The following is a 140,960-nucleotide window of genomic DNA, read 5'->3' as shown; positions in this document are numbered from 1 at the left end:
GCTGGCTCACTTTCTCTCTCTCTCTCTCTGTACTGGGGATTGAACCCAAGGCCTTCACACTGAACTACATTCCAGCCTTTTCAGTTTTTTATTTTGAGTCAGGATCTTGCTAAATGTCCAAGCTGGGCTCAAACTTTCAATCCCCCTGCCTTAGCCTCCCAAGGAGCTGGGATTATAAATGTGTGCCGCTGTGCCATTTTTTTTTTTTTTGAAACAGGATCTCACTATGTCATCCAGGCTAGCCTGAACTCTTGATGCTCTTGCCTCAGCTTCCTGAGTGCTAGAATTGTAGGTGTGTGGCCACACCCAGCCACTTTATTCTTTCACACTCAGCAATGTAGAGCTTTTCATATATCTGGCTTCTTCCTTTCTTCTCCCCTTCCCCTTCCTTCACTCCTTCAGTTTCTTTCCCTATTGCGGATGGACCCAGGCCCTCTTACGCACTAGGCAAGCACCTTACCGCTGACCCACACCCTCGGCCCTCTGCTTCCTCTTTATTCCAGTTCCATCTCAAATTTCTCACCCCTCCGCCAAGTTTTGCAACACTAAGTACAGCATCTGAAATTATTTTGATTGATCTTGACAGCCAGCATGGCAGCTCCATGAGAACAGAGACCATTTCATCTGAGTTACTGCTTGCGCCCAGAAGTGGCTGACGAAATCCCTCCTCGAAGGCTGGCTCCTTATTTCCACATGCAATGGTCCTTTGAGGTTTTGCCCATCTGCAGGAATCTTGGTTCTGACTGAGACTATGAATGGTTTTCACCATGTAGACCTCGAGATTATGAGAGCTTTGGCTTCAAAGGCAAGCATTTTCCCATCAGGAGATGCTGAACTCTGAATCAGGACCCCACATCCTAACTTGCACCTGCCCCATTTCGGGGGAAACTCCAGAGATAAGTGAATGAGGATGCAGTGTCTCTACCCCAGTGACAGCTCAGCCCTGTGGCTCCACCCATTTTACTAAACTTGGTTCTCCACAGACACCTAGCCTTTCCCTCATGTCCCACTTTGTCCCCTGAAATTAGGGCTCCAACTTCAGATTTCAAGTCAGCTTGTGCTAGTCATGAAAAGCAGACGGCCAATGTGGTCCAGTGCTTTCCTTTGTTTTTTTTTTTTTCCTTTGGTACCGGGAATCAAAACTCAGGGACTCACACTTGCCAGGCAGAGCTGTGCCACTGAGCTACGTTCCCAGCTCTTCCTTTGCATTTCTAAATTCTGGGAGGCCAAACAGGCAGGATGTACAAGAAGGAAGGGTGAGCCAGGCATGGTAGCGCACGCCGGGGTCTGGGCCCTTGGGAGGCTGAGTAGGAGGCTTTTGAGCTCGAGGCCAACCTGGGCTACATAGAGAGCTAAAGACTGGCCTGGACTACATAAAGAGAGCCTGTCTCCTAAAAAATAGAAGGAAGAATGAGTCTAGATAGACTGAGTCACAGACAGGTTATATGACTTGTTTGAGACTATACAGCTCATGGTTGTCAGAGCCTCTGCCAGTGTCCAAATCACACTATCTTGTGAAATGTACCACTTCTTGGAGTAGTAAACATGTCCACACAGCAGCTGGTGCATCAATGACTAATTCATAATTAAAACAACCTTATTGTTAGATTGTGCTGATATCTTATAGCCTTATAAGAGGTTTTAGGCCAGGTGTGGTAATCCATGCCTGTGATCTTAGCACTCAGGAGGCTGACACAGGATTGCCAGGAGTTTGAGGCCAGCCTGGGCTACATAGTGAGATCCTGTCTCAAACAAAACAAAACAAAAAAGAGTTTTTAAAAATAATTTTTGAAAATGAAATATAAGAATATTGTCAAAACAACAACAAAAGAATTCTAGCAGTAAGAATATAAGAGGAAGCTATTACACCTTGAATTTCAACCTTGTAAATTCTGTTTATTCTATTTGAGATGCAGCTTCCAGTTGGAATTGAAATAAAGATGATTTGGATAGCTTCCTAGGATGCAAGCCCCAAAGCCGTTTGATTATGTCTTCTGCCTCCAAACACTCAATCCTTGGTTTCCTGGAGACGTGCAAGTCCAACCACCTCCAGTCCATTCCTGCATATGGACTCTTCTCATCACAGAGCTGTCCAATGGCCAATCAGTCACTCTAAAAACTAGAGAACCAGCTGGGCATGGTGGCAAACACCTTTGGTGGGAAGCTGAGGTAGGAGGATCACTGAGAGTTCATGCCAGGGTGGGCTACATGGTGAGTACAAGGCCAGTCTGGACTACATAGCGAGACCCTGTCTCAAAACAACAAAGCAAACAAAAAACACTACAGAACCTTCTAGGGGTGTCTGCATGTGCGGTTAAATTTATTTTGTTTTTTTGAGACGGGCTCACTATGTAACCCAGACTGGCCTCAAAACTCATAGTGATCCTCCTGCCTCAGCCTCCGGAGTGTTGGAGTTACAGGTGTGCCCCACCATGCACTGCTTCATAGTATTAAATTTTATTTTATTTTTTGGTACCAGGGATTGAACTCAGGACCTTGCGCTTGCAAGGCAGGCAGTGGAACCACTGAGCTAAATCCCCAGCCCTCTTTTTTTGCTTAAGTTTTATTCTGTTCAAGTTTAGCTTTGCGAAGATTAAGCAATCTACTTTTTTTTTTTTTTGCGTTACCGGGGATCGAACTCAGGACCTTGCACTTGCGATGCAGCCACGGTGTCAGTGAACTAAATCCCCGGCCCAAGTCTACACTTTTTCGCAAGAAAATTGTATCTGTGATTTCTAGTAAGTGATTTGGAGACTTCATCCCTATCCCTGGATACTATGATCCCTGAACATTATCCCTACGAATACAAAAAGTGTCACAATGGAGTGGGTAGAACTCAAGGGGTGGAGCCTCCATCCATGTGCCGGAAGCTAACTGTCCCTGCGCCTGCGAGATTCCCAAGCCCTGGGAAGTATTCTATCGATTCACTCCGCTCTGCAGCGCGTTCTGGCAGCAGGCGGCCATCTTGCCTGGAGCCTGAGAAAGGGAGAAGAGACGGAAGGAACAGGAGACACTGGTCTCAGGGCCGCCCCGGAGGCCTCAAGAGCCAGAGGCAGCCCCGGAGGTGGTCCTCGATCCTGGGCTATGCTCTTGGACTCAAGAACGGAAGGCGGAGGGCAGCGGGGGCAAGATGGGTGGGGAACGTCAAACTGGGACTGCTAGGCGGGGGAGGAGCGTTGCTATGGTGATCAGGGAGTGGGTGGGTCAGGTCTGAATAGCTCCTGTGAGTCACCCGGGCGCTGCCCTGGAAGGGCCGGGCTGGGGTGATGACCATGGTAACAACCCGGTGGGATTTCACACGTTCCCGGCGTGGAGGGATTTGGTGTCTATGGCAACGACCACCTGGTGGAAGGGGCGGAACCCTTCGCTTGGGACGCTGACATTCCAAGCCCTTGTCCTGCAGGCTTCCGCGGGCGGAAGTGCCAGAGGAGGAGGAAGCCAGGGAATGGCCGCGGTGTGGCAGCAAGTCTTAGCAGTGGATGCGAGGTGAGACGTGGGTTCGGAGCCCTTGGGAGGGGAACTTACTGTGGTGCATGCGCAATGGCAATAAATGAGGCTGGGCAGACAACTTGCCCTAATGTGCTGAGTGGGCAGGCTGGAGATGAGCATGCGCGGTCAGCAGGATGTGGAGTCTTACCTGCAGAAATATGGCCCTGCTGGAGAGGGTTCCGAAGAGTATGCTGGGAAAATGCGGGCAGATGTGGGCAAACGCAAAAGAAGCTGCTTTTGGTCGAGCAGGGTGGTGCTTAGCCTGGCAATTTCCTACCCCTACTATTGCTCCCCACTCCTTTTCCTACTACCATCACTACCCCAGTTTGACCCCATTGCCACCTATACTAACCTGCACCATTGCCCCATACTGACCTCTGACCTCCATAGTCATGCCAGTCTGATATCTACCACCATGCTAGACTGACCCTTGTTACTGTTTGCACTGCCATCCCATACCGACCCCAAAAGAGCTGCAGACTGACTCTTGTTCCATACTAACATTATAACTCCGGGTATTACTGCAGAATGACACCCATCACAGCACCAGAAGGAACCCCCAACACTACTATCAATCACTCTTGCCACCCTGACTCCACTCACTGCCACACACCTCATTTCTCTCACCCTATGCCCGGACCTGATTGATTTCTTCTGTCCCGTGCCTGCTGCCCACCCTGCCTCCTGAATCTGCAGATACAACGCATACCGCACACCAACGTTTCCACAGTTTCGGACCCAGTATATCCGCCGGCGCAGCCAGCTGCTGCGGGAGAATGCCAAGGCTGGGCACCCCCCAGCACTGCGGCGGCAGTACCTGAGGCTTCGAGGCCAACTGCTGGGCCAGCGTTACGGGCCCCTCTCTGAGCCAGGCAGTGCTCGTGCCTATAGCAACAGCATCATCCGAAGCAGCCGGACCACTCTGGACCGCATGGAGGTGAGCTCCTGACCACAACCACCCACTGCCGTGCATGGCCAGCCTCAGCAGGCCTCCACACATTCAGTGCCAGTGTTTCAAGCACCTGTGCTGGCGAGCCACTGTTCCTGGCACAGGGGGTCAGTAGAGGACAAAAAGATATACTACACCAACTGTGTCAGCAGACAGACAATAAACATGACAAAAAACAAAACAAAAAAAGAGGAAACTGGGCGTGGTTGTGCATGCCTGTAATCCCAGCACTGGGGAGGCTGAGACAGGAGGATTGCCACAAGTTTGAGGCCAGCCTGGACTACATAGCGAGACCCTGTCTCAAAAAAAAAAAAAAAAAAAAGGATAGCAAGCGCAAGGTCCTAAGTTCGATCCCCGGTACCAAAAAAAAGGACAAGGGCCAGGGATTTAGCTCAGTGGTGCTAAATCCACCTGCCTCACAAGCGCAAGGTCCTGAGTTCAATCCCCGGTACTAAAAAAAAAAAGGACATTAAACATGAGAAACGGCCAAATAACCACATTGATAGCTACCATGCTGGGTAGTGAGAAGTGCTAAGATGGAAAAATAAAGCAGAGTTGGGAGAGAAAGGAGCCTGTGTGTGTGGCAGGGATGTAGCTCAGTGGCAGGGCACTTGCCTAGCATGTGTGAGGTCCTGGGTTCCATCCCTAGTACCACACACACAAAGGACTAGTGTGGGGGCAGAGGGAAGCTATGGGGATGTCAGGCCACTGCTCTGCAGAGTACGAGACCTGAATAAAGTGAGACTAATGTGGCACTCGGCAGGCAGACCAAGGAAGAGAGTGGCACTCAGAGTTGAAAGGAAAGGCAGGCATATTTGCTAGCGAGCCCAGTGGAAGTCACCTTCCACAGTCTGAGCCCCGTTTCTAAGTTTCTTTTCCTTTTTATCTTGCTCTTTAGTCAGGGCAGGAAAACAGAATTTTACAGAAGCGGAACTTAGCAAAGGGAGGGAGGTGGAGGCAAATGTTGCTTTTACAGTTTATCTTTAAGACATAGGGAGGTTCAGGCTGCTGTTGTTTCAGCAGTTTATCTTTCGGACACAGTGACCTTTGTGGATCTAGCAGGAGGGGCAAAGCCTTGAGACTGTCAGCCTTGAGACCGCCAGTGTCTCTCAAGCTTTGAGACTGTTAGTCTCTCTTTGTCTTTTGTGTTTTTCCATTTCAAGACAGCTGAGAGTTTTCTAGATGAGAGTGTTCATCCTTTGTACAGTGAACAAAGTGCTCAGTATGTGTTGAGTAAGTGTGGAGCAGGGCAAGGGTAGGGGGGCCAGTGAAAAAGCCACTGCAGCAGCGCAGGTCAGCAATAACGGTGGTGGCAGAGGACAGGTGTGATGAGAAGGGATCAAGTTCTGGATATATTTTTGTTTTTGTTTTTGTTTTTGGTACCGGGGATCGAACTCAGGTCCTTGCCCTCGAGCAGCAGGCGTCGAAACCACTGAGCTAAATCCCCAGCCCTTCTGGATATATTTTGAAGGCTCCAGATCTCAAAGGTTCTCAGGAGCTGTTTTTGGTTTTTTGTTTTGGGTTTTTTTTTTTTTGTACTGGGGATCGAACTCAGGCCCTTGTGCTTGCAAGGCAGGCGGCAGCACCACTGAGCTAAATCCCCGGCCCTGTTTCTGGTTTTTTTGAGATAGGGTCTCCCTGTGTAGTTCCAGCTGGCATTGGATTCATTATGTAGCCCAGGCTGGCCTCAAACTTGCTGTGACCTTCCTGTCTCAGCCTCCAGAGTGCTGGGATTACAGGCATGCACCACTACACCAGGCTCAGGAGCTATTTTTAATTTGCACCCACCCTGAGCCTCTCTCTTGCAGGACTTTGAGGATGATCCTCGAGCCCTGGGGGCCCGTGGGCACCGCCGTTCTGTCAGCCGTGGATCCTACCAGCTGCAGGCCCAGATGAACCGTGCAGTCTACGAAGACAGGTATGCAACAGAGACAGACAAGGGTGGCAGTTGTTGAGAGGGACCCGGGGGCATGGTGGGCTGAATGCCTGTACCTGTCTCCTGTCACCCCTCTGCTTCGGGCCAAGGCCTCCTGGCAGCGTGGTACCCACGTCAGCAGCTGAGGCGAGTCGAGCCATGGCCGGGGACACGTCGCTGAGTGAGAACTACGCCTTTGCTGGCATGTACCATGTTTTTGATCAGCACGTGGATGAGGCAGGTAAGCCGGTTGGCAGCAGGTCCTATCACTAAACATTTATCTAGACAACTGCCCAAGGTGTCCTTTTCAGAGTGCAGGACCACTGGCAGGCCTCTGAAGGAAGACTTACCACCCACAGCGCCTTAGGCAAATCCAGAAGCCCCCTACAAAATGCTCTGCAGTCTCAGTACTTTAGGTACTGGAAAGGGCTTCCTTGGAAACTCAGAGGAGCACTTTGCAGTAGGCTGCCTGGGTTCGTGAGTCCCTTGGAAGGATTCAAAGCCTCTGCTGATGAGAAATCCCACCACAGAGGGCAGATATAGTGGGCTATACAGTGTCAGAGAGACCTAGCAACTGTAAAGCGCTAGCTAGCTAAGACAGCAGGAGCTTTGTGCATTGCAGAAGACTTTTGGAGTCCTCAAAGTGCCTGCTGAGATCTGGGGAGCATTTTGGCAGAGGGCCGTCTGAGGTTATGATTGCCAAGAAAAGCCCTTTGCTGAGGCCAGAGCTGTTTATACAAAACATGGCGAGAGCGTGCTGATTCCCACAAATGGCTCCTTGCCATTGCAGTCCCGAGGGTGCGCTTTGCCAATGACGACCGGCACCGCCTGGCCTGCTGCTCACTGGATGGCAGCATCTCCCTGTGCCAGCTGGTGCCCGCCCCACCCACCGTCCTCCAAGTGCTGCGGGGCCACACCCGGGGCGTCTCCGACTTCGCTTGGTCCCTCTCCAATGACATCCTTGTGTCCACCTCACTGGATGCTACCATGCGCATCTGGGCCTCTGAGGACGGCCGCTGCATCCGGGAGATCCCTGACCCTGATAGCGCCGAGCTGCTCTGCTGCACCTTCCAGCCCATCAACAACAACCTCACTGTGGTCAGGCTCCAGGGCGCCCACTCACCATGGGGCTTGAGGGCTGTGGGAGGGCACTGGGTATAAGGCCTAGGACCCTCCAGTCCCTTCATAGTAGTCTTTTTTTTCTTTTTTTTTTTTTTTTGGTTCTGGGGATCAAACTCAGGACCTTGCGCTTGCGAGGCAGGTGGCGGAACCACTGAGCTAAATCCCCATCCCCCTTCATAGTAGTCTTGCTGGTGTTGGTCTCAAAGGGAAGGAGTCCAGAGAAGGGGGGAGACAGCGTAGTGCATGGTCTTCAATGGCTTTGCTGGGTAGACTCAGAGGGGCCAGACTGGGGCTGGGGTCATGGCTCTGGGACCCCTTTGGTCCCATCAGCCAGAGTCCTACAGTTGTCCACCTGCAGGGGCTGCTGCTGGGAAGCAAGATAATGAGACTGCAAGCTCGTCCATCTGTTAGTGGCAGTCCCACCATGATCACACTCCAAGATAGACTGATCATAGGGCAGGGAAGACCATGGAAAGTCTGGGCTGGAAGCTGGCTGAGCATGAGCTAGAGCTCAGCACCTTTCTCCGTTCAGGGCAGCAGCCTCAGAGTCTCCACAAAGGAGTTGTCAGGGTGTAGGAAAAGCCGTTCGGTTATCATGGGGATTGTACAGTGGTTTTCAGGTTGGCCAAGGGGTGGGTGACATGGCTCTGAGACCTCTTTTTTCCTGGGAGCAGCTGTCCTACTTTGGGCAGATTATAAGAGGGGCTGGCTAGGGAGCAAGGTAGATGCCTTTGGTCATCTCTCCCCCTGTCGCAGCCCGACCATGGTCAGACTCCAGAAGGAATTAGCTGGGTGTAGGATGAGGGTGCACGCATTCTCCCTGCAGGTGGGGAATGCCAAGCACAACGTGCACGTCATGAACATCTCCACTGGTAAGAAAGTGAAGGGTGGCTCCAGCAAGCTGACGGGCCGTGTCCTGGCTCTGTCTTTCGATGCCCCTGGCCGGCTGCTCTGGGCAGGCGATGACCGTGGGAGTGTCTTCTCCTTCCTCTTCGACATGGCCACAGGTAGGCAGGCCACAGCCCTGCATATAGGTGATGTCCCTCTATCCCAGGGTTCAGGCCTCATGCTCACCTCTGCCTTCCACTGCCACAGGGAAGCTGACCAAAGCCAAGCGGCTGGTGGTGCATGAAGGCAGCCCGGTGACCAGCATCTCTGCCCGCTCTTGGGTTAGTCGCGAGGCTCGGGACCCCTCGCTGCTCATCAATGCTTGCCTCAACAAGCTGCTCCTCTACAGGTGAGCCCTTGCCATCACTGCCGCCCACCCGGGGAGGGAGGGCTGCCTCCTCCGCCAGGCTGGTCCAAGAGCCTGTCTCCAATAGTAGGATGATGATGAGACTAGAGATGTAATTCAGTCTTGCCTATCATGTGCAAGGCCCAGGATCCACCCCTAGTATTGCAACTAATAATAATAATAACAACAGTAATGCCCCAAGGTGATGGCACTAAGGCCAGTAGCAGCAATAAGAATGACAGTGCCAGCGAGTACCTGTACAGCAGTTGGCGTGCTGTGGACAGGCCCTGTTCAGATCACTTTCTGTGTGTCACCTTGTTTAGTCCTCATACCAACCTGTGATGTAGGTACTGTTGTTATTTCCATTTTACAGTTAAGCAGACCAAGGTCTTGGGCTGGGGTGTGGCTCAGTGGTAGAGTGCTTGCCTAGCATTGCAAGGCCCTGGGTTTGATGGCCAGAACTATTAAAAAAAAAGCCATGGTCTCCTTGTAGCAGAAGCCTGTTTTGTTTCTTCATTTATTTTTTTGGTGACTACTAAGCTAAGTCCTGGCTCTTCATTTATTTAGTTGTAGTGCTGAGTATTGAACCCAGGGCCGTGAGCATGCAGCATATGCTCTATCTACGGAGCTACATCCCCTTTGTTTGTTTGTTAGAGACAGGATCTCACTGTCATGAACTCTATGTAACTTTACCAAGCTGGCAGCAGACTTGGAATCCTCATGCCTCAGCCTCCTGAGTGCTTAGTTTATGGGCATAATGGTTTACAGGCATAATGTCTGGTTCCCAGCCCTTATTCTTTTAAAAAAAGTTTTGAAGGGAGGATTCAGTCTCCTTGCTTACCCCCATCATGTTATGCAAATGCAGCTCTCAGCCTGGACTATGCCTTGAAATGACCTGAAAAGCTTCAAAAAGTCACACCCAGGCCTCCTCCAGGCTGGTGGCTTCAGAAGCTCTGGAGTGGCCCTGGGCTTCATATGTTGAAAAATGCCTTAAGCAACATCCAGCCTGGCCTGAAGACCATGCCCCAACAAGATGTTTTTTATTGTCCTGGGTTTTTTTCCTACTTTAAAAAATTTCTATGTAGATACATACTTTCTAAATTCTTTTTTTTTTAATTTTGGTATCAGGGATCAAATTCAGGACCTTGTAGTTGCACGGCAGGCGGAAGCACCACTGAGTTAAATCCCTGGCCCTCTAAATTCTTACTTCAAGTACATGTTTAAGATTTTTTTCATTTTCTTTTGTTTGCTTGAGTTGTTTGTTGTTTTGAGACAGGGCCTTGCTATGGTAGTCCAGGCTGGGCTGAAACTCATGCTTTTCCTGCCTCGGCCTCCCCAGGCCTGCGCATCATCATCCCTGCTCCTCAGCCCTCCCCACCTCAGCCCTCCCCCTCCCTTGGGCTATGTCCTTCCTGTTGAGGGAAGGGCGCACTCTAGAAAGGGGCCTCATGCATCTCACCCACACCTCACTTTTCTCCCCAGAAGACACTTCAGGGATCCCCCAGTCACCCACAATAGCTGTAGTTCATTCTCTTTAGTGGCTGTGCAGCTTTCTCAGGGTGGACAGACTGGTTGTACAGCCATCTCCTCTCTGTGTGCCTGTCTTGATGCCAGGATGGTTGAGATTCTGAGAATGAAAAAGGAGTGAATGACTTTGCAGAGGCTCCCGTTTGTGTCCAGGCTGTCACAGTGTCCAGGCTGTCCAGGCTGTCACAAACTTGCACAGCAGCTCCTACTGAGAGGTGCATGTCATCATCTCAGCACTGGATTTCAGCTGGCCACAGTAGTGTGTGCCTGTAGACCCATCTACTTGGGAGGCTGAAGCAGGAGGATCACTTGAGCCCAGGAGTTTGGGGCCATCCTGGGCAACAGAGTGAGACCCTATATCAAAACAAAAAACAGGGCTGAGGATTTAGCTCAGTGGCACCTTGCCTGCCTCAAAAGCACAAGGTCCTGAGTTCCATCCCCAGTACCGCAAAAAAAAAACCCCAAAAAACTGGATTTTAGGAACCATGGAAAGAACTCAGACGCAGGGGTGGGAATGCAGACTGGCCCACCACTGCCATCCCTCCTGGGGCTGAGGCTGTGCCCTGACCCACTCTTTGGACCTTTCCTCAGGGTGGTGGATAACGAGGGGACCCTACAGCTGAAGAGAAGCTTCCCCATTGAGCAGAGCTCACACCCTGTGCGCAGCATCTTCTGCCCCCTCATGTCCTTCCGCCAGGGGGCCTGTGTGGGTGAGTCCTGGGGGGTCAGGACCCTGGGAGGCTGGGGAGGGTTAGGGTCAGACCTCATGACACCCGATGCCGTGACTTCTGGGTGACTGCTCATGCCCTCCAAATACCTCGAACACAGACCCCTACCACCCCAGAGACCTCTCACTTTGCACATGGAACCAGAGTGGCCATGTGAGCTCCCAGCTAGGGACCAGGCCCCTCCTTATAGGCTCTCTCTGTCTCTCCCTGGACAGTGACAGGCAGTGAGGACATGTGTGTGCACTTCTTTGATGTGGAGCGAGCGGCCAAGGCTGCTGTCAACAAGCTGCAGGGCCACAGTGCACCCGTGCTTGACGTCAGCTTCAACTGTGACGAAAGCCTGCTGGCCTCCAGTGACGCCAGTGGCATGGTCATCGTCTGGAGGCGGGAGCAAAAGTAGGGTCATGCCAGCCCTGTGCTGTCCTGTTCCACCCCCACTCTGCCCCAGCCTTGTGTTGTAAATAAAGTTCCTGTGGTTGTGCTGAGGCCCAGCTCCCAGGTCAGCCAGGAGGTAGCATGGGGGAGGGGCCAGCTCCCCGCCCCAGCAGAACAGGTCTTCCACTCGTTCATCCAGCCAGTGCTTACTGAATGTCTGCTGTGTCACCGTGGTTACACCACCAGGCTGCTGGTGGGCAGACAGTATCGAGCACCAGCTGTGTGCCAGGAGCTGTGCTAGGTGCTGGGAACACTGCTGTGACCTAGACTGACAGAAATCCCTGCCCTCACAGCCATGCATCCCAGGGGAGGCAAGGAGGCCATAGGCAGAAACACAGCCGGTCCCTGACTTACTGTGTTTCAACTTATGATTTTTCAACTTTCCAAGGTTTTTACTTTCCAGTGGTGCACAAGTGTACTCATATAGCCAGTCTGGTTCCACTTTCAGTACAGTATCAATAGTTAGCACTGCATTATACCGCAGGCTTTGTGTTGGCTGAGTTGTACTTAGGTTAGGAGTAGTCAGTTCATTTTATTTTTTTTGGTACCGGGGATCGAACTCAGGTCCTTGCACTTGCGGGGCAGGCAGCGGCACCACTGAGCTAAATCCCCGGCTCGTAGTCAGTTCATTGTGATGTAGGACATTTTCATTTTCTTTTGGGTGTTGTTTTTTTTTATTTTTTTTTTTTGAGACAGGGTCTCGCTCTGTAATTCAGGCTGGCCTTGAACTCACTGTGTAGCCCAGGCTGGCCTCAAAATCAAGGCAGTCCTCCTGCCTCAGCCTCCAGAGTGCTGGAATTATAGACATGCGCCACCACACCCAGCTTGATGTAGGATATTTTCAACTTATGATGGGCTTATCAGGACATAGGGCCATCATTAAGTCAAGAAGGATCTATACATAATAATTCAGCTAAAGCCAGATGGTGTGAAGGGAGAAAGAGGTGCAAGAGTGGCGCTGGGCTTTCTTGGTGATGTCATTAGGGAAGACTTTCCTGATGGAACAGAGACCTGTATGAAACAGAGGGAGCCATAGTGTGTGGGAGGAGAACACTCAGCAGAGAAAGCCCAGCACCAAGGCCAGCAGGTAATTGTACAGGCCGGAGTGTGGTTGGGGCAGGGCACAGTAGTCCATGAAGTCAGACAGGCCAGATGCTACAGGGCTTCGTGGACCACAGTGAGGACTCTGGCCTCTTTCCTGAATGAGGGAAAAGCCACAGAGTGATTTTAACCAGAAGAAGGATGTGGTCTGGCGGCAGTGGAAGAGTCGAGTAAAGAATATTTGACTCCGCTCTAGGGTTTTCAAAAGCCAGCTCCTCATGAGGGCTGAGACTCAGCAGCCCTTGCCTGGTGAGCCCCACGCGTCTGCAATGGATTCTTTCTTTCCCACAGCAGGGAGCAGAGGTGTTTTGTTTTTGCTTGTTTGGTTTTTAGTTTTTTGAGAACAGGGTCTTGCTGTGTAGCCCAGTTTGGCCTTGAATTCACTATGTGGCCCAGGATGGGCTCAAACTCACAATCCTTCTGCCTCAGTCTCCTGAGTGCCATAATTACAGGTGTTCACCACTACACCAGGCAGGTGTTGAATTCTCGGAGCACCCAGCCAGTGTAGGGGCAACCATGGGTCCTAAGACTGAGCTAGGGGCTCCTGCTGTGAGATGGAGGCAACAGGAAATCTTCCAGACCACCCGATCTCCTCCCATGCCCACTCAGGTCCCAAATACAAACCTTGGGACAGCTCAGAGACCAAAAAGTGAGGTTTGATATGGAGCCCTGAGCAAGGAGAGACTGCTTGGATGGATGCTGACGGGGGTTAATTACCCAAATCCTTGTCAGTGGCAGGAGTCACCGGGCAATGTCAAAGGGGCTCTTGCTCCAGCTGCTCCCCCTCCAGCTCCACATGTTAGGGCATACACATGAATTTGAACCGTGGCTAACATCTTGGGACCTCAGGGCAGGCCCACAGAGTCACAAAGATTCCAGCCTGATGGCCCAGTGTTACCACAAGAGGTGGGGTGACACCAGCAGCCTGGTTCGAGGAGGAAAATCATCTGCTATTGCCTGAGGGTGCTGTTATTTGATGGTATGGTTACTTGCAGCCTAAAGCATTTCTGACTGGCACTTCAATCTGACAGACCTTAGGGTAAGTGCTATGCAATAAGGGTATCCATGAGCTGGGTTGTTCACGTGATCAAGGTCACATATGTAGCTGCAGGCTCAGTGATTGGCTAGGAAGACACACAAGACCCAGCATATGGTGGTATTCATGCCTGTGATTGGTTACAGCAGAAAGCTCCAGAGCCACGTCAGCAAAGGAAAATGGTACACTGGGCCAGGTCAGGGGAGACTGGCACAGGTTCCTGAGGGTCCTCTAGCAGTGTGCTCAATTCCCCATCACAGGTTATGACAACACATATGACATGCTGCCAACCAGGGAAGCTCATCAGAGACTCTACGCCCAGGGTTCTTATTGCACTGGTCATGCCTAGCATATAACCAGGTTCCCAAGCCTCAGAAGGAAAGCAAGTATTGCGCATAAGCCACAGTTTATCCCTTGTGCAAACAGCTTAGGCAGAGTGAGCCATTATTACCCTGGAGAACAGTGGGTACACCCTGAAATGTCAGTTCCTAGACACCAACCAAGGCCAAGCTCAAAGCCACCTTTTGAGGACAGCTGCTCGGGCCTGCTGTGTGCTGCTCTGCGCAGTTTGCAAGGCCAACCAGGTGCTTGGTTTCAGCCAAGGTCTGTGGACAGCAAGGTAGTTTGGGGGACCTGTTTTCTCTAACTTCTTTTTTTCACTCTTCATGTCCATTATGGAGTCTGGATTCAGGATGATTAGTCATGATTATTATTGTGCATGATTTGGGGGTTTCCTCCTTGTGAAATTGTTGAGGTGGTGGAGTTGACATTCTACTTTAAGTTCATCTTGGTGATACTTTTCTTGACTTACACCCTAAGGGGAAATAAATACTGAGCAAATAATAAAGAATAAAAAATAATGTTCTTGGTCAGACTTGGGCCTCTGTGAACTTGTCCATCATCCCTAAGCCTGTGTGACATGAGATCTGGAGCTCTGTTAACCATCCCACCATTAGAGCCACCCTGCTCTTTCCTCAGAGCCAGGCCTCCATGAGCTGACTCATGCCATTTGTCTGGCTTTGCACCTGAGTGTTTTTTGTTTTGGGGGGTTTTTTGGTACCGGGAATCGAACTTGGGACCTTTCGATTGCGAGGCAGGCGGTGGCACCACTGAGCTAAATCCCGGCCCTGCACCTGAATGTATTTAATTACTTCACCTTCAGGGAACTTCTCTGCTCCGAGCCTGAAGCTGGGCCTTTGTTAATTTTTATTCTGCCAGTGTCTCTCCAGCCAAACCTCAAGCCAGAATTTCTGCCATTGACTATCTTCTCATCCAAACTTGAACCTGGGCTTCTTCTAATTATTTTGCGATCAATGCCCTTTTTTTTTTTTTTTCTTTTTTGGTACTGGGGATCGAATTCGGGACCTTTCGATTTCGAGGCAGGCAGCTGAACCACTGAGCTAAATCCCCGGCCCAATGCCCTTTTTCCCTGAGGATCCTTAATCCTGACTTTGCATCTGGGCCTCTATTATTTCACCATCAATACCCTTATGGGGTCAATTCCAACCTACACCCCTATATTAACAGTTGGACTTTGGGTATTTATGTGGTCCAAACTTTAAGCCCAGGCCTCTGTTAACTATTCTGCCATTGCTGTCTCTTTCACCTGAAGTCTGGGCATTTCTTTGTTTTTTGGTGCTGGGAACAAACCCAGAGCCTTTCGAATGCTAGGCAAGCACTCCAATACTGAGCTATAATCTCCAGCCCCAGGGCATTTCTTTTCTTTTTTTTTTTTTTTTTTTTTTTTTTGAGGGGTGTGCTAGGGCTCAAATCCAGGGCACTCTACCATGAAGCTACATCCCTAGTTTTTTTTTTTTTTTGGTACCTGGGATGGAACTCGGGTCCTTGGGCTTGCACAGCAGGCAGTGAAACCACTGAGCTAAATCCCCGGCCCCCTAGTATTTTTTATTTGAGACAAGGTCTCACTAAGTTTCGTAGGCTGGTCTTGACCTGGCAGTCCTTCCTCAGCCTTCAGAGTAGCTGGGATTCTAGGCCCCAAAATCTCGAACAGCCTTGAGTATTCCTTACTGTTTCCTATACCAGTGCCTGTCTAATATGACCTCAAGCCCAGGCACTCAAACCTATCATCCCCAGTGTCCATCTGGTCTATCCTCAAACCTAGGCCTCTGCTAATGATTCACAGGACCCCTAGCTTTACTTTAAACATGAGTCTTTTCAACTCTTCATCAGTGTCATGGGACTCTATTTACAATCCCACCATCAATAACTCTGCCAGACCCTTGAATCCAGGCCTCAGTTAACTCATGATTGATGCTTTACAGATCTGAAACCTGAGTTTGAGCCTTTGTTGACTTTTCTTTCTTATTTTTTCAGATTTTTTTTTCACTTTTGGTACTAGGGATCGAACTTGGCACCTTGCACTTGCGAGGCAGGCACCCAAACCACTGAGCTAAATCCCCGGCCCCTTTTTGCAGTATTTTTGAGGCAGACTCTCACTACATAGTTCAGGCTGGCCTTGAATTTATGGTCACCCCCTGCCTCAGCCTCCTGAATACTGAGATTACAGGCATGCACCACCACTCCCAGCCTTGTTGACTCAGCACTTATCTGGCCAGACCTCAGTAAACTAGTGCACAGTTACACCCCTCTGATCTTACCTTAAACCCTGGCCTGTTTACTATTCCCCTATAAATCCTGCTCTGATCTGACTTTGGGGGTGGGGAGGTTGTACTGGGGATTGAACCCAGGACCTTGCACATCTCAGGCATGTGCTCTGCTACTGAGATACATCCCTACCCTTTTTAAAATTGAGACAAGATGACTGTTGTGAGTTCAAGGCCAGCCTGAACAACATAGTGAGCCTGTCTCAATCAGTCAATAATTTTGAGACAGGGTCTTGCTAAATTGCCCAAACTGGCCTCAAATTTGGGATCCTCCTGCTTCAGCCTTCTGAGTACCTGGGATTAAAGGGATGTACCACCATACCCAGCTTCTGATCTTCTTTTTTTTTTTTTGAGACAAGGTCTTGCCATGTAGTCCAGGTTAGCCTTAAACTTGTGACAGTCCTCCTGCCTCAGCCTCCCAAGTGCTGGGATTGCAGGCGTGCCACCACACCCAGCTCTGATCTGATTTTGAACCTTGGGCACTGGTTATACTTACAGCAATTCCCTCTAGACAGGCCTCCGATCCATGTGCCTATTAACTGTTCCATGATTAAATCCCCCATTCTCACCTTGAACTTGAACATCTGCAAACTAGTCCACCATCAGTACTTAACTGTTCTCATTTGCAACTTAAGTCTGGGCTGAAATTCTTTGGTCCAACCATAATTCTGGGCTTCTTGTTAATATCCCACCACCACTGGCCCTCTACTCTGACTCAGCCTTTTTGAACTCTGGAACCCTCAAGGCATCTCTGGTCAGACTCTGAATCCAGAGATTGCTAGCTCTGAGCTCTCACACAGGCATCTTTTTGTTGTTGTTGTTGTTACCAGATCGAACTCAGGACGTTGTGCTTTTGAGGCAGGCACTGTGCCACTGAGCTAAATCCCCAGCCTACACAGGCATCTCTTAACAAGTTCAGCATGACAGAGCCCTCACCCAATGAAAACCCAGAGCTTTGGGTAGCTCTTCCACCAGTGGTGCCCTCTGCCCTGACCTCAAACCTGGCCCTTTTTTGTTTGCTTTTGTTTTTTGTTTTTTTGAGACAGTCTCCCTGTGTAGTTTAGGCTGGCCTTGAACTCACAGCAATCTTCCTGCCTCAGCCTCCCAAGTGCTCCGAGTACAGGCATCCACCACCACACCCGGCAAGCCTGGTCCTCTCTAAACTGTCCCAGCATCACTGACCCTTGGGTCTGACCGTGACTTTTGCCAGCTTCCAACACCAAGGTTCTTGGATCTGATTTTGAACTATTCCAAGACCTCCACCTCTCTGCTTTGTCCTCTCAGTGCCCTTCTAGTTTGGTTTTAAAAACAAGGGTTTTGGCCGGGCATTTGGCTCAGTGGTTCCGCTGCCTGCTGCGCAAGTGCAAGGACCCAAGTTCCATCCCCAGTACCAAAAAAACAAAAACAAACAAAAAAAAACCAAGGGTTTCTGTTCCCTCATCACCATCACTGCTTTCATGGCATGACCTTAAGCCTAGGCCTCCTTCAACAATCGAACTTAAAGGCCTTCTGGCCTGAAATCAAACCCAGATTTCTATTAATTCTTCACCTAAGAATGCCATGCTGGTCCTACCTGAGCTTCTACTTTGAAGCCTTTTTTTTCAGTACTGGGTATGGAACCCAAGGACTTTGCACTAAGCTACTCTCCCATCCCCTTTTTTTTTGGTACCAGGGATCGAACTCTGGACCGTCCGCTTGCCAGGCAGGCAGCGGCACCACTGAGCTAAATCCCTGGCCCTTTGTTAAAATTTGAGATGGTCTCGCTAAGTTACCAGGTTCTCCAGGCTGGGCTCTCACTTGGCAGTCCTGCCTCAGCCTCCCAGAGTGCTGGAATTACAGGCATGCACTGCCATGCCCTGTCATGCCCTGCTGAACCTAGGCCTGACCTCATTGGTCTGACCTCAGTCTTGATCCACTATTAATCATGATAGCATCCTTTTGGTCTGTTCTCATAATGGGGTTCTCTGAAAGGCATTTCACCCTCAGTGTCATCCTGGTCCCTAATCCAAGTTCTTGGACTATCTTTGTGCTCTGGTCTTTCTGATTTTTTTTTTGGTACTGGGGTCCTTGTGCTTTCGTGACAGGCAGCGTAACCACTGAGCTAAATCCCTGGCCCTGGTCTTTCTGATTCTTAACCAAGATTTGTTTACTCTTCCACATTAAAAGAACCACTGGTCTAGTTAGCTAACCCAGCAATTTATTATGAAATCCCTCCACTCCAGGCCTGACCACAAACCCAGTCCTCTATTAAATATTGTGTACCCATCAACCCCTTCTGGTTTGGCCTTCAGTTGGATTCTCTGACAATTGCCCCTCACGAGTGTCTTCAAGGTCTGTTGTTGAACTTGTGCAGTTGTTATTGCTTCCAACGTCTGTGCCCCCAGAGTCTGAACATGAACCTCAGGCTCTGTTAAATATTCCAGAATTTATTCCTTTTTTTTTTTTTAGTACTAGGGATTGAAATAGTACTAAATTCAGTACTAGACTGAACCCTGGGCCTTTGCGCCGAGCTATGTCCTCAGCTTTTTGTTATTGTTGGTTTTTTTTAGTACTGGGGATCGAACTCAGGACCTTGCTCTTTCGAGGCAGGCGGCGGCACCACTGAGCTAAATCCCCAGCCCCTATCCCCAGCTTTTTTATCTTGGTGTTTGTTTGTTTGTTTGATGGTGCTACGGATCAAACCCATGGGTGCTCTACCACTGAGCTACAAACCAGTTGTTTTTACTTTCTATTTTTATGAATTTTTGTGTGTGTGTGTGTGATACTGGGGATCAAACTCCGGACCTTGAACTTGTGAGGCAGCCACTTTGCCACTGAGCTAAATCCCTGGCCCTTACTTTTTATTTTTAGACAGGGTCTTACTAAACTGCCCAGGTGGGACTCAAACTTGCAACTCTCTTCCCTTAGCCTCCCTCAGTGCTGGGATTATAGGCACGCACCATCACACTGGGCTATCCCCCGCCCTTAAAATTTCTTTTTTAAATTTTGATACAAGGTCTTGCTAAATTGCTAAATTGTCCAGTCTAGGCTTGAACTTGTGATCATCCTGCCTCACACTCCCAAGGTGCATGTGCTAACCTATTCCCCTCTTGACTAACCTATAAGCCAAACATTTATTCATTTGTTCCCATCCTTTTTTCTCTGGTCTGACCCTAAACCAGGGCCTCTGTTGCCTGTGTTAACCATATGAATGCCCCTCAGGTCTGAATTCAAAGATTTGTTAACTGTTCTCCCCTCAACATCCACATCTCCATCTATTGGGTTTTTTGGTGTTTTTTTTTTTTCTGGTACCAGGGATCGAACTTGGGTCCTTGCACTTGCATAGCAGGCTGCGAAACCACTGAGCTAAATCCCCAGCAACATCTCCATCTAGGTATTCAAACAGAACCATTGTTAACTAATTAAAATTCTAAGCCCTCTTGCCTGATCTCAAATCTGGGTCTCTCTCTCTCTCTAGTAGTTGTGCCCTGGATTTTATCCAGTAGGTTGTTATGGTTGCTGTTGAGCTTGCTCCACGCACACTCCACCCAGAGCCTGGGGTGGTTCTTTGCAAAACTGAGGTAGAAGCCAAGGAAGCCAGGCATGTTGTGGTGCTCTGTGCCTTCTCAAGCCTCCGAGTGAGTGTCATCAGTGCTTGTCTCCCAGGCATAATTAGGGGGCACATCTGGGGACCCACTCTTTGCTTTATTTATTTTATCCCCTTCTCCCCCTCAAGCCTCCTCCCCTCCCTATGTACAAAAGCTTTGTTTTCGTTTTTTCTTCTATTTTCACTTTTTTTCTTGTCCCTTCCTTTCTCCCTCCCTCCTCCCTTATTCCCCTTCCCATTTGAACATTTTCTTCCCATTTCCCAACATCCATTCACTCTTTGCTTTAGATGCTTCCATTCCATCTCCAGTTTTTGACTCAAACGAGACCTTTGAATCCAGGATTTCTTCTGGTTCTTTTGGTACTGAGGATAGAACTTGGGACCTTTCGCTTTCGAGGGAGGCACCGGAACCACTGAGCTAAAATCCCCAGCTGCCAGGATTTCTTCTTGCAAGAAAGCTTACTTGGAAACACAGGGAGCTGGGAGGGAGGGGCAAAAAGAGGGGCCCAGCAAGTAGACTGGGCTGTCTGAGACCCCCCATTAAAGAACACTTGGGGCAGGTGCCTTGGGCCTGGAAGAAACTGCACACTGCAGGATGTCCCTTCTCTAGGAACCAAAGCAAGGGACAGAGGCAAACTGCACCTCCTTGTCATCCTACCCACCTTCTGGCAGTCTCTAGAGAATGATCTAAGGAGATAAGCTTACATTTATAATTAGAGGAGAATTTATACTATTTACAAAGGCCACCCTGCAAGGCGCAGGGAAGGGAGAAACTGGGCACAAAATGGAAATGATCTGGGGAATTCCTAATCCCTTTCCACTGTTGTTTTTGCCATTTCCACCCTTCAGCACCTGTATAGGGAAAGGGTAGTGGGAATTGCCAGAGACCCCTGCAGTGGTCCTGGTCTCCTGCAAGCCAGCACAACGTCCACAAGACAGGAAAGTGGGAATTAAAAGCACACAGACAGAGACTTGAGAGAAACTGAGTCTTGGGCTGATCTAAGCTGCTCTGGGCAGCAAAGACAAAGGACTCCCAGGACATCCAGTGTTTATTCATTACAAGTGTGGGAAGGGGGGAAAGCTGGGCAGGCCTTGGGACACCTGCTGATAACAAGTATCAAGCAGGCAGGACTGTAGAATGAGGGCACAAGTGTCTTTGCTGAAGAGAACAAATGGTTAATTCAGAGGGGAAGAAATTAGTTGGAGTCAGTTGACCTTGACTGGGAGTGAACCCAGGCAAGTGCTAAGCTCTGCTACTTCCAATGTAACACAGCCGAATTATGGAGGGGCAAGAAGCTTGTGCCACTATAGCCTGCTAATACTGGGCAGAGGGGGCTGGGGATTTAGCTCAGTGGTTTGGCCGCTTGCTGGGCAAGCGCAAGGAGCCAAGTTCGATCCCCGGTAGGTACCAAAACCAAAAACCAAAAAACAAAACCTGCCATTAGGGCTAGGGATTTAGCTCAGTGGTTCCAAAACAACAACAACAACAAAAACAAACAAAAAAACTGCCATTAATACTGGGCAGAGGTGTCTGCTATATACCTGGCAGGCAGAGCAGAGACCAGTTACAGACCCCATTGCTTACAAAGGGCCCCTCAATGGGGGTGTGGCTGCTGCCTTTGCACAATCAAGCCAGGTGGAGCTCCCAGGAACAGCAGGGTCCCTTAACCGCACTGTCCTCACTCAGAGAGCGCAGAAAGCCCTGGACTACCAGCCCACATGAGCGTCTTGGATGGTAGGTAGCTTGAACAGCAAGGGTCAAGGTCAGGCCTCCACTGTAGCTCAGGAATGAACTGAGAGCTGTTGATGTTTTCAGGGTCCACGGGGTCCTTCTCCAAGCCAGCAAAGCTGATGGCCAACAGGATCTTGCTAAGGTTGTCATTCGTTGTGTCTAGAGCCAGGCCTCTGTCAGAGAATGGCTGGCTGAAGGGTTGGGAACATGTGCTTCTGGGGACCCTGGTGTGGGGACTTCCAGATCTGAGCAGGAAGAGCTGCTAAAGGGGTCCGAGGCAAGGTCAGAGGGTTCTGAACTGAGGAGCTCTCAGAGGAGTCCAAGAGGGGAGTGTGTTTCAAAGGCATGGCGCTCAGATCCCTCAGGCCCAGGGAGTGTGTTTGGGGGGGTCTTCTAAGCTGGAATCCAGCCCCCTCACTTGGGGTTTAGGGGAGGAGAGATTTACTGGGGGTGCAGGAGGTGGGCAGTACCTCCTTCATGGGGGTCTTTTTTTTTATGGGGGTCTTGAAAGGCCCTCCCTCCTCCTGTGAGCAGCCAAGCTGTGGGGCAGACTCCGAGGACTGCCAGGACAGGGGCGCTCTGAGGAAACAAGCTCAGGCTCATCCACACAGGGAGGCTGGCTCATCTTCCTTTATTCCCCTCATTTAATCACAAGCTTTTCTTGAGATGCCATGCTGGGGACTTGAGCTCATTGTGGGGCTTCTTCGGCCTTGGAGTGGGAGAGCAGGATGAATCCTCCCAAGAGTGAGGTGACTCTTCTTAGAGAGATGGGCATGGAGAGAACCACTCCTCCAAGGGAGGGTTCTCCGCTTTGATGGGTCTCACTAGGTCCTCCCCAGGCTGGGTTTCTTCCTCCTTGATAGACTGAAGCGGAAGGGTAGGCAACAGCCCTTCTCCAAGCAGGGTTTCTCCTCCTTCACTGGTCCTACTGTAGGAAGAGGGCCTGTGCCCTCCTCAGCTGCAGCACCCCGGGAGCAATGCAGACTAGCTTCCTACAGTGGAAGCTACCAGGAACAACGGCACTGTTGCTGTGGGCTGCTCACTAGGGACTGCTCCATTAGGAAATAGATGGGTAGACCCATGCTAGCAGTGGCTTCATCTTCTGCCATGCGCCCAGTAGGAGTTTAGTTTTGATAGTCATATTCTGGTGGAGCTCCTCGTTGGGCCGTTTCTGCTGCTTAAACACCTGATCCAGTCAAGAATCTGTTAGCACTGGGGCAAATGGTACAAAAGGAGAACTTGCCATTGGTCGATGTCTCCAGAACAAACATGTCAGGGAGGGAAAGGTTGTAGCATGTGCTAGGAGTGGTGGCGCACACTTGTAATCCCAGCACTCAAGAGGCTGAGACAGGAGGATCGCTGTAAGTTTGAGGCCAGTTTGGGGTACAAAGGCCAACCTGAACTGCATAGTGAGACTCTGTCTCAAAAAAACAAAAAACGAAAAAAAACCCAAGGTTGTGGCAAATAGAGTTCCTCCAGCCTGGCTTGGCAGTGTGCTTCAAATAGGGAACACAGCCCAAGGATTTAGTTCAGTGGTGCCGCTGCTTGCCTCGAAAGCACAATGTCCTGAGTTCAATCCCGGTACCTAAATAAATAAATAAATAAATAAAATAGGGAACATGATCCTCAATCCAAATATAGATGTGCTTCAAGGTCACGCGCTTTTTCTCAGCACTGTTGGCGAACTGTATCGTGGCCATATAAGAGTAAAGTGGCACTCTGACAGAGCCCTGCCGAGCCTGATGCTCCCGAGGACTCCTCATCCTTAATCTGACTGCTCCAGGTGACAATTCTCCTTCTGCGCTTCTTCCCTGGTGCTGCAGGAGCCCAATGCCTCAGAACTCGTTGGATACCAGCTAAGCTGGGATGGGCCTGCAGCCTTCGGCCTCTCTGCCTGAGGGCTGCCATATGCCTGGGTACAAACTCCCAGTGATCACTCTGTCCTTCGGAATCATTGCCAGTTTGGGCTCACAGCTGGGGTCCCAGATGGTGAGTTGGGTTCCCCCACAGCCGATGAAGATGGGTTGGTTGGGCCCACTGCTGTACTTCTCTTCTGCTTTGTGGCTAATGCTGTGATGATGCTGTGGATGTCAGGATTGTTGGGGTGTTGGGCATGGTGGGATGATTAATAATCTTGGTCCCGGGCCGGGGATTTAGCTCAGTGGTTCCGCCGCCTGCCTCGAAACCACAAGGTCCCAAGTTCAATCCCCGGTACCAAAAAAAAAAAAAATAATAATAATAATCTTGGTCCCAGCTGGAAACTTGCAAGAGCTGGACTCTGCCACCTCATTGGAGGCCTGGGCTTGACTTTTTTTTTTTTTTGAGACAGGGCCTCGCTGTGTAGTTCAGGCTGGCCTTGAACTCTCATTGATACTCCTGTCTCAGCCTCCTGAGTGCTGAGATTACAAGCATGCAGTACCATGCCCCGCAGGAACTCTGGCTTCTGTCCTTACTCTAGTCAGTCATTTTGTGTTACAACAGGTCAGACTTTTTCTTTTTTTTGGTACCGGGGATCGAACTCGGATCCTTCCTCTTGCAAGGCAGGCGGCGGAACCACTGAGCTAAATCCCCGGCCCCAGTCCAGACTTTTCTGCAACAAGTGACTTTTCCATAGGTTCCTCTCCTTCTCCGGCCCAGGAAGAGGGCCTGCCAGTGGGGGAAGTTCAGGGAGGGAAAACAGAGAACGCCCAGAAGAGTGTCCGCAGCTCGCCTTTGTAAAAATGTGCCTGTGTGCAGGGCACTGTGCCGAGGGCTCCATCAGGCCTTGCTCAGGACATGTTTGTTAATAACTTGGGAGGAAACTGCAGCATGGAAATATAAGGACGTTTGACCAGGATCTCAGCGCTAGTGGTCAGATTTGGTTTCAGACCTGTACTGTCCACAGTGCAAGTTCCAGGACTGAACAAGTGTGAAATAATTAAATCCAGCTGGTCAGTCAGATGCACAAAGAGCAGACTAAGGTAGAGTGTCATGGATTGCCTCCCTCCTTAGCCAACTTAGGGGTGGGCATCACAGAGGTGGGCGTGCTCAGTGGGACTTCTCCATGCCAAGAAGGGCACCACAGGATGCTTGGGTCTCTGGCTGAAGAAAGCCCTGAGGTCTGAAGGTCCCTGAGGATGCCGGCTGTGCAGGGCAGGTATCAGGGTTTCCTCTTGTATCACAGCTGCCTCTGGGGAGTGCAGGGCTCTGTGTGGCTGGGTGGAAGGGCAGGAAGGACAAGGGAGGCCCAGCTTTGCTTCCCACTGAACACTGCCCACTGCAGCAGAGTGACATGTCAGCGTGTTTGTTTGTTTGTTTTTTTGAAACAGGTCTTGCTATGTAGTTCAGGCTGTAGTTTGGGTTGAACTCACTGTGTAGCCTCAGCCTCCCGAGTGCTGGAATCACAGGTGTGCACCACATGCCTGGCGCTCCAAGTCAGTATTTAGCACAGTCTGTGCCTGGCCATGGGACCTTGGCTTCTAGTGAGGACAGTGCAGGGAGGGACAGCAGCCGCACTAATCTCTGGGCTCTTTTGTTTAGTCCCCCATACTTCTATCTCAGTGATCTTAAAAGAACACCAAGTGTTATGGCTTGTGTTTAGATGTACACCCAAAGACTCTTTTGGTCTTAGGTGAGGCTTTTTCAGAGGTGGCTGAATCTAGAGTACATAATTGATTCATGGTGCAATGCTAGCCCCGAGGGCACTAGGATTAAGGGTGTAAGTCCTACCCCCCCAAGTAGTCTGAATAAAATAAAAAGGGCAGGAAGACACTGTTAAGCTCTCTGTTGCTTTGCTAATGTCTGTCCACCAGGAACTGTTGCCCTCTGCCACCCTGCCTTGGAGCCAGCCAATTATGAACTGAAACCTCTATGAACTGTAAGCCAAATAAACTTTTCCCCCTTTAACTTTGGGTGTTGGGTATTTTGTCTCAGCAACATGAGAAAAGTAACTCACCAAGTAGTATAGAATTTTCAGCAAGTCTTACCTTGTTTAGATGAACCTGTGCCAAACGAAAATCTTCAAAATAATTTCCATCGGTCTTATTATTTCTGGGTGGTACTTTTTTCATGCAGTTTCTAAGCAGTGGCCCTAACCAGAATGAGGTCAGTCACTTGGAGCTTTTGCAAATTCCTCACTTGGAGGAGAAAAGTGCAAAGAAAGGTATGTAGGTTTGGTTGGTCCGACAAACCTCCCAGCGTTTTCTGCTTGGGGTATTTCCCTGGATTCTGAATATTGCCCCAGGACACCTGTCTTAGTTCACTTTGGCCTCAGGACAGAGAAAAGATGTTTCCTGTTTGCCTACTCTTGCTCCAACTTCTTTCTCAGTTATGTTAGGTCCTTGGCTAAATTCTTTCCTCTTACATTCCATATGTTAACTGATGTCAGGAAACCAAGTGCAAACACTTAGATTTCATGTTTGAGCCTTCCGGTCAGAGGATTCTGGAGTTCAAGCTCTCCTAGCAGTACCTATCACCCTCTACATAATGCATCCAATGCTTAAAACTGCATTAGTAATCTCAAGCATGTTGAGCAGGCCACACGGGAGCCTCACTGTGGTAAAAAAAAATGTATTTCTTCTCTGTCAAGTTAATTTGTATCAAATTGAGAGAAATTCTTCAAAGCAGCCTTGAGGGGCTGGAAGTTGACTTAGAGACAATAGGACAAGCGTTGGCCTGGTGCTTTGTGCATTTCTTTGCAGTTGAAGAGCACACCCTAGCACTCTTGTGTATCTGCAGCGGTACACTGAGTGATTATGAGGAGGGGTAGCAGCAAAACCTTCAAGTAAACACAGGCCTCTCTGGGATCAATACTTTGTTCTTTTTTTTTTTTTTGGTGCCGGAGATCGAACTCGGATCCTTCCGCTTGCGCAGCAGGTGGTAGAACCACTGAGCCAAATCCCCAGCCCCAATACTTTGTTCTTTGATTGCAAGAATGGACTGTTTGAATGGGGGGCAGTGAGACAGGGTCTCACTCTATAATCCAGGCTGGCCTTGAACTCACTATGTAGCCCAGGCTGGCCTCGAACTCATGGTGATCCTCCTGCCTCAGCTTCCTGGGTGCTGGAATTACAAGCATGTGTCACCATGCCCAGATTGGACTGTTTAAATTTGACATTTTTGAAGTATTTTAGAAAATAGGTCCCCATCATACTAAAAGGGGAAAAACTAAAAGCTTTCCCTCTAATGTCAGGAACAAGACCAGGCTGTTCAACCTCACTACTCCTGTTCAGTGTAGTTCTTGAAACTTTAGCCAAAGTAACCAGGAAAGAAAAAGAAGTGAAAAGAATAAAGGAAGAAGTCAAAACTATCCTTACCTGCAGATGATGTCATCCTTTACATATAAGATGCAAAATGCTCTATCAGAATACCTAAGAGCTAAAAAACAAATTCAGCAAAATGGCAGGATAGAAAATCAACACACAAAAATCACTTGTATTCCTGTACACCAAAGACATGTACTGAGAAAGAAATCAGGAAAACAGTCCCGTTCACAGTGACTAGAAAAAAATAATTAAATAGGAATCAACCTTACCTGAGGACTGCCTGACACTTGGCATGAAACTGGTAGAGCAATGAGTCTTGGATGCAAGTGGTAGAGGCACACACAGGGTAAAGGCACAGGCCGCCACTGCTGCCACTTTTCGCTGTTCTAGACTGGAGGTGGCCCATCATTTGCAGTACCAGCTGGAGAGCGCTGAGGCATGGGCCTGTGCTCGCGGCTCAAGCCCGAGGCTTGGTAGAGACGGTTGGTAACCTCAACCTGGCCGGTAAGGGCATGAATGAGAGCCACCCAAAGACACCATATCTGCAGCACTCTGATGGCCCAAGCTCATGACATGCAATGACAAAAATGTCACACCAGCCAACGGGAGGGATGCCAGCTTGCTCCCCTGGAACTGGCCATGGAGGCTGGGACAACCCCACAGGTCTACACACCAGACATTACAGGCCATCTGTCTGTCCACTCACAGGGTGGGAATACCACCAAAAAGAGAAACTGAATGTAGCTAAGTGGCAGAGCACTTGTCTAGCATGCATGAGGCCCTTGATTTGATTCCTAGCAGTGAAAAAAAAATAGATATACTAGGTTCCATATCATCTTTCATGAAGAAATTGTTACAGAAATTTAAGCTGTAATATCTGAGCATAGTGGCACATGCCTATAATCTCAGCACTCAGGAGGCTGAGGCAGGAGGATCACCGTGAGTTCAAGGCCAACCTGAATTACAGAGCGAGACTTTGTCTCAAACAAACAAAAAGCAAAAAGAAAGAAATTTAAGCTGTAATATATTAGTGTGGTGGTTTTATGTTAGGAAAAAGGAAAAGAAACAGAGGTATGAGCTCAATGGGGCAGGTTATTGGAGAACAAACCTGAGAGGGACCCCTCTCACCCCACAGGCTGTGCGGCCTTTTGTAGGGCCATGGGGAGGGGGGAGTTCAGTGAGAGGGGGTTGTGGCTCCTGCCAAGAACAAGGCTTGAGAGAACACAGCGGTCATGGTTGCCCCAAGACGCTTGGGAGGCGCAGGGAGTAGCGGCTGCTATCAGTAGCTGGGCTGACTATGCTGAGTCCCAGGTGCAGCTGTGCTGGGAGAGGCAGTTTAGAGGGGTCTCTGATCACGATGGTGGCAGTTGGAGTCCTTCATAATATATCTACAAATTCTTTGATACTCCTTTATTAATGGAACAAATATTTGAGATAATCAGCTTATTACGAGACAAGGTTTATTGCGGCTTGCAGTTTTGGAGGTGTCCGTCCATCATGGGCTGGCCCTGTTGCTTTCAGATCTGTGGTGGTGTGTAGCACAAGTGATCACTTCAGGGCTGAAGGTGGGAGAGGAAGGTGCAGCTGGCTGTCCCTGCAAGGGCACACCCCCATTGAGTAGAAGACCTTCCGCTGAGCCCTCTTAAAGTTTCCTCACCTTGGGAAGGGGGCTTGAGGGGAGAAAGGGATAAAAGAAAATAAAATTTATTTTAAAACAAAACAAAAAACACTTGATAATTAAATAAAAAGTCTCTTCACCTCGAGGCTGAGGCAGAAGGGTCACTGTGAGTTTGAGACCAGCCTGGGCTATATAGTGAGTGCAAGACCAGCTACACAACAAGACCTTGCCTCAAAAAAAAAAAAAAAAAAAAGGGGGAGTGGCATGAAACATGGTGTGGTGGTGCACGGCTGTAATCCCAGCACTGTGGGACCCTGAGGCAGGAGGATCACAAGTTCAAGCCCAGCCTGGGCAACTTAGTGACTTAGTGAGACCCTGTCTCAACATAAATAATAAAAAGAGCTGGGGATGCAGCTCAGTGCAAAGGCCCTGGATACAATCCCCAGTACCAGAAAAGGAAAAGAGTAAAGACAGTAAGTGGCATGGTACTATGTACAAAAGGCCAGCCCCAGGTTCAGTGATTCACCGTAAAGACTCAGAACTCAGCATATAGTCAAACTCACAGCTATGACTTATTACAGCAAAAGGACCAAGAGCAAAACTCAGCACAGGGCAAACATGCTTGGGGAAAGTCTGGAGGAAACCAGGTGCAAATTCCCAAGATTCCTGTCCTAGTGGAGTCACACAGGACACAGTTTCTCTAGCACATCAGACTGTCCTCACAGAGAATGATGGCACATGCCCATAATCCCAGCATTCAAGAGACTGAGGCAAAAAACCAGGGGTGAGATCCTATCTCAAAAAAAAGAAAGAAGAAAGAAAGAAAGACAGACAGACAGACAGAAAGAAAGAAAGAAAGAATCAATCAATGAATTGTTCTGAAGCAGGTTCCATTGGGCCAAGTCACACAGGCACTCTCTGCCTAGCATGTACCAAAAATCTGGATGCTGGGAGGAGAGCAGGGTCAACATAAACCACACTGTTTGCACACACAGGTCAGGCGCTGTGCGCCACTCCTGACATTTAGGTTCCCCGTCTAAGCTCCAAATGCCAGCTCTATTAGTTGCCGTGAGCTGCCATAATTACGGGGCTTAAACACTTGGAATTTATTTCCTCAGAGTTCTGGAGGCTGCAAGCCCAAAGTCAAGGTCCTGGGCTGTGGATTTAGCTCAGTGGCATCATACCTGTATGGCAAGCACAAGGTCCTGAATTCGATCCCCGGTACTGGAAAAACAAAAAACAAATGAAAAAACAAAGTCAAGGTGCCACCAAGCTCTCTATCCTTAATTCTTCCTTAAGGGACCTACCTCCAAATCCAGTCATCCTAGGGGTCAGGGCTTCAAAATATGAACTGTGGAAGACACAATTGAGTCTACAGCACCAGCCGAGTGTGTCTTTGTAAGCAGGCCTTTTGAAGAGTAGCCTCACCCAAGTGTGCTGGCACTCACCCATGATGCCAACTAGGCTGAGGGAACTTAGCATTTTAACAAGACCCTGTCTGAAAACAAAACAACCAATCAGTCACAGACCTGCTCTTTGGATTCTTTCCTGCACAATCCCTAATACCCAGGTCCAGAAGCCTGGGAATGGCTGTCAAGTACATTAGACCCTGGGAGAAAGACAGGAAGCCCCGTTGAGTTCCTTGCAATCCAGATTATAATGGCTGGGTATTGAGAACCTGCCTGGACAGGTAGAGCCCTTGCCTATCATGCTTAAGGTCCTGGATTCCATCCCCAACAATGAGAAAGAAAGGAAGGAAGGGAGGGAGGGAGGGAAGGAGAGAAAAAAAACTGAGCCAGATACAGTGGCTAAAGTGAGAGGTTTGCTGGAGCTGAGGAGTTCCAGATCAGTCCAGACGACATAGGAAGTCCTGTCTTAAAGCAAAAACTGAGCAAGATTTTGCCTATAATTTCTGGCCAAACAGAATATGGACTAATACTTTGCTCTTTGTTTGTTTTTTTGGTACCGGCGATTGAACTCGGGTCCTTATGCTTGCGAGGCAGGTGGTGGAACCACTGAGCTCAATCCCCGGCCCTACTTTGCTCTTTATATTTTGGGTTTCTCATATAAGAGAAACCATGTGATACCCAAAATATAAAAAGCAAAACAGGTAGTATTTTTCAAATTTTTTTCAAATGGGAAGGGGAACAAGACATGGAAGGAGCAGGGAGGGATAGAAGGGGTAGAAACAAAAAAGAATTAAGAGGTGTTTTATGTATACTTTCCACCTCCCTACCATAAATGTAATCATTATGTACTGCAAACATATACTAATAAAGAAGAATATTGGGAAATACTTGACAACCTGGAATTTTATGTCATTTCCAGGACAATAACAAAGAGCTTTTGGGCTCAGAAACAAGCAGATGTGTTCTAAATAAGGTGCACATAATCATTAATTCTCACAACCACCCATAAAGTAGGTAAAGAAAGCAACATCATTCCCACTTTACAGATGAAGAATATGAGGCCCGGAGAGCTTTTGTAGCTTGCCAAGGGTCGTACAACAGTGAATTACTGGATTCGAACCCAGCTGGACTCCTACCAGTCAAACTGTCCTGTCTTTCATCAGTAGGATCATCTCCAAGTTGAATTTGTTTATTTTGTTTTTCGAGAATCTTGCTATGTAGACTGTATGTGTCAACTCCCTGCTTCAGCCTCCCAGAGTCCTGTGATTACAGGGTAGGATCTTCTTTTATGGCTCTCAGAATTGTAGTACTGGGGATCGAATCGTCCACATCGCCTACACTGGGCAGGCACTCTACCCCGAGCCACACGTATCCCCCACAGGGACCTTTTATTTTGTCACCATGGCTTGAGACTTTCTAAAAAGTTCTGCTTGGCCATCTATGAAAAACCAACAGCCAATATCATACTAAATGGTCAAAAACTGAAATCCTTCACACTAAAATCAGGAACAAGACAAGGATGTCCACTATCACCACTCTTGTTCAATATACTTTTGGAAACATTAGCCACAGCAATTAGACAAGTGAAAGAAATAAAAGGAAGATAGGAAATGAAGCCAAATTGTCATTATTTACCGATGACATGATACTGTATATAGAAGACCCCAAGAACTCCACCAAAAGTCTTCTAGACTTAATAACCAAATTCAGTCAAGTGGCTGGTTACAAGGTCAACACACAAAAATCAATAGCTTTCCTCTACACAAATGACAGACTCAATGAGAAAGAAATAGGGCAAATAATTCCTTTCACAATAGCATCCAAAAAACTGAAATACCTAGGAATCAACCTAAGGAAAGAAATCAAAGACCTCTTCTGTGAAAACTATAGCACTCTGAAAAGAGAGATTGAAGATATCATCAGAAAATGGACAGACATCCCCTGCTCCTGGGTAGGAAGGATTAATATAGTGAAAATGGCCATACTTCCAAAACTGCTATATAGATTCAATGCAATTCCAATTGAGATCCCAGCAGCATACTTCACGGACCTTGAGAAAACAATCCAAAAATTCATTTGGAACAAGAAGAGACCCAGAATAGCAAAAGCAATTCTAGGTAAAAGAGACACGGCAGGGGGTATCACAATCCCCAACCTGCAACTATACTACAAAGCTACTGTGATAAAAACAGCATGGTACTGGCAAAGAAACAGACCTGAGGACCAGTGGAACAGATTAGAAGATGCAGAAACAATGCCAGACAAACTCAGCCATCTCATCTTCGATAAAGGAGGCAAACACCCTCACTGGAGGAACGACAGCCTCTTTAATAAATGGTGCTGGAAAAATTGGGTTTCAATTTGCCAAAGATTAAAACTAGACCTATATCTCTCACCATGCACTAAACTAAAATCAAAATGGATTAAAGATCTAAATATTAAAATAGAAACACTGAGGGGCTGGGGATTTAGTTGCCCATGAACTACGACAAACAATCAACAAGTGGGATCTCTTCTTATTAAAAGGCTTCTGCACAGCAAGAGAAACCAACAGCAGTGTGAAGAGACAACCCACAATGTGGGAAAAAATCTTCACCTGCTCTTCCTCAGACAAAGGTCTACTATCTCGAATCTATAAAGAACTTAAAAAGATCAGACCTCCCAAATTTAAAGACCCAATCCAAAAATGGGCATCTGAAATGAACAGACATTTTTCAGACAAAGAAGTAGAAATAGCAAATAAATACATGAAAAAATGTTCAACATCACTAGTCATTCGAGAGATGGAAATGAAAACAACGCTGAGATTCCACCTCACTCCAGAAAGAATGGCTGCTATCATGAAATCAACCAATAACCAATGCTGGCGGGGCTGTGGGGAAAGAGGAACCCTGCTCCACTGCTGGTGGGAGTGTAGACTGGTGCAACCACTGTGGAAATCAGTATGGAGATACCTCAAAGAACTAGGACTGGAAGTCCCATTTGACCCCGCTATTCCACTGCTGGGGATCTTCCCCAAAGAATTAAAAGAATCATATACCACAGTGATATATGTGCACCCATGTTCATAGCAGCACACTTTGTGATAGCTAAAACTTGGAAACAGCCCAAATGCCCATCAACTGGAGACTGGATAAAGAAAATGTGGTGGTTTTTTTTTAAATAAAATGGAGTACTACTCAGCCATAAAAAGTGAGAAATTAGAGACATTTATAGCTAAGTGGATGCACATTGAGGCGATATTCTTAAGTGAAATAAATAAGACACACATGTATAAATACTGAATAGTTTCTCTGGTGTGAGAAACTGAAAGTGTAAATAAGGACTAAAATGTATAATAGGTAATGTGAAATAGGAAGAAAAGGGGAAAAGGGGAAGGAAGTGGGAGGGGTAGGGGAAAGGAAAGAAGAGAATGGAATTAATATGAGAAAATGGAAGGGATGGGGATTTAGCTCAGTGGTTTCGTCGCCTGCTGCGCAAGCGCAAGGACCCGAGTTTGATCCCCGGTACCAAAAAAGCAAACAAACAAACAAATATGAGAAAATGGAAAAATAGGAACAAAATCTTTGTAAATTGGGACGAATGGAGGGGTTGAAGGGAGGGCTGGGCAAGGGTGAAAAATAAGAACCAAGAGAGATTATGTAAAGGTGCAAATTTCCAATAATGAATGTCATTATATTGTATACCTAAAATGTACCAATGATTAGAATGAATAATCGATAATGCAAAATAGGAAGAAAAGGTCCAAAGGGGTAGGGGTAGTGGGAGGGGCAGGGGAAAGTAAAGAAGGGAAAGGAAAAATGATGAGAAAAGGAAAAAATGGAAATAAAGTCTTTGCAAATAGGGAAGGGTGGGGGGGGTGAAGGGAGGGCTAGGAATGGGGAAAAATAAGAACCAAGATGCATCATGTAAAGGTACAATTCCCAATGAGAAATGTAAATGTGTTGTATACGTACAATGTACCAATAAAAGAATTTAACAACAACAACAAAACGTTCCGCTTGGTGGCAGTGTTGCTCCAGAAACGTAGAAAAGCCCTACAAGCCCTCACCCAACACCCAAACGTAAATCCTCTGCTCCCGCCCTTCGGGTCTGAAAAAAACGTCAGGGCACGGAAAAGGCTGCCGGGAAACGGGCTACCTGCGGTCAGCTCGCCACTTTCTTTGAATTTGAAATCTTGCTGAGGTCTAAACTGAGAGCTCTCCTCAGACTTCATTTCTAGAAATCCATTTCTACTCCACCTGGACTTTGTAAGTTCGCCTCGTTCACCCCATGTGTGACCCCAGATGTTGTCCCCTGTTGGGAGGTGGGCGGGCTGGTGACAAAGGCCGTAAACTAAAGGCCTGTAGGAGGGCATCTCCCGCCACCACGACCGAAACTGCAGGACCAGCCTCTGGCTGTCCTCTCCACACGCTCACTCCGACACTGGGTCCGCGGGTTTCCCAGTGGGTCCCTGCCCGCCCCGCCCGCCCTCGGGGGACTTGTGGGAAACGTGCGTTCTGGACCGCGGCGGCCGGCCGAGTGTAGACTGGAGCCGGAACCCTGCGCTGTCTGGAGAGGCCTCCTGGGAATTCTGCTGCGGGCAGAGGTGTGAGAACTTCGGCACTGGCGCATAGGGGCCTCAGAGGGACGTAGCTGTTCGGCGCAAGGGTTCACAAGACCATCAGGGGGTCGCACCTGTTCATCAGCGTGCACCACGCAAGTTCACACCACAGAAGGTATACGGGTCGGTGCCTGTGCGCGCGCATCTTTACGAGGTTGCGCGCCTGCGTGGTGCGTGCGTGTCCTATGGGAGCAGAGCTGCAGTTTCCTGTCAGGGTTTTATCGCTAAGCCTGGGAAAGAGCCCTTTCCCCTGCCAGTAAATAATTTGCCATTGTTTCCTATTTCCTTCACAATTTCTTTTCAGAAATAGTGTTTTTACTTCTTATTAGAAAAGTCATCCGTGGGCCGGGGATTTAGCTCAGTGGTGCCGCCGCCTGCCTCGCAAGTGCAAGGTCCTGAGTTCGATCCCCAGTACCAAAAAGAAAAAAAAGTCATCCGTGCCACTTGCAAGTTTTCAGAAAAAAGAGAACCGACTAGGAGTGTGGCTTAGTGTTTAGCATGTTCGAGGCCCTGGTTTCCAGCCCCAGTGTCCCCCCAAAAAGGAATTTTATGGCAGAAATAAATGACACGCATAAACCCAACATCCTAGAAATAATTTTTAATTTTTGTACTTTGAAATATGTGTGTGTGTGTGTGTGTGTGTGTATATATATATATACACTTTTTTTTTTTTTTTTTTGAGACAGGGTCTCCCTGTGTACTCCAGGCTGGCCTTGAACTCACAGTGGAGCCCAGGCTGGCCTGGAACTCGTGGCAGTCCTCCTGCCTCAACCTCCCAAGTACTGGGATTGCGGGCGTGTGCCACCACTACTCGAGGCTAAAGTTTATATGTACATATTTTTTGTTTGTTTGTTTGTTTTGGTACTGGGGATCAAACTCAGGACCTTGTGCTTGCCAGGCAGGCAGGGCACCCCTGAACTACATCCCCAACCCTATATGTTTTTAAATGTCCATGTTTATATGTATTTTTTTATAAAACTGGGTATATTTGTACATAGCATTTTGGATTGCTTACTTTCACTTCTAGACATACTGTAATATGGAGTTTTCCAGTAACTTGTGAATGCACATTTCACAATTTTAGAATCATAAATCAATGTTACATGCTTGTAGTGAAAAATTCAGAAAAAAAAAATCACTACCTAACGTTCTTTTTCTTTTTTTTTTTTTTTTTGGTACCGGGGATGGAACTCGGGTTCTTGCGCTTGGGAGGCAGGCAGCGGAACCACTGAGCTAAATCCCTGGCCCCTATACCTAACGTTCTAAAAAATATTTCCACTATTGCTGAGGCGTGGTGGCACAGGCCTCTAATCTTACCATTTGCGAGGTTGAAGCAGGAGGATTGCAGTGAAGTAGCCAACCTGGGCCACATAGTGAGTTCAAGGCCGGCCAGAACTACATGGTGAGATTGTCTTATCTCTCTGTCTCTCTATATATAAATCTACTATTATCAGCTTGATGTGTATAATTTCAGACTATATTTCTATACATTCAATTATATGTAAAATATATGAACATGGATACAAAATGCCCAGATTCACGGGTTCAATTTATAAAATATTCATCTTTGAGATATATTTAAGCATTTATGTAAAGATATTTCTAAGCAACAATGCATTACTTTTCCCTTGTACACAATTCAAATCATATATACAGTATTTCATTCCTATATAACTTCATCATTTACCCTTAAACAAATGTTCCTTTTCAAAGTGCCTATTATTTTGGTAGCATCTGTTTTTAAATTATGGATTAGGGTTGAGGATTTAGCTCAGTGGTTCTACTGCCTGCCTCGCAATTGCAAGGTCCCGAGTTTGATCACTGGTACCAAAAATAAAACCCCAAAAATTATAGATGAAACTATTCTGATAGAAAAATCAGCATATGTGTTTGCTAAATTTTGAAAAAATTAGAAATTATAAATAGGAAAATCGAGGGTATGGTGGTATACACCTATAATCCCAGCATTCTGGAGGCTGAGGCAGGAGGATTGCCATAAGTTTGAGGCCAGCCTGGGCTACATAGTGACTTCGAGGCCAGCCTGAACTGCATACTAAGACCTTGTCTCAAAAAACAACAACAGCTAAAAATAATTTTCCTAAAAAAATTATTTTCCTTTACCCCACATTTAAAATTATGTATTATTTATTTTGTGATGCCATGGATTGAACCCAGGGCCTTTGCACTGAGCTACATTCCTAGCTCTGCCCTATTTTTTTTTTAACTTCCTTATTTTCAGACAAGGTTTCCCTAAGTTGCCCAGGTAGGACTCAAACTTTCTTTTCGGGTACTAGGGATCAAACTCAGGACCTTGTGCTTGCAAGGCAGGCGCAGTGCCACTGAGCTAAATCCTGGGCCCCCAACTCAAACTTTCTTTTTTTAAACAGTTTTTGTATTTCTAACTGGGCAAGGTGGCTCATGCCTATAATCCCAGCACTTGGGAGACTGAGGCAGGAAGATCACCATGAGTTCAAGGCCAACCTGTGGTATGTAGTGAGTTCAAGACTATCTTGAATGACAAAGCGAGACCTTATCTCAAAAAAAACAAAACAAAATTTAAAAATTTTATTTCTGGGCTGGGGATTTAGTTCAATGGTTCCCGTGTCTGCCTCGCATGCACGAGGTCTTGAGTTCGATCCCTGGTACCCCCCAAAAAAACTTTTATTTCTGTTAGTATGTTTGCAGGACATAATGATTACATTCATCATAGGGAGTTGGTACATGTACAGAACACATCTTAATTCTTTTACCTCCCCTTCCCCTTCCTCATCCATAATCCTCCCTTCATCTCTTTATTTGCTTCCCATTTGCAAAAGATCTATCTCCCTGCTTATTATCTTTTCATTTGCTCTTTATTTTATTTATACTTTGAGTTTCTCATATAGGAGAAACCATACAGTATTTCAGCTTGTATGTTTGATTTATTTAACATTATTATTTCAAGGTGCATCCATTTTCCTACAGATGACTCAAATATATCTGTCTTTAGAGCAGAGTAGTACTTCACTGTGTATAAATACTACATTTTTTTTTTTTTGGTACCGGGGATTGAACTTGGGACCTTGTGCTTGTGAGGCAGGTGGCGGCACCACTGAGCTAAATCCCTGACCCAGTACCACATTTTCTTTACCCATTTATCTGTTGGTGACCATTTCCAAGATCTAGTTATTGAGTGGTGCTGCTATAAACATGGGAATGCATGTATCCCTGTAATCTGATTAACTCTTTGGGGAAGATACCTAGAAGGAGAATAGCTGGGTTGAATGAAATTTCCATATTTAGGGTTTTTTCGAACTCGGAACCTTGCGCTTGCAAGGCAGGTGCCAGAACCACTGAGCTAAATCCCCGGCCCTCCATAGTTTTTTCAGGAATTTCCATAATGATTTCCATTGTGGTTGTACCAGTTTACACTCCCACCAATGATGCAGAAGGGTTCCTCCTCCTTTCCCAGCCCTGCCAGCATTTGTTATTGGCTGATTTCTTGATGATGGCCTTTTTTTTTGGTACTGGGGATCGAACTCAGGTCCTTGAGCTTTTGAGGCAGGTAGCAGAATCACTGAGCTAAATCTCCGGCCCTGATGATGGCCATTCTTTCTGGAGTAGGTGGTAGCTCAGTGTTGTTTTAATTTGCATTTTCTAATAGCCAATGATATTGAACATGTGTTTATTGGCCATTTGCATTCCTTCTTCTGAAAACTGTCTTCATTTCAGTTACCCATCTTTGATTGGGTCTTTTATTTTGAGGGATCTAAATTTTTTGAATTCTTTACCTATTCTAGATGTTAGTCCTCTGTGAGAGTATAGACATTTGGTTCCCAACTTATGATGGTTTTGCTTAGGGTTTTTCAACTTTACAATGGTACTAATGCGATGTGCATTCAGTAGAAACTCTACCTTTGTTTTGTTGAGACAGGGTCTCACTATGTAGTAGGCTGGGCTTGAACTTGAAATCCTCATGACTCAGCCTCCTTATTGTTGTTATTACAGGCATGCACCATCATGCCTGGCATTGTACTTTTTTGTTTTGGGGGGTGTTTTTGAGACAGGGTCTCACTATGTAGTTCAGGCTGGTCTTGAACTATGTAGCCCAGGCTGGCCTCAAACTCATAGAGATCCTCCTGCCTCAGCTTCCCAGGTGTTGGGATTACAGGTGTGTGCCACCACGCCTGGCTATATTGGTACCTTTTTTTACTCTAGGTAGTAATCATCAAATCCTTATTTATCTCATGGGAGCTATATTTTGTTCTCAGTCTTGTAAATTCACTGTGCAGTGATGGAGACCTAGGCTCAACACTAATTTTACAAGTGCCAATAAGGCTGTAGGGAAAATGGACCCCTTCCACACTGATGGTGGTGTAGTACTTAGTACAGCATTACTAATCAGAAAATAACATTAAAAATAAGCTGAGTGCTGGGTGTGGTTGCACACTCCTGTAATCCCAGCACTCAGGAGGCTGAGGCAGGAGGATCACAAGTTAGACCCCAGCCTGGGCAATTTAGCAGATTAGTGACTTCTTGTCTCAAAATAAAAAAGAGTGGGAATGTAGCTGTGTGTGAAGTCCCTGGGTTCAGTCCTAGTACTGCAAAAAATGTTTAAATTAAAAAAAGAGCCAGGAAAAAAAAACAGCCAGGTATGGTGGTGCACACCTATAATCCTAGCTCAGCTACTCAGAAGAGGTGGGAGGAGGATGGCAAGTTCAAGGCCAGCCTGGGCAACTTAGCCAGACTTTGTCTCAAAATCAAAAATAAAAAGGGCTGCTGATAGAGTAGTGGAGCGCTGCTGGTTTCAATCAGCAGTATCAGCAAAAATTAAAAATATCATGAGCACAAGATGCAGTATCCCCCTACCAGGTGTGGATTTACAGGAAGGAAGTTGCTCTGTCTGTGGAGGAGGCATCTGTGCTCTGGGGTTCACCCTGGCAAGACAGGGCGGTGACTCAAGTGTGCCCCTGCTGAGGGACGCTGAGGAAAGGGTGGTGTGTGTACACCACTGGGTGCTGTTCAACCATAAAAAAAGAACGAAACTCCACCACTCAGCACAACATGGCTGGGACTGGAGATCATTATGTTAGTGGAATAAGCAAGGCACAGAAGAGGAGATCAGTGTGGGCTCACGCGTGTAGAAGCCATGGGTGGCCGAGCTGCTCTGGTCTAGGCCACAGCTCAGTGGTTGCACACTTGCCTGGCATCTGTGAGGCCCCAGCTTCCATCCCCAGCACCTTCACAAGGACCAGATGATCTCATAGAAGTTCAGGGTAGAACAGTGATTATCAGAGGCCAGGGAGAGTACAGTGGAGGAAGAGACTGGGAGAGGGCGATTAATAGATACTAAGTCATGGTGCTATTACACAGTGGGGTGAGGAGAGATAACAATGTTGTATTTTTTAAAAAGCTAGAAGGGGCCGGGGATTTAGCTCAGTGGTTTCACCACCTGCTGTGCAAGCGCAAGGACCCAAGTTCCATCCTCGGTATCAAAAAACAAACAAACAAAACAAAGCTAGAAGAAGAGCTCCATGTGGTGGCGCACACCTGTACTCCCAGCACTTGGGAGGCTGAGACAGGAGGATTGCTAGGAGTTCAACACCAGCCTGGGCTACATAGAGAAACCTGGAAAGGAGAGGGGAGGGGAGAAGGGGAGAAGGGGAGAAGGGGTGGGGGAAAGAAAGGGTTTTTGAATGTTTTCACCATACAGAAATGAAAATACAGGCCGGAGATGTGGCTCAGTGGCACCAAGTCTGCCTGGCAAGAACAAGGTCCTGAGTTCAATCTCCAGTATCGGGGAAAAAAAAAAGGAAAATATGTCAAGTCTCAGTGCTTAGGAGGCTGAAGCAGGAAGATTGGCATGAGTTCAAGGCCAGCCTGGGCTACAGAGTGAGTTCAAGTCCAGCCTGCACTACAAAGCAAGACCCTGTCTCCAAAATAGAAATAAATAAATAAAAATTTTAAAATAGGGATGGGGATTTAGCTCAGTGGTTTCACCGCCTGCTGTGCAAGTGCAAGGACTGGAGTTCAATCCCCGGCACCAAAAAATAAAAAAAATAGGAGATAGGCATGGATAACCTGATTAGAACATCACACAGTGTGTACATGTACCAAAACATCACAAGGTAAACCATTCATATGTGAAGTTTGTATATTTGATGTATTAGTTAAAAATGAATTTTAACTTGGGAGGCTGAGGCAGCAGGATTGCTGTGAGTTCAAGGCCAACCTGAACTACATAGGGAAACCTTGTCTCAAAAAAAAAGAGGAGGGGCTGGGGATTTAGCTCAGTGGTGCTGTTCCTGCCTCGAAAGTGCAAGGTCCTGAGTCGGATCCCCGGTACCAAAAAAAAAAAATGTGCTGGTGCACATCTGTAATCCCAGCCCTTGGGAGGCTAAGCAGGAAGATCGCTGTGAGTTCAAGGCCAGCCTGGGCTATATAGTAAGACCCTGTCTAAAGAAAAAAAAAGAAGAAAAAAGAAATTTAAGCTGGGTGTGGTGGTGTACACCTGGGAGGCTGAGGCAGGAGGATCACTGTGAGTTTGAGGCCAGCCTGGGCTACATAGGGAGACCCTATCTCAAAAATAAATAAATAAAATTCCCTTTAAAAAAAAAAGAAATTTTAAAATCTAGTTTTAAAGCTACAATTCCAATCAACCATACCAAAAAATACTGCGTGTCTACTATGTGCTAGGCACTGTCCTGGGGCTTGGACACATCAGAGGAAAAACAGTGAAAAAATAGTGCAGCTCCCGAAAAAAAATGTAAAAAAAAAAATACTGCAGCTCTTATCTCTTGCTGTCAGTTTAAGGAAAAATTCCTTTTTTGTTATTGTATTGGGGATTGGTCCCAAAGCATCACATCTGCTAGGCAAGCACTCTAGCACTGAGCTACATTCCCAGCCCTCTTTATTTTTATTTTTATCTATATCTATTTATTTTTGGTTTTTTGAGACAGGCTCTCACTTTGTAGTGCATGCTGGCCTTGAACTCACTTGTAGCCCAGGCTGGCCTCGAACTCAGCAATCCTCCTGCCTCAGCCTCCAGAGTGTTTGGATTACAGGCATGCACCACCATGCCTGGCTGAGACCCTGTCTTTAAACCTAATACATAAGAAATACCTGGAGAGAAATATGGAAATAAAAACAAGCAGCAAGGCATAGTGCCTCATGCTTGGATCATAAGTTGGAGGTCATCTTGGTCTAAATAGTGAGTTTAAGGCTAGCATAGACTACATAGGGAGAACCTGTCTCAAAAATAGAAAGAGTGGGGCTGGGGATTTAGCTCAGTGGTTTCGCCGCCTGCTACGCAAGTGCAAGGACCCCAGTTTGATCCCCAGTACCAAAAAAAAAAAAAAGAAAGAGTGAACAAGTGAGTGTGGGGCTAGGAATGTAGCTCAGTGCAGAGGCCTCAGCTTCAATCCCCAGTACTGCAATAAAAAGAAAGACTGTCATATAAATGGAACCAGATGACATATGGATGGAATCCTCGTATGTGACCTTTCCACACAAGCTTCTTTAAACAATGTAATGATATTGAGTGTCACCCAGGCTGTGGTGCATATCAACAGTTTGCTCCCTTTTATTGTAGAGTGTAAAAACACAACTCGGTTATCGGTGCCGCATGGGGAGAGATTTGGGGGCTTGTTTCCAGGTTGAGGCACTGAGGAATAGAGCTGCTTTAAAGATTCATGTGAAGGGCCGGGGATTTAGCTCAGTGGTTCCACCGCCTGCCTCGCGAGCTAAGGACCTGAGTTCGATCCCTGGTACCAAAAAAAAAAAAAAATTCATGTGAAAGTTTTTGCATGAACATCAGTTTTCATTTCTCTAGGATAAATATCCAGCAGTGTTAACATTGGGGCTATCTCCTGCTTTTTCATGAACTCCAATCAGTTCTGTTATTCTTTGCATCATCTAGCAACTATTGGATTGATTTTTCATGGTTTCTTGCCATTGTAAAGAAATCTTTCTTTTTCATAATCTCTAACTGAAATCCTGTCTTCTCTATCTGATATTCTGTCCTCACATTGCCTCATTCTTCTAGGAATTTTTAATCTCCTGCATATCTGTTTGAATCCGTTTCATGGATTCCATTTCTTTCCTATGCTGGCCATTTATGGTTTCCATCATTTTCCTAAGCTCCTCTATTTTTTTATCTGTATCTGCTCTAGAGTCACTAAGCATGTCTTTTATTATGGTCACCATCTCTGTAGTTATCTGAGAAACTTATTTCTGCTTTGATTTTTTTCCTTAGAGGCTCATTCACCTCCTTTGTTACTTACACTATTACTATTTCAGAGAGTCCAGGTGGGTGGCTTTCAGATTGTTTCACCTCCCTGGGTTCACCTTTGGTGAGCTGAAAGTCTGGGAGGGTTGCATCTTGCTTAAGTATCTTCTCATTTTCTATTTTTTTTAAAGTTTAATTCCTAGATTGATACTTGTAAATTGCTTATGCCAAGTATCTTTATTGCCAATATTCAGAACCCTTAGAAAATGACTGCTTCTCAGGAGTGTCTTCCAGATGTAGCTGGCTTTTGGATTTTGAGTCTGTTGCAAGATCCTACATCTTCAATTTATTGGAAATGACAAATTTCTGCCTACTTGGTCCAGCCCCAGTTCTTTGGCACTGGCCTATAGTTATTTTTTAAAACCCTTGGGCAAGGGCCAGGGATTTAGCTCAGTGGTTCCGCCCCTGGTTCCACCACCTGCCTCACAAGCGCAAAGACCCAAGTTCGATCCCCGGTACCAAAAAAAACACAAAACCTTGGGCAATCTCAGCCTTGGTATACCAGGAAGAACAAGTGATTAGCACAATTATGTCACCTTGGCTAAAGTAGTGCAATTGGCAATAACAGTAGCATTAAACTCAGCCTAGAAAATGACAAACTGTGTTGGCTATTAATTTGCCACCTTTAACCATATGAACTATGTTTGTGGTTATAAACAAAAGGTAAAACAAACCAGAAAATTGTATGCAATTTAAAAAGTCCTTAATATGGCAGTTGTACCCTTGGGGAGAAGATTTGAAAGGGGTTGGGGGAAAAAAGAGCAATAGAAGACAGAGGAAAGGATCAGTAGCAAGGCTGGAGAACAAAGGAAGATCATACAAACTTTGGGAAACTGGTGACACAGACTATTGGGAGAGAGAGAAGGAAGAAATAAAAATAAGAACAGAACAACAACAACAAAACTAGAAAACATGTTCACGCTCATATAAAAAGAACAAACAATTGGGCTTGGTGGTTCTGAAGCCAGTTCCACAGCCTGCCTTGCAAGCACAGAACAATCAAGAAAAAAGAAAACAAAACAAAAGCAAAAACAAACACCAGAAAATAGGGGAAAAAGCGAGGGAAAAAGTCCAATTCAAGGCCTGTCTCTTCTCTTTTCTCTCTCTCCCATCCCTTCCCCCTCCCTACCCCCTCTCCCTCCTTCCCTTCCCCCTCCCTACCCCCTCTCCCTCCTTCCCTCCTTCCCTCCCCCTCTCCCTCTTTTTCCCTCCCTCTCTCTCTCCCCCCTCCCTCCCCGGCCCAGGCCTACACCTTTAGTTCACTGAAGGCTGAAGCAGGAGGATCTCCGCGAGTTGGAGGCCACCCTGAGCTACATAGTGAGTTCAAGGCCAGCCTCCACTACAAAGTGAGACCCTGTCTAAAAATGAAACAAGTCAGTCGCTGGGTAGGTAAGCAAATAGGAAGATTTCTGCACTCCGTAGGAGACTGCCCCAGCCCACACCGCCACCCCTGCCCAGCGGGGCGTGATGAGTGGTGCCAGCCCCATCCCGCTCAGTGAGTGCCAGGGCTGCGTTGCGCAACTGCTCCTGTGCACAACCCCGCCACGCCCCAGAGAAGCACAGGAGTGCACTGCGCCTGCGCCAGGCGGGACCAACTGAAAGTGGGGCCCCACTCGCGCCAGTCTCTGCCATGGCCTCCGAGCAGCTGTACTAAGTTGAAAAGATTGTTGACAAAAGGAAAAACAAAGAAGGGAAGATCGAATACCTGGTGAGGTGGAAAGACTACAACAACAAGGATGACACGTGGGAGCCGGAGCAGCACCTGGAGAACTTCAAGGCGTGCATCTGCAACTTCAACCCGTACCACGCCAAGAAGCAAAAAGAGAGCGCACTCACCCAGACCAGCAGGACCTCTTCCAACAATGCGAGGAAGCAGATTTCCAGGTCCACAAACAGCGGCTTCTCCAAGACCTCCCTGAAGGCACAGGTGATCAGCAAGGACCAGGAGTCCAACGGGGCACTGCTCGTGGCCAGCCGGAAGTCCGGAAAAGCATGGCAACTTCGCTATCCAGCCAGAAGAGCATGGACCTTGTCAGGACAGGTATCAAGAGCCTTGTACCTACGAGCAAGGCTGCAGTGGGGGGCTTTCTGAGAGAGGGCCCTGAGAAACTGGACCCCTTTGGTGGCACCAGAAGTGGCAGCAGAGAAGCCGGTGGGAGCTCTATTGGGCTCTGGTGCTAATCGAGCCAGGATGGGGAGCAGGCCCCCAAAACACCCGCCAGTGCCTCAGGTGCCGAGCCCGGTGACCGCAGCCATGGCTACAGGCTTGGCCGTTAATGAAAAAGGTACGTCTCCATCTCCCTTTATGGATGCGCTCACAGCCAAAGGAACAACCAACACGCAGACGTCTGTTAAAGGAGCGACATCCCGGAAAAGGAAATTTATTGACAGAAGACACCAGTCTTTTGTCAAGCGGTTGCGTTTCAGTGTGAGGCAAATAGAGAGTGTCTACAGATACCGCGATATTGTTGTCAGGAAGCAGGATGGCTTCACCCACGTCGTCTTGTCCAGAAAATCATCAGAGAACAACTCACTAAATCTGGAGGTCATGAAAGAAGTCCAGAGTGCTCTGAACACGGCTGCTGCCGATGACAGCAAGCTGGTGCTGCTCAGCGTAATCGGCAGCGTCTTCTGCTGCGGTCTCGACTTTATTTCATACGGCGTCTCACAGATGACCGGAAAAGAGAAAGCACTAAAATGGCTGAGGCTGTCAGAAATTTCGTGAATACTTCCATTCAGTTTAAGAAGCCTATTATTGTAGCAGTAAGTGGCCCAGCCATTGGACTAGGAGCATCCATATTGGCTCTTTGTGATGTGGTTTGGGCTAATGAAAAGGCTTGTTTTCAAACACCCTATGCTACCTTCAGACAGAGTCCAGATGGCTGCTCTACCGTTACGTTTCCCAAGATTATGGGAGAACCATCTGCAAATGAGATGTTTCTCAGTGGGCAGAAACTGACAGCTCAGGAGGCCTGCAGCAAGGGCCTGGTGTCCCAGGTGTTTTGGCCAGGGACCTTCACCCAGGAAGTCATGATTCGAGTCAGGGAGCTCGCCTTGTGTAATCCAGTTGTGCTGGAGGAGTCCAAGGCTCTCATGCGCTGTAACATGAAGCTGGAGCTGGAGCTGGAGCAGGCCAACAAGAGGGAGTACGAGGTGCTGAAGAAGATCTGGGGCTCGGCCCAGGGCGTGGACTCCATGTTAAAGTACTTGCAGAGAAAAATTGATGAATTCTGATTGGCAGCCAGCCACGCCTGGAGGACACTAGAGCTGGTCTGAGTGGGACATCGGTTGCTCCCAGTTGCCACAGTCCATCTTCGGCCTGAAACATGTTCACCTGTAGCTTATCCTTGGAAGCAGGACTGGAAACATCCTAGCTATTTATTTCTGAGGAGTTTTTAAGTCCTGTACCTTTAAGATAAATAACTACAAAGCTCTTTTGTCCAAACATCATTATTTTATACTTATCCACGCACAAGTGTACAAGTGGACTGGTGAACACTAGACTGCTCTCAGAAACTTGTTTTTTGTTTCCTTTGGCTAGTACTGTATAAAAAAAGAATTGTGTGGGGCTGGGGATGTAGCTCAGTGGCGCTGTGCCTGCCTCGCAAGAAGAATTGTGTTTTGTTCATTTGGGTGACAGGAAAGTCTGGAATAATGTTTTCCCCATTTTTCCCTACTAAAAAGGGTAGTAGCCAGTCTCACCTCTGCCCCACATGGAGATACAAAGATCTGGGATATTTCCTTTGTCTCCAAGGAGCTAGGTGCAGATACTTCCAAGACACAGAATTCTAAATCAGAAGCAAAACTCACCTTCTAGAAAAAGTGTTTCCTAGGACAGTCTTATCAAGTACTTAGGATTCATTCTGAAGTATCAGTGGGTTCTCCCTTCTTCCTAATATGTCCACTTCTTACCCAGTTAACACGAAGAAACCACTGTCTCTCTAGAAGAAAGCCTGTTTTGCAGTATTAGTCACTGACTAGGTTAAGAATGAATATCTAAGTTATAAGTTAGTCTTAGTGTGTTTTAAATAGTTTTTCTGACCTTTTTGTTGCTGGGGGATTTTTTCTGACCTTTTTAAAAACTAAGTGCTTCTTGTTGCTGGGTGAGAAATACTACTTTATATACAGTTTTGGTTTTCTATCTGCAGATATGATAGATGTATTACACCAAATGAAAGTGTTTCTATGTTTATAAAGTAATTTTAGGTTCATTTAGAATATATTATATCTAATAAGTTAAAATTCTTTTGGCACACTATTAAATACAGAAACTCCTCTGCTGCACAAGCGCAAGGACCCGAGTTCAATCCCCAGTACCAAAAAAAAAATAATAACAGAAACTCCTTTCCAAACAAAAAGAACTACCCTGGTCCAGGGATTTAGCTCAGTGGTGCCGCCGTCTGCCTTGCAAGCGCAAGGTCCCGAGCTCAATCCCCGCTACCAAACAAAACAAAACAAAAAACATTTGTGCTCAAAAAGAACTACCTTATATTTGACACTTATTGTTCTTGGTCCCCGCTTTTCCATGCACACCACACACTGTGCACGGCTAGGGTCCACGAGCACCCTGTGGGATTGGGCATCCCCCGCAGGAGGGGGCTGTTCCTGACTACAAGAACCTGTGAGTAGCTGGGCTTCTGTTTGCACTCATATTGAATGTATGAAGAATTAAAATCAAAACCTTATTTTTGTTCAGTTTTGAAATTTATACTTAGAACTGACCAACTCCCTAGCCATATGGAGAGCTGTACAGTGTGTAAATCTGCCTTTACATTGGATTGATTGGTACAGTATTTTTGCATCCATGGGACCTACTGTTTTGTTTAGTAGTTTGAACTATATATAAATCAGCTTGTTTTTGTTTTTGTTTTTGTGGTTTTTGGTACTGGGAATCGAACTCAGGACCTTGTGTTTGCCAAGCAGGCACAGTGCCACTGAGCTACATTCCTAGCCCTTGAACTATATATAAACTATACAGCCTGTAAAGTTTTTATAAAATAAATATTCAGCTATGAAAATAAATAAAAACAAAACAAAAAAGGGGCCAGGGATGTAGCTCTCAGTGGCACTGTGGCTGCCTGGCAAGCACAAGGTCCTGAGTTCAATTCCTAGTACCAGGAAAAAAAAAAGTTGATAAATTGAACATCATTAACATTAGAGCAGTGGTTCCGCCACCTGCGTTGCAAGTGCAAGGTCCCAAGTTCAATCCCCAGTCCCCCCCCCCCAAAAATTAGAAAATATTTGCAGTTCAAAAAATACCATTAAGGGGGCTGGGGATTTAGCTCAGTGGCACCGCGCCTGCCTTGCAAGCACAAGGTCCTGAGTTTGATCCCTGGTACTGCAAAAAAAAAAAAAAAAGAATGAAAAGACAAACCACAGTGGGAGAAAATGTTTGCAAAATCACATATCTGATAAAGAACTCCCCCCACCTCTGGTCCTGGGAATGGAACCCAGGGCCTTTGCACTGAGCTGCATCCCTAGACCTTTTTTAATTGTTTATTTTGAGACAATCCATAAATTGTCCAGGCTGGGTAGGAATTTGTGGTCCTCTTTCCTCAGCCTTCCAGAGTGCTGGGATTATAGGTATGTGCCTCTACACCTAGTTCCATGAAGGATTTATGTTCAGAAAATATAAAGCACTCTTAAAACTCAGTATGAAAACAACTCAATTTAGAAATAAGCAAAAGAGGGCCGGGCATTTAGCTCAGTGGTTCCGCCACCTGCCTCGAAAATGCAAGGTCCCGAGTCTGATCCCTGGTACCATAATAATAATAATGATAAACAAAAGAACTGAATGGACATTTCACTAAGGAAGATACAGGAATGACTGACATGTATAAGAAATGGCACTAGGGCTGGGAATTTAGCTAAGGTCCCAAGTTCGATCCCTGGTACAAAAAAAAAAAAAAAAAAAAAAGGAAAAGAAACAGCACTCATCATCATTGACTGTTGCAGAAACAACAAAATCATAATAGCATGCCTCTACACACCATTAAGAATGGCTCTAGGGCTGGGGATTTAGCTCAGTGGTTCCAGCGCCTGCCTTGCAAACACAAGGTCCTGAGTTCGATCCCCAGTACCAAAAAAAGAAAAAAGAGCGGCTCCAACCACTGGCCGTAGTAGCACACAACTCAGCGCTCTGGAAGGTTGAGGGAGGAGAATCACAAGTTCAAGCCCAGTCTGGGTATCTTAGAGACTTCGTGAGAGCCTGTTTCAAGTTAAAAAGTGACAAAAATGACTGGGGATGTCGTTCAGTGCAAAGAGCCTGGGTTCAATCCCCAGTATCACATACACAAACACAAGAATGAAGAATGGCTCTAACATAAAAGGCAAACAAGGATGTGGAGAAACTGTAATCTTTATATATTGCTGGTGGGAATTTAAAATGGCAAAACCATCTCAAAAGGAATTTGGTAGCTTCCTTAAAAATGTATTCATTTGCCCGTAATCCCAGCACTCTGGAGGCTGAGGCAGGAGGATCATCATGTCACCACGAGTTTGAAATCAGCTTGGGCTACACAGTGAGTTCAAGTCCAGCCTGAACTACATAGCAAGACTCTGTCTTTTTGAAAAAAAAGTATTCATAAACTAACCATATGACCTAGAAATTTCACTCCTAGGACTCTATCCAAGAGAATAAAAATATGTCCATAAAATTCTTGCACACAAATATTCATTATTCCTATATATCAAATGCAATATTATTCATGATAACTCAAATCTAGAAACTACCCAAATATCCATTACTTGTGAATGGACAAGCAAAATACGGCACAGCCATATGATGTAGAATTATCAGCAATAAAAGGGATCAGAATAGTGATACATGGGACCCCAGAATGAACCTCCAAAACATGCTAGGTAACAGGAGCTATGTATGAAAGACCACACATTATGTGATTCTATTTACATGAAATATCCAAAAAGGTAGATCTATAGAAACAGAAAGATCAGCCGGGCATGGTAACACACGCTGTAATCCCAGCAGTCTGGGAGGCTGAAACAGGAGGATCCCAAATTCAAGCTCTGCCTGGGCAACTTAGCAAGACCCTGCCTCAAAATTTTAAAAGGGCTGGGTGTGTAGCTCAGAGTGAAGGCCTTATATTCAATCCCCAGTACCACAAAAAAATAAAGAGAATAAAAAAAAAGAGAGAGGAAAAAGAACTGAAAAAGGAAGAACAGTCAGCAGTTGCCTGGGGCCAAGGGATGAGGTGTGGAGAGTGACTAGTGGGCTGGGGGAGAGGAAAGCCTTGCACCTGGACTAGTGAGAGTTATACACCGCTACTCAATCCTATTGCACAAGTGACACTCCATGAAGGGGGGGCAGGCAAGGGTGCGCAGAGCCTGGAGAGACCAACAGGCTTCATTTTTCACCAGCAGCCACAGCAGTGCCACCGCAGCATGTGCCCGGAAGATAAGTGCAGACCTCACCCTCGTAACACAGATGGGACACAGGGCTGGGCATGCTGTGACCTCCACCTTTCTCCCCACCAGAAAAGGTCACTTCCTTAAGGACCTGTGATGGGAGTTAAAAGAATCTATTCTTTTCTTTTTTTGGTACCGGGGATCGAACTTGGGTCCTTGCACTTGCGCAGCAGGTGGCGAAACCACTGAGCTACATCCCCAGCCCAAAAGAAGCTATTCTTAGAAGCTATTCTAAGAGAACTAATAGTTCTAATAGAACTAGTCTAATAGTTCCCAGAGAACTATTTCATTTCATTTATTTATTTATTTGGAGTGGAGACAGGGTCTCACTATGTAATTCAGGCTGGCCTTGAACTCACTGTGTAGCCCAGGCTGGCCTTGAACTCACAGTGATCCTCCTGCCTCAGCCTTATGAGTTCTGGGATTTTGGGCATGCACCACCACAGCTGGTTCCATTTCATTTTCTTGGCAGGTCTGTGAGGAAGCAAGCAGACTCCCAGCTCCCACAAATGGACCATGGTTCCTGGACGACCTCCCCACTGCCCCACTTTTTTTTTTCTGCAGTGCTGAGGATGGGACCCAGGGCCTTATTATTCTAGGGAAGTGACCACTGAGTCACATCCCTAGCTCTTTTCTGTGCTTTTAAAAATTATTTATTTTCTGGTACAGGGGATCGAACCTGGGATCTTGCACTTGCGAGGCAGGCAGCGGAACCACTGAGCTAAATCCCCAGCCCTTTTCTGTGCTTTTTAAATGTGATAACATTGTTCTTCCTAGCTGGTGTGGTGGTGCTTTTTACCTATAGTCCCAGTTATCCTGGAGGCCGAGGCAGGAGGATCACTTGAGCCCAGAAGTTTGAGTCCAGCTGAGTAACAGAATGAGACCCTGATTTAAAAAATAATTTACCACGCTGAATTTAATATCACTACTTCTGGTGGGCCTATTGTTTGCTTTCTACTTTGTGGTACTAGGGATTGAATCCTGGAGGCCTTGAGCTACCTCCTGGGCCCTTTTACTTTTTTGTTTGTTTGTTTGTTTTGTTTTTTTGAGACAGGGACTCACTATGTAGTACAGGCTGGCCTTGAACTCACTATGTAGCCCAGGCTAGCCTCGAACTTGCAGTGATCCACCTGCCTCAGCCTCCAGAGTGCTGGGATCACAGGTGTGCGCCATCATGCCCAGCCCTTTTACTTTTTATTTTGAGACAAAGTCTCTGTATGTTGCCCAGGCTGGCCTCAAACTTGTGATCTTCCTCTTAGCTAGGGTTACAGGTATGTGCCACCCCACTGGGCAGCTTTCTGCCATCTCTTAATGTCTCATTTCTAGTTTCTCTGCTGTGAGAAACTGAAAGTGGAAATAAGGACTGAAATGTATAATAGATATTGGGAAGTGGGAAGAAAATGTTCAAATGAGAAAGGAAAGAAGGGACAAGAAAGAGGGAAAGGGACCAGGGATTTAGCTCAGCGGTTCTGGCGCCTGCTTCCCAAGCACAAGGACCTGAGTTTGATCCCGGTACCAAAAAAAAAAAAAAGAGGGAAAAAATGGAAACAAAGTTTTTGTAAATAAGGAGGGGAAGAGGGATGGAAGGGAGGGCAAGGGGAATGGGAAAAAGAGAAGCAGCAAGATATATCATGTACAGGTACAAATTCCCCATGATGAATGCTATCATGTATATCTAAAATGTACCAATAATAAGGGCTGGGATTTAGCTCAGTGGTGCCACACCTGCCTTTACAAGCACAAGGTCCTGAGTTTGATCCATGGCACTGAAAAAAAAAAACCAATAAATGTTTTGCTTCAAAAAAATTATTTTTTTTCAGTACCAGGAATCAAACTCAGAATCTTGTGCTTGCCAGGCCGGCGTGGTAGAAAACATTTTTTTTTAATTTAAAAAAATAAAAATTGCCAGGGATTTAGCTCAGCAGCACCACGCTTGCCTTGTAAGTGCAAGGTTCTGAATTCGATCTCCGGTACCAAAAATAAATAAATAAATAAAAAGTATGTCTCGATGGAAACAAAGCTTTTGTAAATAAGGAGGGGAAGAAGGGAGGGGAGGGGGCCGGGGATTTAACTCAGTGGCATTGAGCCTGCCTGGGAGTTCAATTCCTGGGGGGGGGGGATCAAGTACAAATTCCCTATGACAAATGTGATCATCATGTATATCAAAAGTATCCAGTTACCGTCGCCTGCCTCGAAAGTGCAAGGACCCGAGTTCAATCCCCGGTATCAAAAAAAAAAAAAAAACTGTACCAGTAAAATTAAAAAAAATAAAATGTGGGCCAGGGATTTAGCTCAGTGGTGCAGCACCTGCCTCACAACCACAAGGTCCTGAGTTCGACCCCTGGTACCGTAAATAAATAAATAATAAAATGTATGTCTCAGCCTGGTATGGTGGGGCATGCCTGTAATCCCAGCACTTGGGAAGCCGAGGCAGGAGGATTGTACCAAATTCCACTAGACAGTGAGTTCAAGGCCAGCCTGAACTATATAGCAAGACTTTATCTTAAAAAGCCAAAAATAAAAAACATACAAATAAAACAAAATGTATATGCCTTGGATTGGAATATGTTAAATGGAAATAGCTTTCCATATCTGTATTGGTCCAACTTGAGTCTTTCTCTTGTGCTTCTATGCCTTTGTGGAGGAGAGGAGAGAGGATATTACCAAGTGAAAGAAGCTAGTCTAAAAAGGCCACCCGCCTTCCCTCAATGCCTTGGAGAGGAGAGCAAGGCCAAGCCTGCTTCATCTTTCTTACGTTTGTGCAGTGAAGTGCCGCGTGCAAGGAGGCATTTAATAAATATTTTTTTAAAAGCTATTTCTAATCTTTTGAATCCACAACCAAGCAAAGATGGTAGAATGCAGTGGCCGATTATGGGCCTATACCATGTCTTTTTTTTCTACTGTGAAGATTCCAAACACAATGCCCACTGGTTGGTAAAAGGCAAGTCGATGACCCCCTTGGCCGAAACCCTCAGGCTGTTATTCACTTCCCCGGAGGGTGGCGGCAGCAGGCTTTTCTGTTGCCCAGGCGTTGCCTAGTGGCGACTCCGAAGAGGTCCCTGTGACCTGAGCTAACAGAGAAGGACCCATTCACTTCCTCTCCTTAAGGGGTGCCCTGGGGACAGCAGGCCGCCGCTGGGGCCTCCCATCTGTCACCGCGGCCAGCGGCTTCACAGGGCCAGGCCCGGTTCTCTTTGTTCGTCTCCTTTCCCAGGCTGGGGGCTAAAGAGAAAGCACACTCTGGACCAGAATTAATGGTGTCAAAGAAATGCCGTGGAGGACAATGGCGGAAGCGCCCCGCTGTGGGAGGCGCAGAAGGAGGGGGCCACCGTCCCTGAGCTGACCTTGAACCTCCACCGGCGCTCAGACGCAGCCTGCAAAGCCCAGGATCCACGGGTGCCGGCCGTGATCTTGTTTGTCATAACCCCATCTGTGACTTTATAAATAATCTTATTTATAACCCTACCTATAATGTCAGAATGCTAATGGGCCTAAAATGACTATGGAATTATTGCTTTGAAATAACTTTTTAAAAAGATTTTATTTTATAATCAGTCTGTTTAAAAATAGACATTAATTGGGGCCGGGGATTTAACTCAGTGGTTACGCCACCTGTTTTGAAAGCGCAAGGACCCGAGTTCGATCCCCGGTACCAAAACAAAAAAAATAGACATTAATTTATGGGTTGTTGTTTGTTTTTTTTTGTACCGGGGTTCAAACTCGGGTCCTTGTGCTTGTGCAGCAGGCGGCGAAACCACTGAGCTAAATCCCCGGCCCCTACATTAATTTATGTTTTAGGTTCATGGCAACATTGAGCAGGAGGTGCAGGGTCCTCTGTGCCCCCTGATGCCGCATAGGCACCTCTTTCCCACCCATGTGGCATCTGTCACCTGGAAGACGGGTCTTTGTGCTTGCAAGGCCGGCAGTGGAACCACTGAGCTAAATCCCCAGCCCCCGTGTGGCATCTTTGTTCCTACTGATTCACCTACATTTTTTTTCTAACCATACTGGGGATTGAAGCCAGGGCGTTTGTACTGAGCTACATCCCCAGCCCTTTTGGTTGTATTCTTTTATTTTGTGGCAGGGTCTCACTAAGTTGCCCAAGCTGGGCTCATACTTGCAATTCTCCTACCTGAGCCTCCCAGAGTGCTGGCATTACTGGCGTGCACCACCACACCTGGCTTCAAAATAAAATTGAAAAATGGCAGGGAATGTAACTCAGTGGCACAGCACTTGCCCACCATCCAAGAGGCCTTGGGTTCCATCCAGCCCTGCAAAGACAAAACAAAACATCTGTGCTTTCATCCCTCCTGTCTCCTGACAACCACCAATCTTTTCACTGTCACCATAGGTTTTTTTTTTAATAGCAAAACATTTATTGGTACATTTTAGGCATACATAATGATAACACTCATCGCAGGGAATTTGCCCCTGTACATGATACATCCCACCTCTTTTTTCCCATTTCCCCTCCTCTCCAGCCCCCTCCCCTCCCGATGTACAAAAGCTTTGTTTCCATTTTTCCTTTTATTTTCTTTTTTTTTCTTGTCTTTTCCTTCCTTTCTCCCTCCTTCATTCCCCTTCCCATTTTAACGTTTTCTTCCCATTTCCCAATATCTATTATACATTTTAGTCCTTATTTCTACTTTCGGTTTCTCACAGTAGAGAAACAGTACGGTATTTAAACATGTGTCTGATTTATTTCACTTAAGAGTATGGCACCAAGGTCCATCCATTAGCTATAAATGTCTGAAGTTCATCCTTCCTTCCTTATGGGAGAATAGTATCCCATTGTGTAAAAAATCCACATCTTTTTATCCATTCATTAGTTGATGGGCATTTGGGCTATTTCCAAGATTTAGCTATTAAAAACCGTGCTGCTATTAACATAGATGTGCATATATCACTCTGTCACCAAAGTTACGCCTTTTCTAGAACATCATACAGTTGGAATCATTCATATTTGCCTTTTTAGACTAGCTTCTTTCACTTGGTAATATCCATGTCTAGCTCATTTTCCCGTGCCGAATAATAACCCATTGCCTGCATGGACAATAGTTTATCTATGTAATCACCTACTGAAAGACAACTTTGCTGCTTCCAAGTTTTGGCATAAACACTGAATAATGAATAAAACTGCCATAAACACTCACCTGCAGATTTCTATGTGGACATAAATTTTCAGGTCATTTGGGTAAAAACCAAGTAGCAAAACCATTCTGGGGCTTAGTAACGACTGTTTAGTTTTGCAAGACACCACCTAACTGCTTGCCAAGCAGATATACCACTTTGCATTCCCACAGGCAGGGATTGAGCCTTCCTGTTGCTCCACAACCTCAGTATTTAGTGTTCAGTGTTTTGGATTTTCCCCACCCTAAGAGGTGTGTAGTGGTACCTTGTTCTCATTTTATTTTTTGTTTTGTTTTGTTTTTTGTTTTTTGAGACAGGGTCTCATTATGTAGTTCACACTGGCCTTGAACTCACTATGTAGCCTAGGCTGGTCTCGAACTCTCAGTGATCCTCCTGCCTCAGTCTTCTGAGTGCTGGGATTACCGGGGTGCACCACCACGCCTGGCATATTCTCATTTTAAATTGCAATCTAATAATACATAATATTAAGCATCTGTCTTTCTTTTACTTTATTTTTGTTGTTTGTTTTTTTTGAGACACAGTCTCACTCTGTAATTCAGGTTGGCCTTGAACTCACAGTGATCCTCCTGCTTTAGGCTCCCTAGTGCTGGGATAACAGGTGTGCACCCACCACACCTGACTTTTTTGTTGTTGTTACTGCTTTTGTTTTGGTACTGGGGATCGAACTTGGGACCTTGTGAACTTGGGCCCTTGGGCTTGAGAGGCAGGCACCCAGAACCATTGAGCTAAAACTCGGGCCCTGTTGTTTTTGTTTTTGAGATAGGGTCTCCATATGTATGTAGTTCAGGCTGGTCTTGAACTCACTATGTAGTTTAGGATGGCCTTGAACTCTCCGTGATCCTCCTGCCTCAGCCTCCCAAGTGCTGGGATTACAGGCATGCCACTATGCCCGGCTTTTTGTGTTGTTTTTTTGTTTTTGTTTTCGTTTTAGACAAGGTCTTACTATGTAGCCCAAACTGGCTTCAAACTCGTGGTGATCCTCCTGCCTGTGCCTTTCTTAGTGTTGAGATCACAGGTGTGCACCACTACACCCGGCACCCAGCTCCTTTTTGATTTATGATCCTTTTTTTTTCCTCCAGTTTGTTGTTTGAGCCAAGACCTCTCCATGTTCCCCAGGCCGGCCTCAAACTACTGGGCTCAAGAAATCCTCCTTCCTTAGCCTCCTGAGTAGCATAGGTCAGACTATAGGACATGTTATAAAAAGAAACTTAGCAATTTGCAAATGTTTCTTTACCAACAGAGCAAAATATCCACAGAGGCAGTGTGGTGGGGAAGAGGCAGGGTCCAGAGTCAGTCAGCTTGGATTTGAATTCTACTCAGGTGGGTACCAGTTGTGTGAGTTAATCAATGTCTCTGCCACACTTTACTTATCTCACAATAGGGCTAATTACAGTGCTTAAAGATTAAATCAGTTGTTACATATATTCAATTTAAAGCAGGTCCTGCAACATTTACTACTAAGTTAATTGACTAGCACAAAAGATCCAGTTTGTTTACTTGCAGAGACACAAATGAAGCAATGAAGCGTGGTGGCTCCAGCACAAGGGGGCCCATGGAGGCCTGGAAGATCATTCTCAGTCTGTCTGGGCTTCCGCTAAGATCAAGGGTCAGATCTTATCACTTTAACACCTGGCACATCCTCCATCCGAGGGCAATGTAGTAAATGGATTTTTGCAGCTGGGTGATGAAATAGGAGCTTGTTCTGTCCACTCTACACATGGACCTGGTATTGCAGTAGCTCCAGGAACGGTGCACCCACTGGGGGGTAGAGGCGGTAAAACTGGTGTTTGGAAAAAAAAATTACTCTCTGCTGGGCAACATCAGCTGTGTTTGGAAACTGCATCAAAGATACTTTGTCTTGGGCCAGGGATTTAGCTCAGTGGCTCCGCACCTGCCTTGCAAGCTCAAGGTCCTGAGTTTGACCCCTGCTACCAAAAAAAAGAGATACTTTTAGCGATTTTGGTTCATTTTTTTGTTTTGTTTTTGTGGGGTTTTTGTTTGTCTGATTTTGAGATAGGGTCTCACTATGTAGCGCAGGCTGGCCCGGAACTCACAGCAATCCTCCTGCCTCAGCCTCTCAAGTGCTGAGATTACCTGTGTGTGTCACCACATCCAATTAGCAATTTCAGTCCATTGTGCAGACTGCTGTGACACTCAAAGAAAATTGAATCTATTAGCAATTAGTGGGATAAAGCAATATGCTAACTGCTACAGAAAAAGTGATAGAGATAGACTAGTTGAGACACCTAGAGGTCTCTGCCACTCACTGGCTGCTTCACTGTAGAAACCATGTCACAGACTGTCCCCAATTTACAATGGCTTGACTTACACTTGTTCTACTTTGGGGTGATGCAAGAGTGACATGCGCTCACTGGAAACTGCACTTGGAAGTTCGAATTAGGTTCTTGGCTGGGCTAATGACAGGCAATGAGATCCTCCCTCTCCAATGCTGGGCTACAGTAGCAGAGCCGCAGCACCCCCTAAGCCCCGCAGTCACTGAGGAACACAAGTGACACTGCAGTGTGCTGTGTGCTCAGCTAGGATGCTCACTATGGTAGATGTAATGAATGCATCTTCCACTTAGGATATCTTCATCTTCCAGGGGGTTATCAGGATGGAAGCCTGTCTCAAGCTGAGGGTCACCTGTACAGGAATTCTGGGCTAATCCCTCTGCTCACAGGTGACCACTGCACCCCATTCCCTTCTTCTGTGACTGCTTTCTGTTCGCTCGAGTACACCCAGCGGTACTTTTTTTTTTTTTGGTACTGGGGATTGAACTCAGGACCTTGTGCTTTTGAGGCAGGCAGCGGCACCACTGAGCTAAATCCACGGCCTTCTGGTACATTCTTCACCTGCGGTCTCTGGGTCTTCCTTTCTGTGGTCCCATGTGGTTTCTGTCAGCCCCAGCTGGCAGTGTGGTTGCTAGTGCAAGTCTGCCTTTCCTCCTGGCTTTTGTTGAGAAGGTTAAATCCACCGTCACACTCACAAATCTCCTTATCAGTCTGCCACTCTGTGTTCCATTCCAAACACACTTATTTTTTTATAACATGGACAAATTGAGAGTTGTTCAAATCTTTAACTTCTAGTCTCTTTTCACTTAACATTTTCTTTTTTTAGAAGGGTCTCATTATGTAGTTCAGGCTGGCCTTCAACTATGTAGCCCAGGCTGGCCTTGAACTCATGGCAATCCTCCTGCCTCAGCCTCATGAGTGCTGGGATCACAAGCATGTGCTACCATCCCCGCACTAAGATCTTTGCCACTTTATGACAAGGATCATTTTTTCTTCATTGTCCAGTTACATGTTCCCCATTTCTGCCCCAGATCTCATTAGAATGGCCTTAGCCATCCACATTTCTGCCAAGAAATCTGTTCATGATGACTTGGGTATTTTCGAGGAAGACAGAAGCTTTCTCTGTAGCCCTCCTCTTTTCTCTCGAGTCTTCACCAGAATCACCTTCAACAACCCACTCATAGCCACACAGGTCTTTTCTACATTGTACACACAGATTCTTCCAGCTCTACCCATTCACTGCAAGATTCCAAAGCCCCAGCCACACTGTTAGGTGTCTGTTAGAGCAACACTGGTATTTTTGGTTCCAATGTCTGTCTTAGTCATGGTGGGCTGCTATAACCAAGTCTCGAAGACTGGGTGCCTCAAAACCACAGAAACTTACTCCTTGCGGTGCTGGAGACTGGAAGCCTGAGGTCAGGGTGCAGCTCAGAGAGGCTCTGCAGTGGCCCCTAGCAGGCTGGAGAGTCCTTGAGGTGTCTTCATACGGTGAAAAGAGGGTGCAAGGCTCTTAGGGGGCTTATTTTACAGCATCACTCATCCCACTCACCGCCCCCCCCCCCGTCGTCACCTGTCACCTCCCAAAGGGCCTATGTCCTAATACTGTCACTTTATTTATTTATTTTTGAGACAGGGTCTTGCTATGCAGTTCAGGCTGGCCTTGAACTCACTATGTAGCCCAGGCTGGCCTTGAACTAGCATTGATCCTCCTGCCTCAGGCTCCTGAATGCTGAGATCAGAGGCGTGTGCCACCACACCCGGCCAGGGGCGCATTTTTAACTGCTGTAAATTTTGAATCTATTTTGTCAGAAGTTAATATAATCTTGGGGCCAGGGATTTAGCTCAGTGGTTCTGCCACCTGCCTCGCAAGCACAAGGTCCCAAGTTCGATTCCCAGTACCAAAAAAAAGTTAATATAATCTTAGTCCATTTATCTATACACTACAGAAGGCATGCTCTGACATTTATGGTATTTGACAGAACCAAACACTCGTTGTGCCTGTCCCATCCAGAAAATGCAAACACAAAGCAACACTTTTTGAAGCTAGAGAATAAATGAATCTAAGAATGGCTGGGAACAGGCAGGAAAACCCTGCTGGATTTGTTACAGAAGTCACGATGGAAGTGCCAGGTCCTGGCGTAAGATGTCACTGACTTCCAAAGACGGAACTGTCCTTTTCTGCTTTACAGATAAGAAATCCTACACCAAGGGGAGGAACTCTAACCCACTACCCGAAATCCCCAGGGCCCACTTCCAGACAGCCAGGACCCGAAGCAGGCGCCCGTGTACAGGCCCTGAAGCGGTAACCAATGGGAACCCGGCATGCGGGAACAGAGGCGGGACTATGTGATTCCCAAAGCCTTGCAACTTCCGAGAATAACAGACACCAGAATTCAGTCGTTGACCAATCAGAGCCACTACGGTCGGTCCTTGAGCCAAATGCTTGCTCAGGTGTGCTGAGAACTGGTTCAAACTTGAGGAATAGAGGGGCTGGGGTGAGCGAGCATAACAAGGCCAAGGTAAAAGAGCCCCATGGTAGACCGGAGAGTAAGATCCGCCCGAGGCAGTTGAGGGTAGGGAGGAGAGGACGAGATCTTGGGTCAAACGGGCTGTTCCGCGTGCAGCACGAGGCATCCCCTCACTGTACTCCGCACTCCTCCCCCACAAGCAACATGGCGTGGGCAAGATGCCCCCCTCTCCCTACATGGATCCGGCCAGGTGCGGTGTTGCCTCTGCGGGGCGTGGCTGGGACTGGGCATGCGCACCCCCGGGTAGAGTGTCACGCTGTTTTCCCCCTTCTGATCGTTACTAATACATAAATATATCCTAAAACTAACCCTGCATTTATAGAAATTTTATTTTCTGCCTTTTAAAAGTGTATCTTAGTGCCGAGCATGGTGGCGCACGGCCTGTGATCCCAGCACTCGGGACGCTGAACCAGGAGGATCGCTGCCAGTCCGAGGCCAGCCCAATCTACATCGTGAGTTCAGGGCCAGCCTGAACTACAAAGTGAGACTCTGTCTCAACGCCCCGCCCCAACAAAAATTATTCACATACGCACACAAAAATCCAGATGAGATTTCTGTGCTCTCAAATCAAACAACGTAAAGTATTTGCTGAACAGCAATATGAGGCTTGGAGTTAAAAGACGTGTTCGTAAACAAAATAAAACAAACAGTGGAAAACAAAATGGGCCTGGAGTGGTGGTGTGCACCTCTATAATCCCAGCACTGGGGAGGCTGAGGCAGGAGTATTGCCATGAGTTCGAGGCTAGGGTGGGCTACATACTGAGTTCAAGAACAGCCTGAACTACGTAGCAAGACCCTGTCTCAAAAAGAAAAACAAAACACCCGGAAGACATGTTCACGAGTCAATGACTAAGCCACTATATGTCATTGTTCTGCCCCTATATTAAAAACATGCACACAAATAAATGTATCATTCATAGCATATTCTGCTCACATCATGAGTTATTTTTGAAATGATTAAAATATGTGAATTTAGCCAAGTGGTGGAGCATGCCTGTAATCCCAGTACTTGGGAGGCTGAGGCAGGAGGATCACCAGCGAGTTGAAGGCCAGCCTGGGCTACATAGTGATTTCAAGGCCAGCATGGACTACATAGTGAGACCCTGGCTCAAAAAAGAAACATATGAGGGCAGGGATTTAGCTCAGCGGTTCCGCTGCTCCACAAGCACAAGGACCCAAGTTCGATCCCCAGTACCAAAAAAAAGAAACATGACTTTACATAAGTAATGTATGTAAACTATAGAAAGAACGTGAAATAAAGAAAACCAACAAGAAGGTAAAAATCACAGTCTCAGCCAGGCTTGGTGGTGCATGCCTGGATTTAAATTCAAGCCCAGCTTGGGTAATTCAGCAACCTATGGAGACCCTGTGTCAAATTTTAAAAACAAATTTTTAAAGGGCTGGGGATGTAGCTCACCATGAAGGCCTTGGATCCAATCAATGCTCAGTACCAAAAAAGTAAAATAAAACTCATAATCTCAAACAGCCAGTGATAATTTCCACTGGCTATTTATTTATTTCTTTATTTTTGTGGTTGGTACTGGAGATTGAACCTGGGTCAATCACACTGAGCTACACTCTCAGCTCTTAATTTTTTTATTTTGACACAGAGTCTCAGTAGGTCAGTAAATTACCCTGGCTAGATTTAAACATCCAGTCTTCCTGTTTCAGCCTCCCAGACTGCTAGGATTACAGGCATGCACCACCACACTTGGCTCTTTTAAAATTTTATTTTCCCTGTTCTTATTAGTTCCTATTAATTTTATAATATATTGAGTTTCAATTTGTATTTTTGTTTGTTTTTTAGAGACAAGCGTCTCCCTCTGTAGTTTGGCCTCACACTCACAACAATCCTACTGCCTCAGCCTCCCAAATGCTGCAGATACAGGTGTGTGCCAGTACTCCCAGTATATTTCAAGGCAGGGGCTTCTTTTTTTTTTTGGTACCAGGGATCGAACTCAGGACCTTGCATTTGCAATGCAGGCATGGTGCCACTGAGCTAAATCCCCAGCCCTCCCCCAGTATATTTCAATTAGATCCATCTCCCTTGCCCTCTCCCTTACTAGGGTCACAGTCTTGACTGCACACACTCCTGTAGCCACAAGGACTGAGGAGGCTCAGATAATCTTGAGGCTACAGAAGTTGTGGGTACATGGAGAGTCAGCGGTAGGGCCTCAAAGTCTGGAGAAGGAGGGTAGCAAGGGGCTTGGAGAAGGCTGCTGGGTCAAAGTGACGATACCATAGTTCTTTTATCCACAGTGCTGAGTGAACAGGACTGATGAGGGTTGGGTTCCTGTCTGGCCGGGGGTGTAGGGGGTAGAGATTCCTGGGAGGCAGGTTTTGGTTTGGCATTGAATTGACAGGGGCCTGATACTGGGGGACAGCCCCATGCCACCAAGACTTGTACATTAAGAATGGTAAAAAGGCTTCCCACAATGTTTTTTATTAAAAGGAATCATTGGACCTAGGTGTGGTGGTGCACACCTGTAATCCCAACAGTCTAGGAGGATGAAGCAGGAAGATCACAAGTTCCTGCCCAGCCTGGACAACTCAGCGATTTATCAAAGACCCTTTCTCAAAATTTATTTATTTCTTTATTTAGAGACAGGGTCTTGCTATGTAGTCCAGGCTGGCCTCAAACTCACAGCAATCCTCCTGCCTCAGCCTCCCAGGTGCTGGATTACAGGTGTGGCACCATGCCTAGTAGGAAATTTATCTTCTAAGTGCTAATTTTAAAAATACAACTTGCAAATGTAGTAAAGGTTGTCATCCCCTAATGCAGAGTTAAAGGGGACAGAGCTGAGGGCAGAGAAAGGTAGAAGAAGACAGAGAACAAAAGACACAGAAGGCTCAGAACAATTTCATCTTGGCCCCTGTGTGACACCTAACAGTTTGGGGACCATTTCTCACAGAAGTGGCCTTCACTGGACCATTTCCAAGTGGTGGGACCTGGGGCAAGTTACCTCAGCTTTTCTGGGCTTCAGCCTCCACACCAGAGAAATGGAGTAAGAGTTGTGCTCACCCCATGAGGCCCCCCTTGGCATGTTGAATGAGCTAAGAAGTGGAACGCACTTGGGAAAATCTGAGAGAACAAACAAATCATTATTATTATTTTTTTGGTATCAAGAATCATACTCAGGTCCTCTCGCTTGCCAGGCAGGTGCTGTGCCACTGAGCTACATCCCCAGCCCCTCCCCCACCCCTTTTTGGGTAAAAGTAATCAAATTACATATACTGGCCAAGATGGTGACTTGCACCTGTAATCCCAGCACTGAAAGGCTGAGGCAGGAAGATGACAAGTTCAAGCCCAGCCTGGGCAATTTAGTGACTTAGCAAGACCCTGCCTCAAAATTAAATAAATAAATGAACAATAAATAAAAAGGACTGGGCTGGACATGGTGGCACATGCTTGTGATCCCAGCACCCAGGAAGCTGAGGATCGCTGCAAGGTCAAGGCCAACCTGGGCTACATAAGGAGACCCAGTTTAAAAAAAAAATTAAAAAGTAAAAAATAAAGGGGATTGGTGCTGGGGATATAGCTCAGCACAAAGGCCCTGGTGTTTAATCCCCACAGACAACAACAACAACAATAATAATAAATACAAAGACATGATTAGCTGGTTGTGTTAGCCGACACCCATAATTCCAGCTACTTGGAAAGGCGAGGCAGAAAGATCACAAGTGCAAGGCTAGTCTCGGCAATTTAGCAAGACCTTGTTTCAGAATTTTAAAAAGGGCCGGGGATGTGTCTGTGGGGAAGCACTTGCCTAGCATGTCCAAGGCTCTGCGCTCCATCGCCAGCAGTACCCAAAATTTAAAAAGACATCATTATTAATCTTTCATTGGTTCTTTCAACACATTGCTGTGTGTCTGGTTTGTGCCGGATATTTTTCATAGGCTTGGCAGAGAGACTGCCTAGTGAGCAGTGTTCAAATGAGCAAATGCAATAGCTTTGTAAAAATGTATATTTATATTTTATACTTGTTTATTTATTTTTGTGGCACTGGGGATGGGACCCAGAGCTTCACACATGCAAGGCAAGTGCTCTACCACTGAGCCCCATCCCCAGCCCACAATGCTTCTTTACTGTCTTTTTGGGGAGAGGACAGCAGAGTCTTGCTAAATTGCCCAGACTCACCTCAAACTCACCATCCTCAAACTCAGCCTCCTGAGTAGGTGGCTCCACAGTGTTTTTGTTTTGATTTATTTTGTTGTTGTTTTGGGTTTTTTTAGACAGGCTCTCACTATGTAGCCCAGGCTTGCCTTGAACTCTTGGCGATCCTCCTGTCTCAGCCTCCTAAGTGCTGGGCTTCCAGGTGTGCGCCACCATGCCCGGCTCCACAGTGGTTTTTAAGGCCAAGTAGGAGCTGGCTCTCATCAACAGGTTAGAAGGTGTCACCAGCCTGGAGATGTGAAATAGCTTGCTAAATTGGGGGCACCCTAAGCTGAGATGAGAAGCACATGAGGTGGGAAGAGGTTGCAGCTGCCACTGTAGAAGGGGCATAGAGCCTGGGCACGGGAGAGGCTTTGTACCGTGGGCAAGGCCTCCAAGGGGCTTTCAGGTATGTGGGCCCCAGAGGTGCACCGGTCCATTTAGGAAGCCAATCATGTCAGTCACACCCTAGACCTGCTCAGCAACTAGACCGCTACCCCTGGACCTGAGAGCAGCCTGTCTCCAAATCCCCTACATCATGAATGGGGAAACTGAGGCCCAGAGAGGCAGGAACTGAGCTAGCATTCACTTGGGGAAGCATTTTGGCATCATCTGGAAAAGCTAGAGATTCACATGCATACCCTGTAACCCAGCATTTGCCCCCTGAAATCATGCATGTCGATGTGGGCAAGATGTGTGTGGCAGCCAACACTGCGGCATCGCTCCAACAGCAAGCACTGCAGACAGCCCCAGATCCACTAGCGGGAGACACACTGAAACATGGAACACTACAGAGCAATGACAAGAAGCAGCTACCACTACAGACAAATAGGAATCACAGTACAGACAGGAGAGAAGGCATACAGGAGCACACCCCATCTCTCTTGGGCTTGCAATCAGGTCCTCTGCAGCCAGCACCCAGGAGGCTGAGACAGGAGCATCACTTCAAGTTCAAGGCCAGCCTGCACTACATAGTGAGACCTTGTCTCAAAAAAACCAAACCAAACCAAAAAATAAGTCTCTCTGCTTGTTAACTGGATGCTATTGGGGAAATCATTTAATCGCTCTGAGACTCTTAGTTCCCTCATCTCTAAAATGGAGACATGATGGTATTGGGTGCAGTGGCACACACTTGTGATCCTGGCACTTGGGAGGCTGAGGCAGGAGGATTACCATGAGTTCAAGGCCAGTCTGGGCTACATAGTGAGTTCAAGGCCAGCTTGGACTACATAGCAAGACCCTATCTCAACCCCCCCAAAACCCAAAAATAAAATAAGACATGTAACAGTGTATAACCTATAGGCCAGTGATGGTGAACCTTTTAGAGCTTTCAGTGATACAAACAGCCTGCTATGGCACCTGTGCCACAAGTTCACCACCACCACTGTAGGCTTTTTTCCCCCCAGTATCAGGAACCGAACTCAGGACCTTGGGCTCGCCAGGCAGGTGCAGCATCGCTGAGCTACATCCCTGGCCCTGTTAAGGAGTTCAGTGGTCTAAAGTCTTTTTAGGGAAAAGGGGTTAGAACAGTGCGTGGCACATATGTTAAGTGCTACATGAATGTTAAGATAAAAGTAGAGACACTGGAAGTGTAGCTCAGTGATACAGCATATGCCTAGCATGCACAAGATCCTGAGTTCGAGTCCCAGTACCACAAACGAATAAAGTAGAATGCCAAGTGGAAAAAGCAAGTCTTCCAAGATTGTATACTTTCAAAATGTCCAAAAATGGCCAGGCATGATGGCACACACCTCTAATCCCAAAACTCAGGAGGCTGAGGCAGGAGGATTGCCACAAATTGGAGGCCAGCCTGGGCTACGTAGTGAGTTCAAGTCCAGCCTGAACTACACATAGTGAGACCCTGTCTCAAACAACAGCAACAACAACAACAAAAACGTCCAAAAGTGAAATAAGATGTTGTTTCAGCATTCATGGATGCTACAAAGTTTCCTTCTTTTAGAAAGGGGATGATAGCCAGGGTAGTTGTGCATACCTATAAGCCCACCACTTGGGTGGCTGAGGCAGGAGGATCACTGTGAGTTCAAAGCCACCCTGGGCAACATACCGAAAAAGGTGATGATAAAGGCCAGGCATGGTGGTGCGCTCCTGTCATTCCAGCACTCAGTAGGCTGAGGCAGGAGGATTTGCCAAGAGTTTGAGGCCAGGCCAGCCTTAACTATATAGCAAGACCCTGTCTCAAAAAAAGAAGAAGGAGGAGGAGGAGGAGCAGGAGCAGGAGGAGCAGGAGGAGAAGGAGAAGAAAGGAGGAAGTTTGAGCTCAGTCTGAACAATTTAGTGACCTTGTCTCAAAATTTTAAAAATTAAAGTAAAAGCAGGGCCGGGGATTTAGCTCAGTGGTTCTGCCGCCTGCCTTGCAAGCGGAAGGACCCGAGTTCGATCCCCAGTACCAAAAAAAAAAAATTAAAGTAAAAGTTAGGAACATAACACAGTAAGAAGGCCCTGGGTTCAGTCTCAGTACTACAAAAGTACTACAAAGCAAACCAATGAATAAATTGCTGGAGATGTACCTCTTTGTGAAGGCTCTGGGTTCAATCTCTGGTACTACAAAAAAAAAAAAGAGAGAGAGAGAAATCAAGAAATTCATTCATTCATTCATTCATTCAGGAACTACAGGGAGGCAAGGATATGCTATGGGGCCCTGAGTCAGGGCTTATACTGCACACTGTTGCAATGTCAGGGGCTCAGAGGAGAGATGGACTCCCTGGGGCTCTGTTATTTATTTATTTAGGCAAGGTTCAGGCTAGCCTCTAACTCTCAGTGATCCTCCTGCTTCAGCCTCCAGAGTGCTGGAATTACAGGCGTGAGCCACCACGCCCGCCTGGGGCTCTGTAATTAACAGGAAAAGCTGCTGCAGCAACCCTTCCTGACTTGGTCCCAGCCTACCTGGCTCCTTTGGGCAGGAAAGAGGCTGGGCGCCCCAAGACCACTCCCCTTGGCGTCAGCCCTGCAGAGGTGCCCAAGGTGGCTCAGCTCTCTCACCCCAGCAGAAGAAGGCAGGCCTGAGGCCGGCAGAGGAAGATGGGCCCCAAAGAGTCAGAAAGAAGGAGGCTGGAACTGGTCAAGAAGATGGGATGAGCCAGTTAAGTGAAGGAGAGCCCCAACCTGAAGGAGGAGGGCTCAACCCTGTCCTAGCAAGGCAGAGGCCAGGCCCACTGCAAGGCCCCGGAGGACTTGTTTCCCTTGTGGTTTCTTGCACTTCCTGTTCCCTTGCTCACTGCGGAAGTTCCTCTTCTTACCCTGCACTCGGAGCCTAGGCAGAGAGGACAAGGACAGAAGAACCATGAGTGGGGGCCCTGTAGGAGGCAGGGCCGGGGGCCGGGGGGGAGCAGTGGCCCAGCAGAACATTCCTTCTAGCCTCCTGCAGGACCACGAGAACCAGCGCCTCTTCGAGATGCTCGGCAGGAAATGCTTGGTGAGCTGGGGCTTAATCTCCCGGCCCTCCCAGGGTTCCCTCCCTTTTCTTGTCTTCCACTCTGCCCCCTCCACTTCCTCACCCCTCCTTGCTCCTCTTCTTTCTTCTCATCCTTTCCTACTTCTTTCCCCGTCCTTCATTTTATCTCCTAGGACCCACTTACCATCCGTCCCCCATACCAGGAAGATCTCCATGTCTGCTCACCTTCCCTTTGTTTGTGGCTCAGCCTACAAGCCCATGATCGCTACAGGCAAGGAAGGCCCAGGCCTGGCTCCTCGACCCTCAGGCTACCTCTGAGCAGACGCCACTGTCCTTGCTCTCCCCCCAGACACTGGCCACTGCAGTTGTTCAGCTGTACCTGGCGCTGCCCCGTGGAGCCCAGCACTGGACCATGGAACACTGTGGGGCCCTGTGCTTCGTGAAGGACAACCCACAGAAGTCCTACTTCATCCGCCTTTATGGCCTTCAGGTGACCTGTGACCCACTGGACGCACAAGCCAGTTCTCCACCCGCACAAGCAGATCTATGTCCATAACCCTGAGCCCTCAGTCGGGTAGTTAATCCCTGAGCCCCAGAACCAGTGAACCACCCAGATCCCAAACTCTGCCTCACCTTTCTAGGTCTGAGACAACCTGCTCCAGGTCTCCATCTCAAGATCTCTTCACGCACCCAAATAGTAATATACTCCTAAGCCTAATCTGTTCCACAAACAAAAAAAGAAAACAAGGAGTATTGTAATTATGCCTCAATCTCAAATCTGTTCCAAATTCAGCATTTTAAATGTACCTGGGACTGGAATTTAAAATTCTGAAATTTGAGCCCCCAAGTCCCACATCTAGGGTCATGAATTTAAGCCTCTCCATACTGTACTCCAACCCTAGATATCTGACACCTAGACCACCAACTCTTTGATGCTGATCTGAAAATCTCCAGTTCAGAGCCTGGGGCCCAAAATCTGGACACCACACTCCCTGGCCAGGTAACAAAGGCCTGCCCCCAGGCATATGTCTCAGTGCCATGTGTGTCCCCCCACCCTGCCTCTCCAGGCTGGCCGGATGCTCTGGGAACAGGAGCTGTATTCACAGCTGGTCTACTTGGCTCCCACGAGCTTCTTCCACACCTTTGCTGGAGATGTAAGTGGCCCACATGGCCCCTTGGGCCTCGGTTGGGGTGTGAGGAGGAGAGGGGAAAAGCAGGGAGGCTGGATTGATGCTGAACCTAAGGCATGTGCAGGACTGCCAGGTGGGGCTGAACTTTGCAGATGAGGGCGAGGCCCAGGCCTTCCAGGCCCTGGTGCAGGAGAAGATACAAAAAAGGAATCAGAGGCAAAGTGGAGGTGAGGAGGCTCTGGTGGAGGACAATGATTGGGCACAGGGAGTGTGTGGATGGGGAGCTACAAAAGCCCTTCTTATGGCTCTGAATCCACCTGTCTAGCCACAGATAGACGCCAGCTACCACCACCACCAGCACCAGCCAATGAAGGTAGGTCCTTTAGTGCCGACAGGGGCAATAAGGGGCTGGCCCAGGAACCTGTGGCAGGGTTATGACAGTTCTTAACCCATTCCATCTCCCCAGAAAGAAGAGGAGGACTCCCACCTCTGGCCCCACATCCAGGTGGGGACCAAGGGGGTGAGTGGTGATTCTTTCCTGTGTCTCTTGATGGATGGGTTGGTGGAGAGAGGATAGATGGATGGGTAGTTGGGTGGGTACATGAGTGGGTGAAGGGGTAGGTGGATGAATGAATGGGTGAAACAGTGGGTATGCAGACGGATGAACAGGTACTGGGGTATGTGGATGGATAGGTGGGTGGATAGATTGGTGGCAGATAGATGGCTAAGTGGAAGGATGAACTGATGGGAGATTGAAAGTAGAAATAGATGTATAGGTAGATAGGTGCATGTGTATGGGGATAAATATATGGATGGATGATTGAGTGAATGAGTGAACAGTGTTTATATGACAATAATCCAGCCAGTGAAGAAAGAAAAGATTAAATGAATGAGTAAATAATTTAACAAATGAATCAGTCAACAAATCAGGGAATGGATGAATAAATACGTCAATGATCAGCATGAGTGAATGAATACATGAATGAATCCATGAATGCATGAGATCTGCCCACTTCTCCACTAACCCTTAGACCCCTTACTCCCTCCCTCCAAGACCATCAAACACAGACTTTTCCAATGGCCTTCCCATTTCTTATCCTTGTGCTTTGGCCGGGAGGGAGGAGAGTGAATGGCCCATTCACCCTGTGTTCTCCACAGGTCCACCAGCTGTCCCACTGTCCCTGGGGCTACCTACAGTGGACATCCAGAACCCTGATATCACAAGTTCACGATATCGTGGGCTCCCAGCCCTTGGCCCTGGCCCAGCTGATAAGAAACGCTCAGGGAAGAAGAAGATCAGCAAGGCTGATATTGGCGCGCCCAGTGGATTCAAGTAAGAACCCTTTCTCTGTGGGCCCCTGGGGGCTTCCAGGATATGAACAGGTGGACAATCAGTGACGGGAGCGTGGGCAGATGGGTGCGCGAGTGAATGGACAGATGAAAGGGCAAGTGAGTGAATGAATGGGTTTAAGTATGGGGTTGAGTGGATGGACGGAAAGGCGGGCACATGGGTAGATAAGTGGATAGATGGACTATGTGTGAAATCAGGTTGATGGACAAAGGGGTAAACAGACATGTTTGAGCAGGTGGACATAGGGACAGCTGTATGGACAAATCAGTGGTCTGTGAATGGATAGGTGAACAAAAATTGAGTGGATGGATGGTGGCAAGATGGACAGATGGATACATTGGGGCCTTAAACTTTGGTCCCCTTCTAATCATGTAACTGTACTTCCACTCATTCCCTCCTTTGGACTCAGGCCCACATTCTGACTCTTGGGTCCCCCTGGGCAGGAGAGGGCGAGAGGGCTTCCTCAGGAAGGAAGGGTAGTGGGTTTCACCAGCATCTCTTCCCTCATCCAGACATGTCAGCCACGTGGGCTGGGACCCGCAGAATGGATTTGATGTGAGTAACCCCAAAGGCCCCTGCACTCCGTTCACCTTCATCCTGCCCTTCCACAGACCACTGCTCAGACCCCATCCCCAGACCCTGCCTCTCCCACATCCCTCTCAGATCCCTGGCTGGGCTAGACCCCATAATAATCTCTGCTCCTCCTTCTGTGCGTTCTTCCTTTACCCTGGCCGGCCTTCTTCACCCTGGACAGGTGAACAATCTAGACCCAGATCTTCGGAGCCTCTTCTCCAGGGCAGGAATCAGCGAGGCCCAGCTCACGGATGCAGAGACCTCCAAACTCATCTATGACTTCATCGAGGACCAGGGTGGGCTGGAGGCCGTGCGGCAGGAGATGAGGCGGCAGGGTGAGGCCAGCTCCCCTTCTGCAGCCCTGGCGGTTGATGCCTCAGAGATGCACTGAAGTCCCTTAGTGTTCATGGAGAGCCCTACACTGGTCCGTGGAAAAGGACAATACTCACAGCTGTGTGTTATTTTCCTCCCACAGAGCCACTTCCACCACCCCCACCACCATGCCGAGGAGGGAACCAGCCCACCCGGCCCCCTGTTGTGGGGGGTAACAAGGGTCGTTCTGGTCCACTGCCCCCTGTACCCATGGGGGCTGCCCCACCCCCACCAACTCCACGGGGACCCCCTCCCCCAGGTCGAGGGGGCCCTCCACCACCACCCCCTCCAGCCACTGGACGTTCTGGACCACCGCCCCCTCCACCCACTGGAGCTGGGGGGCCATCTGTGCCACCTCCACCGCCGCCACCACCACTGCCATCACCCAGCACTGGGGGTGGGCTGGTCCCTCCCCCACCCCCTCCCACTCTGGGGTCTGGGGGGGGCCTGGCCCCTGGTGGGGGTCGGGGCGCACTTTTGGATCAAATCCGGCAGGGAATTCAGCTGAACAAGGTGAGGACAGGCAGGATGGCGAACTGGGGGTCTGGGACTCCAGGGTGTTCTGGGCAAGTCAGGATTTGAGGGGGCTGAGGCCAAGACTGATGGGGGTATCATGCTTTGGGGGTTCAGTGATAGGGTTGGAAGATATATGGGGAGCCTTGCCGGGGATTGGAGCATGTGGAAGGAGATATGCTCTTTTGGTAAGTCTGACCCCTCTGTACCCAACCCTGCTCACTGCAGACCCCCGGAGCCATGGAGAGCTCAGCCCTGCAGCCCCCACCTCAGAGTTCAGAGGGACTGGTGGGGGCCCTCATGCATGTGATGCAGAAGAGAAGCCGGGCCATCCACTCTTCCGGTGAGCCTGTCCTGCTGGGATGTGCGCTGATCCCCAGGGCAAGCCCTGGCTGAAAACACCCTGAGTGCCACTAGTGGCTGCACGCTTGCCTAGCACACCCATCTTCACAGTGTTAACATTATTGTGTGATAATAACATAATCTGTCTTTGACATTAATAGCATTAATCACAAAGTATGGCCACAATATTAACATTAACCCATGTTTAGTACTATTAACTTTAGCCCACTGTGTCATGATGTTATTTATAAAGAACCCTATCTTGATTTTTGTCTTTTTGAGACAGAGTCTTACGCTGTAATCCAGGCTGGCCTTGAGCTGTGTAGCCCAGGCTGGCCGTGAGCTCACAGCGAGGGTTAGGATTATATGCCACCATGCCTGGCTAAAGAACCCTATCTTTGACAATACTATAAGCTTTGGGGTTTTCTTTGGTACTGGAGATTGAACCCAGGTCCTTTGCATTAAGCTACATCCCCAGCCCTTTTGTAAATTTTTTATTTTGAGACAGGGTCTTAATATGTCACTCAGTTGCCGAGGCTGGGTTCAAACTTACAATGCTCCTGTCTCTGCCTCCCAAAGTACTGGGATTCCAGGTGTGGACACCCACACCCAGCTAATAACTGTGTCAACACATACATTTACATTAAGTTGTTATCTGATAATAATATTATAACTCAGTCTTTTTACAATAATGTTAACATTGGGCTCAAGATTTAGCTCAGAGGTTCCGGCGACTGCCTTGCAAGCGCAAGGTCCTGAGTTTGATCTCTGGTACCAAAAAAAAAAAAAAGAAAGAAAGAAATACAATAATGTTAACATTAATCTCCTAATGTACCAACAATATCATCATTAACCCATTATATGACTTAATATTAATCTCAACTTACTATGTTACAATAATATAATTAACTCCAACTTTGACAATAATATTACCATTAACCCTGCAGTGTGTCCATAAAATTAACAGGAATCCACTACATGACAATATTATTAACAAATCTCATCTTTTAATTTATTTGTTGTTGTTGTTTTTTTTTGGTACTGGGGTTCAAACTCAGGACCTTGTGTTTTCGAGGCAGGCGTGGTGCCACTGAGCTAGATCCCTGGCCGTATTTGTTTTTCTTCAGACAGTGTCTCACTGTGTAGTTCAGGCTGGCCTTGAACTCACTGTGTAGTCCAGGCTGGACTGGAACTCGTGGTGATCCTCCTGCCTCAGCCTCCCAAGTGCTGGGATAATAAGCCTGTGCCATCATGCCTAGCCAAATCTCATCTTTTGACAGATATTATTACTAACCCCATTATGGGCCAACATTGTGCACATTAACATGTCATGAAACAATAAATTACCCCACCTTTGCTGATATTAAATTTGCCCCATTAAATGGCAGAGGGGTTACCATTAACTCTTTTTTTTAACCATTAACTCTTTGTGTGACAATAATATCCTAACTACTTTTTGTTTTACAATGCTCTGTTGACTGCGACCCAGACCCCAACTGTGATCCCTATCTTGCTCCCAGCTCTCCCTCTAGTGGGAGACTTGAGCCTCGAGGCTAAGTCCTCACCCCCTAAACCCTAAGAACCCCCCACCCCTCCTGCCCATCCCAAGTAACCTCCACATCTTTCTCTCTCTTTCTAGACGAAGGTGAGGACCAGGCCGGTGATGAGGATGAAGATGATGAATGGGACGACTGAGCTGTCCCCCAGGCCAGTGGCTCCCACTGCACCTGCTCCCACTTGCCCCTGCCACAGACCAAAGTCCACTGCAGCTTCCGGGGCCTCACCTCCAGTGCTGTCACCCCGCAACTGTTCTTCACACTCACCCTAGCAGTCCTGGGGACCCTTTTTGTACATTTTCCAGTTCTCCTTATGCAAGGATTTTTAAACAAAAATAAAATAATTGTCCTTTTGTCTTGGTAAGTCTAGGTTTGCTTACATTGCAGGTGTGGAAATTTGGGGTCCTTTCCCCCGAAAGATCCCTTTTATTCATTTATCCCTTTCTATTTAGCCTTACGTGTATATGTTTGTTCATTCATTCATTCCTTTATGCTCTAAGTCATTTAGCCTGGTTTTGTTTTGTTTTGCTTTTCTCCGGTACCCGGGATAGAACTTAGGACCTTGCACTTTTGAGGCAGGTGTAGCGCCACTGAGCTAAATCCCCAGCCCTATAGCCTCTTTCTTTATTTTGTTCTCTCTCTCTCTCTCAGAAATGGTTGTGGCATGTTGTCTAAGCTGGCCTTGAATTCCCAGGCTCAAGCATCTCCACAAACATTTACTACCAGGCACTATTTTAGGGGCTAGGGTGAAATGGGCATTCTACAGGAGGATACAAACAGAACAAGAAATCAGATAGTGAGCTGGGTGTGATGGTGCACATCTGTAATCCCTGCACTCAAGGGGCTGAGACAGGAGGGTTGCTGCAAGTTCGAGGCCAGCCTGAAGTGCATAGTCGGACCTTGTTTAAAAAAAAGACTTCATAACAAAACAGAACTGCTCTAGAACTCAAGTAAGATACTTCAGCCTCAGTTTCCTCATCTGTGTAGTGGGAATAACAATATGTAATGGATTTCCAAATGGGATCCCACTAGGTCATCCCTCTTCCTCCTCCAGGACTTTTTTCCAGAAAAAGAGTAACTCAAAGGGCCAGGGATTTAGCTCAGTGGTGCTGCTGCCTGCCTTGAAAGCACAAGGTCCCAAGTTTGATCCCCGGTACCAAAAAAAAAAAAGTAACTCAAAACCGTTTCTAGTATTTAAAGCTTTTTCCAAGGGAGTAATTAGAAACTCTTGTTTACCAAAGCCTAGGATTGAGGTCTCTACCCTTCCCATTTCTGAAGTCTTGTGGATTCAAGACCTCAGGTATCAGGCTGGGTGTGGTCTCACCAGCCTGTAATCCCAGCTACTCAAGCCGAGGCAGGAAGATTGAAAGTTTGAGACCAGCCCAGGCAATTTAACAAGATCCTGTTTTAAAATGTGGCTCAGAGATAGAACATTCCATGCCTGAGAGTTTGGGGCCAGTCTGGGCTACATAGTGAGTTCAAGACCATCCTGAGCTACATAGTGAGACCCTGTCTCAAAAACAAAAAAACAAAACAAAGAAAGGTAGAGAATGCCACCAGTCCTGAAGAAAAAAAAATAGAGGCCAGAGAGCGCAGTCAGACAACTTGCTCAGTCCTGTTTTTTGCACTGCTGGGAATGGAACCTGGAGTCTTCTGCATGCTGACCAAGGGCTCTACCACTGAGGTATACCCTCAGCCCTCACAGGCTATTTTTACCCCAAGTCTGTGAGGGGAATCTAGAATGGGCTGCAAGATCAGTGGAAGACTCTTTGAACCATCAAACTGGGTGGGGTGGAGTGTTGGGGGGTAGGGAGGAAAGCAAGCAGATGTAGGGTGTAGTTAAGGAGGAGGTGTAAGGGTTGGAAGCTGGTGTTGCTCCTCAGGGGTTCCCAGAAGAAGAGAGAATTCTCCCAGAGCTAGAGAGGGAAGGAGTCTGTGCTTTCCCTGAATTTTCATAATTATTTATCCCCACTCCACTCTCCACAGAGACCAGATCCCTGGGTGAGCAGGCACTGAGTTCAGGAAGGACCTGTAGGTAGCACCTGTTCTCCATCCCAGTGGTCCACAAAAACCCTAGAAATTCATGTTTGGGGAACCCCTTTGGCAGCAGGCTTTACCCCACAAAGACCTCCCATGTGCAAACTTTGAACACGTGTGAGCACTGGGTAGGGCCAGCACAGAACCGACCCCAGGGGCTGATGGTGTGGCACAGTGGTAGAGCACTGGCCCGAGACGAGACGCATAAGGCCCTGGGTTCCATCCTCACTACTGTGAAAGGAAAAAGAAAACCAAATTGAGAAAGTTGCCTGACCTCTCTGAGCCTCAATTTCCTGTCTTCAAAATGAGGATAAAATGCTTACCTTCTAGGGCTGTGAGGATAATAATGAAAGGAAATGACGTCAGCAAAGTGCCTGGATCCTTGGAGGCAGCTATAAATGGTAGCTATTATTATCATTGTTGTGTTGTTACTGTTAATACTGGATTTCACTGACTCTGAATCACCATCGATTGAAAATGCAGCATTATTTTACGTATCACTAAGAAAGAGAAAAAAGTGCTGTCATTTAAATTATGACTCACTAGGACTTTGGAAGATGTAGGCTGATTTCAGAGTTGTTAAAAAATTAAATGCTTCTTGATCTCTGCATTCTGGTTCCAGGTGTATGTTCCCTTGTGAAAACTTGTCACATTGTGTCCCCATGGTCTCTATACCCTTCTGTATGTATGTTACAGCCCAACATGCAGTTTCCATTCATCAAAACAGGTCAAAACTGTGCACCTTGTGGGCTGGGGATTTAGCTCAGTGGCACCGTGCCTACCTCACAAGCATAAGGTCCTGAGTTCGATCCCAGGTACAAAAAAACCACAAAACTGTGAAGAAAAAAAAACTATCCACCTTGTGATGGATAAAACCATGTCTTCTCCCCAGCACTGGTCAAAGCAGAACATACAGTAGGTGCTTCATTAATGCTGAATAAACAGACACATGGGTGGGAGTGGGACACAGTTGTGACAGAGCGACCTTTTAAGGTCTCCTGAAAAAAGTGCTAGTCCAGAAAGATTCACTCTCCAAATTAATGAGAGATTGATCCATTCATCAAATGAAAAAAATGCCTGAGGCCACACAATTCAGTAAATGCGGAGCAGGTGGTCAGGTTCCAGAATCCAGGCCTTTGCCCTCATTATACTATTACACTATTTGGGAAAGGCCAAGAGTATTCCCCACCACCTACAGAGTCCTCCATCTTTCTTCCACATCAAGCCAGGCAGAGGTCTTGTCTTAAATCATTCTCCTGGCTTGGACAGTCTCTGGGACTCCTAGGAGAAGGAACTCAATACCTGCTAGAGAGGATGGGGGTGAGTGAGGACCAGCATCTGACTATTCTATAAAGAAGAAGGGAAGTGTTATGGCTTGTGTTTAGATGTCCTCTCAAAGCCTCATGCTATTTTGGAAGTGGCCGAATCTAGACTGTGATTGATTCTTGGTGTACTGCTAGGCCCAAGGGCACTAGGATTCAGGGCATGAGTGCTACCCACCCTAAGTAGTCTGAATAAGATAAAAGGGGCAGGAAGACGCTGTTAAGGTCCCTTGTTGCCTTTGCTGTCTTCTGCCACCCTGCCTTGGAGCCAGCTGACTATGGACTGAAACCTCTATGAACTGTAAGCTAAATAAATCCTTTCCCCCTTTAACTTTGGGTGTTGGGTATTTTGTCTCAGCAATGAGGGAGAAGTAAGACAAGAAGGAAAGGGTTGCACAGTGGACTTGACATGGTTGAACATGGCCAGCAGGAACTGATGGAACCTCAGAGTGAACAGCCATTTTCTCCAGGTGGATGAAAGGCAGACACATTATATGTTTGGTTAACTGTACAACCTTTGGTTGACTGTAGCTCACAGAAGACAGGGAGGGGCAGTTTGAGGGACTGACAGTGCAGTTTTCTGATGCTGTGAGGCACTGAACTTCCAGCTGAATGATGGCTCGCCTAGGACTGGCTGGACTGGTAGCCTGACAGTGAAGAAGATAGGCAGCCTCCGAGGGCCTTACAGGCTTGGCTGACTGGTGACCCATGGTGCTCCTGCCAGCCTGGGTGCCTGCCTGGGTGTTATAAATGAAAGACTTGCTAGGAATTGCCCCTGGCCTTAGGAACTGTCTGGATATTATTCCGTCTGGCTCTGTGTGAGGAAAGACTAAAGCAAGGGAATTTCAGGATGACTGATCATTGTGTGTAGCTGCCAACAAGGTAGTGTATCTGACTGAATCACACCATGCTTGAGAGCCTGGCTGGGTATGTTGACTGACCGCTCATGGGTGGTGTGGGTTGAGGGGTGCTGAAAAGGACCACCTGGCCAGGTGTGGTGGTGCACGCCTGTAAGCCTAGCACTCAGGAGGCTGAGGCAGGAGGACTGCCACAGGTTTGAGGCCAGCCTGAGCTACATAGTGAGTTCAAGGCCAGCCTGAACTACATAGTGAGACCCTGTCTCAAAAAAAAAAAAAAACAAAAACACCTGGCTAGCAGACAGGATGAGCGGTAGAATGAGCGAGTCACGGGCCAGCTGACTGACAGCAAGATCCATGTAGCTGCCTGACCCTGGCTGTATGTGATTACAGACTGTCTGCCCTGATAGATTCCAAGCCTCTCAGGGGCTCAACACATCAGAAGATACTGACTGACTTGATCCATGGTGGGACTAAGTTGCTTGAGAAATGACCGAAAAGCTGCAAGAATCCAGAATGACATGAACACAGGCATCTTGGTTGCAACCACCTTCTTGCCAGGCAAATGGCCCTGGGATGCATTCCAAACCCTATAGGATAGAGAAAGTAATTAAGATAAGTCAGATGAGCATTACATCCTGGCTACTGACATTTGACATATTAATAGTTTGGTTTTTGAGAAAGCACATGTGTATTTTGCTCAGTCACACCCATCTTTGTCTAGTTTAACAAAATAAACCCCTTCCTCTTGCCTTGAGGTGTGAGAATGCTCCACTTTGCAAAATCATGGATTTGTTTGACTCTTTCTTCGGCCTTGCCACCTTTCGCCTTGGCAGCTAGTTCTGATACTCGGGCCCTATACCCTGGGTGACCCACTGACAGGTGGCCAGGAGGTCTCATTGTATTTCTGGTTGTTTGGATTATTTGCTCTGAAGGCCTAGCTGGGTGTGTAGTGAAGAGAAACTTGAGGGAGCTGCAGTGACCATTCGACAATGTGACTGCCCCTAAGAGGGTTAGCATCTGACAGAGCCATATTAGAGGCTGACAGTGACAGCTTGTTCTGACCTAATCCCAGCCTGCCTGAGGGCATGGCTGAATGCTGTACTTCATGAGAAGTTTCTTCCAGGGTGGAGTGCAACTGGTCCCAGGGCCAGGGTAGATGGAGAGGAGAGCTGCTTGACTGGCTGACTTTGTGAGGGGCACACTTGGAGGGAATGGCAGGCTGGCTGGCTAACAACACCATTATCTCCCTCAAAGCCTGAGAACGAGGACACAGTGGATGCTACTATTGACTGATGAAGAATATGAACAGGGAGGCAGGGGTCTGAATGGACACCTGTCTGGAATGTCTCGTCTGATTTGAATGAGTGAACAACAGAGCAGCTAGCTATACATGGCGCTAGTCCACCCTGGGAATCACGGCCTGCTTGGGGTTAAAATGTGATGACGGACTGACTGACAGAGATAACTGGGGGTCTGACAGGACGGAGGATCCCCCTTATGACTGGCTGAGAACGTGATTGGCTACCAGTGTGACAGACAGACCTGTGCACGGGCAGGGCCTCAGGCAATCTCAGCTACCGCTGCGCCACCACCGCCTTCGCCGCCACCGCCGCCTTCGCCACCCAGAAGCACTTTGGGAAAGCGCGGCGAATACAGCCTCCGGGACCCGGCCGGGTGGCGAGGAGGAGTCCGGTCACGGCTTTCCGGTTGGTCCGCCCAAGGCGCTGCGGGCTGAAAGGCGCGGCCAATAGGCTGCGCTTTCCCGGCTACGCCCGCGCGAGCTCTCTTCTCGCGAGGCCGGCTAGGCCCGAATGTCGTTAGCCGTGAGGAAAGATGGCGGAAAATTTAAAAGGTGAAGCAGTGGAGGCAGAGGCGCAGGCCCGCTGGCAGGGCCGGGTGGGCTGGAGGGGTGGTGTCGCGGGCTCGGGGCCCCGGCGTCCGAGGCCACAGAGCCGGGAGCTGGAAGCCCGGCGCAGAAAGGATAGGGCTCACGGAGCGCGGGCCCGGCTCGCGGGGCTGGGCGGGGCTGAGGGGAGGGGGCGCGCTCTTCAGAACGCGTCAGGCGCTGGGCTAAGTGGGGACGCAGGAGGGGGGCGCGCGTCACAGGTCGCGACCGGACCGGCGCGCGCTCGCGCGGGGGTTTGCGGGGACGCCGAGGCTGCGTGCGCGGAAAAAATCGGCCCCGGTGACCGTTACCCTTTCGGTGTCCACGCGAGATGCCGGAAGGGGAAGGAAGAGAAGAGGACAGACTCCCCCCTCAGAGTGGGTGGACAGGTGACTCTTGAGGGGACAGGGTCTCGCCGCTCACCGAGGTGGGAGAAGGATTTGAAGTAGAAGATTCTCCCAAAAGAGGAGAACAGGGCCTCCCTAATGGGAGAGCTTGACTCCCCCATGTGCAGGGAAAGAGGTGGCTCTGTTGTGAGGCGAAGCCGCGAGGAGGGTGGATTCCACAAGTGTGAAAGGGACTCTGAGGGCCAGGAGAGTCCAGCTGTTGTCAGTACAGAGCCAGTAGCCTGGGACATTGGGACCGCGTCTGTGGGGTTTCCGACGCAAGTTAAGGGCTTGGCAGAGAGAGGCCTCTTAGGGAGAGGCATGTTAAGGGAGGAGGCCTTGCCCATGGGGGGAGGGAGCTTTAGTTTTGTAAAGCTCTTGTTTTTAGGTTGACATCTAGGGTATCTCATCATGAATTTAAATAAGTTTGATTTTTGTAATGGGAAGTCGGAAATGTTGAACATTTTTAAAAGATGGATATAGGAGGATGTGGACTGGGTACACTTGAAACCAAGTGTTTTGTGACATGATTTGATAAAATGGCTTCTAAAGCACATTAATGATAGACGTGCCTTGAATAAGAAATACATATTTTTAAATCTGTGTCTTAAAAATTTTTGGTACCTTCAGAAACATTCTAGGTATACTTAAAAGAATTGATGTCACTAACCTATACAGGTTTGTGTGTTCCTGAATTCAGAACATGGCCCTTTGGACAAGCTCTATCCTTCACAGAAATGTGGCTGAGACAGAAAGTCGAAATGCAGAAGTGGGAAAAAATTTTTTACCTTGTTGGGTTAAGATGTCCCAGACAAATCATTTAAGGAGCCTTCCTGAAATGTGTATCATTTCACAATCCTTATTTATAATTCCAAAATCTAAGAAGTCCTGAAAATGGAAATCTTTTTCTTAAATTTGGCACCATTCATGGCAAAAGAAGATACTAAAAAGTGGGACTATTCAATGAGTTTATCTTACATCTTCTATTTAATGTGGAAAATTTGTACTTTTGCTGGAGAATTATTCATATGTTTGATTATGGCTTGCTGTCCCTGATCATAATCAGGGTGTTGGTTTAATGTATGGGGGCACACCTAGAGCTGCACTCCTAAAATCCCCCCAATTTTTGAATTCTAAAACTCGTCTGGCCCTGGTAGTTTCAGATAAGGGATTGAAGACCAGTCTTTCCAGTTATGCCTTTGTTTGGTGCCCTGGAGGTTTTAATCCTGTCCCCAACCCCCTCAGGGCAATACACCCTACTGAGGTGGGGGTTGTTCTCTTTCTTTTGCAAAATAGAGAACCCTGAGAGCAGGTCTTGAACCTGAGGCAAGTTTGCAGGCAGATTTAGGAATAGGGCAGAGGGAGTTAAGAGGCTCTGGGAATAGATTCCTTTGGGACCATCCACATACCAAACCCCACTTTGAGCCTACTGCTCCAAAGGAAGCCTTTGACAAAGCACAGGGGTTCATAGTAGCACATTTGTGTTGCAGAAGTATCTCAGCATCGGAGGAAGACCTGTGGATTAAGTTTCCCTGACTCTTAGGGCTGCCCTTGGGATGCCCTAGAGGATTTGGGGTCCCGCTTGGCCCCTGACCTGGTCAGGCTGCCCAGTAATGGCTCACTCCGGCCCCCTTGTTCCAGGCTGCAGTGTGTGTTGCAAGTCCTCTTGGAATCAGCTGCAGGACCTGTGCCGTCTGGCCAGGCTCTCCTGCCCTGCCCTTGGCGTCTCTAAGAGGAACCTCTATGACTTTGAAGTTGAGTACCTGTGTGATTACAAGAAAATCCGCGTAAGTCTGGAGTGAATGCCCTGGGAGGGGGCAGGTCTCAAGGGATTTGGTCTCTTGTCACTCACCCCACCCCTGCTGCCCACATCTGTTTCCAAAGGGAATTTTCTCCTCTGATCCTTCCTGAAAAAAACAGGATGAATAGACCTGCTTTCCCCCATTTTATAGGTGGGAAAACTAAGTGGGTTTCTTAGGAGATCAGGAACTAAATGAATCCCCAAATGTCTCTTCCCATCTCCCTGGAAATACAAACTGGTTACAGAGATTCAGACACCAGAACCCAGGAGTGTGGATGAGAATAGCTACTGTTACTAGTTGTGTCAGTAACTATTGTGGTTACTTCCTCTCAGGAATTCATTTTAACACTCCCACCCCATCCACACAATATTGTGCTGTGAAATGGCAACAGTTGCCTTTGCTAGAGGATGTAATGGAAGGACAGTTACAAAGAGTCAACATGCTTGGGTTTAAATCCTGGCTGTATAAACCTAGCCTCCTTAAACTCAAAACATTTTCCTCATCTGTAAAATGGGGAGAGCTAGTAGTAGCTAGTTCATATAGAGTTGTAGGGAGTAACTTTGTTACTATCACACTGCACTTTTTAGGGCCAGGTGATTTAGCTCAGTGGCGCAGTGCTTGCTTCGCACGCACAAGATCCTGAGTTTGATCCCCGGTACCAAAAAAAAACTTCCTTAAAACAGTAACTGTTTCATAATGAATGCTGGGCCGGGGATTTAGCTCAGTGGTTCCGGCACCTGGCTTGCAAGGGCAAGGTCCCGAGTTCAATCCCCGGACCAAAGGAAAAAGAAAAACATAATGAATGCTAGGAAAATGTTAGTTGTTTCTTTGTTACCAGTGGAAACTGAGGCCCAGCAAAGTTAAATAACTTGCTTAAGGCAACACAGCCAGGGAGGTCCAGATTGAGGATTTGTACCCAGGTGTCTAATTTTAGAATTTTCTGTGCTGTGAAACTGTCCTCTATCACTGCCTCCCCACAGTAAAAGCTCCCTCTGGCTGCTGTGCGGAGAATAGCGAGGGCAGAGGCAGGGGACCAGTGAAGAGGCTCCTGCCAGGGGCCAGCAGCCTCAATGGTGGTGGCAGTGACTGTGGTTGGGTGGTTTGAAGAGGTCAGGTTCCGGATGTGTTTGGAAGGTGGGGCCAACAGGGTGTGCTGAGGGTGGGCGTGGGGAGTGTGAGTAAAAGAGAAGTGAAGGATGACTCCAGGAGTGTAGGCTGGAACAGCTAGGAGGGAGCAGATGCCAAGGAAGACAGGAGGGAGTGGGTTTCAGAGACAAGTAAAAAGTAGAAATTGGAAAGAAAGTAAGGGGGAGAGTGGGAGTTGAACCTAGGAATCCTGTCTCCAGAGCCCATGGTTTCTAAGCATTCCAGAAAAAGAGTGGGGTGAGGTAGGGGTTCTCCATTGGCCCAAGGGCTTCATCATTATGACACCCTCATCCCCCTGCACCCTAACAGGAACAAGAGTATTACCTGGTAAAGTGGCTCGGATACCCTGACACGGAGAGCACCTGGGAGCCACGGCAGAATCTCAAGTGTGTGCGCATCCTCAAGCAGTTCCACAAGGACTTAGAAAGGGAGCTGCTCCAGCGGCACCACCGGTCAAAGCCACCCCGGCACCTGGACCCAAACTTGGCTAACTACCTGGTACAGAAGGCCAAGCAGAGGCGGGCGCTTCAGCGCTGGGAGCAAGAGCTCAATGCCAAGCGCAGCCACCTGGGACGCATCACAGTGGAGAATGAGGTGGACCTGGATGGCCCCCCACGGGCATTTGTGTACATCAATGAGTACCGAGTTGGTGAGGGCATCACTCTCAACCAGGTGGCCGTGGGCTGCGAGTGCCAGGACTGTTTGTGGGCACCTAGTGGAGGCTGCTGCCCTGGAGCATCCCTGCACAAGTTTGCCTACAACAACCAGGGCCAGGTGCGGCTGCGAGCCGGGCTCCCCATCTATGAGTGCAACTCACGCTGCCGCTGTGGCTATGACTGCCCCAACCGTGTAGTACAGAAGGGCATCTGCTATGACCTCTGCATCTTCCGCACAGATGATGGGCGCGGCTGGGGTGTCCGCACACTCGAGAAGATCCGCAAGAACACCTTTGTCATGGAATACGTGGGAGAGGTAGGGAGTCAGGACCCAGCATGTTATGCGGCTATTCTTACCATGTGTGCCCAGCTTCTGCCCTGTGTGCCTGAAACATCCTTGCTTTCCTTGTGGGAGAAGTCTGGATGGTTGGATTGAATGGCATAGGGATCTCCTGGCAGGGGCTGCTATTCCAGGCTGGAACACACCAGCACAAGCATGCTGGTGGCTAAAAGAACACTGAAGTATTTCTGGATGGGGTGGTTTCCTAAAGGTCGCTAGCAAGAAAGGAAGTGGGAACTGAGATCTGGGCAGCAATCCCTTCAGAGGTCATGTGGTCAGAGAGCACAGGGCTGTAGCACCTGAGAAGGCCCCTCCCTTCCCTTCTCGTCCCACAAGGGCCATCTTATGGTCTGGAGTAGATGTAGGCCTGCTTGGACTGAGGTTGCCCACCTTCTCTAGACTTTGAAGTCACCCCAGGGAAGGGCTGGGTATATGAGGCAGGCCTCTGCTGTAATGAATGAGCCATCATATCATAGTGACTTCGCAGGTTGGAATTTTTGTGCTCATGACCAGTCCAGTGTGGGTGTTCAGAGAGTCATCCTTTCACACAGTGTCTTCAATACCCACATTCTCTCCCTCTTGTGCCTTTCTGTGCTTTAAAGCCTCAGAGTCGCCACCAGATCCTCAGCATTGCCTGGCAGGCAGGCTAAGTAGGGGACCAAAGGACGAGTTCTAATGGATCAGGCCTGAATAGAGCACACGTCACTTCTGCCTACGCTCTGTTGGCTGGCACTGAGTCACTGGCCTTTACTGCAGTGCAAGGGAGGGAGGGTGCTTTAGCTGTGTGCCCAGATGCAAAACAGAAGGGGTCTGAATGAGTAATTGGCAAATGTCTGCAACAAAGTGTCACATCCTAAGGTGGGATGTGGTGGGTAGTTGGAGTGGAGCAGTTCTCTTACATAAAATGGCCTCTCACCTTAGGAGACATTTAACATCTGTAGACCATTACCATCTAAATCTATGAATATGCCTCATTCTTGGTGACAACCCCAGATACCTCCATATTTCTACAGGCTCTTTGGGGGTGTGATATGGTTAGGAAATGATAAAGAGTGGCCTGAGGGGCACACATCTGAGGGTGTTCACACTGTAGCAATGACATTGATGATAAGGAGAGGTGCCCTCTGAACTACAGAGTAGAAAGGGTTAGACCCCAGAGAGGCAGGCCCAGTTTTGAGGCAGAATAGCCTGTGCCACAGAGGACTAGCCGTCTGGATGAGGGAATGACTGACTATACCCCAGATGGGCTGCCAGAGGAAATGTCCCCAAGCCAGAGGGCCAGTCAGTCTGGAGGAAGGAGGAGGTGTCTACACCCAGAGGCTTCCTGACAGCGGCAGGAGAAGAAATCCTGGGGAGCTGCAGGGAAAGATGTCCCCATCTCAGAGTGACCCAATGACCTGGAGGAAGAGCTCAAGCTCTCTGCACTCCAGAGGGCCCTGACTTAGGAAGTATCCACACTCACACCATCCTGGGCTCAGACAAAAGTAATGTCCTTACCCTCTGAGGGATCTGTAGAGTCTGGAGATGATGTTTATACCTGTGAACACCCTGGCAGCTTAGAGGAAGTGGCCAGACCTCGGAGAGACCCTATCTAGAGGACAATGTGTTCTGAGCCTGAAAGCCCCTGATAGTCTGGAAGGGAAGATGTTCAGGCCCCATGGGATCCCAGTGGTCCTAGAGGCCATCCCAAGCAGGAACACAGCCTCATTGTCCTGATGTCTGGAGATGTGGGCCATCTACAGAGCCCACAGGCAGCCTCAGAGTTCTGGGTTTAATGCCCATACTCCTCCAAGATAGAAATAGGGGTTCCAGGGGCCCTCTCACCTCTTCCTCACCACTCCCACTCTCCATTATGCTGTTTCTTGGCCCTCTTGTTGCCATATTTGGTGACTTCCAGGCCCCACTCTGGCACACTCAGACCTATGGGTCCTCCTGATGGTGCTACAGGTCTCCAAACACTACCAGAGCCAAAATCATCTTCCTACATGGCTTCCAAGAAGCCAGCAATGGGGTGGGCCCCCATAGCCTGCTTGCCAGAGCTTGTACCCCAGTCCCGCCACTCAGCAGCAGTCATTGCACCTCTCTGTCTCTCCATTTCCTCATCTGACAAATGGAAGCAATAACAACAGCACCTGCCTCCTAAGCTAGTTAGAAGCATTTACTTCTTGGGAAACACTTGGAAGAAGCACTTGAACAGTGGTCAGTACCGGTAAGTCTCAGGTAAATGCTAACCATTACTGTCCAAAAGTCAGAAAATCCAAATGCTCAGAAAATGAAAGGTTTTTGTTACCCAGCTGTCCACAAACCCCATCCTAACCTGATAGGGGCCTATTTGTAGTCTTTTTGTCCTACTTAGGATAAATATTCACATATTTCATCTCAGAAATACTAATTTACTTGCTTATAAGTGCTGTCCCATATGCTTCCAAGGTGTTATATAATTGAGGGCATACTTCCCATACCTAGATGCCATACTGTCCTTCCCCCTGAGGACACTGACAATCTGCAGTGACAGTTCCTGACATGTACGCAGCCTTTTGCTCCTTTGTACCCTTTCACATTTGAACTTTTATGTTTCTGCAGAACATTTCCACCTCACCCAGCAGAGAATACTGGCCTACTTTATCCATTCTGAAACACACATTCTCTTCACATTTTACCAGCTCTGAAATGAAGGAGAACTTAATTGGTGTTCTTAGGTGGTAATATATTTAATTAGCAGTTTTTCCTCTCTTGGTAAAGGGTACATACAATAAGGGTGCATCCCAGATTTCAACAAGATCCAGCACGACCACTCATTACATTGCTCTGTTCTTAACAAAACCAAGAACACTTTCTGCATTGATGATGTCCTTGGGATTTTACAATAGCCCCTGTCAGGTTGGACTTCTGTCACTGCCATTCCCATTGCACAGATGAGAAAACAAGCCCAAAGAGATGTAATAACTTGCTCAGAATCACAAATCTAGTAAAATAGGTGGCGGCAGGGTGGGGGAACAAATTATCTAAAAATGGTGCTCTGCCCGGCCTGTTGGCCTTTTTATTTTTTGGCTGAGGAAACAGGCACAGAGAAAGAACATTCAGGATCTCACATCCAGGAGAGGGCAGAGTGGCAGCTGCCCCGAGGCTTCTAGTTCCTGTTCTGTGCTGCCAGCTCCTGGGCTGGCTGTCCTCCCCAGACGTCTGCAGCACTGCTAGGGGGCAGGGATTTGTTCCCAGGTCTTCAGGGTGGACCACCCATTTCAGAGTGAAACTGAAAGGAAGGCAAAAGGGAAGGAACCGTTTGTGCCCTGGAGGGCTTATGGGATGACTCACGCTAGGTGAGACTAGGGGAGCAGGTAGGGGCAGAACAGACTGGAAGATGGAGCAGGAGGATGTGGGCCTACCCCAGCATGGGGAGGGCTCCAGTTAGAAAGATGGCTCAGATTTGAGCCCTCAAGCTGGTGATCGGGAGCAGTTGCCCTTTGATCCCAGGGCTTTTGAGGTGGGCTGGGAAGGCAGAGGCTCAGAGCAGTTCCATCTGAGCCTACACTACAGTGACAGCTGTAGCCTACACTACAAGGTAGTATGTATTCTCCAAGAGCTAGAGGGAGATTGGCCTCAACATATGCCACCTCAGCATGCTCCTGTGGCTCTTGTGTCCCTAGGAGAGGGCCTGAACTCTTCAGCCTTTTATGACCTCCAGCTTGCTTTAGACGCTATATCTCTTGTATTCCCCCTTGAATTCTTTCTAAGCATTGTGTTTTCTGATCAGTATCTTGCACTGTGGGTGTCTGACTCCATCTCCAACATCTCTATGACCCCTGAGGGTAAGGGCCAGGCCTGTCCTTTTTGTCTCCCCACTGAACTGTGACCCCTGCGAGTTGAGACCAGGCAAAAGGTAGGCCTCAATCCTCAAGACAAATCCACAGAATGGGTTGGAGGTGTGTAGCTCAGTGTCAGAACATGTGTTTAGCATGTGTGAGGCCCTAGGTTCCATCCCTCTCACAGCAAAAACAAACACATTCATCGAATGAATAAACAAATCAGGTACGGAGGAGCCATGTTCCTCTAGGACTGGAGCTGGAGTAGTAAGCAGTATGGCCCAGGGGTAAATCTGGGTTCCATAAAGGTACTGCTGATCAGCACTTGGCACAGAGCATAGGCTGGAGGTGATGGCAGCAGAGCCAGGCAGGTGAGGACCTGTGTGGCCTTTTTGAGTAGAGAATACAGGGTGCTTAAGCCTGGAAGGGAATAGATTTGAAAAGTGGAAGAGCATGGTTCTGGGGCCAGAGGAAAGCATCCTGGGTGGGTCTTGGGTTTATATCCCTTGTCGACAGTGGTGGTAGACGATGGGCCGTGCGGCAGAAACAGGGAAAGGGAAGGAGGAAAGGATGTGGGGGAGACTGAATGTTGGAGCTGCCGAGAAGACCACCACATGGACTGAGGCTGCAGAGAGAGCAAGTATGGTATTGCTGTGGACTGTGCACTGTTCTAGCACTTGTCTCTAAGGGCTTGGCAAAAGAGGTGGAAGGAGGCCTGGGAGTGGGGGCATCCTGGGTTAGGAGGAAGCAATCTTGTGTATAGTGGGACCTTCGCCTAGAGAAGGGTATGGTTAGCCATACTTGGTCATTGCCAGAGGCTATAGTTGTTGGTCCCTGGAGGAAGAGGGGACATGGGACCAGAGAAGAGATCTGTAGGGTGAGGTGGGTGAAATCCATCAACAGCATTTGGGGGACAAGGATAGGTTGTGGCTGGAATGGTGGAGCAGCTTCATATTTACTAGGATGGTGGGGGGACATGGGAGGTGTCTGTGCTGCCTCCAGCCCCGGAGGTGGCACTGAGGGAGGGCTTCTGTCTCCCCTTTGTTTTCCTTTCTTTCATTCACATTCTTGCTCTTCCCTCCCTTTGTCATTCTGTAAGCTTTTGGCTTCAGCTTCTTTCTGGCCATCTCAGACTCAGGGCTCTTGGCCTCTGGACTGGACTTTCATAGCAGGATTTCTGTGTTTCTAACATGTTCTCTGCTCTAGCTCATTAGTCTCTGGCCGTGCTAGGACACCTGCTGGCTCCAGCCCTCGCACCCTGGCTCAGTCTTTCCCTGTCTTTCTCTCAGTGGTGCCCTGGCTTTCATTCTTTCTTGGTATTCTTCAAGGCCTTTATCTCTGTCTTTCTGTGTATGTCTGTCTGTCTGTCTGTCTTTCCCTTCCTGCTCTGTCCCAAGAGCATAAGAGGCTGTGGAACATTGAGACATCTCAGGCAGTCTCGCAGGACAGCAGAAGGTGGGGTTTCCCCCTCCTTTCATTGTAACTACACCTTGTGGCCAGCCTCCTCCCATTTCGAGACTCCTTCTACCATCCAGAGGCCTTAGGAGGGAGGATAGGTGGAGGGCAGTCCCCTGCAAAGGCTTACAGACCATCTGCATCGCTGTCCCCATATGTCCATGGGGCAGGGGTGCCTCCTGCTCACAATTCTCTTCCCTGGGGCCAGACCAGGGTTGGGAGTGGTGCTGGCTTTCCTGAGCCTTTGTGACCAGTCCCCTGCTCCTTTCCCCAGATCATTACCTCAGAGGAGGCGGAGCGGCGGGGCCAGATCTACGACCGCCAAGGTGCCACCTACCTCTTTGACCTGGACTATGTGGAGGACGTGTATACAGTGGATGCCGCCTATTATGGCAACATCTCCCACTTTGTCAACCATAGTGTGGGTACCCCTGACAGGCGGGCAGGGGGTTGGGAGGGGCAGGCCAGGGCCCCTCCTCACTATTGTACTGTTTTTTCTGTTGTTGCCTAGTGTGACCCCAACCTGCAGGTGTACAACGTCTTCATAGATAACCTTGACGAGCGGCTGCCCCGCATCGCTTTCTTTGCCACAAGAACCATCCGGGCGGGCGAGGAGCTCACCTTTGATTACAACATGCAAGGTGGGGGTGGCAAGGGCCCAGGAACAGGGGCAAACAGTGATGTGGGATGTGAGGACCCCATTCCAAGGCACCCTGGTCACTCAGAACCAAGCGCATTTCTTCAGCTGGAGCTTTAAGATGCTCCTCGTGACTCCTAGCCTCCTGTCTGGACTCCAGGACTTGTGCCCGTATTCCCATCCCCGGAACCCCAACCCTGGGCTACTTGCACTAGCTTCTCTCAGGACTCCCAGGGGCAGGCGTTTGGCTGGAGAGCGAAGGCCCTCCTGGCTCCATCTGGACTGAACTGCCCCAGCCTCTCCTCACTCTAGCTCCCTTTAGGCTTCCTCATTCTGAGCCCCTGGACACCCTGGTGACCTCCACCCAGTGCCTGCTTTGTCACCTCTCAGACACTCAGGGTGGATCTCATATAGGAGAGTTCAGCTGTGCCTCTTGATGCCCAGGTGGCCCTCTATTCCTGACCTCCACTTGACTTGACCCTTCTGGTTCCCTGACCCCCCCACCTCCCCCTCAACCTGAACACCCCTCCGGTGATGCATGCTTCCCCAGCAGCATCACTGAGATTCCTCTCCTAACTCAGATCCCAGGCCTGCTACCAGCCCCCAAGATCTCTGGGTCTCCTTGTGTAAAGGGTGGCAGGACACTTCATCCAGGCCTTCTAACGAGTCTTCCCTCCTTCCCCCTCCCCCAACCCTGGCTGTGACTCCACAGTGGACCCCGTGGACATGGAAAGCACCCGCATGGACTCCAACTTTGGCCTGGCTGGGCTCCCCGGCACCCCTAAGAAGCGGGTCCGTATTGAATGCAAGTGTGGGACTGAGTCCTGCCGCAAATACCTCTTCTAGTCCTGAGAAGTCTGAGGCCAGACTGACCGAGGGGGCCTGAAGTCACCCGCCCTTCCCCCACTGCGGTCCCCATTGGGGAATAACCACCAGACCCTCTCACCTGCCTCCACCTGCTCCCTGCCTGCTCCAGGGTCAGGGCTTCGTTGAGGACTGACTCCGGGAGACCTCTTTCTGTGTTCCAGCCCCTCTGTGGGTTGCACTTACAAACCCTCACCCACCTTCAGAGTATATTGATCACATCAAGATTTCCTGCAGTTAGGATTGGGGTCTATTGTGGAGGTCCAGGGGTGGAGACCCAGCCCAGGGCCAGAATAAAAAGATGCTTGTTTTTGTACCTGCTTCTGCCTGGAGCCTGAGGGCCCTGCTGTGGGCCTCCCTCCAACCCCAAGGGTATAAGAGAGCAACCCCAGGGAAGGCAGACTTCTGAGGGGAGAATTCCCAGCCTCCCAGCTGGAGCAAAGCTGGTTGTCCAACCAACAAAGCCTTTCTACTAATGATGGAAAAGGAGGTCTCCTGGGTTGATGACTGAGGCTGGTTCATACTGGCAATAAGATCTGTGAAGGCTCTGTCAGGACTGCCCATCTGAGAAGTGGATGCAGTGTGCCACTGTAAGGGGTGTGGATGCCTATGGCCCACTGAGCAGTGAGAGGAAGGTGGTCCTGACCGGCAGCCCGGGAGTGGGTAAGGCCCAAGCTCTGCCTGCAGGGAGCACGGAGAGGGTGTCCTGAGCCCTTAGGAGTGCCAAGGGTACTGAGAACCCTGCCCTGGGGTGTGCTAACTGCTGGGGCTAGTTGAGCTGGAACCAAGACCTAGACAGTTGTAGATAGCACTTAGGACAGTGATGTGCATTGGTTAGAAGTTGGTGAGGTGCCAGGCACTGGGTAGAGCACCTGGTCCACAGGATTGTCTCAGGGAAGTCTTGAAAACTGTAGAGGTGGTTCCCAGGAAAAGGCCCATGTGGCAGAAGGCAAAGTACTGTACAGTAAGTCCCCAACTTAACATCTGAGTTGTGAACTTTCACAGGTGTACTGTATAAGACTCACTTTGTTGGATTACAAATGAGCCTGACTTAAGGAACATTCTCACGGAACTCATTTGTAAGTTGGGGACTTACTGAACAAGCCATGAATGATGGGGGAAGAGTGTACCCACTAGGATATGGTGAGGCAACAAGGAAGCCCCTGCTGGCCAGCCCCAGCCTCCAGCCCTCTGCACTCACCCCGGGCCCACTGGTCTCAAAAATTAACTGCCTTGAAATGTACAGAAGGTGAAATCTGGCCCCCCTGCTCCCCTAGCCCTGTGAAGTCTAGGAAACCTGTCCTGACTACTTGTGCCCACAGTGCCCCTCTGTGAGACTGTGTCCCCTGTTACCAGAAGCCAGATCTGTGTGTTTGTGTGTGTGTGTGTGTGTGTGTGTGTGTCTGCCCTGCCCTTGTCCCCCAGGCTGACCTTCAGGCATGGGCTGAAGCTGGTTCTCTTCTTGTAAACCCCTCAGCCCTACCCAGCCTGGAATGGGCACCAATAAACTGTGTTGACTGAACAGACCCAGGTGTGGGGGATGGGAGGCCTGGTGAGGTGGGGGACGAGGGGTGAAGAGCTAAGGTTACCCAGGCTCAGGCGTCAGCCACCTGACTGTAACCCCTCCACTTTGGGCCTTCACAGCATCCCTCTTGCACCATCATCTACAAAATATCTTGACCTAAAATAAACTTGTTTTGTTCGTCCATGTTGATATGCGCTGAAAAAAGCAAACTAAACCCAATGCAGTCTTGAGTGGATAAACCATTATCACGTGCCATAAATAAAACTAGTCAACAAGTAAATGTGGTGGTAATGAAATGTGCTAAAATTTGAGCTCTTATAAGCTTTAAATGTAGGGCCGGGGATGTAGCTCAGTGGCACAGCATCTGCCTGGCAAGCACAAGGTCCTGAGTTTGATCCCTGGCACCGAGTAAAACCAAAAAAGCTTTAAATGTAAAGCCTGCCTACTGCATTCAAAAAGAAAACTTCTACACAGGTGATGGAGTCCCAAACAGCCAGAGACCTCACACACAGGGCACCTAGGACACTGGCCCCAAATACCTCCTAGACCTCAGAGCCTGGATATGGACCCCAAGCCTCCCAAGGAACCTAGGCTGAGCCCTCACATGCAGGGATACAGAACCCCAATGGGGATCTTTACTTCTGTCTTTTGTGACAGATGTGAGCAAACATCTCAAAAGCCTCATGACCTGAGATGTCACTTCCCAAACTACTTGGAGCCTTCACATCCTAATCACTGCCTTCCACATCCTGGGACAGCCCCCAAGTGGCTGAGATGTCACTGCTCCAACGTCTGAGGGATCTCATGGCCTGAACACAGATCCTTAAATATTTTTTGTTTTGTTTTTGAGATGGGGGTCTCATTTTGTTGCCCAGGCTGGTCTTGAATTCTTGAGCTCAAGCAATCCACCTGTCTTAGCCTCCCAAGTAGGCAAGTGCCACCATTCCTGGCTCCTTAAATAGTTCTGAAACCTCATACTGTGGACACACTCCCAAATTACTCAGACACCTTATAAACTATCATTAAACATCCCAGAGACTCGACTTTCTAGAACCTAGTCCCACGAACAACTCAAACTTGTCTTAGACACAGATCCCAAGAATTTAGAGATCTCACAGCCTGGAAAGAGACACTGTTCAGAATTCATACCCTGGGAACAAATCTATATGCAGTTTAGAAACCTTTTGATATAGACCCTTGAACAGTTGGGAGTTAGGGCACTCCACAGGCCTCCTTCAGATCCTGCCAATCTCATTAAAGACCCCCCACAAAGTTCAGAGACTTCAGTTTGGGTAAAGCCCTACCAATTTCTCAGAGAACTCACAGAGACAAAGATGGACAAATAGTTCAGAGATCTCACAGGCTACCAGAGAGCTCAGAGACCTCATGCCCCAAGCACACTACTAAGAGCTGCAAAACTATGTGTGCTGGAACACTGACCTAGGCTAACTCATCTCATGCCCTGGATATGGGTTCCTGTTGAAATGTCCAAAACATGGCTCACAGCTTTTAGACCTAGCTCGCCAAACAGCTCAAAGGCCTCACTCAGCCAGGCATGGTGGCATATGTCTATAATCCCAGCACTCTGGGAGGCTGAGGCAGGAGGACTGCAAGTTTGAGCCCAGCCTGGACAACTTAGTGACTTAGCAAGACCCTCTCTCTCAAAGAATAAAAAGAGGACTAGGGATATAGTTCAGTGCAAAGATCCTGGATTCAATCCCCAGTTGTGTGTGGTGTTTTTTTAAAAAAAGCCTCACACTCCTAGTTCCTAGAAGAGATCAGACATGAAAATACAGACATGGACCCTCTAGACAGCTTTGACATCTCACACCCTCACACTATGGTACAGCTCCCGTGTAACTCAGGTCACATAGCCTGGACACAAACCCCAAACAGCTTAGAAACTTTGTATCCTTGGCTTAGATAAATAGTTCAGAATCTTCCCATCCTTTTAATTTTTTTATTCTTTTTGAGACAGGGTCTCAAAATGTATACTGACCTTGAAATCACTATGTAACCTAGGCTGGCCTTGAACTCCTGAAGATTCTCTTGCCTCAGCCTTCCAAGTGCTGAGATTATAGGCGTGTGCCACCACACCCAGCTCAGAATCTTCCCATTCTTAACCCAGAACTTCCAAGCAATTCCAAAATATAATAGCCTGGATTCAGCTTGCCAAACCATTCCTGGAACTTGTACTTTGTATTCACATCTGGAAGAATTTTTGATCTCTGACAGTCATGGACACAGATCGTGAGACAACTCTGAAACATCACATTCTGTGCAAAGTTGGCCACAAACAGATCCCATAACAGACATAGACTCAAAACAGTTTAGGGACCTCAAATCACAGACACAGGCTCAGAGAACTTCTAACCTAAGAAAGACAAGAATGCCTGAGACATCACAGCCCGGTTACATATGCCCACATGGTGGCTCAGGCACCTCACGATGGTTATTTATTTATTTATTTTTTTGGTACCAGGGATTGAATTTGGGACCTTGCGCTTGGGAGGCAGGCCCCGGAACCACTGAGCTAAATCCCTGGCCCCACCTCACGATGATACACAAACTCACAGAGTTAATCGGGTGACCTGGACAGTAGGCCCTCACACAGCAGATGTACAGTGCCAAAATGCTCAGAGTTGACTGTTAGACCCAGTGAGAGAGAACCAACCAGAGACCGATATTAAATCCACACAGGAGTTTATTACTGGCCGGAATAAAAGCCGAGCATCGGACTCGAGCCCCGACTGGGGGCAGACTAACATGTTTTATACACCTTTGAGGCCAGCAGTTTCTAGGCCCCCCTATGGGATAGAACTAGCAAAGCAAGCAAAAGGTACAGAAGCGGAACGTCCTGCTGTTAGAACATGTGTAAAACAATAGTTGATTAATTGTTGTTTCTAAGAGACTTTCTAAGGGGAGGAGGTTTCTAAGCTTCCTCCTTCTAAGTTCATCTAAAGGGCAGGCAGGTGGGTCTTTCAGCAGCAATATGGAGTCTGTTTTGCTAACTAGGGTCCTTCATTGACAAACTATAAAGGCCCCAGGGCACAGATGCCCTAAACAGCAAGAAATACCAGAAACTGGTAACAGAACCTCAGATCCTGGAAAGAGACCCCCAATAAGTCAGAGACTTCATCCCTGAGGACCATGACTCCCCCAACAGGAAGTGCCTCAACACCAAGGAGTACAGCAATCTGAGATCTTCCACTCTCGGACACAGAGGGTGAAGCACTTTAAAGGGGTGACCCAGTAAAAGCCATCATACTCTGGGAACACATCCTGAAGCTGCTCAGAAAAACCAATCCTAGGACAGAACCCACAGCATCACAATAGACTTGTTCACAGAGACTTTGGCTCAAAACAATTCAGAGGAATGACACCCTGTGCTCCAATACCCAAGTGTCACAGGCAGCTCATATCTGAAAAGAGAGATGGTTAAGTATCTCAGAGACATCGAAATCTGTGCAGAGACCACCTCAGTGAAGACACCAAACACAGCACAGGCCTGCAGACCACCCAGAAGACTCCCTAACAGGTGCACACATACCCATTTTAAAAGCTCAGAGCCCTTGACCTTGGACAAAGCCCCCAATGAGTCAGTTATATCATGCCCTGGGACTGAAACCTCCCAAAAGGAAAAGACTTCCCACCTGAACATATATTTTAAAAAGCCAAGGAGCTCCAGAACCGAAGAGCTCAGTGGCCACATATCCTAAGACACCAGCGGCCAAACAGCTCAGTGAACTCACTACCAGGAATGCAAACCAGAAAATGCTCAGAAACCTTGAATTCAGGGCCCAGACATCCTTCTGAGACTTAGGGTATAGACCTCAATATCTAATTGAGGGAATTAATGTGCTGGACGCTAAGCATCAAATAATTCCAAGATCTCAAATTGTGGGACAGACACAACCAGAGACCTCCCATCCTGGGCATACAACAAGCCAATCAGGGACCGCACATCCTGGACACACACAACTACACAACTAGAGACCTCACATCTTGAACATACAGAATGGACAGATCAGGGTCCTCACCCCCCATAACACACACACACACACACACATCAGAGACCTCAAATCCCACAACACACAACCACAATCATGTGAGAAGCCTCACAGGCCAGGAAAACACCAGAAAACTCATCCTAGAGCTGACATCTGCAACAAAGAGACCCACAAGAGCTCAGAGAGCCCATGTGCTGCTTCATGCACCAGCACAAAGATGAGAGAGCTCCGCTGTCAGATATTCACATACAGCTCACAGAGTTCCCGTGCTGGGATGTGCACCAACACTGGACACAACCCCCACAGTTTACAATATCATATTACTTTTGTACCACATCAGCATCATTTTGTCATGAAACAAAACACATTTATTATCTTATATTTCCCCATATCAGAGGATCAACAAGGAATTTTGTAGTGTCAAAGTTGAGGTGTTGGCCAGGCTTGGTGGTGTGTACCTATAGTTCCAGCTACTTGAGAGGCTAAGGCAGGAAAATTGCTTAAGTCTAAGAGTTCAGGGCCAGCCCAGCAAGCATAATGAGACCCCATCCCCTTCAACCCCCCCAAAAAATAGTAAGTCTGAGAACAGAATATATTACATTATCTTGTTTATATTTAAGTGACATAAAGGTAAACATTAAAGACACAAAAGAGTTTTTTCTTTATTTTTGGTTTTTTGAGACAGGGTCTTGCTATGTAGTTCAGGCTGGCCTTGAACTCACTATGTAGTGCAGGCTAGCCTCAGACTCACAGCAATCCTCCTACCACAGCCTCCCAAGTGCTAGGATTACAGGCATGAACCACCATGCCCAGCTTCAAGAATTTTTTCAAATGTGAAGGTGTTGGCAGAACTGAAGTTCCTTAGGGAGATTCCAGTTTCTGTAGGATGCTCACATTCCCAGCCCACTGCCCCTTTCTCCATCTTCAAAGCCAGCAGCATTTTACCTTCAAATCCCTCACCTTCTCTCCTCCTTTGTGTCCTCCATCTCTGCTTATGTTGTCACATCATCTTTTCTCACTCTGCTTCCATTCACTATATCGCCTGCTCTCTTACCTTTGTCTCCTTTGGATAAGGACACTTGTGATTACATCGGGCCCACCTGGGTCATCCAGGGTCATTTCACTGTATTAGGGTGCTTAGCTTAATCAAAATTGCAAATTAGCATGATCACGTGTCCCAGGGATCAGGATGTGGACATCTTCAGAGTGCTGCTATGAAGTCACCAGAGACACGCACAGAGAGCTCACATACCTTCCAAATCACTGACATCCCCCATGTGAACAGACATCCGAAAAGAGCAGAGAGATACACACTCCAGGATATACACCCAAAATGCTCAGAGTCCTCAATCACTGGGAGTGAAACTCAAGCACCCTAACAGAATCCACCATCTGGAAACATACACTCAGAACAGGGACCTGACACGCGCCTCTGACATCATGCCTGCTTCTCTGCCTCTAACTGTCCTGCCTCTTTCCTATAAGGACCCTTGGGATTACACTGGGCCCCACACCATGACACAGGGACAATGGTCTCACATTCTGGGACATAAAACAGATCAGGGATCTTAAGCAAAAGAAAATACACACGTAGTGGGCCGGGGATTTAGCTCAGTGATTCTGCTGCCTGCCTCGAAAGCACAAGGTCCTGAGTTCGATCCTCGGTACAAAAAAAAAAAAAAAAAGAAGAAGAAGAAAGAAAGAAAATACACTTATAAAGAGCTCAGACTCCTCACACCCCAGGCACACACAGCTCAACAGATCAGAGAACTCACGCTGGGACAGGTACATCAAAGCAGAGTGGAGCTATCCTGTCCTAGGACACTCTCCCAATAAAAGCTGAGAGCATAAACTCTGGGACACACACCACTAAACAGATCAGCACACAAGAGACAGATGCCTCTGGTCCACATACTCGCACAGACATCCGAGACCTCCACCCTCAGACACACACTTGCAGACAGATCATGGTGTTGCCACCCTGGGATGTGTGTCAACACTAGGCCGACGCCCCACACCTGGGACATCATATCAGTTTTTTATTGCTATGACAGTAAACCACCATAATCTTTTTTATCAAAAAACAAATTTATTGTCTTACCTTTTTTTTTAAATTTTGGTTTTTCAAGACAAGGTCTCACTATGTAGTTCAGCCTGCCCTTGAAATCACTATGTAAGTGAAGCTAGCCTTGAACTCCTGGCAATTCTCCTGCCTCAGCCTGCCTGCTGTTGAGATTACAAGCCTGTGCCACCACGTCTGACTTGTCTTACATTTTTGCAGATCAGAAGACCGATGAGGTGTCTAACAGGGTCAAAGTCAAGGTGCTGACAGAGCACACTTCCCTCTGGAGTTTCCTCGGGGAGAATCCAGTTTTTGTAGGATGCCCGCTTTCACCAGGCCCTTCCTCCATCTTCAAAGCCAGCAATGGGTGCTGCTGGAACTCGGCCTGGTGTGGGGTTTGATTTGTGGGACGCCTCTGACTCCAGAACTTCACCAGCCCTGGGGTTTTCAGTCAAAAGGCTCAGGCTCTTTGAGGAGAGTGGTTTTTTTGGTTTTGTTTTTTTGGTATCGGGGATTGAACTCAGGACCTTTCGCTTACTAGGCAGGCGTGGTGCCACTAAGCTAAATCCCCGGCCCCAAGAGCAGTTTATTTTTGAGACAGGGTCTCTCTATGTAGCCCAGGCTGGCCTCAAACTCATGGCGATCCTCCTGCCTCAGCCTCCCGAGTGCTGGGATGACAGTTGTGCATCACCACGCCTGGAGTCTGGAGTGTGGAGTCTGAGCATGGGGAGCTCAGTGGCAAGAGCTGTTTTGACACCCACGGCAGCCTATGGGAGTGGGGACAGCAAGAGGGCACTCCCAGTGGGCTCAGCCTCCCTCCTTGTCCCCAAGGGCACTCCCTCCAGCAGGTCACCGGCCATGACTACTACAATATGCATCTGAAGCTGGCCCCCGGGCTCAATGGCTGGTTTGGCTACCGCAGGAACACCCCAGCCCTCCACCAGCACCCCTTGGTGTTCGGAGAAGTCAACCCATTCCCTCTCTACTGACAGCACCACTGCCCTTCACAGCCCTTCACCTGAATTTTTCGGACAGAGGCTTAGAGGAACTCTCAATATTATTTTATATTTTAAAAGTTCTATTTGTGTCCCCAAAAAAAGCCAGCAGTGGTTTACTTTCAAATCCTTCTCCCCCCTTTGTCTCTGTTTCTCTCTTTGTATCCATCTGTTTCTAACTCTCCCTCTTTCTCCGATCTCTGTTTGGATTGTCATGTCATCTTTACTCACTGCTTCTGTCACCCCCTCCCCTCCCAGTGCTAGGGATCAAACCCAGGACCCCATGCATGCCACGTAAGCCCTCTGGCACAGAGCTACACCCCCAGCCCACTTCATTGCCTTCCCTGACTCCCACCTTCGCAAGTCCCCTGGATAAGGACACACACCCATGAGTGACGAGTGTGCTGGGTCCACTCAATCATCTAGGGTAATTTCACATCTCAAAATACTTCTTGCAGTCACAACTTTGAAATCCCCTGTCCCACATAAATTAGCATGATCACACCCTCTGGGACTAAGAAGCAGACAGACATCTTCGGTGTGTTATCGTTTGCTATTAGAGCCACCCACACAAGCAGCTCACAGACCTCACACTGTCAGGACACTGTGCTCCGCCTGGGAAACCCAGGATTATCTCCCCATCTCGAGATGATGAGTTTCTCACATCAGCAAAGCACTTTTTAATATGAAAAGACACATATTCAGATGTTCCAGAGACTAGGACATGGACATCTTCCAGGACTTGTATTCCACCAACCACAGATATTTATCCACAAAGAATTAAAAATGTCACATCCTGAGAAACATACCCATAAGTAGCTCAATGCCTCACATCCTATGTCATACAATTCCAAAGAGATCAGAGACCTTCCACCCTTGGACATACATCCCAAAGAAGAGTGAACACACATCCCTTGTCATATACCTGCAAACAAGGCAGGGACCTTACAAACTGGCACAATGCCAAAGAGAAGACTCCTCGTGCCCTTCACACACACACACACACACACACACACACACACACACGATGTCTTAGCTTTATGTTGCTATAATGAAATATCAAAGGCTTGGTGCTTTACAAAGGAAAGAGATTTATTTGGCTTAGGATTCTGGTGGCTAAAGGGTTCTTAACATCACAGCACTCATGTCCTGGCAGGGGTCCCCGGCTGTGTCACAACACAGCAGAGATCGACAGGGAACCAGCCAAGGACAGAAAGAGCCAAGCCTCGTTTTATGACAACCTGTTCTTGAAAGAATTAATCCAGTTGGAAACTGGATCCCCTCCTGTCAGAAGACTTAATTCATTCCTGAGGGTGAAGCCCCATGACCTAATTACCTTCCATTAAGCCCTCTCCCCCTCCTTCTCTCTCTCCCTCTACCTCTCTCTCTCTGTACTGAGGATTGAACCCAGGGGCTTTGCAATAAGCTACATCCCCAGCCCTTTTTTATTTTTAAATTTTGAAACAGGGTCTCATGAAGTCACTAAGTTGCCCAGGCTGGGTTCAAACTTGCGATCCCCATCCCTCAGCCTCCCAGAGTGCTGAGATCACAGCTGTGCACCACTATACTCAGCTAGGTACCACCTCTTAAAGGTCACCACCTCAACACTGTGACTCTTAGGACCAAGCTTCCAGCACATGAACCTTTAAGAGACAAAGCATATATAAACCATAGCATATGAAGAAGACAAAAGTCAAATACTGTGATACAAAGCCATGAGCAGAATGGAAACCTCGTCTGAGACATACCCACACAGATACGAGACCACAATTCCTGTATATGAGAAGCATACACCCATATGCAAAAAGAGTTCTTGTGAGAAAAAACAGCTGAAGACTGATTAGATACCTAACATCTTCAAAATATACCCCCAAAGTATTCAAGCTTTGTGGCACACAAACCCTCAAAAGTAGCGGAAATCTCAACCCACACAAAATATACCCACAATGAGCTCCAAATCTCATCCTAGCACATATGCACCTAAACATCTCATCCTGGTGTGTGTATGAGTGTGTGTGAATATACACATATGAAATTCCAAGTGCATCAGAAATCACTTTGGGAAGGCCAGGGATTTAGCCCAGTGGCACCGTGCCTGCCTTATAAGTGCAAGGTCCTGAGTTTGATCCCCACTACCAAAAAAAAAAAAAAAGAAATCACTTTGGGAAATATCAGAGACATAAAAACCTAAACATAACAAATACTTCAGAGGGCTCACATACTGGAACACACTCACCCAGATCAGCCAAGAGACCTTATATCTAGGACACACACATGTGCGTGCACACACACACAATCAGAGACCTCACACCCTGAGATGTACACAAAATCTCAAAGACCACAAACTTAGGGACACATGCTCTCAAACAGACCAGGAACTTCTCACCCTGGCTCACACACCCGCATGTAGATCAGAGGACTCCCTCAAAGAACACACAGGTAGGGCAGGGGTTCCAGTCCTGAGATGTCCATTAATGACACAGATGCCATGTCGTGACAAAAGGCTTAAAATTCTCAGCACCCAAGCTTTTTTGATAACACACTTCTCCTCTCACTCCCTCATAGAAACCCCATCTCTCACCCTGCCGTGCCATTCTATCTTGGAAACTCACCCACTGTGCCTCTTGATAGTGTACTCACTCATCTAAATAAACTCGTTCTTTGTTGGTAAATTCTTATTATCTCCTGCATCACTGGCCCTCCATTGGCCATCTGGCACTGCACATGGGACCTGGTATTCCTTCCTTATCACCACTGTGACAAATCACTGTAATCTTGATGCTATGAAAGACATTTACTTATGATTTTACATTTGTATAGGGTAGAAACCTGAAAAGAGGTCTAAAATCAGATGTCATCTGGGGATGGTGATGCAGTATACTGTAATACCAGTATTCTGGGAGACTGAGGCAGGAGGATTGCAAGTTTGAAACCAGCCTGGGCAATTTAATGACTTAGTGAGACCCTGCCTCAAAATAAAAAATAAAAAAGGGTTTTGGATGTGGCTCAGTGCAAAGGCCCTGGGTTCTGTTCCCAGTACCACAATAATAATTTTTTAAAAATAATAACAATAACAAATTAAAAAATCAGGTGTCAACAGAGCTGTCTTCCTTCTGGAGCTTCTAGTAACACCTGCAGTCCTTCATTTCTTCCTTGTCCTCCACCTTCAAAGCTGACAGCAGCTTGTCCTCCATCTCTGATCTCCTTCTCTGACTGCACGCCAGTCACCGCATCTCCTTCTCTCACCCAGGCTCCGGGCTCACATCTTCTTCATTGATCATCTTTGGGGAGCCTTTGTTAGGCTGACCACAGACACATGCACAAACAATTAGAGATTTCACATCTCAGTATCCATCTGTTCCCATCAACAGCACAAGGGCACATGCTCCATCATCACAATGCTGTCTCTGACTCAGCTCCTTTCATTCTATTGTGTTCAATGAAAATAACCACCCTGTCCTCTACATTTAAGGATCCTCTGATCACACTGGGCACAGCTAGAAAATCCAAGAGCTGGGTGTGGCTTTGCACACCTGTAATCCCAGCACTTAGGGAGGCTGAGGCAGGAGGATCACTGTGAGTTCAAGGCCAGCTTGGACTATATAATGAGATCCAGTCTCAAAACAAACAAACAAACAAACAACAACAACAACAAAACAAAAAAACCTTCCTTTCTCATAATGCTTAATTTAATCACATCTGCAAAGTATCCTTTTTTTTTTTTTTTGGTACCAGGGATCGAACTCGGGTCCTTGCACTTACACAGCAGACAGTGAAACCACTGAGCTAAATCCTTGGCCCTGCAAAGTATCCTCTTAACATGCAAGGTTACATACGCAGTTTCCAAGTTAGAACAAGGGCATCTTTACAGGGCAGTAAATTGGCAGAGCAGGGACATACACACACAATTAGAGACCTCCTGGCACAAAACACATACTCCTCAAAGCTCAGAGACCCAAAAGGCGGGACAGACACCACAAACAGCTCACACACTCCTTCCCAGTCACACAACTAGAAAGCAATAGATACCTCTTGCCTTAAGACACCCGTGTAAGGGGCCGGGGATTTAGCTCAGTGGTTCCAGTGCCTGCCTCGAAAGCACAAGGACCCGAGTTCGATCCCTGGTACCAAAAAAAAAAAAAAAAAAAAGACACTCATGTAAAGAGCAGAAATACCCACATACTAAGACACACACTCACCAACAGATCCTGCACCTCAAAAATTGGGATGTATACCCACAAAGCAAAACAGACTTCCTATGCTCGACAAGCAAGCGGGAGATTTTTCTGATTTATGGTGTGGAGGATAGGACCAGGGTCTCACCTATGCTAGTCAAGTGCTCGATGGCTGGTCCACACTCCTATGCCCAAAGAGATTTTTTTTTTAAAAATCAGATACTATGATACACATACACAATAGATCAGGGATCTCATATCCTGCAATGAAGACCAGTAGCATGCAAGAGACCCCACATTCTCAGAACTATACTTAGAAAAATGAAAGATACTTAGCATCTTGAAGTACATATCTACAAGGAGATGAGAACACTCCAATTCTGGGGTGTCTACCTCCAAAGAGATCGGAGATATCTGCCCTGAGATACACATCCACAAAGATCTCATGAACCTCGTACCTTGCAATATATATAAAATCTCACAACCCATTATATATGCAAGCATACAAATCAGAAATTTCATATGCTTGCAAATAACACCAAAAGCATCGGAGAGCTGACAACGTGGGATGTATATTCATAAACAGCTCTGAGCCCTTACATCCTAGGACATGTATTCAGAAGCAGAGCAGAAGCCAGATGTGGTGGTACACACCTGTAATCCTAGCACTTAGGAGGCTGAGGCAGGAGTATGGCCTCAAGTTTAAGACTAGCCTGGGCTATACAGTGAGTGAGTTCAAGGCTAGCCTAAACTGTATAGTGAGACCCTGTCTCAAAAATCCAAACAAATGGGCTGGGGATTTAGCTCAGTGGTGCTGCCGCCTGCCTCACAAACCCAAGGTCCAGAGTTCAATCCCCGGTAACAAAAAAACGCCACACAAGAGACTCATGTAATGGTACAAGATCCCAATGATGAATGTAACTGTATTTTATACCTAAAATGTACCAATAAAGTTAATGGGGGGCGGGGAGAACCAAGATGCATCATGTAAAGGTACATGTTCCCAATGAGAAATGTAAATGTGTTGTATACCTAAAATGTACCAATAAAAGAATTTAAGTAAAAAAAAAAAAAAAACCCACAAAAAGCAAACAAACAAAAAGAACCAGAGCAGAGAACTCGGATCCTGGGAAAACACATTCAAACACATCAGAGTCCTCTCAACCTGGTTCATTTACTAGAAAAGAGTAGAATCTTCACACTATTAGCCACATACATACCCACCAGAAAAGATCCAGGAGCACCCATCTTTGGGTATACCTGCACAAACAGATCAGAGACCTCAAACCTGACAACATATACCTTCAAAGAGATTACAGACCTCACCCTCTGAGATGTAGACCAACAGACAGACTGGGGAGCCCACATCTCCAAAACACAACAGAAGCCATATACAACCAGAGACACCACTGATAGACCAGAAATCTCAAATGTTATAACCCTAGCCAACATGTCAGAAACCAGATACGCGTGAAAAAGAGCTGACATACAGCACACACCTAATATCTTGTGACATATACCCACAAAGGGGGTATAGAGCTAATCAGGAGTACATACCCACAAGAAAATAAGAGGATTCAGTAAAAAGAATATATACTCGAAACAAGCTCTTTGAAATGCTGCACTCTGAACCAGTGATGGTGAACCTTTTAGAGCTTTCAATGATACAAACAGTCTACTGGGGCACGAATGCTGTAGGTTAGCCATCACTGGCCCGGACATGTGCAACTAAACAGATTAGATTATGTGTGTGTACACCCAGGACATACATATCATATGAGGGCCACAAAGCCTGGCACATACCCAGAAAGAGTTCAGATAGTGCTGAGTGTGGTGGCACACACCTATAATCCCAGGACTCAGGAGGCTGAGGCAGGAGGATCACTGTGTTTGAGGCCAGCCTGGGCTATGTAGTGAGTTCAAGGTCAGCCTGAATCACAAAGCCAGATCTTATCTCAAAAAAAAAAATTCAGATAGGGCTAAGGGTAGAACTCAGTGGCAGAGCACTTGCCTAACATGCACGAGACCTTGGGTTCTGTCCACAGTGCTGCAAAAATAAATAAAATTCAGATATGTCTCTTGCTAGAAGTCAAGTCAAACAGATCAGAGACCTGAAAGCCTAGAAAATATACCCACGAACTTATCACAACCCTCACTCCCTAGGACACACATATACAAAGAGCCCAAAAAACCACACGTGCTGGGACGTCAACACCAAACAGAATGGCCTGGAATATACCAAATACATAAGAAAACTTACATCCTTAACAAAATTCATGAACAGAGATATCACACACTGACACATATAGCAATAAACAGAGGAAAGAATTTATACCATGAAACACACAATGACAAAGAGGTCACAAACCTTACATGCTGACATACACATCCTAAGAGATCTTACACTTCACATTCTATGATCATGCCAGGTGTGGTGGCACAGATTTGTAATCCCTGCACTCAGGAGGCTGAGGCAGGACGATTGCTGCAACTTTAAAGCCAGCTTGGGCTACATAGTGAATTCAAGACCAGCTTAAACTACACAGAAAGACCCCGTCTCAAAAAAAAAAAAAAAACTACAGAAGAAACATTCTATGATCTATACTCACAAACATATTCAAAACCTCAGGCCGGGTATTTAGCTCAGTGGCACCGCACCTGCCTGGCTAGCACAAGGTCCTGAGTTCCATCCCTGGTACAAAAAAACAAAAGCAAAACTTCAAATCTTGGAAAATCCCAACACCCCCCCGGCCCGCCCCAGAAGATCAGAGGACTGACATCTTGAGATATATAGTGACAAAATGTAGAGGTGTACATTTTGGGACATAGATTCACAAATGATCAGAGATCTTACATACTGGGATATGTACTCTAAATCAGATTAGCTATTTTACACCTTTCCAGGTGTGGTGGCACACACCTTTAATCCCAGAATTCTGGGAGGTTGAGGTAGGAGCATCACAAGTTCAAGTCCAACCTGTGCAACTTAATGATATAGCAAGACCCTGTCATAAATAAAAAATAAAAAAGGGCCAGGGATATAGCTCAGAATAAAGGGTCTGGGTTTAAACCTCAGTACTGAGGTTTTAAAAAGTCACACCTGGGGCTGGGGATTTAGCTCAGTGGTTTCACTCCCTGCTTTGCAAGCGCAAGGACCCGAGTTCTATTCCCTGTACAAAAAAAAAAAAAAAAGTCACACCTGCAGAAACACATCCAAGCATATCATCAAGTTCACCTCCTGGAACATACAACCACAGACAGCTCACACAACCTCGGACACGCACCTGCAAACAGCTATGTCCTTACATCCTGTGACACATACACCCAATCGGGTCAGACATAACACCCTTGATAAACACACATAAACAGATCCACTCACAAGGAGACTAAAACCCTAACAACCTGAAAGAGACCTGTGTTGATAGAACAGAGAACTCAAATTCTTCAGTTTGTACAACAGATCAGAGACCTCACACACAGGGAAAGTAACTCAGAAATGAAACACAGTCTTCTCAAATTGTGACACACCACCCAAAAGAGATAGGAATATATGTGAAAAAAATTAGGAGCCTCTTATCATAGGATATACACCCTCACACATGCAAGAAACCTCACACTTGAAAGTGCACTGAGGAACAGATGAACTATGCCCACCATGGGACATAACACTCGATGTCACATCATTGTATTAGGGGACATACCTTGCAAAGAGATCAGCAGTGTTCAATTCTAGGAATCAAATGCACAAACTGCTCAGAGGCTTCACCCCCAGGGACATTTAACTACAAACAGACCACAGACCTCACATATTTTACACACACCCATGAAAGAGATCTCCATACTGGAAGACACAATGACAGCTATGCAGCCTGCACATCCTGGGACACATAGTGAAAAAAGAGTCATAAACCTCATGTCCTGTAAATATATCCCTAAACAGAGCTGGGACCTGATACCATACAGCACATACCCAAAAAAGACTCCATAGACATTGTACAATGAGACATACACTCACCTACAGGTCGGATCCTTCACACTGAGGCTCCAACAACCACAGCAACATCAGAGAACTTCTATTCTTGCTGTCTACCCATCAAAGACACCTCCTTTAATAATAATTACAGTGATGGGGACATCACAGACCTTGAATCCTGGGACACATCTGCACAAACAGATCAGTAACTCACTCAGGCATATACCACAAACATGCCAGGGATCACCTTCTCTGGTAAAGACATTCACAAACAGATGAGAGACCTCAACCCAAGTCCTAGAACTTACACTCATCCTCAGAACTATGTCCTGGGACATACCTGCAGTAACAGCCCAGAGACCTCAAATTCTAGGATACAGCTACAAACGCAACAATCACCATGCCTGGGGATTATAACCATAAAAAGAGGAAAGCGCTCAAACTCTCAGGACATCTACCAACAGATCAGAGACCTAATATAGACATATGTGTACAGATCATAAACTGTTTACTCTGGGACATACACCCCAAAACAGATCTGAGACATCAAACGCAGAGAAACATACCCACAATATGGTATAGTGCACTGACATACACTAATGAAGACAGATTTACACACTACATATGGGAATACAGTAAGAGACAGACCAGAGACCTCATATCCAGTGAATTATATCAACCAGAGAACTCACACCTCTGGATTTATACCAGCAAAGAGCTCAGAGATTTCACATGAACAGAGATCAGAACCCTCCATCCTAGGTCACAGATCCACAAACAGATGTGTGAACTCACTCTGAAAACTCCACCCCCAGACAGGTCAGCGATCTCATACCCTGGAGCATAAATCACAAATATCAGTGATCTCATACTCTTGAGCAAGGCATGGTGGTGTGTGCCTGTAATCCCAGCACTTGGGAGGCTGAGGCAGGAGGATCACTGCAACCTCAAGGCCAACCCAGGCTATATAATGAGTTCAAGGCCAGCCTAAACCACATAGCATGACTCTGTCTCAAAAAAAAAAAAAAAAGAGCCCAGCTACCTCACATCCTAGCACACACACCATGAACAGAGACACTGTGTACTGTGACATATGGCCATGATTACACCAGAGACACCACCAACAACTCAGGAACTCACCTCCTGGAACATATACGCATACACAGTTCAGAGAACTGCTATCTTGGAAACACATTTCCTCTGCCTTCAAACTCAGAAATGCCAGTATATGGACATAGACTCGCACATAGCAGAGACTCCATGTCCAGGGACGCAGTGGTCCAAACTGCCCTGACACCTTATGTCACAGCTGCAGACTCCAGTTACCTTGGTAAATGCCTCTTCCTGGGATTGACTGAAAAACTCACACACCTCAAAGAACACAAAACCAGTGTGCAGTCCTCCAAAGAGTTCAAAGATGCTCCATACAGTGGTAAATACCTGTAATCCTAGCTACTCAGGAGTCGGAAGCAGGAGGATCGAAAGTTCAAAGCCAGCCTGGCCAACTAAGTGAGATCCTCGTAAAATTTAAAACAAAAAGGCCTAGGGCTGCCTGTTTCAAAAGTGCAAGGACCCAAGTTCGATCCCTGGTACCAAAAAAAAAAAGGCCTCGGGGTGTAGCTCAGTGGTAAAGCACCTCTGGGTTCAACCTCCAGTACCAAAAACACAAACCCCAAAGTGGGCCAGGGATTTAGCTCAGTGGTTCCGCTGCCTGCCTCGGAAGCTCAAAGACCCAAGTTTGAACCCCAGTACTAAAACAACAACAACAACAACAAAAAAACCCCCAAAGTTCCAGGGCTGTGAAACCTGAGACATGAATTCCCAAACACCTTGGTGACTCATATCCAGAACACAGAGTGCCCGAGAGCTCAGACTTGGAATCCTGGACCCAAGTACCAAGGATCATGAAGACACTATACCCTGGGATATACCCAACAGCTACCATCACGTTCTGGATGTGAACAGAAAAACAGCCCAGAACCCTCCTCCCTATTTTGGGACATGGATCCCAAAGAGTTCAGAGATCTAAAAAGCCTAGAGAGAGAATTCCAAGAGACCAGACACCTCAAAACGTGAAATCCAGGACTGCCCCAAGATCCAGCCATCATAGCATGAGCGCAAGCTATTAAAACGGTGGGCCGGGGATTTAGCTCAGTGGTTTCGCCGCCTGCCTTTCCAGCACAAGGACCCGAATTCGATCTCCAGTACCAAAAAAAAAAAACAAACAACCCACGGTGTTTAAACATTATCTATAACAAATTATCTTCAGAATTTACTGGTTTAATACAACAGTAAACATTCATTGTCTCCCACCGTTTCTGGGAGGTGGGAATTCAGGAGTGGCTTGGCTGGGTGGTCCTGGTGCTGTGTCCTCAGGCTGGGTCATCTGAAGGGTTGGCTGGGGCTGGGTGCTCTCGCTGCAGGTTGGACAGCTCCCCAGGCTGGCAAAGGGGCCCTGGCTTGGGACTGAGGTGCCTCAGGCCCACTTCTCTCCTTGAGGCCACCAATGTCCTACCAACATGGCTGTCAGCTGCTGCCAGGGCGTGTGATCGGAGAGGGTGAGGCAGAAATCACATTGCCTGTGAAGTTCCCCTCTGCACTGTTGGGAGCAATGCTACATAATTTTAAGGAAAAACCATTTGATTAGGCCTAGTTCTCCTGCCTACAGGCCAGCTATGGCATTTTGAGACATAATTCCATTTTGGCCCCCGGTCACAACTGAGACCTCAATGACCTGGTGATGCTGTGATTCTCCACGACAAGATTACACCAGCTGAAGACACCCTGGGAGGAACAAAATCTTCATCTACTCAGTTCCTCATTGTTCTTGGATTGTTACACTTTGTTTATCCCGATGTACTGAACTCTCTGCAAGTCATTTGTTACATTTGTTTCTCCCGATGTACTGGTAAACTGGGGGCTTTCCTCTCTTGCTGCCCAGAGCAGCACTGATCAGACCCAAAGCTCAGCTTCTTCTCAGTCTCATTTTTCTATCTTTCCTGTAATTCACCTTGTGGTGCCATGGCTCACAGGAGACTAGGACGTACTGCAGATGTTCTAGTAACATTCCCTTTCCCTGTTCCCTACACTGTACAAGTGCTGCTTTATTGAAGCCTGCAACTTTGGTGAGTTTTCCTTTTTTTCTTCTGGTTTTTGAGACAGAGTCTCACTATGCAGTTCAGGGTGGCCTTGAACTTATCATGTAGGCAGGCTGGTCTCCAACTCATAGCAAACCTCCTGCCTCCCGAGTGCTGGGATTACAGGCGTGCACCACCATCCCTAGCCTGAGTTTTACTTTCATTTCATCCAAACTCCTGTTTTCTTTCTCTCGAGACTTATGACTCCCCGAGGCCCTGACCTCTCCCTGCAAAGCCTTTCTCCAGAGCTCATACCTTGCCCCTCATGTAAATGTGGAAGCCTGGCTCTCAAACCAGACTCAACTGCTTTTTCTCGCTGTTTATGATTCTTGTTCCCATGAGAAGCGCTGAAGTGAAATGGCAGGGAGGGGTTACGAGAGATGGACACACGATTCAGGGAAGTTTACAGTTTCTTGAACCCAGCACACATTGACATCGAATGTTCTGCCTACACGGCTCCTATATACCGACTGAGATAGTCTCCAGCCCACACTGGACCCTGGCCAGAGATGGCAGAAAAAAAAATTGGGTTTTTTTTGGAGACAGGCTCACTATGTTGTTCAGCCTGGTCTGGAACTCCTAGACTCAAGTGATCGTCCTGCCTTATCCTCCCCAGTGTTAGTCACACACCACCATGCCTGGCCCACTTGCTGGCTTATTGTAAAGGCTATTATAAAGGATGCATAGGGCAAGGTATGGAGGAAGAGGCACAGAGTCTCCAGGCCCTCTCTGGGCACACCACCCTCCAAGAACCTCCACATTTTCGGCTATTCAGAAGCTCCTGGTTGTTTGTTTCCCTTCCTTTAGCCCCAAATACTGCTTTCAAAGGGGTGTGTGATGAGGGAGCAGGGGCTTAAATGGAGAGGTGTCTTAGTTCATTCTGTGTTCCTGTAACAAAATACCTGGGGCTGGCTAACTTACAAAGTAGATTTGGCTCATGATTCTGGTGGCTGCAGGATCCAAACAGCACGGTGACAGTATCCTAGCAGAGGCCCTCTTGGTGTGTCACAACATGACAAGCAGAAAGGACCCAGCTGAATGCAGAAAGGGCATGTGTGTGAGCAAAGAAGCTAGAGGGCAGGGAGAGGCCAGGCCCCCTCTATTCAGAGGCAGCTCTCAGGAATTATCTGCTCCTACTAGGCCTGACCCCCTGAAGGCAGAGCCGCCCTGACATACTGAGGGCTCTGCCCTCTCAACACTAGCACACTGGAACTGGAATAGAGCCTCTTGGTGCATGCACATTTGGCGGACAAACTGCCCAAATCATGGCTGCCAACAGGTGTGCGGGCTTCAAGCTGTCCTGCCGCCTCCTTTCAGCCCTAGAGAACCCCAGAGGTCAGGGAAAGGTGTGGAAAAGCTGAGCACACTGGTGCATACCCATGATTGCAGCACTATGGGAGGCACAAGACAGGAGGATTCCAAGTTCAAGATCAGCCTCAGTGGCAGCTTAGCAAGATCTTGACATAAAGTAAAAATGGAAGGGCCAGGGATTTAGCTTAGTGGTTTCGCCGCCTGCCTTGAAATCGCAAGGAGCTGAGTTTGATCCCCGGTACCAAAAAATAAATTAAAAAAAAAAAATGGCTGGGGATGTAGCTCAGGGAAAAGGCCCTGGGTTCAGTCCTCAGCACAAAACAAAAAAAAAAAAAAAAAAAGAGAGAGAGAGAGATTTAGAGAGATGACGCAGAAAGCTAGACTCTCCTTCTACCTGGGCAGCCTTGGGGGCTCCAGGTCGTGCACAGGGTCGGCCTGGCGGACGTGCTGAGTTAATACAGGTCCAACTAAGGCCTGAGGGTGGACAGACTCCAACAGCCATTGAGCGATGCATGTCTTGAGATGGGCTCTCCACTCCACACAGGTTGTCGGGAATCACAGACAAAATGCCTGCCTCAACACAACCTTCATGACCATGTCTGTGGAGACTGTGACATTCAGAACAGAGGGCAGGACGGGCTCACAAGCAGGGAAGTGACCACTACTAGATGGACTAAACAGGAAGTGTCACAACCCATCGTGCGGCTGCACTTCCCATCGCCTTTCTAAGGTGGCCCTCAGCACAAATGGGGGACCACAGGTACCTCGGTTTCAGCATGTGACAAGGTCATCCGTCCTGACACAGCATCCCCCAAAGAGCTCAGTGCTTTCAAACCTTGGGACAGAAGCCCTGAGATGGGCCGGAAGCCCCACACACTGAGACAGGCTCAAATACCTCTCATAGAACACTCACCACAGACCCCCACTCGGCCACGATGCTTCATAGCCTAGACCCGTGGTTCTCAAGCAGAGGCCATTAGTAGACCCCTAGGGACTACTTGGCAACACCCAGGGACATGCTGGTTGTCACAACTCTGTGCTGTGGGGAGGGCAACGGGCATTAAGTGGTTTGGCCACAGGCCTTCCCTCCCCAGGAACACACTGTAGCTCAATATGCTGGGTTTATTACTCACTGCAACAAGAGAAAATGCTTGCTGTTGGGTACTGTGAGATTTTCATCTGAGGGTAGTCGACTTGATTAAAGCATCTGGACTTTGGCTGAATGGCTTAGGGGCTCACTCTAGATTTGATACTGCCAGAAAATGAGGCTCATTTTATGATTGGGTATTGTCGTGAAACCTTGTCTCAAAAAACAAAACACACACAAACACAAAACCAATAAATAAATAAATAATAAAGATGGGTTGGGGATGTAGCTCAGCGCAAAGGTCCTGGGATCAATCCTTAATCCCCTCCCTCAAAAAATAAAAACTTAAGGGCCAGGGATTTAGCTCAGTGGTTTCGCTGCCTGCCTTGCAAGTGCAAGGTCCCAAGTTCAATCCCCAGTACCAAAAATAAATAAATAAATAAATAAATAAAATAAAAACTTTAAATAAATCTTGCTCACAAGCACAAAGAACCATATTAAGCTTCTCTAGCAGTCACAAATATACCAATAAGCAAGGCGTGGGGGGCACATGCCTATAATTCCAGCACTCAGGAGTCTGAGGCAAGAGGATAGCCAAGAGTTCAAGCCCAGCCTGGGCAACATAGTAAAGACCCTGTCCAAAAAAATTCAGTTTTAAGAAAAAAAACTCTGCACATCTGGGAACAAAGACTCATGAATAACTTAGAAATGTCATGTCCTGGGACAGAGACCCAGAAATAAGTAAAAAACCTAAACTCCTGATACCCAGAGAATGGAATGGCTGAGACGTCACGACCTGTTCATAGACGTTACATCCCAAGCTGAGATTTCCAAACAGCTCGGAAACTTGCCATCCTGAACACAGGGCTCCAAACTGCACACAGCTTGTCAGAACTTCCTGTGATGAGCAGACCCCTCTCTTACTCACCTGCCTCCTCAAAATCCCATCATCAAAAAGTGTAGTCATTTAGGGTCCACTCCAACAGCTCACTCCTCCCACATTCGCCTCCTCACACCCCCATCCGCCCTGGTCCACAAGGGTCGGGGACTCTCCAAATCACACTCTCCCGGGGAAGCGAGCTTCCCCAGGGGGAGGATCATGAGATCGAGCTGAACCTTATCTGCTCAACTTGACCTATAGGTAGCCTGAAAAACAGATGCCAAAGACCCCGGAGAAGTTTTGCTTAATATTGTAAATGGTGAGCGGGTCTTGAAATCAATATAATGGTATGCAATAAGCATTGTTTAAAAAAAAAAAAAAGATGATGAATAGCTAGAAGAGAATGAAAAAGATTGCCCGATACACTCTGCACCAGCCCTTGAGAACAAGCCATTAATGCCAGTTTCATTTACAGGTTTTCAAATTGAAGTTCCTAAACAGGATTCGAACCCATGGTTTCCAACACCCGAAGCCCTGCCTCTGCATCCCGGAACACCAATCCACGAGCCCTAGAGCTTGAGCCCAACCAGCAGCCAAAGAGAGCACGGATCCAGAGAACCCGGCTCTAACCTCCTCTGAATGGTTCCGGAAAACCTCGATGCCCTGGAAGAGCTTTGTAGCCGGTCTCGCGGTGACCAGTCAGAATTGAAGGCAGGATTTGATCCCGCCCTATTTATCCTAGAGCCAATCACCGCTTTGCGCACTTCACCCCACCCCCACCCACCCCTCCACCCCTGCCCCTTTGATTCGAATTAAAATGAGGCGGTGGCAACTTTAGACTAGTTGAGGCTGTAAGATGAGGTGTGCCCAGGGCTGGGGTCAGGGTCGGTCAGGGTAGCGCCATTTTTCCCTCTGTCTCGGGTAGTGGCTGATTCACTCACGGGAAGTGGAGACCTTTCATGTCTTCATACACAAAATGGTACCTTCCAAGATACCAGACCCCTCGCCTATGGTACGTCCAGGAGCGGACTGTTCCATTTCCCAGCGCCGCACGGTCTCCACTTCGTCGTTAACGCTTCATTCCCACCCACCCTCTCCTTGTGTGCGCAACCTAGAAATGATGTGGTCTAGTGAATCGCCTAGGCTTCGGTTCACCTCAGGCAGTTGAATAGGCTTTTCTGCCTCGCTCCGCCCACGCCCCCCCCCCGCTTCCATGGACCGTCCCGGAGCCCACACTGGCAAGCCCGGCAGTCCTGAGCCTCCACCCCCTCCCCTGCAGACCTTCCCCTGAGGCCGCTGGTGCAAGTGCATGTTTGTGCGGCAGCTTTAATCAGATAAAATGTACCAATAGACACCCCCGCCCACTGGAGTAGAATGTCAGCTTCGCCAGGGTAGGAATATGTGGATCTCTAAGCCCCCAAGATCTCCCCAGCGCCTAAAATTTCCCTGCACACAGTAGGTGCTTTAAAAGATGTTTGTTGAATAATGACTCTCTTGGCCTGGCAATTCTACTTCTGAATGTGTTTCTAAGTAAATAGTTACTGGGCGTGGTGGCACACACCTGTAATCCCAACACTCGGGAGACTGAGGCAGGAGGGTCGCCACAACTTTGAGGCCAGCCTGGACTACATACCGAGACCCTGTCTCAAAAATCCAACAACAACAAAAAGTAAATAGTCACATACACATGCACAGAATGGCAGGGGCAAACGTTTAGGGGGAAAGGACAAATGAAAAAGGATGGTCCCTGTTGTGCCATGGAGTGCAGGTTGGCTGTAAGAAAGCCCCGGAAACAGACCCCGAATGGCTCAGGGACTTCACGTCACTGGACACAGCACAAAAGAACCTAGAGACCTCACACCACATGACACAGGGTCAACCCTGTGGCTCTGGGGCAACCCACTTTCTGGTACCCATTCTGTCTCTTAGAAGCTATCTTTCTCTCAGTAAATGTTTCCTACTCTTAACGAAAACAAACAAACAAACAAATAAATAAATAAAGGTTCAGGGATCTCATACTGTGGACACAGGTCACAAAACAGGCCAAAGACCTCACACCATGGGCTCAGAGAACTCATAGTCACTTCATAGACCTTGTCCTCCAGTCACAAACTCCTACCAGCACTTTAGAGACCTTAACACCTCGGAGGGTGCACTGAGGCCCCAAACTCCAAAGAAGTCACATATCTCATGCCTGGACACAGACCCCAATTGTCTCAGAGACCCTGGGATATGGATAGAAAATCTAGACACAGATCTCATACTGTTGACATAGACCACAAAATAATTCAGAGACCTGGACACAAAGTGACGATGACAAAAATGTCCTGGCTGGAGGGGCCACCTAAAGGGCACTGTTAATGAGGAAAGGTAAATGGGAAAAATGCTCAAATACTATAACACTTAACATCAGAAGTAGTCCTGTAAAGTGTTTGGAGAGGGTAACACCCAAACAGCCCAAAGAGCCTAAACTCTATGATGTTAATCATGAACACTTTACCATGCTCTTAGGAACACACAGCCATTCAAAAACACCGACGACCTCACACCCTGGGAGAAAAGTTCCAAAACAGTTTAAGATTTACCATCATTCACAGATCTTGTACTCTGGACACAGATAACAAACAGCTCTTAGACTTTAAACACCTCTAAAACATTTCAGACATCACACACCCAGGGATTTGATTTTGCTTGAGAACAGAGGTATCATACCTGTGACACATTCCCATACTTAACTCTGGAAATAGACCCCAAATAAAGCAAGGAAATCTTCCAGAAAGGAATCCAGCCATACATAGTGGCACACAACTGTAATCCCAGTACTCAGGAGGCTGAGGCAGGATGATCATCATGAGTTTGAAGCCAACATGGCTTACACAATAGGTTCAAGGCCATCCTGGACTACAGAGCAAGACCCTGTCTCAAAAAAACAAAAAGAGAGGGCCTGGGGATTTAGCTCAGTGGTGCTACCGCCTGCCTCAAAAGTACAAGATCCTGAGTTCGATCCCCGGTACCATGAAAAAAAGAGAGAAAAGAAAAAAATCCCAGGACTATGGGGGCTGGATGTAGCTCAGTGGTAGAGCAATAGCCTAGTATGCACAAGGTCCTAGGTTCATTCCCTAGCACAGGGTAGGGGTGGGGGTGGGGGGCATAGGGTAATCTCAAAGCAAAGACATTAAATATATTGTTTATTATATTGTTAAAATTCTAGTGAAATTATTAGTATGAAGAATTACAATTTTTGGCAGAACTAGGGCCAGGGATTTAGCTCAGAGGTTCTGCCACCTGCCTCTCAAGCCAAGGACCCGAGTTCGATCCCTTGTACCAAAACAAACAAAAAAACCAGTCTATTGGCCAGGGATTTAGCTCAGTGGGTGTAAGGACCTGAGTTCGATCCCCAGTACCAAAAAAAAAAAGAAAAAAGCTGAATTTTTGGCAGAACTGGGGATTGAACCTAGGGCTGTCTTACTGAGGTACATTACAATGCTTTTTAGTTTAGGTTTTTGTGTGTTTTTTGGTACCGGGGATCGAACTCAGGTCCTTGCGCTTTCGCAGCAGCCGGTGAAACCACTGAGCTAAATCCCCAGCCCAGTGCTTTTTAGTTGTTGTTTTTTTTAATGCTTTTTAGTTTTAAAAAAAATATTTATCATGATACTGGGGATTGAACCTAGGACCACCTCACTGAGCTACATCCCAGACCCCCACCCTTTTAAATTTTAAGACAGGGTCTTGCTAAGTCACTAAATTGCCTTGAACTTGTGATCCTCCTGCCTCAGCCTCCCACAGTACTGGATTTCCCACAGGCCAGCACCATCATGTCTGGCTTATTGTTACTCATTTGTTAGTTTACTTTTGTTTTTATTTTTTGTGGTGCCGGAGACTGAATTTAGAGCCTTCATGTGTCACCACACCCAGCTAAGAACTACACTTTTTTGGGCCAGGGATTTAGTTCAGTGGCACCATGCCTGCCTGGAAAGCACAAGGTCCTGAGTTCCATCCCTGGTACCAAAAAACAATAATAATAATAATAATAATAATAACTACACTTAAAAAATTAAAATAAAACCCAGGTTATCCTCTTTACGGTAGCCCACCCTATGCTGTAGGGTGTTTTTTATTTTGGTTCAGTTTGGTTGTTTATGTTTTACTTTGTTTTTGAGACAGGGTCTCACTATGCAGTTCAGGCTGGCTTTGAACTCAGTATATAGCCAAGGCTAGCCTTGAACTCACAGTGCTCCTCCTGCCTCAGCCTCCCGAGTGCTGGGATTACAGATGTGTGCCACCACACCCTCCAGTGCACAGGCAGCCCTTTTGCACTTTCCCACACCTGACTCTGGGCGGCTATTCACAAAAAAAGAGTTTCATAATCGTGACTTTGAGAGAGAATTGGAAGAGAGAGACAGAAAGCTGCTGCGAGAGAAAAAATAGGGATTGTCCAACCCGAGAACACATGACCTCTTCTTCAGCATCAAAGAAGCCTTGGTTAGATCAAATTCCTGCTGCCAACCTTGGTGCAGATGCTCATCTAACAGGAGGAAGATGAAGGTTTTGTTTTTTGTTTGTTTGGGGTTTTCTTTGAGACAAGGTCTCACTCTGTGGTCCAGGCTGGCCTTGAAGTCACTGTGTAGCCTAGGCTGGCCTCGAATTCATGCCAATCCCGATCGTCCTGCCTCAGCCTCCTGAATGCTGAGATTACAGGCATGGGCCACCACACCCAGCTAGATGAAGATTTGGAAGAGGAGCGTGATGATGACTGCAGTTTTTCTTGCAAAACTGGAAAAAATTAAAAAAGAAAGAGCCAAAGAGCAGGCCAGGAAATAACAAGAACAAAAAGCTGAAGAAGAATGGGATCAAATGGAAAATATTCTGACTGGAACCCCTCTGCTTAATCCCAGTGGCCCATTGCAGCCTCAAACCAACTACAAAGTTAAAAGAAGAGGGGATCTGGGGATGATGGCGCATGCCTGTAATCCTGGCACTCAGGAGGCAGAGGCAGGAGGATCACCATCAGTTCGAGGCCAGCCTGGGCTACATAGTGAGACCCTGTCTCAAAAAAAAAAAAAAAAAGGAAGTCTTAGCCTGTTTTCCACATCTCCCTGATCTCAATGTTTTATGCCATGACTAGAGTATGGAGATCCATGTTAGGGCTGTGTGGCTTGGTCGAATCTGTGTTCCCTATGGATGTCAGTTTTTCTTTCTGTCCAATGATGAGTCATAACGGTCATTGTGAGTCAAAGCCCAGCATAATTTAAGCACTTTGGGAAGCCCTGGGTTCCATCCCTCACACAACAAAAATAGAATTCTTATCACACAGAAATTGTTTCTTTGGAACAAAGTACTGCAGGTGGTGATGCTGCGGTGTTCCCTTCTAGGGCCATCATGACAAAGCACCTCAGCTGGGCAGCTCAAAGAGCAGAATTTTACTGTCCCTTCTGGAGGCTAAAGTCTGAGACCAAGGTGCTGGCAGGGCTGCATCCCTGGGGCCTCTCTTCTTGCTTTGTAGATGGCTGCCTTCAAGTGGCCTCTTGTCCCTGTGTCCGCAGGTCTGGGCTCTAACCTCCTCTTCCTTTTTCTTTCTTCTTTCTTTTTTTTTTTGATACCAGCGTTCGAACTCGGGGCCTTGCGCTTGCGCAACAGGTGGCAAAACCACTGAGCTAAATCCCCGGCCCTCCTCTTCCTTTTTCTGAAAAATCTTTTTTGGAGTTCTGGGGCCTAGCATGCTATGTGGTTGCTCCACCACTGACATAAAACCAAAACCAATCTCCTCTTACAATGCCACCAGAAACCTCACCTACTAGCCAGGCCTAGTGGCATGCGCCTATGACACCAGTACTTGGGAGGCTGAGGTAGGAGTATCTCCGTGAGTTCAAGGCCAGCCTGCCAAGACCATGTCTCAAACAACAACAACAACAACAACAACAAAAAACAACCCAAAATTAATCAATAAAATAAAAAAATAAATCTCAACCACAGGCTTCATCTTTATGCAACTACCTTCCTTCCTTCCTTCCTTCCTTCCTTCCTTCCTTCCTTCCTTCCTTCCTTCCTTTTTGTGTGTGTGGTTCTGGAAATTGAACACCAGGCCCTCACACTGAGCTACATCCCCAGCCATTCTTTATTTTTCTTTTTTTATTTGGATACAGGGTCTCTAAATTGCCCATGCTGGGCTCAAACTTGGTGATCTTATTGCCTCAGCCTCCCAGGGTGCTGGGATTACACATGTGTGCCACCATGTCTAGCCAGAGATTAATTTTTTTGTGTACTTAAGATAGAGGAAGAGCGCCGGGGATGTAGCTCAGTGGTGCTGTGCCTACCTGGCAAGCGCAAGGTCCTGAGTTCGATCCCCAGTAATGAGGTGGAGGTGGATAGAGGAGGAGGAAGGAGTAGCTGGATCTGGGCTCTGCTAGATTGCTTCGAGGAGACCTTACCAGAGAGCGACACAATGCTCACTAATGACTATGGGCATCAGTACAGGCTTTGGCTAAGAGAATGCATAATCTTGACCTTACTGTTTTGGTAAAAAATTAATAATAGATACTTGTAATGAAAATGCAAAAAAAAAACCTGCAGAAAAGCGCAAAGATGAAAACTTTAAAAAAAAATCACTCTAGGGCAGGAAGTATAGCTCTGTGGTAAAGCACATAGCTCTGTGGTAACATGCACAAGGCCCTAGGTTCTATCCCCTGCCCAACAAAAAAGAAATTTATCGGGAAAACGTGCTGGCAACGAGCAGAGTGGAGCAGTGGGTTCTGCTGGTTGGAGACTGTCGGGGCTGTGTGTTAAGGAAAGTAGCCATGGAGAACCCTGAAAAGGCAGTGGATGCAAAATCCATTAAAGATTTAGAAACAAAGATCATACACCAAAACAAATCAATGGACTCCGCAATATCCTTGGACAATAGATACAAAATGGATTATCCTGAAATGGGTTTATGTATAGTAATTAATAAGAAGAGCTTTCATAAAAGCACTGAAATGGCAGCTCAGTCTGGTACAGATGTTGATGCAGCAAACCTTAGAGAAACATTTATGAACTTGAAATATGAAGTGAGGAATAAAAATGATCTTACACATGAAGAAGTTGTGGGATTGATGGTGCAATGTTTCTAAAGAAGATCATAGCAAAAGGAGCAGCTGTATTTGTGGGATTCTAAGCCACAGTGGAGAAGGAATAATTTTTGGAACAAATGGACCCGTTGACCTGAAAAAATTAACAGAGTTCTTCAGAGGAGATGTTTGTAGAAGTCTAGGTGGAAAACCCAAACTTTTCATTATTCAGGCCTGCCGGGGTACAGAACTGGACTGTGGCATTGAGACAGACTGTGGTATTGATGATGACATGGCGTGCCAGAAAATACCAGTAGAGGCCGACTTCTTGTATGTGTATTCCATGGCACCAGGTTACTATTCCTGGAGAAATTCAAAGAACGGAACCTGGTTCATTCAGTCACTTTGTGCTGTGCCGAAATTGTACGCACACAAGCTTGAGTTTATGCACATTCTTACTCGGGTTAACCAGAAGGTAGCAACAGAATTTGAGTCCTTTTCCTATGACTCCACTTTTCACGCAAAGAAACAAATTCCATGTACTGTGTCCATGCTCACAAAAGAACTGGTTTTTTTTTCCCTAATCCAGGTAGTATTATTCCAGAGACTTTATTTATGTTTAAAATAAACTTTATTTTATCCCATTGCTCCCTCAAACCCCCTCCCCTCCCTATGTACAAAAGCTTTATTCTCATTTTTTCCTTCTATTTTCACTTTTTTTTTGGTCCTTTCCTTCCTTTTTCCCTCCTTCCTCCCTTGTTCCCCCTCCTATTTGAACATTTTCTTCCCATTTTCAATATCTTTTAAACATTTTAGTCCTTATTTACATTTTCGGTTTCTCACACCAGAGAAACAATGTGGTATTTAAACATGTGTGTCCGATTTCACTTTGGAGTATGGTTTCAAGGTCCATCCATTAAGCTATAAATGTCTGAAGTTCATCCTTTATGGTAGAGTAGTACTCCATTGTATACAAAAATCACATCTTCTTTATCCACTGATGGGTTAATGGGCATTTGGGCTGTTTCCAACATTTAGCTATCACGCACTGTGTTGCTATAAACATGGGTGCACATATATTGCTGCGATATGATGCTTTTAATTATTTTGGGATGATACCAAGAAGGGGAATAGCTGAGTCAAATGGAACCTCTAGTTTTGTCTATTTATTTACTTATTTATTTATTGCTACGCAAGCGCAAGGACCCGAGTTCGATCCCCTGTACCAAAAAAAAAAAAAGTTTGAACCTTTATTTTAGAACTGATGTATGAAAAGGAATCAACTGCATTTTTAAATCACTTATAGCTTATAGTTTTTGTGATGTTTGTTATGAGAATGTGTTTCTTGTAAAAAATTTATGTTTACTATTGAGAAAGAACGAAAATATTTAAGAGGAAGTATGAGTAAACTGGGTTGATTCTTTTAAGGCTAACATGCAATATTAATGGAGAGACAGAGTCATAAGCCCATAAGGTGCTAAGATCTACAGGCATGTTTCTTCTCATTTGTTCTTAGGCAAATCAGATGAAATTTACACACCAGCAAAATATCTGAAGATCTACTATGTAAAACCCTCAAACTCTTAGTAGGATGATGTGAAGAAATTCTACGGGAACATACTAAAATATCATCTGTATAAGAAACCATGAAATGTAAGGAAAGAACAATAAATGAATCAGCTGGGAAAGATGTAATTTGAGAGAAGATGGTTTGAGCCTGAGCAGAGATGTGGCTTTGTCCAAACTAGGCAGAGCTACAGATGCCACTTCAGAAAAGTCCTGCCAGATGAATTCCTTCAGGCACATACAGTGAGTGTGGAAGATAGTCCCAAGACACTCTAGAAAGTGATCCAAGTGAGAAACTTCTAAAATGGAACTTTTCTGAAGAGTCACAAAAACTGTAGTATTCATTGTAGTATAATTTGTAAGCATGCTATTTTCTGTTGACGTTTACAATCGGAGGAAAAATAGTGGTAACATTTTGTACTGTTACCCAAAATGAAAGGGCCAGAGCCCATAGGGCTTTAGAAGCATCCAGTTGGAGGCCCTCTTGTGCATGTGGGGAAACTGCAGGCCCAAGCTCAGTCCCAGCCAGGGAGGCCAGGCTTCAAGCTTCCTCACTCTCAGAGTTGTTCAGCCATTGCTGACTACACCCATGTGCTTCACCAGCTTTCAGTCCGACATTTCACTTGAACTTTCTTTTGGCTCAAAGAAAGGAATTTACATTTATAATTGACAACTATTTGTTTTGATAAGATCTGTTAACTTTTTCTAAGTGAATGTAGCATGTAATGATATTTTAAGGTGGAGTTTTTTTGTTTATTTGTTTTTGAGACAGGATGTCACTCTGCAGTTCAGGCTGGCTTTAAACTCACTATGTAGCCCAGGCTAGCCTCAAACCCCCAGCAATCCTTCTGCCTCAGCCTCCTGAGTACTGGGATCACAGGCATGTGCCACCATACCCGGCCTAAGATGGGATTTTGTGTGATAATTTTGTAAAAGTTTTTTTAATTTGCATTTTTATTTTAGAACATAAATTCAAACTTAAATTTAAAAAAAAGTAATTTATAATTCTCTAAATGAAGACAATTATGAAAATCCTTTATCAGAGAAGAGCTTTCATCTGAAAATCACAAACCATCGGGAAGCACCTTGACCAGTAAAGACAGTAGCTGAACTCAAAACAGAGGAGAAGGGCTTCAGGCTGACTGGGTGCGTCCTCCTCTCCCCGTTCCATGGCCAGCGGGACTCTGTGTGTTCACAGTGGCTACCATCGGCAAGGTGCCCACCTGAGGCCACATGGCCAGCCCAAGGCCCGGCTTTTTGTGCTACCCTACACTCATGTGTGCAGGTGGATGTGCTTGGACCCAAAGGTCTGCTCTCCTTTCTGAGTGTCAGGGAGCTGTGCCTAGGTCCCCAGGCCAGGCCAACACTCGTCCTGAGAAGCTCCGGCATGTGCTCAGCCTGCCTCATTCTCATCTTCCTTCCTCATCCTGGATGATCGAGCTGGGGTCCCTGTCAGCCAGGAGGTACTGAGGGAGCAGGTAGGCTCCAGAGGGTACCTGGCCAGGCCCGGGGAGCAGAAAGAGGTCAAGAGGACAAGGTCTCACTGTTCAGGTCTCAGCCCAGTGCTCCCAACAACCTGCCCATCACCCAAAGTTCCAGCTCACCTCTGTGCCTCAGTTTCCCCAAACAACCATCCTGTTTTCTCTTCTCCAGTAACTTTATGCATTTTTTCTGTCCTCCTTTCTTCTTCTGGGCTGACTGCTCCAGCTTCAGACTTCAGCGGAAATGTCACCTCCCCAAGATGGCTTTCCAGCATCCGTCCTGGGTAGGCCGTATGACACTCCCGAGACACCTATGGGCTGGGGTGCATGCAGCTCAGTGCAGAGCCTTGCCCAATGTGCACTCAGCCTTGGGGTCCATCCCCAGCACCAGCAGTCAGTCATCAGTCATCAATGAATGCCTAATCCCTGCAGCGGTGAATGTGACTTTCTATGGTGGGGGACTTTGCCAGGGCACTATGTTAAGGATCTGAGATAGGGGTCTCAGGTCGGGCCCCAAGTATTGTTGGTGGCTGTAATTTGTTCTGGCAGTGCTGGGGAGTGAGCTACAGGTAGTGAGCACCTTAGTCCCAGCTAACCCAGGATGCTGAGGCAAGAGGTTTTATGACCCCAGGAGTTTGAGACCAGCCTGGGCAACAGAGCCCATAGCAGCAGCAGCAGCATGGAAGAAGGGGAAGAAGCAAGGGAGGGAGAGGGACAAGGAGATGGGCCGTCTATAAATTTGAGTTTTCCCACAGGAAACAGACCCCACAGCTCCAGGATGGAAAAGCCGGCTAGGCCCGCCCCGCCTGCAGGTGGCAGTAAAGCAGCGCGGAGGGAGGCGGCCAGTCTTCCTCTAGGACTCCAAGGCAGGCAGGGTTGGGCTCAGAGCCGCTGCAATCCGGATGGGCCCTGAAGGCAGCTCCAGCTCCCTGGGAAAGGGGGAACTCCCGTCTGTGCTAGCTTCTGACACCCCTGCCCCACACCCACTGTCACCTACCAGCAGGCGCCTCCTTCAGTCTGGAGAAGGCAGACTTTGCCTTTGTCTTCTCTCTGTCTAGAACCTGCTCAGCCTCAGCCATTTCCAGCCGTGCAATCCAAGAGAGACAATCTTATCTAATTCCTTAGCTGACCACATAAGGACACTGAGACATAGAGAGGGCCAGGGACCTGTCCACAGTCTCTCCAAGTGACGTCAGTGGCTGGAAACTGCCATTTATGATAAAGCCCAAAAATGGGTCCCCGAGAGCCACAGGAGTCCCTTGTACACAGAGTGACCTCTTCAAGGATAACCAAAATCATTTTGTTTCTACAGGGAGGGAAAATCCTTGTCCATGAAGGGTAGGAGGAAACACAAGCTACTTGGCCTCTGGACTGGCCCCATTTAAGACTCAGTGTGCTGGGCATGGTGATGCACACCTGAATTCCCAGCATTCCAGAGGCTGAGGCAGGTGGATGCCAACAAATTCAAGACCAGCCTGGATTATATATTGAGTTCAAGACCAGCCTGGATTAAGTAACAAGACCCTATCCCAAAACAAAACAAAACAAAACAAGAGGGCCCAGGATGTAGCTCAGGGGCGCCGTGCCTGCCTGGCAAGCACAAGGTCCTGAATTCGATCCCTGGTACCACAACAAAACCAAAAAACCCCAGCCGGGCATGGTGGCATGCACCTGTAATCCCAGCACTCAGGAGGCTGAGCAGGAAGATTACTGTGGGTTCGAGGCCAGCCTGGGGTATATAGTGAGTTCAAGGCCAGCCTGGACTACATAGCAAGACCTTGTCTCAAAAAAACAAAAAAAGACTCAGTAAACTGTTCCTGCCATGTGATGAATTCCACAGCCCACCCCCAGGTCCAAGTCAAAGCCATAAGCATGGCTTTGTGCACGTCTTTTGAGACCACTGAGCTCCACTCTTCCTGGTACAGAAGAGGAAAACACTGCCCAGAGCAGGGAAGGGCTAGAACCCAAGACACACAGCAGTTCCAGTGCAGAACTAGGGCCAGAGCTCCATCACCTTGCCTCCCAGTTCGCGCTTCCATGACAGATGCTTCCTCACATGCTCGTCTCCTATGGATGTCACCCCACCCCTTCCTTCCCCCTGCCCCATCCCCACTCCCTCAGATGGGGGGGGTAATACATATCCTTGCTCTTATGGTGGGCCAAAGGGATGAGTTGTGATTGGTCCAAACCAGCCATAGCAACTTGGGTTCCTTGGGAAAGTGATTGACATGGGAGAGGGTGATATTTGAGGCAGTTGTGGCCAATCTGATAAAATGGTGTTTAACTGCCTGAACTGTGTGACCACGGGAGTGTCTATTCCCCAGTGTCGGTGGCCATTGGAGTGTACACACCTCTATCTCTTTGACCCCAAGTTTATCCATGCTCCAGTCTGAGTGACTCCATGGGCGGCCACACCCCCATTTTTGTGACCCAGCCTGTCTGCCAACACTCTGTGTGACCCATCACTGTCACCCCTCATGCTGTCTAAGCCCAGGAGTGACACATCCCACTCTGTCTCATCTGAGGGATACCCACATTCCAGTCTGTGAACCCAGGCTAACCATCTGCCAGACCCTCTGTCCCGTGGGATGTCTGCACCCTGGCATGTGTGACCCAGTGATGTTCACTAGCTAGTCTTCGAGATTCCAGATGTTACTGGCTGACCAAGCAACCCATGGGTGGCCATTTATTTCAGGTGAAAAGGAAAAAGGCTTTATTTAAAGCTTGTTTCCAGGTGGGTGTGGCGGCATACATTGATAATGCTGGACTCTGGGAGGCCGAGGCAGGAGGTGGCCTGGACTACATAGTGAGACCCTGTCTCAGAAATAAACAAAACAAAAAAATCAAAATGACCATGCACTGTGTCCAGGTGTGCAGGAGGAGAGGGAGAGGGAACACAGTGAACAATAGAAAGATCCAACCCTACTCCATCCCTCCAGCCATCTTTTCTCTTCTCTGTGGAAACTAGGTCCCAACCTCCTGGTGCCAATATCTGCATATTCTGTTCATTTCTGTGTGTGTGTGTGTGTGTGTGTGTGTGTGTGTGTGTGTGTGTTGTTTTGTTTTTTTGAGACAGGGTCTTGCTATGCAGTCCAGGATCGTCTTGAACTCACTGTGTAGTCCAGGCTGCCCTTGAACTCATAGCAATCCACCTACCGCAGCCTACTGAGTACTGAGATTACAGGCGTGCCCTCGCCTCTACACCCAGCTTAGTCCATTTATTGAAGTTGAAGAGAATGACTTGCAGTTATGCCCTAAGTGTGAGGAAGCTTGAAGCAGCTTATCTCTAAAAGTTTCTTTTTTCTAACTAAAAGTAGCCAGACATTGTGTCACACGCCTGTAATCCCAGCACTTGGGAGGCTGAGGCAGGAAGATCGCTACAAGTTCAAGGCCAGCCTAGGATACATACTGAGTTCAAGGCCAGCCTGAACTATATAGCAAGACTGTCTCAAAACAAAACAAAACAGAACAAAACAAATAAAGATAGATAATAGCAGAGGATAGATGTTTTGCAAACAGAAAGGGGACCAAGAGATGGAAAAAGGGAAGGAGGACATAAAGAGAATTAAGATGTGTTATGCACATGTACCAACTCCCCACAGTTAATGTGACCATTATATACTGCAAAAATGTACTAATAAAAACAGATTTTTTTAAAAAAAACAGATTTTTTAAATTTAATTTTTTAAAGCAAAACTTTTATTGGTACATTATATATATATATATATATATATATATATATATGCAGTAGATCACATTCATCATAGGGAATTTGTACCTGGCTGGGGATTTAGCTTAGCAGTTCCACTGCTTGCCTCACAAACTCAAGGTCCCAAGTTCGATCCCCGGTACCAACAAACAAAAACCAAAAAAAACCCAAAAAACAAAACACCAAAAAACTTAATTACTCTAAAGAAAAGCAGGATATTCAGGGAATTTGTACCTGTACATTGCTTCTTATTTTTTCCCCATTTCCCACTTTGACCCTCTTCCCCTCATTTGCAAAAGCTTTGTTTCCAGTTTTGCCTCCTACTCTTCTTTTTCTTTTTTGTACCGGGTATGGAACTCAGGACCTTGCACTTGTGAGGCAGGCACCAGAACCACTGAGCTAAATCCCCGGCCAAAGACAGATTTTTTAAAGAGATTTTTGTTTTTGCAGTTCTACATCCTCAGCCCTTTTATATATATATATATACATACATATATATATATATGTATGTATGTATATATACACACATATATATACATGTATGTATGTATATATACACACACATATATATATATATATATATATATATATATATATATTTGAGACAAGGCCTCACTAAATTGCACAGCCAGGGCTCGAACTTGGTAATATTCCTGCCTCAGCCTTCCATGGAACCTCTAGTTTTAGTTTTTTAGGTGTTAGAATTACACATATACACCATCTGTCCAGCCAAAAACAAACAGACAAACAAACCACCTAACTTTTACAGTTTCATTTTGCCCTGCCACTTACAAAGAGTGTCAATTTCCAAGTCTGTGTGACCCCGGGAGGAATATACACACCCCAGTCACTGAGATCACAAGACTGTCCATATCTGTGTCTGCCTGTGGGGGTGCAGATGCCCTAGCTAATATAATCCCAGAAGCATATGCAGCCCCTTTGGCACCTCCACCAGTGCACTCCCCCCAGCACGTGTGACTGCTGGAAGGTCCAGATTCCTGTCTGAGGGACCCAAGGCTATTCGCACTGCAGTTGTGGTGCCAGGCACAGTTTCCACTCTGCAGTGTGTGTGACTGCAGCCGTGCACACTCCCACCCGTGAGACCTCAGGAGTGTTCATACTCCTCGATAAGATTCCAGATTATCCACAGCCCATCTCTACCATTGTAAGGTTGTCCACACAATGATACGGTCTATTCTAACTTGTGTGTGTTGGTATATTCTAAAATAATGCTGGACTTCTTTCTCGTCACCACCACCCTGCCTGACCTTTGTGGCCATGACCCATGAGGGGCTGTTCGTGCCTAAATTCAGGGGATCTTGTATCTCCAGCTCCACCAACACTGCAAGCGCTCCCTTCCTTTCCTGTTTCCCTTCAGTGGCCTCAGTGGACCACTACATTTCTACCTCCTCCTTCCCAAACCCCTGCGCGCGCACACACACACACACACACACACACACACAGAGGCATACACATAGGTGCACAAGGCTCACCAGCCATGGCCACTGCTGAATGCCAATCCTGCCACCAGCCGAGACCAACACGGAATCCCTGACCTGGCACCTTTTCCTGGAGTGATCACATTTGGATGGCTTCCATTGTGGAGGAGACAGCATTGTGTTCTGACTGGAGTAGACACTGGATATGGATTTGCCTTCCTCAGTTACACTGCTTCTCTGAACACTACCATCTGAAGCCATGTGTGGGGGCACACACTTATTATCCTAGCCCTAGGAAGGCTGAGGCACAAGGAATATGAGTTTGAGGGCAGCTTGTGCAACTTAGCAAGACCCTGTCTCAAAAAAAATGAAAAAGAGCTGGGCATGGTGGCTAGAGGCTGAGGCAGTGATAGAGTGCTTGACTAAAATGCATGAGGCACCAGCCATGGCGGCACATGCCTGTGAGCTCAGCACTCAGGAGGCTGAGGCAGGAGGATCGCCACAAGTTCGAGGCCAACCTGGGCTACACAGTGAGTTCAAGGCCAGGCTGAACTACATAGCCACACCCTGTCCCCCCCCAAAGAAAAACCCTTCCACCTGTAGGTTTAGAGAATGCCTCTACCACTGTGGTGTGGAACAGCACAACAGTGCTTGTGATCAAGGAACTCACTTCCCAGCAAATCAAGAGCAGCAATGGGCTCTCGCTCATGGAGTTCGCTGGCCTTACTATGTGCCCACCATCCTGAAGCAGCTGGCTGGACAGAACTATGATGCCCTTATAGAGATGCAGTTTCGATCCTGGCTAGGCGACAATATCCAGCAAGACTGAGACGAGATTTTGCAGAAGGCCACATGCTCTGAGTCAGTGTCCAGTATATGGAGCTGTTTCTCCCATAGCCAGGATTCACAAGTCCAGGTGGGGCTCAGCAGCAGAGTGCTTGCCTAACAGGCCGGAGGCCGGGTCCCCCCAGCACTGCACAAAGGCAGGGTGGGGGTGGATACAGGAATGGAGCCACTCACCATTCCCCTTAGGGACTCGCTAGCAAAATTCCTGCTTCCTGCTCCTGCTACGTTATTATTTTTTTTTCCTGCTACTTTATATTCTGCTGAGGGAATGCTGCCACTAAGACTAACACCCTGCCAGGTGGGGCCCCTCACACCTCAGAACCCAGCAGGCAAGGAAGGGGTTAGCAGCGTTGGCTCAGGTGATGATCCTGACTACCTAAGGCATTTGAACTGCTGATCCACAGGGAGTAAAGAATATTCTGGAATCCAGGAGATCCCTTGGGGGCATCTCTTAACATTGCCATGCAACTTCCACCAAGATCAATGAAAAACTACAGCACTGGGAGGCTGAGACAGGAGGATTGAAAGTTTGAGCCCATCCTGGGCAATTTAGTAATTTACCAAGACCTGTCTTAAAATTTAAAAACAAACAAACAAACAAATAAATAAATAAATAAAAAGGGCTGGGGAAGTAGCTCAGTGTGAAGACCCTGGGTCCAGTCCCCAGAACCACACACACACACGACAATGGACCAATCTAGGCAGGAGCACAATCGCCCCAGGCCCTTGAGGAATGAAGGTACAAGTTGCCCTGTAGGTAAAGAACCTGGAACAGCTGAGAGGCTTCTGGAGGCAAAGGGAATACAGAATGGGCAGTGAGAGAAGGTAGTTACAGTACAAGTTACAACTGCATGACAGTTAACGGAGCCAAAGATCATAATTGTCACAAATATTTCCTCCTTGCTTTTGGGGGGTTTTTGTTTGTTTGTTTGTTTGTTTGAGACAGACCCTCATTATGCAGTTCAGGGTGGCCTTGAACTCACTATGTAGCCCAGGCTAGTCTTGAACTCACAGCAATCCTCCTGCCTCAGCCTCCAGAGTACTAGGATTACAGGCATGTGCCACCACGTCCAGCTACAGATATTTCCTCTTTATTTTGCTGTGAATATGTTTGTGTGTATATAGCAAATATCTTTGGTTTTTTCTTCTCATTCCTTTGTGTAACATGAGGTATGTTGAGTTTATGTCAGTATTTAAGTATTGTTAATTTTACATCGTACTAGGTGGCGTAATGGCCTTTTTATTGTCTTCATTTGGAGATTAAATATAGTTTAATGAGATGGGTATGACTGCCGAGTTGACAAGGGGTGGACTTTGATGTCAATCTTATGTGTCAGCTTGACTGGGAGGCCTAGTGCCCTGACTGACATTATTTCTGGGTGTGTCAAAGACTTTCTTCAGGTGAGCCTGGCATTTAAACTGGTGGGCTGAGAGGGATGCAAATTGCTTTCCCTGTGACTGCACATCACCCCTCCATCGGGGTCTGAGCAGAACGGAAGGGTTCAGGAAGAGGGATCCACTCTGCCTGCCCAACTGCTTGTATCTTCTGTCCTCCACAGGGACTTACACCCTCAGCCCACTGCTTCTCAGGGCTACACTACCAGCCCTCCTGGGTTCTCCAGCTTGTAGATGGCAGATTGTGAGCCTTTTCAGCTTTCATAATTCCTTATAAAGCCAGGTATAGTGGTGCATACCTGTGATCCCAGCACTGTGGAGGCTGAGGCAGAAGGATCACTGCGAGTTGGAGGCCAGCCTGGGCTACATAGTGAGTTCAAGGGCAGCCTGAACTATACAGAGAGACCTTGTCCCAAACAAGTATAATTCCTTATAATAAATCATACAATGTTTCTTCTCTGGAGAATCCTAACGGGTACACCAGCCATTTCACCTCCATCTCTAATACCTACACAAGTGCCCAGAGCTGTGTGCACAAGGCTGGTAGGAGCAAATGATAGGGAAACCTTGTAAAGGCCAAAGATTTGTGCAATCTGAGAGAAGCATGCCCAGGAAAACTTTGTGAATGTGCATCTATAGCCAATGACTGCTGCAGGGGGAAGTGAATGAGAGTTCGTGTCCTACCATGGAGCACCTACTGTATGTGCTACAGAATGAAAAGGACCTGTGTTGACAGGCATGGTAGCACACTCCTGTAATCCACTCAGGAGGCTGAGGCAGGAGAATTGCCGCAAGTTCCAGCCAGCCTGAGCTACATAGGGTGTTCAAGACCACCCTGAACAGCACAGTGAGGCCCTGTCTCAAAAAAAAAAAATGACCTGTGTGGCGGAGGTTTCTTCTTTCTTTCTTTCCTTGGTACTGGAGGTTGAACGCAGGACCTCATGCATTTTTAAAAATTTATTTGTTAGAGATAAGAGTCTTGCTATGTAGTTCAGGCTGGCCTTGAACTCACTGTGTAGCCCAGGCTGGCCTTCAACTCTTGGGGATCCTCCTGCCTCAGCCTCCTGAGTGCTGGGATTACAGGCGTGTGCCACCAAGGCCTGGCACCTCATGTGTTTTAGTCAAGGACTCTCCCACTGAGCTACATCCCCAGGCATTTAAAAAATCTTTATTTTGAAAGAAGATCTTGCTAAGTAAGTCACTAAGGTATCCAGGCTGGGCTTGAGTTTGCAATCCTCCTGCCTCAGGATTACAGGTGTGTGCCATCAAGCCCAGCTCCTTTTAAATGTTATTTTATTTTGAGACAGGGTGGAAGTTGCCCAGGCTGACTTGAATTTGTGATCCTCCTACCTAAACTCCCTCAGTAACTGGGATTACAGGCCTGAATCTCCACACTCATATCCTTAACAATAGCCACAGCCCTGCGCGTTTGGTTTGGGGGGAGCAAAACTCCAGGAGCAAAACTCTCAAACTCTTTTTTCCCCAGGGAACCCGACAGGTAACCTGAAAGAGAGAAAGGGGCTGAGCTCAGCATGAGGCTAACAGGGATAGAATGTCTCCAGAGTTTGGGGCGACAGGCGGACGGTAGATAGGGACGAGAAGGCCTAACCTTACTCCTTCAGAGAATTCACAAGGTCTCACCTTGGGGCACAGAATTATTTTTGTTGGATTTGGTGCCGTTGGGACAGGACCAGGGCCGTGTGCCTACAGAGCTGTGGCTCCTCACGGAGCCACGCCCCCAGCCCCTCCAGGGCCAGGGTTTAGGTCAGAGTCCTTGGACGTGCACCACCTACTTCTGCAGGTCCCGCCCTCCCTCCTCTACCCCTAAACCTGCGGGCGGGGAGCCTCAGTCGACTCAGAGGTCCCAGCGCCGCCACTTACCCTACCATGCTGCGCCGGCTGCCCGCCAGGCTGTGGAACGGAACTGCGAGGACTCAGGTGAGCGCGGCCGGAGCCTGCAGCGGCTGCGGCTTCCCCTCCCTCTGTCTCCCTGCTCTGCCGCTTCTTGCTTACCCCCCCACCCCCATTTCTCCATCCTCCCCTCTCTTTCTCTTTCAAAGACAAGCAGAGGGCAGAAGCCCGCAGAAAGGCCCGGCTCGGCCGTGGCGGCCCGGGGACCGGGGTAGGGGGACCTGGTTGGGCGTGGCTGGTCCTCCCGGGACAGGTCTGGGAGACAGGTGGAGAGGCCCAAGGGCCCCACGGAGGGTGTCCCCGAGGCTGGCTCCTGGGTCCCCTGCGGAGGGCGGGGAAACAACGCAGTGACCTTGCGGTCTGCAAGAGAGTTGAGGGACCCCTGGCAGCCTGAAGAGACCTTGAAGAGGACTCTGGGGACTCCCCCCAGTCCTTTCCTGTGGAAGCGAAGGCAGAAGGGAGGGCTGCGTGTTCCAGACTCTGACTCCACCTACTACTTAAGTTGTGAGGAATAAAATAGTCTGCGGGGGAGCGACCCAGGGCCTTCCACGGAACTACATCCTCAGACCTTTTGTATTTTCTCATTTCCACACAGGATTTGTTAGGGTTTTTTTGTTTGTTTAGTACCGGGGATCGAACCAGGGTCCAGGGTCCTTGCGCGTTCGAGGCAAGCAGCGGAACCACTGAGCTAAATCCCCGGCCCACAATTATCTTTTTTATTTTATTGATTGATTGATTTAGATAGAGTCTCGCTATGTAGCCCAAGCTGGCCTTGAACTCATGGCGATCCTCCTATCTCAGCCTCTACAGCACTGGGATTATAGGGGTGTGCCACCATGCCTGGCCATCTTTTCTTTTTTCTTTTTTTTTCTTTCCAGTTTTGTGACAGCTCAGGCTGGCCTTCAATCTTGTAGTGATCCTCCTACCTCAGCCTTAGCAGTACTGGGATTACAGGGATTTCAGGTGTGTGTCCCACCGCCCCTGCTAACCTTTTTTTTTGTTTTGTTTTGTTTGTTTGTTTTTTGTGGTGTTTTTTTTTTGGTACCAGGGATCGAACTCGGGTCCTCATGCTTGCACAGCTGGCTACGAAACCACTGAGCTAAATCCCTGGCCCCTGTTTTGTTTTTTTGGTACTGGGGATCGAACGGGCAGTGATCCTCAAATGGCTACACACTAGCCTCTTCCTATTGGATAAATCTACCCTGGAATTTGCAAGGATGGATTTCCAAATCTACCAAACAGGATCTGGGGAGTGAATCTGAGCTGGCAGGACCCTGGGTAATGGGAGGAACAGGTGGAGTTTATTCCCACACACCAGCAAAATTGGGGTATGTGCACCTAAAGCAGTGATTCAGGCAACTGCATGGCTCCAGACCCATAGACTGGAGTAGAAAAGCTGAAAATTAACCATGTGAACGCCAATACCAAGAAGCTGGAAAAGGAACAGCAAACTGAACCCTAAGAAAGTAGAAGGAAGGAAAGTATAAAGAGCAGCCAGGGCCACTGTGTCCTCATGCACGGTGGCCACCCTCACGCTGTAGGGTATGTTTCTTTTCCTACTTTTACTTTGCCGAAACTTGCTCTGCAGAGCTTGTTTATTTTCCCACCTTTAAAAAGAAGAGCAGCGGGGCATGGTGGTGCATGTCTATAATCCCAAAACTTGGAAGGCTGAGGCAGGAGTATCACCAGCTTGTGTTACACAGTGAGTTCAAGGCCAGCCTGAATTACAGAGTGAGACCCTGTCTCAAAAAACAAAACAAAAGAAGGGCCCGGGATTTAGCTCAGTGGTTTTCTATCTTGCAAGTGCAAGGACCCGAGTTCGATCCCCGGTACCAAAAAAAAAAAAAAAAAAAAAAAAAAAAAAGAGCAGAAATTGGTGAAATAGATAGCAAACATATATAACAGAAAAATCAATGATGAGAGCTGGTTTTTTTGTTGTTTTTGCTTTGTTTGTTTGAGACAGGGTCTCATTGTGTAGTTCAGGCTGGCCTTGAACTCACTACGTAGCCCAGGCTGGCCTCAAACACGCAGCAGTTCTCCTGCCTCAGCCTCCCGGGTGCTGGGACTACAGGTGTGCACCACCACACCCAGTTTACAGACATTTTCTTGCAGCACTGTCTCCTGGAAATGGGCGCAAGGAGGAAACAGAATAATTGGAGAGGGGACTGGAGTGGAAGAGAAGGAAAAGCAAGTGTCCAGTAGCAAGGTGCTTTCTTCTGACTTTCATTTTATTTTTTAGTCATGGAGAAACAGCAGTCAGACCGCTTCCCCGTGTCTTATCCGGAGACTCGACCACATTGTGATGACAGTAAAGAGCATCAAAGACACCACCACCTTCTACTCCAAGGTCCTGGGCATGGAAGTCACAACTTTCAAGGTAATGCTTCCCCAGGTAGATGAAACCATGATGCTAATTGTTTTTTTTTTTTTTTTTGGTACCAGGGATCGAACTTAGGACCTTGCCCTTGTGAGGCAGGCGGTAGAACCACTGAGCTAAATCCCTGGCCCTTTTTTTTTTCTTTTTGAGATAGAGTCTCCATATGTAGTTCAGGCTGGCCTTGAACTCACTATGTGGCCCAGGCTGGCCTCAGTGATCCTCCTGCCTCAGCTTCCCAAGTGCTGGGATTACTGGCAGGTGCCACCACACCCTGGTCTGTGATACTAATTTAAGGGCTGGGATGTGGCTCAATGGAGGAGTGCTCACCTAACCTCATTTGTGAGGCTCAAGTTCCATCCTCATTACTGCAAAAAAGGGGGGAGGGTAAAATAGAGCTTAACTCCAAAGACTAAAACACTGGAAATATGAAAGAAAACATAAAAGGATCAAGGGAGCAAATTCCAAACTCTGAATAGAGGGACCTGCAGAGAGAGAATGGACAAGAGGGAAAAAAATGTAGCATAGAAATAAAGGGAAGCCAGGTGTGGTGGTGCACACCTATAATCCCAGCACTTTTGAGGCTGAGGCAGGAGGATCACCTCAAGTTCAAGGCTAGCCTGGAATACATAGTGAGACCCCTGTCTCAAAAACAAAATTTCCCAAGAGCCACATCAGAGACCAGAAGATAAAAGGATACCTCAAGGGGCCAGGGATTTAGCTCAGTGGTTCCCGCGCCTGCCTTGAAAGCGAAAGGTCCTGAGTATGATCCCCGGTACAAAAAAAAAAAAAAAAAAAAAAAAGGACACCTCAAATTTAAACTACGATTCTATATCCCAACCAAACTATTGCTCAAAGTGTAGATAAAACATTCTTAGACATAAAAAGCCTCAGAAATTTGTCTGCCTGAGGGCTGTGGGTGCTGCTCAGTGGTGGAGCTGTTGCCTAGCCTGAGAGAGACTCTGGGTTCCATCCGCAGCAACACTACAGAGCAAATACATAAATAAAATGAATGGAATAAGAAGAGATGGAAGTCAGGAATCAGTGGTCCCCAAGAGAAAGACTGTAGAGAACGATCGGTCCAGTTTGGAACAGGACAGAGAAAGGACCAAAAAAGATCCAAGGAAAAAAGAGTTTCCAGCGATGAAATATATCCCTGAGAATTTGGAACAACTTCAGCTTCCAGAGTGGGGAATGAGGGCTGGGACGGAGCTCCGCAGTGGAGCACTCATCTCGCCAGTGTGCGGAGTGAAGTGAGACACAGAAGAAGGAAAATGAAGAAATACAGTGAGTTCTACAGCATGGTAGCGTTTGTAACACCCACACAGAACATAATGCTCTTTCCTCAGCCGCTTAGGAAAACCAAAGGGTGCTTAGCCAACACATCAGACTTCTGATGGCGGCCTGAGGTGACCATGGGGATAGAGAACGAAGAGAAAACGAAGCAAATCATAGAGGTGGGCTTTCCCTGGGCCAACTGCAAAAAAGATGAGGTGTGCATATGATGCCCGAGCCCCTGTGGTTGAATTGGAGAACAATTTCAGGACCAAGAATTGTAACAGCTGCAGAGCAGAAAGTAACCCTGTCACCAGCCAAAGAATGAGAGGCATATTAACATCTCATTCCAGTCATTTATTTATTTATTCCATTTGGGTGTGCAGGAGACTGAGCCAAGGAATGCTCTGCCACTGAGCTACATCCCCAGCCCTTTTATTTTGTAGTTTAGAGACAGGGTCTTGCTAGTTTGCCCAGGCAGGACTCGAACTTGTGATCCTCCTGCCTCCCTCAGTGCTGGGATCACAGGCCTGCACCATTGTGCCCAGCTAACACCAGACTTCTTTTTAGCACTCCAGATTCGAGCAACATACTTAAAAGGCGGTGGGAAAATAATACCAAGTTAGAGTTGTACGCTGAGCCAAACTATCAAGTGTAAAAGTGAAATAAAGTCATTTTCTGATAGTGGGTATGGTATCAATCAGTGATATGAAAGAAAAAGAGAAATTATAAAAGAAATACCAGATGCTAAGAGATACAGGAGAGGAAGAAACAGAGAAGACAACAAAGCAACAGAATTATCAAAAAACAAGCATCATCCCCAGCACTGCAAAAAAATAATAAATGAACTTGCAAGTGGTTGTTTAAAAATTATAAAGGAGGGCCGGGGATTTAGCTCAGTGGTTTTGCCACCTACTGCACAAGCGCAAGGACCTGAGTTCGATCCCCGGTACCAAAAAAAAAAAATTATAAAGGAGTCAGAAGAGGAACTAAATGACAGAATTCTATTGGGAGAGGTTGTAATATTCATGGGCTAAATTCACAATTTATCGTAGATTTCAAGAAAATAAAGTTGCTAAATCAAGAAATAGTCTCAAGTCAGCATGGTGGTGCTTGGGTAATCTGAGCACTGGAAAGGCTGAGGCAGGAGGATTGTCAAATTTGAGGTCATTCTGAGCTACATAGGAGTTCAAGGCCAATTTGAACTGCATAGTGAGACCTTGTCTCAAAAGAAAAAAGTCTCTGGCTGGGCGCAGTGGTGTGCACTTTTAATCCCAGCATTCTGGGAGGGTGAAGCAGGAGGATCACAAGTTGATCCAACCAGGGTAACTTGGCAGTTTAAGGAGGCCTCATTTGAAAAAAATTAAAAAGGGCTGGAGATTGTAGGTCAGTATAAACACCCTGGATTCAATCTTCAATACTGAGGGGAAAAAAAGAGAAGAAAATAGCGGTGCCCTGGTTCACTGTTCTGAATTGTGCTGGGGAGTTTGTAGGAGAGAACTCAGTAAACAGAGATTTAAACAAGAGCTTTCTTTGCTGTCACCGAGCAGGGTCTGAAGGAGGAAATGAATGGGCACAGAGTACCAGCTGAGTGGCCAGAGAGGTTCCCAGAGTGCTGCCTGCCTCCATTTCACTGTCCAGTAATGCTAAGTGCCCTCCTTTACTTGATGGCCTCCCACCCACCAAGGAATGCTGGGAAATGTAGGGTTATTTATTTTTTTAAAAATAAAGCTGGGCACACAGTTGATTCCATCAAAATTGGGGTTGTAGGGCCGGGGATTTAGCTCAGTGGTTTCGCCGCCTGATGCGCAAGCTCAAGGACCTGAGTTCGATCCCTGGTACCAAAAAAAAAAAAAAATTGGGGTTGTGTTTACCAGAAAAGGGAGACCAATCCTGAGGCTGAGGCAGGAGGATCTCTTCAGCCAAGGAGTTCGAAACCAACTTGGGTAACATGGTGAGACTGTCTCAAAAGGAAAAGAAAAAAGAGGGAAATATTATTGGTTAGACAAATTGCTATCTCTGCTATGGGTGATATAGACATATTTAGAGACATGAAAATAATTTTGAGATGGTATAAACGTAAAACATGCTCATGCACATTGGGAGTTTCTCTGAGGAATGAGCTGCATGGAGCAGGGGCTGGTGTGCAGCAACCCTGTTGTTTAAGAAGATACCTGGGGGGGGGTGGCTAGCTCACTTGCCTTGGAGCTTTAGTTCTACTTGTCTTCACTCCCCTAAACAGGGAGACCAGAAAGCACTACGTTTTGGAGATCAGAAATTTAACCTGCATGAGATGGGGAAGGAATTTGAACCCAAAGCCATCCACCCCCTGCCTGGCTCCCTGGACATCTGTCTGATCACAGAGGCTCCTCTGGAGGAGATGATCCAGCGCCTCAAGGTGCGAGGGGCTGCTGCTTTCTCTGTTTTTCTGTTCTTTTGTGGGGTGTTTTGTTTTGTTGGTGATAGGGATGAAGCCAGGGCTTCACGTGGCCGTGCTAAAAACTACAGCCACAGCCCCAAGCTTTGTTCTTTTTGAGAAAACTGCAGATGCCAGGAAAAACACAGTATGGCCCAGGGAGGGCTCCCTCAAGCTTCAGACTGATGATTTCCCTGTATTCACACAATGCATGTTCACAGTTATCTACTCAATTACCCACCACACCAGGCGTGGTGGCGCACACCTGTAATCCCAGCACTTGGGAGGCTGAGGCAGGTGGATCTCGGCCCGTCTGAACTACAGAGTGGGCTCCTGGCTCAAAAAAACCCCAATAGGAATAAGGCTGGGGGTGTGGTTCAGTAGAGGAGCGGGGGCCTGGGTTCCATCCCCTGTATCACACACCTGCACACATACAAGTAGTATAGACTTGGGGCCAGACTGCCCGGGTTTCAATTCTGTTCCTGTCACTCACTGGAAAGTACTAGATACTATTTTCTTGTCCACTTTACAGAGGGAGGAGGCTTAGCTATGGGGCTGTCTGCTCTTGGGCAGAAGAGGGAAGAAAGAATGGCAGGAGGTGAGGTCAGAAAGATAAAGGATGGTTCAGGGGCTTCTAGGCCACTGTTAGGAATTGGATTTTAGTCTCACATGTGGGCTCTGATAAATGACTTGTTTTCTTCTCCCTCCTCAGGCTTTTGATGTCCCCATTGAGGAGGGCCCAGTTCCCAGAACAGGGGCAAAAGGACCGATTATGTCCATCTACTTCCGAGACCCAGACAGAAACCTGATTGAGGTGTCCAACTACATCTCATGATCACCACCACCCTCTGTGTTTCCCCTCATGCAGGTTTGAGACCAGACCTACAGTCTAGAGGGCTCCATCCAAGCCATGCAATAAATGAGCAGTCTCCCTGAGTGCGCTCGCTATTCTTACCATCTCGGTGCTGCCTGGGGTTTTGTCCATGGTCTGAGTTGTCTGAGCTCTTCAGGAGTCCAGAGCTGGGAGTGGTGGTGTGCAGGAGGCTGAGGCAGGAAAATCCAAAGTTTGAGCCTAGCCTGGGTAATTTAGGGAGATCCTGTCTCAAAAAATAAAAAAGGGCTGGGCATGTAACTCAGTGCAAAGGCCCTGGGTTTCATCCTCAGTGGCACAAATAAACAAGAAACAAATAAATTTCCATGACCAGGGTGTGACATTGTTTTAGGACCAAATTCAGGTTGTCTCCTTGGGATTCAAAACTCACAGATTTCTCCTTATCAGTTATCCATCCTTCTTTTTCTGTTTTTCCGGTATTTTTGTTTGTTTGGTTTGGTTTTTTTTTTGGTGAGACAGGGTCTCACCATGTAGTTCAAGTTGGCCTTGAACTCACTATGTATCCTAGGCTGGCCTCAAACTCCAGTGATCCTTCCACCTCAGCCTCCCAAGTGCTGGGATTACAGGCATGCACCCCCATGCCTGGCACTTGCCTAGTTTTAAGACAGGTTGCCTTGGACCCAGAGTTTATCTGCCTGGAGGGAGATGGATGATTCATGGGAAGAAAGGGAGGAAGGGAGAAAGAATGGAGGGGGAGGGGAAGAGGAGGGAGGGAAGAGCAGATGGGCAGATGGATGAATGAGTGGAAAAGTAGATGGACAGATGTGTGAATAGACAAGAAGCTCCCACCCCCTGGAACATCCCTTTATACATGTGAGAAAGTGGTATGTAAGTTTGCAGGTTGGCCA

At 47.4% G+C, this 140,960-nt stretch overlaps 4 protein-coding genes, 1 long non-coding RNA gene, 1 other non-coding gene and 3 pseudogenes across 25 annotated transcripts; 7 read left to right on the top strand and 2 right to left on the bottom strand.

Moving 5' to 3' along the window:
* The first annotated feature begins 2,897 nt into the window (after window positions 1–2,897).
* Wdr13 (WD repeat domain 13) lies at window positions 2,898–14,410 on the top strand. 5 transcript variants are annotated; one of them, XM_004871943.2, is made up of 10 exons: window positions 2,898–3,064; window positions 3,404–3,486; window positions 4,186–4,426; window positions 6,247–6,356; window positions 6,464–6,594; window positions 7,144–7,451; window positions 8,302–8,482; window positions 8,571–8,712; window positions 10,828–10,946; window positions 11,180–14,410. In XM_004871943.2, the coding sequence occupies exons 2-10, from the start codon at window positions 3,446–3,448 to the stop codon at window positions 11,362–11,364; spliced, it is 1,458 nt and encodes a 485-aa protein (XP_004872000.1). In that variant the 5' UTR covers window positions 2,898–3,064; window positions 3,404–3,445; the 3' UTR covers window positions 11,365–14,410. The 5 variants fall into 5 exon arrangements, with proteins under 5 accessions (XP_004872000.1, XP_004871999.1, XP_004871998.1 ...); XM_004871942.3 differs by having other exon boundaries at window positions 2,914–3,116; XM_004871941.3 differs by having other exon boundaries at window positions 2,914–3,134.
* Window positions 14,411–20,489: 6,079 nt separating this feature from the next.
* Window positions 20,490–22,587, bottom strand: LOC110347122 (forkhead box protein M1 pseudogene; annotated as a pseudogene).
* An 11,248-nt stretch (window positions 22,588–33,835) lies between these two features.
* Window positions 33,836–73,778, top strand: Was (WASP actin nucleation promoting factor). Of its 13 annotated transcripts, none has more exons than XM_021249980.2 (14): window positions 33,836–33,998; window positions 59,674–59,786; window positions 67,541–67,598; window positions 67,927–68,067; window positions 68,645–68,731; window positions 68,832–68,934; window positions 69,033–69,080; window positions 69,174–69,227; window positions 69,866–70,040; window positions 70,571–70,613; window positions 70,813–70,966; window positions 71,107–71,516; window positions 71,745–71,859; window positions 73,498–73,778. In XM_021249980.2, the coding sequence occupies exons 3-14, from the start codon at window positions 67,578–67,580 to the stop codon at window positions 73,551–73,553; spliced, it is 1,407 nt and encodes a 468-aa protein (XP_021105639.1). In that variant the 5' UTR covers window positions 33,836–33,998; window positions 59,674–59,786; window positions 67,541–67,577; the 3' UTR covers window positions 73,554–73,778. The 13 variants fall into 13 exon arrangements, with proteins under 13 accessions (XP_021105639.1, XP_021105641.1, XP_087045900.1 ...); XM_021249979.2 differs by lacking the exons at window positions 33,836–33,998; window positions 59,674–59,786; window positions 67,541–67,598 and adding exons at window positions 59,802–60,202; window positions 60,361–60,464; window positions 61,820–61,900 and having other exon boundaries at window positions 69,174–69,212; XM_021249978.2 differs by lacking the exons at window positions 33,836–33,998; window positions 59,674–59,786; window positions 67,541–67,598 and adding exons at window positions 59,804–60,202; window positions 60,361–60,464; window positions 61,820–61,900.
* Window positions 34,473–56,427, top strand: LOC147824394 (chromodomain Y-like protein pseudogene; annotated as a pseudogene). Its single transcript, XR_015442402.1, has one exon. The product of XR_015442402.1 is annotated as a chromodomain Y-like protein pseudogene (transcript).
* Window positions 56,769–56,953, top strand: LOC147824393 (U2 spliceosomal RNA). Its single transcript, XR_015442409.1, has one exon. It is a non-coding gene; the product is annotated as a U2 spliceosomal RNA (small nuclear RNA).
* LOC106008445 (uncharacterized) lies at window positions 71,855–79,299 on the bottom strand. The gene is made up of 3 exons (XR_015442403.1): window positions 79,176–79,299; window positions 75,775–78,220; window positions 71,855–72,626 (listed from the first exon to the last, which is right to left on the bottom strand). It is a non-coding gene; the product is annotated as an uncharacterized LOC106008445 (long non-coding RNA).
* Window positions 79,300–79,320: 21 nt separating this feature from the next.
* On the top strand, window positions 79,321–92,412 carry Suv39h1 (SUV39H1 histone lysine methyltransferase). Of its 3 annotated transcripts, none has more exons than XM_004871951.3 (6): window positions 79,321–79,485; window positions 81,546–81,691; window positions 83,162–83,824; window positions 89,381–89,527; window positions 89,618–89,747; window positions 90,456–92,412. In XM_004871951.3, exons 1-6 carry the CDS (start codon window positions 79,467–79,469, stop codon window positions 90,587–90,589), a joined length of 1,239 nt encoding a protein of 412 aa, XP_004872008.1. In that variant the 5' UTR covers window positions 79,321–79,466; the 3' UTR covers window positions 90,590–92,412. The 3 variants fall into 3 exon arrangements, with proteins under 3 accessions (XP_004872008.1, XP_012923691.1, XP_004872007.1); XM_013068237.3 differs by lacking the exon at window positions 79,321–79,485 and adding an exon at window positions 79,716–79,895; XM_004871950.4 differs by lacking the exon at window positions 79,321–79,485 and adding an exon at window positions 79,716–79,907.
* Window positions 92,413–120,553: 28,141 nt separating this feature from the next.
* Window positions 120,554–123,601, top strand: LOC106007552 (caspase-3-like; annotated as a pseudogene).
* A 9,383-nt stretch (window positions 123,602–132,984) lies between these two features.
* Glod5 (glyoxalase domain containing 5) lies at window positions 132,985–140,156 on the top strand. The gene is made up of 4 exons (XM_004871953.4): window positions 132,985–133,182; window positions 135,395–135,532; window positions 139,047–139,202; window positions 139,933–140,156. The coding sequence occupies exons 1-4, from the start codon at window positions 133,132–133,134 to the stop codon at window positions 140,053–140,055; spliced, it is 468 nt and encodes a 155-aa protein (XP_004872010.1). The 5' UTR covers window positions 132,985–133,131; the 3' UTR covers window positions 140,056–140,156.
* The last annotated feature ends 804 nt before the right edge of the window (window positions 140,157–140,960 follow it).

The sequence above is a fragment of the Heterocephalus glaber genome, unplaced genomic scaffold (genome assembly GCF_053883595.1).
Source record: "Heterocephalus glaber isolate CG9 unplaced genomic scaffold, H.glaber_assembly_v1.0 deba00001546, whole genome shotgun sequence".
Lineage (NCBI taxonomy): Eukaryota > Metazoa > Chordata > Mammalia > Rodentia > Bathyergidae > Heterocephalus > Heterocephalus glaber.
This window is presented reverse-complemented; position numbering and strand designations above follow the sequence as displayed.

What these genes read in the sequence shown, in the direction of transcription:
- Glod5 (XM_004871953.4), top strand. Translation starts at nt 133,132, where the DNA reads ATGCTGCGCCGGCTGCCCGCCAGGCTGTGGAACGGAACTGCGAGGACT. An exon ending in ACGGAACTGCGAGGACTCAG is followed by an intron (nt 133,183 to 135,394) that starts GTGAGCGCGGCC and finishes TTTATTTTTTAG; the next exon opens with TCATGGAGAAACAGCAGTCA. An exon ending in AGATGATCCAGCGCCTCAAG is followed by an intron (nt 139,203 to 139,932) that starts GTGCGAGGGGCT and finishes CTCCCTCCTCAG; the next exon opens with GCTTTTGATGTCCCCATTGA.
- Suv39h1 (XM_004871950.4), top strand. Translation starts at nt 79,850, where the DNA reads ATGCCGGAAGGGGAAGGAAGAGAAGAGGACAGACTCCCCCCTCAGAGT. An exon ending in CCCTCAGAGTGGGTGGACAG is followed by an intron (nt 79,908 to 81,545) that starts GTGACTCTTGAG and finishes CCCTTGTTCCAG; the next exon opens with GCTGCAGTGTGTGTTGCAAG. An exon ending in CTTTGATTACAACATGCAAG is followed by an intron (nt 89,748 to 90,455) that starts GTGGGGGTGGCA and finishes GTGACTCCACAG; the next exon opens with TGGACCCCGTGGACATGGAA.
- Was (XM_021249978.2), top strand. Translation starts at nt 60,157, where the DNA reads ATGGCGTGGGCAAGATGCCCCCCTCTCCCTACATGGATCCGGCCAG. An exon ending in CCCTACATGGATCCGGCCAG is followed by an intron (nt 60,203 to 60,360) that starts GTGCGGTGTTGC and finishes GCCTTTTAAAAG; the next exon opens with TGTATCTTAGTGCCGAGCAT. An exon ending in CCCAAATGCTGCAGATACAG is followed by an intron (nt 61,901 to 67,926) that starts GTGTGTGCCAGT and finishes CTCTCCCCCCAG; the next exon opens with ACACTGGCCACTGCAGTTGT.
- Wdr13 (XM_021249977.2), top strand. Translation starts at nt 3,329, where the DNA reads ATGGCAACGACCACCTGGTGGAAGGGGCGGAACCCTTCGCTTGGGACG. An exon ending in CGTGCAGTCTACGAAGACAG is followed by an intron (nt 6,357 to 6,463) that starts GTATGCAACAGA and finishes CTTCGGGCCAAG; the next exon opens with GCCTCCTGGCAGCGTGGTAC. An exon ending in TCAGCACGTGGATGAGGCAG is followed by an intron (nt 6,595 to 7,143) that starts GTAAGCCGGTTG and finishes TTGCCATTGCAG; the next exon opens with TCCCGAGGGTGCGCTTTGCC.